This window comes from Pristiophorus japonicus, chromosome 8 (assembly GCF_044704955.1).
Source record: "Pristiophorus japonicus isolate sPriJap1 chromosome 8, sPriJap1.hap1, whole genome shotgun sequence".
NCBI lineage: Eukaryota > Metazoa > Chordata > Chondrichthyes > Pristiophoridae > Pristiophorus > Pristiophorus japonicus.
In genome coordinates, this window is record NC_091984.1 from 150,498,815 (window position 1) to 150,638,604 (window position 139,790).

The window sequence follows — 139,790 nt, forward strand, 5'->3', positions numbered from 1 at the left end:
GAAGTGACGGAAGTGACGATAGTGTCTGAAGTGTCGGAAGTGTCGGAAGTGATGGAAGTGACTGAAGTGACTGAAGTGACGGAAGTGTCTGAAGTGTCTGAAGTGACTGAAGTGTCTGAAGTGACTGAAGTGATGGAAGTGCTGGAATTGATAGAAGTGACTGAAATGACGGAACTTACGGAAGTGACTGAACTGTCTGAAGTGTCGGAAGTGACAGAAGTGACAGAAGTGTCGGAAGTGACTGAAGTGTCTGAAGTGTCGGAACTTACGGAAGTGACGCAATTGTCTGAAGTGATTGAAGTGTCGGAACTTTCGGAAGTGACGGAAGTGACTGAAGTGACTGAATGGTCTGAAGTGTCTCAAGTGACGGTACTTATGGATGTGACTGAAGTGTCGGAAGTGTCGGAAGTGTCTGAAGTGTCTGAAGTGTCGGAAGTGTCGAAGTGTCGAAGTGTCGGAAGTGACGGAAGTGACGGAAGTGACGGAAGTGTCTGAAGTGACTGAAGTGTCAGAAGTGTCGGAAGTGTCGGAAGTGATGGAAGTGACTGAAGTGACGGAAGTGACGGAAGTGTCTGAAGTTACTGAAGTGTATGAATTGTCTGAAGTGTCGGAATGACGGAAGTGACGGAAGTGACTGAAGTGACTGAATTGTCTGAAGTGACGGAAGTGACGGAAGTGACTGAAGTGACTGAAGTGACGGAAGTGACTGAAGTGTCGGAAGTGTCGGAAGTGACGGAAGTGACGGAAGTGACTGAAGTGACGGAAGTGACGGAAGTGACTGAAGTGTCGGAAGTGACGGAAGTGACTGAAGTGACGGAAGTGACGGAAGTGTCTGAAGTTACTGAAGTGTATGAATTGTCTGAATTGTCGGAAGTGTCGGAAGTGACGGAAGTGACGGAAGTGACTGAAGTGACGGAAGTGACGGAAGTGACTGAAGTGTCGGAAGTGTCGGAAGTGACTGAAGTGACGGAAGTGACGGAAGTGTCTGAAGTGTATGAATTGTCTGAATTGTCGGAAGTGTCGGAAGTGACGGAAGTGACGGAAGTGACTGAAGTGACGGAAGTGACTGAAGTGACGGAAGTGACGGAGGTGACGGAAGTGTCGGAAGTGTCGGAAGTGTCGGAAGTGACGGAAGTGACGGAAGTGTCTGAAGTTACTGAAGTGTATGAATTGTCTGAATTGTCTGAAGTGTCGGAAGTGTCGGAAGTGTCGGAAGTGACGGAAGTGACGGAAGTGACTGAAGTGACTGAAGTGACGGAGGTGACGGAGGTGACGGAAGTGTCGGAAGTGACGGAAATGACTGAAGTGACGGAAGTGTCTGAAGTGACTGAAGTGTCGGAAGTGTCGGAAGTGTCGGAAGTGTCGGAAGTGACGGAAGTGACGGAAGTGATGGAAGTGACGGAAGTGTCTGAAGTTACTGAAGTGTATGAATTGTCTGAAATGACGGAATTGTCGGAAGTAACGGAAGTGACTGAAGTGACTGAAGTGACGGAAGTGTCGGAAGTGTCGGAAGTGTCGGAAGTGTCGGAAGTGTCGGAAGTGACGGAAGTGACGGAAGTGACGGAAGTGTCGGAAGTGACGGAAGTGACGGAAGTGTCTGAAGTTACTGAAGTGTATGAATTGTCTGAAGTGACGGAATTGTCGGAAGTAACGGAAGTGACTGAAGTGACTGAAGTGACGGAAGTGTCGGAAGTGACGGAAGTGACGGAAGTGACGGAAGTGTCTGAAGTTACTGAAGTGTATGAATTGTCTGAAGTGACGGAATTGTCGGAAGTAACGGAAGTGACTGAAGTGACTGAAGTGACGGAAGTGTCGGAAGTGACGGAAGTGACGGAAGTGACGGAAGTGACTGAAGAGACTGAAGGGACGGAAGTGAATGAAGTGACGGAAGTGATTGAAGTGATTGAAGTGATTGAAGTGACTGAAGTGTCTGAAGTGACGGAAGTGTCTGAAGTGGCGGAAGTGACGATAGTGTCTGAAGTGACGGAAGTGTCGGAAGTGTCGGAAGTGTCGGAAGTGATGGAAGTGACTGAAGTGACTGAAGTGACGGAAGTGTCGGAAGTGTCGGAAGTGTCGGAAGTGTCGGAAGTGTCTGAACTGTCTGAAGTGACTGAAGTGTCTGAAGTGACTGAAGTGATGGAAGTGCTGGAATTGATAGAAGTGACTGAAGTGACGGACGTGACGGACGTGTCTGAAGTGAGTGAAGTGTCGGAAGTGAGTGAAGTGTCGGAAGTGAGTGAAGTGTCTGAAGTGACTTAAGTGTCGGAACTTACGGAAGTGACGCAATTGTCTGAAGTGATTGAAGTGTCGGAACTTTCGGAAGTGACGGAAGTGACTGAAGTGACTGAATGGTCTGAAGTGTCTCAAGTGACGGTACTTATGGATGTGACTGAAGTGTCTGAAGTGACTGAAGTGTCGGAAGTGTCGGAAGTGTCGGAAGTGATGGAAGTGACTGAAGTGACTGAAGTGACTGAAGTGACTGAAGTGACTGAAGTGACTGAAGTGTCGGAAGTTTCGGAAGTTTCGGAAGTGTCGGAAGTGACTGAAGTGTCTGAAGTTACTGAAGTGTATGAATTGTCTGAATTGTCTGAATTGTCGGAATGACGGATGTGACGGAAGTGACGGAAGTGACGGAAGTGACGGAAGTGACGGAAGTGACTGAAGTGACTGAAGTGACTGAAGTGACGGAAGTGACGGAAGTGTCTGAAGTGACTGAAGTGACTGAAGTGACTGAAGTGTCGGAAGTTTCGGAAGTTTCGGAAGTGTCGGAAGTGACTGAAGTGTCTGAAGTTACTGAAGTGTATGAATTGTCTGAATTGTCCGAAGTGTCGGAATGACGGAAGTGACGGAAGTGACGGAAGTGACGGAAGTGACTGAAGTGACTGAAGTGACTGAAGTGACGGAAGTGACGGAAGTGACGGAAGTGACTGAAGTGTCGGAAGTGTCGGAAGTGTCGGATCTTACGGAAGTGTCTGAAGTGACTGAAGTGTCTCAAGTGACGGAATTTACGGATGTGACTGAAGTGTCGGATGTGTCGGAAGTGTCTGAAGTGACTGAAGTGACGGAAGTGACTGAAGTGACTGAAGTGTCTGAAGTGTCTGAAGTGTCTGAAGTGACTGAAGTGACTGAAGTGACGGAAGTGACTGAAGTGACTGAAGTGTCTGAAGTGACGGAAGTGATGGAAGTGACTGAACTGACTGAAGTGACTGAATTGTCTGAAGTGACGGAAGTGACGGAAGTGACGGAAGTGACTGAAGTGACTGAAGTGACTGAATTGTCTGAAATGACGGAAGTGACGGAAGTGTCGGAAGTGACTGAAGTGACGGAAGTGACGGAAGTGTCTGAAGTTACTGAAGTGTATGAATTGTCTGAATTGTCTGAAGTGTCGGAATGACGGAAGTGACTGAAGTGACTGAAGTGACGGAAGTGACGCAAGTGTCTGAAGTGACTGAAGTGTCGGAAGTGTCGGAAGTGTCGGAAGTGTCGGAAGTGACGGAAGTGACGCAAGTGTCTGAAGTGACTGAAGTGTCGGAAGTGTCGGAAGTGTCGGAAGTGATGGAAGTGACTGAAGTGACTGAAGTGACGGAAGTGACGGAAGTGTCTGAAGTTACTGAAGTGTATGAATTGTATGAATTGTCTGAAGTGTCAGAATGACGGAAGTGATGGAAGTGATGGAAGTGACTGAAGTGACTGAATTGTCTGAAGTGACGGAAGTGACGGAAGTGACGGAAGTGACTGAAGTGACTGAAATGACTGAAGTGACGGAAGTGACGGAAGTGTCTGAAGTGACTGAAGTGACTGAAGTGTCGGAAGTTTCGGAAGTGTCGGAAGTGACTGAAGTGACTGAAGTGACTGAAGTGACGGAAGTGACTGAAGTGTCGGAAGTGTCGGAAGTGTCGGAAGTGTCGGAAGTGTCGGAAGTGACTGAAGTGACGGAAGTGACGGAAGTGTCTGAAGTGACTGAAGTGACTGAAGTGTCGGAAGTGTCGGAAGTGTCGGAAGTGTCGGAAGTGTCGGAAGTGTCGGAAGTGTCGGAAGTGTCGGAAGTGACGGAAGTGACGGAAGTGTCTGAAGTTACTGAAGTGTATGAATTGTCTGAAGTGACGGAATTGGCGGAAGTAACGGAAGTGACTGAAGTGACTGAAGTGACGGAAGTGACGGAAGTGTCGGAAGTGTCGGAAGTGTCGGAAGTGTCGGAAGTGACGGAAGTGACGGAAATGACTGAAGGGACGGAAGTGAATGAAGTGACGGAAGTGACTGAAGTGACTGAAGTGTCTGAAGTGTCTGAAGTGTCGGAAGTGACTGAAGTGACTGAAGTGTCTGAAGTGTCTGAAGTGTCTGAAGTGTCTGAAGTGTCGGAAGTGTCGGAAGTGTCGGAAGTGACGGAAGTGACGGAAGTGACTGAAGTGACGGATGTCTCGGAAGTGACGGAAGTGACTGAAGTGACTGAAGGGACGGAAGTGAAAGAAGTGACGGAAGTGACTGAAGTGTCTGAAGTGTCGGAAGTGACGGAAGTGACGGAAGTGACTGAAGAGACTGAAGAGACTGAAGGGACGGAAGTGAATGAAGTGATTGAAGTGATTGAAGTGACTGAAGTGATTGAAGTGACTGAAGTGTCTGAAGTGTCTGAAGTGTCTGAAGTGACGGAAGTGACGGAAGTGACGGAAGTGACGGTAGTGACGGTAGTGTCTGAAGTGCCTGACGTGTCTGAAGTGTCTGAAGTGTCAGAAGTGTCAGAAGTGACGGAAGTGTCTGAAGTGTCTGAAGTGTCTGAAGTGCCGGAAGTGACGGGAGTGACGGAAGTGACGGAAGTGACGGAAGTGACGGAAGTGACGGAAGTGACGGAAGTGACGGAAGTGACTGAAGAGACTGAAGGGACGGAAGTGAATGAAGTGACGGAAGTGATTGAAGTGATTGAAGTGACTGAAGTGTCTGAAGTGACGGAAGTGTCTGAAGTGACGGAAGTGTCTGAAGTGTCTGAAGTGTCTGAAGTGCCGGAAGTGACGGAAGTGACGGAAGTGACGGAAGTGACGGAAGTGACTGAAGAGACTGAAGGGACGGAAGTGAATGAAGTGACGGAAGTGATTGAAGTGATTGAAGTGATTGAAGTGACTGAAGTGTCTGAAGTGACGGAAGTGTCGGAAGTGTCGGAAGTGATGGAAGTGACTGAAGTGACTGAAGTGACGGAAGTGTCTGAAGTGACGGAAGTGATTGAAGTGATTGAAGTGATTGAAGTGACTGAAGTGTCTGAAGTGACGGAAGTGTCTGAAGTGGCGGAAGTGACGGAAGTGACGATAGTGTCTGAAGTGACGGAAGTGTCGGAAGTGTCGGAAGTGATGGAAGTGACTGAAGTGACTGAAGTGACGGAAGTGTCTGAAGTGTCTGAACTGTCTGAAGTGACTGAAGTGACTGAAGTGACTGAAGTGTCTGAACTGTCTGAAGTGACTGAAGTGACTGAAGTGACTGAAGTGTCTGAACTGTCTGAACTGTCTGAAGTGACTGAAGTGACTGAAGTGACTGAAGTGTCTGAAGTGACTGAAGTGATGGAAGTGCTGGAATTGATAGAAGTGACTGAAGTGACGGACGTGACGGATGTGTCTGAAGTGAGTGAAGTGTCGGAAGTGAGTGAAGTGTCGGAAGTGAGTGAAGTGTCTGAAGTGACTTAAGTGTCTGAAATGACGGAACTTACGGAAATGACTGAACTGTCTGAAGTGTCGGAAGTGACAGAAGTGACAGAAGTGTCGGAAGTGACTGAAGTGTCTGAAGTGTCGGAACTTACGGAAGTGACGCAATTGTCTGAAGTGATTGAAGTGTCGGAACTTTTGGAAGTGACGGAAGTGACTGAAGTGACTGAATGGTCTGAAGTGTCTCAAGTGACGGTACTTATGGATGTGACTGAAGTGTCGGAAGTGTCGGAAGTGTCGGAAGTGTCGGAAGTGTCTGAAGTGTCGGAAGTGTCGGAAGTGACGGAAGTGACGGAAGTGTCTGAAGTTACTGAAGTGTCTGAAGTTACTGAAGTGTATGAATTGTATGAATTGTCTGAAGTGTCGGAATGACGGAAGTGACGGAAGTGACTGAGAGGACTGAATTGTCTGAAGTGACGGAAGTGACGGAAGTGACGGAAGTGACTGAAGTGACGTAAGTGACGGAAGTGTCTGAAGTGACTGAAGTGACTGAAGTGTCGGAAGTTTCGGAAGTATCGGAAGTGACTGAAGTGTCTGAAGTTACTGAAGTGTATGAATTGTCTGAATTGTCTGAAGTGTCGGAATGACGGAAGTGACTGAAGTGACTGAAGTGACGGAAGTGACGGAAGTGTCGGAAGTGTCGGAAGTGTCGGAAGTGACGGAAGTGACTGAAGTGACGGAAGTGACGGAAGTGTCTGAAGTGACGGAAGTGACGGAAGTGACTGAAGTGACGGAAGTGACGGAAGTGACGGAAGTGTCTGAAGTTACTGAAGTGTATAAATTGTATGAATTGTCTGAAGTGTCGGAAGTGACGGAAGTGACTGAAGTGACTGAAGTGACGGAAGTGACGGAAGTGTCGGAAGTGTCGGAAGTGTCGGAAGTGACGGAAGTGACTGAAGTGACGGAAGTGACGGAAGTGTCTGAAGTGACGGAAGTGACGGAAGTGACTGAAGTGACGGAAGTGACGGAAGTGACGGAAGTGTCTGAAGTTACTGAAGTGTATGAATTGTATGAATTGTCTGAAGTGTCGGAAGTGACGGAAGTGACGGAAGTGACGGAAGTGACGGAGGTGACGGAAGTGTCGGAAGTGTCGGAAGTGACTGAAGTGACGGAAGTGACGGAAGTGTCGGAAGTGTCGGAAGTGTCGGAAGTGTCGGAAGTGTCGGAAGTGACGCAAGTGACGCAAGTGACGCAAGTGACTGAAGTGACGGAAGTGTCTGAAGTGACGGAAGTGATTGAAGTGATTGAAGTGATTGAAGTGACTGAAGTGTCTGAAGTGACGGAAGTGACGATAGTGTCTGAAGTGACGGAAGTGTCGGAAGTGTCGGAAGTGATGGAAGTGACTGAAGTGACTGAAGTGACGGAAGTGTCTGAAGTGTCGGAATGACGGAAGTGACGGAAGTGACGGAAGTGACTGAAGTGACTGAAGTGACGGAAGTGACTGAAGTGTCGGAAGTGTCGGAAGTGTCGGAAGTGACTGAAGTGACGGAAGTGACTGAAGTGACGGAAGTGACGGAAGTGTCTGAAGTGACTGAAGTGTCTGAAGTGACTGAAGTGATGGAAGTGCTGGAATTGATAGAAGTGACTGACGTGACGGACGTGACGGACGTGTCTGAAGTGAGTGAAGTGTCGGAAGTGAGTGAAGTGTCGGAAGTGAGTGAAGTGTCTGAAGTGACTTAAGTGTCTGAAATGACGGAACTTACGGAAGTGACTGAACTGTCTGAAGTGTCGGAAGTGACAGAAGTGACAGAAGTGTCGGAAGTGACTGAAGTGTCTGAAGTGTCGGAACTTACGGAAGTGACGCAATTGTCTGAAGTGATTGAAGTGTCGGAACTTTCGGAAGTGACGGAAGTGACTGAAGTGACTGAATGGTCTGAAGTGTCTCAAGTGACGGTACTTATGGATGTGACTGAAGTGTCGGAAGTGTCGGAAGTGTCGGAAGTGTCGGAAGTGTCGGAAGTGTCGGAAGTGACGGAAGTGTCTGAAGTGACTGAAGTGTCAGATGTGTCGGAAGTGTCGGAAGTGATGGAAGTGACTGAAGTGACTGAAGTGACGGAAGTGACGGAAGTGTCTGAAGTTACTGAAGTGTATGAATTGTATGAATTGTCTGAAGTGTCGGAATGACGGAAGTGACGGAAGTGACTGAGAGGACTGAATTGTCTGAAGTGACGGAAGTGACGTAAGTGACGGAAGTGACTGAAGTGACGTAAGTGACGGAAGTGTCTGAAGTGACTGAAGTGACTGAAGTGTCGGAAGTTTCGGAAGTATCGGAAGTGGCTGAAGTGTCTGAAGTTACTGAAGTGTATGAATTGTCTGAATTGTCTGAAGTGTCGGAATGACGGAAGTGACGGAAGTGACTGAAGTGACTGAAGTGACGGAAGTGACTGAAGTGTCGGAAGTGTCGGAAGTGACAGAAGTGACGGAAGTGACGGAAGTGACTGAAGTGACGGAAGTGACGGAACTGTCTGAAGTGATGGAAGTGACGGAAGTGTCGGAAGTGACGGAAGTGACTGAAGTGACGGAAGTGACGGAAGTGTCTGAAGTTACTGAAGTGTATGAATTGTATGAATTGTATGAATTGTCTGAAGTGTCGGAAGTGTCGGAAGTGACGGAAGTGACGGAAGTGACGGAAGTGTCTGAAGTTACTGAAGTGTATGAATTGTATGAATTGTATGAATTGTCTGAAGTGTCGGAAGTGTCGGAAGTGTCGGAAGTGTCGGAAGTGACGCAAGTGACGCAAGTGACGCAAGTGACGCAAGTGACGCAAGTGACGCAAGTGACTGAAGTGACGGAAGTGTCTGAAGTGACTGAAGTGTCGGAAGTGACGGAAGTGACGGAAGTGTCTGAAGTTACTGAAGTGTATGAATTGTCTGAAGTGACGGAATTGTCGGAAGTAACGGAAGTGACTGAAGTGACTGAAGTGACGGAAGTGTCTGAAGTGACTGAAGTGTCGGAAGTGACGGAAGTGACGGAAGTGTCTGAAGTTACTGAAGTGTATGAATTGTCTGAAGTGACGGAATTGTCGGAAGTAACGGAAGTGACTGAAGTGACTGAAGTGTCGGAAGTGTCGGAAGTGTCGGAAGTGATGGAAGTGACGGAAGTGACTGAAGGGACGGAAGTGAATGAAGTGACGGAAGTGACTGAAGTGACTGAAGTGTCTGAAGTTACTGAAGTGTATGAATTGTCTGAATTGTCTGAAGTGTCGGAATGACGGAAGTGACGGAAGTGACTGAAGTGACTGAAGTGACGGAAGTGTCGGAAGTGTCGGAAGTGTCGGAAGTGACAGAAGTGACGGAAGTGACTGAAGTGACGGAAGTGACGGAAGTGTCTGAAGTGACGGAAGTGTCGGAAGTGACGGAAGTGACTGAAGTGACGGAAGTGACGGAAGTGACGGAAGTGTCTGAAGTTACTGAAGTGTATGAATTGTATGAATTGTCTGAAGTGTCGGAAGTGACGGAAGTGACGGAAGTGACTGAAGTGACTGAAGTGACGGAAGTGACGGAGGTGACGGAAGTGTCGGAAGTGTCGGAAGTGTCGGAAGTGTCGGAAGTGACTGAAGTGACTGAAGTGACTGAAGTGACGGAAGTGTCTGAAGTGTCTGAAGTGTCGGAAGTGTCGGAAGTGTCGGAAGTGACGGAAGTGACTGAAGTGACGGAAGTGACGGAAGTGACGGAAGTGTCTGAAGTTACTGAAGTGTATGAATTGTATGAATTGTCTGAAGTGTCGGAAGTGACGGAAGTGTCGGAAGTGACTGAAGTGACTGAAGTGACGGAAGTGACGGAGGTGACGGAAGTGTCGGAAGTGTCGGAAGTGTCGGAAGTAACGGAAGTGACTGAAGTGACTGAAGTGTCGGAAGTGACTGAAGTGACTGAAGTGTCGGAAGTGTCGGAAGTGTCGGAAGTGTCGGAAGTGACTGAAGTGACGGAAGTGACTGAAGTGACGGAAGTGACGGAAGTGTCTGAAGTGACTGAAGTGTCTGAAGTGACTGAAGTGATGGAAGTGCTGGAATTGATAGAAGTGACTGACGTGACGGACGTGACGGACGTGTCTGAAGTGAGTGAAGTGTCGGAAGTGAGTGAAGTGTCGGAAGTGAGTGAAGTGTCTGAAGTGACTTAAGTGTCTGAAATGACGGAACTTACGGAAGTGACTGAACTGTCTGAAGTGTCGGAAGTGACAGAAGTGACAGAAGTGTCGGAAGTGACTGAAGTGTCTGAAGTGTCGGAACTTACGGAAGTGACGCAATTGTCTGAAGTGATTGAAGTGTCGGAACTTTCGGAAGTGACGGAAGTGACTGAAGTGACTGAATGGTCTGAAGTGTCTCAAGTGACGGTACTTATGGATGTGACTGAAGTGTCGGAAGTGTCGGAAGTGTCGGAAGTGTCGGAAGTGTCGGAAGTGACGGAAGTGTCTGAAGTGACTGAAGTGTCAGATGTGTCGGAAGTGTCGGAAGTGATGGAAGTGACTGAAGTGACTGAAGTGACGGAAGTGACGGAAGTGTCTGAAGTTACTGAAGTGTATGAATTGTATGAATTGTCTGAAGTGTCGGAATGACGGAAGTGACGGAAGTGACTGAGAGGACTGAATTGTCTGAAGTGACGGAAGTGACGGAAGTGACGGAAGTGACTGAAGTGACGTAAGTGACGGAAGTGTCTGAAGTGACTGAAGTGACTGAAGTGTCGGAAGTTTCGGAAGTATCGGAAGTGGCTGAAGTGTCTGAAGTTACTGAAGTGTATGAATTGTCTGAATTGTCTGAAGTGTCGGAATGACGGAAGTGACGGAAGTGACTGAAGTGACTGAAGTGACGGAAGTGACTGAAGTGTCGGAAGTGTCGGAAGTGACAGAAGTGACGGAAGTGACGGAAGTGACTGAAGTGACGGAAGTGACGGAACTGTCTGAAGTGATGGAAGTGACGGAAGTGTCGGAAGTGACGGAAGTGACTGAAGTGACGGAAGTGACGGAAGTGTCTGAAGTTACTGAAGTGTATGAATTGTATGAATTGTATGAATTGTCTGAAGTGTCGGAAGTGTCGGAAGTGACGGAAGTGACGGAAGTGACGGAAGTGTCTGAAGTGTATGAATTGTATGAATTGTATGAATTGTATGAATTGTCTGAAGTGTCGGAAGTGTCGGAAGTGTCGGAAGTGTCGGAAGTGTCGGAAGTGACGCAAGTGACGCAAGTGACGCAAGTGACGCAAGTGACTGAAGTGACGGAAGTGTCTGAAGTGACTGAAGTGTCGGAAGTGACGGAAGTGACGGAAGTGTCTGAAGTTACTGAAGTGTATGAATTGTCTGAAGTGACGGAATTGTCGGAAGTAACGGAAGTGACTGAAGTGACTGAAGTGACGGAAGTGTCTGAAGTGACTGAAGTGTCGGAAGTGACGGAAGTGACGGAAGTGTCTGAAGTTACTGAAGTGTATGAATTGTCTGAAGTGACGGAATTGTCGGAAGTAACGGAAGTGACTGAAGTGACTGAAGTGTCGGAAGTGTCGGAAGTGTCGGAAGTGATGGAAGTGACGGAAGTGACTGAAGGGACGGAAGTGAATGAAGTGACGGAAGTGACTGAAGTGACTGAAGTGTCTGAAGTTACTGAAGTGTATGAATTGTCTGAATTGTCTGAAGTGTCGGAATGACGGAAGTGACGGAAGTGACTGAAGTGACTGAAGTGACGGAAGTGTCGGAAGTGTCGGAAGTGTCGGAAGTGACAGAAGTGTCGGAAGTGACAGAAGTGACGGAAGTGACTGAAGTGACGGAAGTGACGGAAGTGTCTGAAGTGACGGAAGTGTCGGAAGTGACGGAAGTGACTGAAGTGACGGAAGTGACGGAAGTGACGGAAGTGTCTGAAGTTACTGAAGTGTATGAATTGTATGAATTGTCTGAAGTGTCGGAAGTGACGGAAGTGACGGAAGTGACTGAAGTGACTGAAGTGACGGAAGTGACGGAGGTGACGGAAGTGTCGGAAGTGTCGGAAGTGTCGGAAGTGTCGGAAGTGACTGAAGTGACTGAAGTGACTGAAGTGTCTGAAGTGTCTGAAGTGTCTGAAGTGTCTGAAGTGTCGGAAGTGTCGGAAGTGTCGGAAGTGACGGAAGTGTCGGAAGTGACGGAAGTGACTGAAGTGACGGAAGTGACGGAAGTGACGGAAGTGTCTGAAGTTACTGAAGTGTATGAATTGTATGAATTGTCTGAAGTGTCGGAAGTGACGGAAGTGTCGGAAGTGACTGAAGTGACTGAAGTGACGGAAGTGACGGAGGTGACGGAAGTGTCGGAAGTGTCGGAAGTGTCGGAAGTGACTGAAGTGACTGAAGTGACTGAAGTGACGGAAGTGTCTGAAGTGTCTGAAGTGTCGGAAGTGTCGGAAGTGTCGGAAGTGTCGGAAGTGTCGGAAGTGACGCAAGTGACGCAAGTGACGCAAGTGACTGAAGTGACGGAAGTGTCTGAAGTGACTGAAGTGTCGGAAGTGTCGGAAGTGATGGAAGTGTCTGAAGTTACTGAAGTGTATGAATTGTCTGAAGTGACGGAATTGTCGGAAGTAACGGAAGTGACTGAAGTGACTGAAGTGACGGAAGTGTCGGAAGTGACTGAAGTGACGGAAGTGTCTGAAGTGACTGAAGTGTCGGAAGTGTCGGAAGTGTCGGAAGTGACGGAAGTGACGGAAGTGATGGAAGTGTCTGAAGTTACTGAAGTGTATGAATTGTCTGAAGTGACGGAATTGTCGGAAGTAACGGAAGTGACTGAAGTGACTGAAGTGACGGAAGTGTCGGAAGTGTCGGAAGTGTCGGAAGTGTCGGAAGTGTCGGAAGTGTCGGAAGTGACGGAAGTGTCGGAAGTGACGCAAGTGACGCAAGTGTCTGAAGTGACTGAAGTGTCGGAAGTGTCGGAAGTGTCGGAAGTGACGGAAGTGACGGAAGTGATGGAAGTGTCTGAAGTTACTGAAGTGTATGAATTGTCTGAAGTGACGGAATTGTCGGAAGTAACGGAAGTGACTGAAGTGACTGAAGTGACGGAAGTGTCGGAAGTGACTGAAGTGACGGAAGTGTCTGAAGTGACTGAAGTGTCGGAAGTGTCGGAAGTGTCGGAAGTGACGGAAGTGACGGAAGTGATGGAAGTGTCTGAAGTTACTGAAGTGTATGAATTGTCTGAAGTGACGGAATTGTCGGAAGTAAGGGAAGTGACTGAAGTGTCTGAAGTGTCGGAAGTGTCGGAAGTGTCGGAAGTGACGGAAGTGTCGGAAGTGACGGAAGTGACTGAAGTGACGGAAGTGACGGAAGTGACGGAAGTGTCTGAAGTTACTGAAGTGTATGAATTGTATGAATTGTCTGAAGTGTCGGAAGTGACGGAAGTGTCGGAAGTGACTGAAGTGACTGAAGTGACGGAAGTGACGGAGGTGACGGAAGTGTCGGAAGTGTCGGAAGTGTCGGAAGTGACTGAAGTGACTGAAGTGACTGAAGTGACGGAAGTGTCTGAAGTGTCTGAAGTGTCGGAAGTGTCGGAAGTGTCGGAAGTGTCGGAAGTGACGCAAGTGACGCAAGTGACGCAAGTGACTGAAGTGACGGAAGTGTCTGAAGTGACTGAAGTGTCGGAAGTGTCGGAAGTGATGGAAGTGTCTGAAGTTACTGAAGTGTATGAATTGTCTGAAGTGACGGAATTGTCGGAAGTAACGGAAGTGACTGAAGTGACTGAAGTGACGGAAGTGTCGGAAGTGACTGAAGTGACGGAAGTGTCTGAAGTGACTGAAGTGTCGGAAGTGTCGGAAGTGTCGGAAGTGACGGAAGTGACGGAAGTGATGGAAGTGTCTGAAGTTACTGAAGTGTATGAATTGTCTGAAGTGACGGAATTGTCGGAAGTAACGGAAGTGTCGGAAGTGTCGGAAGTGACTGAAGTGACGGAAGTGTCTGAAGTGACTGAAGTGTCGGAAGTGTCGGAAGTGTCGGAAGTGACGGAAGTGACGGAAGTGACGGAAGTGTCTGAAGTTACTGAAGTGTATGAATTGTCTGAAGTGACGGAATTGTCGGAAGTAAGGGAAGTGACTGAAGTGTCTGAAGTGTCGGAAGTGTCGGAAGTGACGGAAGTGTCGGAAGTGACGGAAGTGACTGAAGTGACGGAAGTGACGGAAGTGACGGAAGTGTCTGAAGTTACTGAAGTGTATGAATTGTATGAATTGTCTGAAGTGTCGGAAGTGACGGAAGTGTCGGAAGTGACTGAAGTGACTGAAGTGACGGAAGTGACGGAGGTGACGGAAGTGTCGGAAGTGTCGGAAGTGTCGGAAGTGTCGGAAGTGACTGAAGTGACTGAAGTGACTGAAGTGACGGAAGTGTCTGAAGTGTCGGAAGTGTCGGAAGTGTCGGAAGTGTCGGAAGTGACTGAAGTGACTGAAGTGACTGAAGTGACGGAAGTGTCTGAAGTGTCTGAAGTGTCGGAAGTGTCGGAAGTGTCGGAAGTGACGGAAGTGTCGGAAGTGACGCAAGTGACTGAAGTGACGGAAGTGACGGAAGTGACGGAAGTGTCTGAAGTTACTGAAGTGTATGAATTGTATGAATTGTCTGAAGTGTCGGAAGTGACGGAAGTGTCGGAAGTGACTGAAGTGACTGAAGTGACGGAAGTGACGGAGGTGACGGAAGTGTCGGAAGTGTCGGAAGTGTCGGAAGTGACGCAAGTGACGCAAGTGACTGAAGTGACGGAAGTGTCTGAAGTGACTGAAGTGTCGGAAGTGTCGGAAGTGATGGAAGTGTCTGAAGTTACTGAAGTGTATGAATTGTCTGAAGTGACGGAATTGTCGGAAGTAACGGAAGTGACTGAAGTGACTGAAGTGACGGAAGTGTCGGAAGTGACTGAAGTGACGGAAGTGTCTGAAGTGACTGAAGTGTCGGAAGTGTCGGAAGTGTCGGAAGTGTCGGAAGTGTCGGAAGTGTCGGAAGTGACGGAAGTGACGGAAGTGATGGAAGTGTCTGAAGTTACTGAAGTGTATGAATTGTCTGAAGTGACGGAATTGTCGGAAGTAACGGAAGTGACTGAAGTGACTGAAGTGACGGAAGTGTCGGAAGTGTCGGAAGTGTCGGAAGTGTCGGAAGTGTCGGAAGTGTCGGAAGTGTCGGAAGTGACGGAAGTGTCGGAAGTGACGCAAGTGACGCAAGTGTCTGAAGTGACTGAAGTGTCGGAAGTGTCGGAAGTGTCGGAAGTGACGGAAGTGACGGAAGTGATGGAAGTGTCTGAAGTTACTGAAGTGTATGAATTGTCTGAAGTGACGGAATTGTCGGAAGTAACGGAAGTGACTGAAGTGACTGAAGTGACGGAAGTGTCGGAAGTGACTGAAGTGACGGAAGTGTCTGAAGTGACTGAAGTGTCGGAAGTGTCGGAAGTGTCGGAAGTGACGGAAGTGACGGAAGTGATGGAAGTGTCTGAAGTTACTGAAGTGTATGAATTGTCTGAAGTGACGGAATTGTCGGAAGTAAGGGAAGTGACTGAAGTGACTGAAGTGACGGAAGTGTCGGAAGTGTCGGAAGTGTCGGAAGTGTCGGAAGTGACGGAAGTGACGGAAGTGACGGAAGTGACGGAAGTGACTGAAGGGACGGAAGTGAATGAAGTGACGGAAGTGACTGAAGTGACTGAAGTGTCTGAAGTGTCGGAAGTGACTAAATTGTCTGAAGTGACAGAAGTGTCGGAAGTAACGGAAGTGACTGAAGTGACGGATGTCTCGGAAGTGACGGAAGTGACTGAAGTGACTGAAGGGACGGAAGTGACTGAAGTGACTGAAGTGTCAGAAGTGTCAGAAGTGTCAGAAGTGTCTGAAGTGTCGGAAGTGACGGAAGTGACGGAAGTGACTGAAGAGACTGAAGAGACTGAAGGGACGGAAGTGAATGAAGTGACGGAAGTGATTGAAGTGATTGAAGTGATTGAAGCGACTGAAGTGTCTGAAGTGTCTGAAGTGACGGAAGTGACGGAAGTGTCGAAAGTGTCGGAAGTGTCGGAAGTGTCGGAAGTGACGGAAGTGACAGAAGTGTCTGAAGTTACTGAAGTGTATGAATTGTCTGAAGTGACGGAATTGGCGGAAGTAACGGAAGTGACTGAAGTGACGGAAGTGTCGGAAGTGTCGGAAGTGTCGGAAGTGACGGAAGTGACGGAAGTGACTGAAGAGACTGAAGAGACTGAAGGGACGGAAGTGAATGAAGTGACGGAAGTGATTGAAGTGATTGAAGTGATTGAAGCGACTGAAGTGTCTGAAGTGACGGAAGTGACGGAAGTGTCGGAAGTGTCGGAAGTGTCGGAAGTGTCGGAAGTGACGGAAGTGACAGAAGTGTCTGAAGTTACTGAAGTGTATGAATTGTCTGAAGTGACGGAATTGGCGGAAGTAACGGAAGTGACTGAAGTGACTGAAGTGACGGAAGTGTCGGAAGTGTCGGAAGTGTCGGAAGTGTCGGAAGTGACGGAAGTGACGGAAATGACTGAAGGGATGGAAGTGAATGAAGTGACGGAAGTGACTGAAGTGACTGAAGTGTCTGAAGTGTCGGAAGTGTCTGAAGTGTCGGAAGTGACTGAAGTGACTGAAGTGTCTGAAGTGTCTGAAGTGACGGAAGTGACGGAAGTGACGGAAGTGACTGAAGTGACGGATGTCTCGGAAGTGACGGAAGTGACTGAAGTGACTGAATGGACGGAAGTGAAAGAAGTGACGGAAGTGACTGAAGTGTCTGAAGTGACGGAAGTGACTGAAGTGTCTGAAGTGTCGGAAGTGACGGAAGTGACGGAAGTGACTGAAGAGACTGAAGAGACTGAAGGGACGGAAGTGAATGAAGTGACGGAAGTGATTGAAGTGACTGAAGTGATTGAAGTGACTGAAGTGTCTGAAGTGTCTGAAGTGACGGAAGTGACGGAAGTGACGGTAGTGACGGTAGTGTCTGAAGTGCCTGACGTGTCTGAAGTGTCAGAAGTGTCAGAAGTGACGGAAGTGTCTGAAGTGTCTGAAGTGCCGGAAGTGCCGGAAGTGCCGGAAGTGACGGAAGTGACGGAAGTGACGGAAGTGACTGAAGAGACTGAAGGGACGGAAGTGAATGAAGTGACGGAAGTGATTGAAGTGATTGAAGTGATTGAAGTGACTGAAGTGTCTGAAGTGACGGAAGTGTCTGAAGTGACGGAAGTGTCTGAAGTGCCGGAAGTGACGGAAGTGACGGAAGTGACTGAAGAGACTGAAGGGACGGAAGTGAATGAAGTGACGGAAGTGATTGAAGTGATTGAAGTGACTGAAGTGTCTGAAGTGACGGAAGTGTCTGAAGTGGCGGAAGTGACGGAAGTGACGATAGTGTCTGAAGTGACGGAAGTGTCGGAAGTGTCGGAAGTGATGGAAGTGACTGAAGTGACTGAAGTGACGGAAGTGTCTGAAGTGACGGAAGTGATTGAAGTGATTGAAGTGACTGAAGTGTCTGAAGTGACGGAAGTGTCTGAAGTGGCGGAAGTGACGGAAGTGACGATAGTGTCTGAAGTGACGGAAGTGTCGGAAGTGTCGGAAGTGTCGGAAGTGACTGAAGTGACTGAAGTGACGGAAGTGACTGAAGTGACTGAAGTGTCTGAACTGTCTGAACTGTCTGAAGTGACTGAAGTGACTGAAGTGACTGAAGTGTCTGAAGTGACTGAAGTGACTGAAGTGACTGAAGTGACTGAAGTGACTGAAGTGACTGAAGTGTCTGAACTGTCTGAAGTGACTGAAGTGACTGAAGTGACTGAAGTGTCTGAAGTGACTGAAGTGATGGAAGTGCTGGAATTGATAGAAGTGACTGAAGTGACGGACGTGACGGACGTGTCTGAAGTGAGTGAAGTGTCGGAAGTGAGTGAAGTGTCTGAAATGACGGAACTTATGGAAGTGACTGAACTGTCTGAAGTGTCGGAAGTGACAGAAGTGACAGAAGTGTCGGAAGTGACTGAAGTGTCTGAAGTGTCGGAACTTACGGAAGTGACGCAATTGTCTGAAGTGATTGAAGTGTCGGAACTTTCGGAAGTGACGGAAGTGACTGAAGTGACTGAATGGTCTGAAGTGTCTCAAGTGACGGTACTTATGGATGTGACTGAAGTGTCGGAAGTGTCTGAAGTGTCGGAAGTGTCGGAAGTGACGGAAGTGACGGAAGTGACGGAAGTGTCTGAAGTGACTGAAGTGTCAGAAGTGTCGGAAGTGTCGGAAGTGATGGAAGTGACTGAAGTGACTGAAGTGACGGAAGTGACGGAAGTGTCTGAAGTTACTGAAGTGTATGAATTGTATGAATTGTATGAATTGTCTGAAGTGTCGGAATGACGGAAGTGACGGAAGTGACTGAGAGGACTGAATTGTCTGAAGTGACGGAAGTGACGGAAGTGTCTGAAGTTACTGAAGTGTATGAATTGTATGAATTGTCTGAAGTGTCGGAAGTGACGGAAGTGACGGAAGTGACTGAAGTGACTGAAGTGACTGAAGTGACGGAAGTGACGGAAGTGTCTGAAGTTACTGAAGTGTATGAATTGTATGAATTGTCTGAAGTGTCGGAATGACGGAAGTGACGGAAGTGACTGAGAGGACTGAATTGTCTGAAGTGACGGAAGTGACGGAAGTGACGGAGGTGACTGAAGTGACGTAAGTGACGGAAGTGTCTGAAGTGACTGAAGTGACTGAAGTGTCGGAAGTTTCGGAAGTATCGGAAGTGACTGAAGTGTCTGAAGTTACTGAAGTGTATGAATTGTCTGAATTGTCTGAAGTGTCGGAATGACGGAAGTGACGGAAGTGACTGAAGTGACTGAAGTGACGGAAGTGACGGAGGTGACGGAAGTGTCGGAAGTGTCGGAAGTGTCGGAAGTGACTGAAGTGACTGAAGTGACGGAAGTGTCTGAAGTGTCGGAAGTGTCGGAAGTGTCGGAAGTGACGCAAGTGACACAAGTGTCTGAAGTGACTGAAGTGTCGGAAGTGACGGAAGTGACGGAAGTGTCTGAAGTTACTGAAGTGTATGAATTGTCTGAAGTGACGGAATTGTCGGAAGTAACGGAAGTGACTGAAGTGACTGAAGTGTCGGAAGTGTCGGAAGTGTCGGAAGTGATGGAAGTGACGGAAGTGTCTGAAGTGTCGGAAGTGTCGGAAGTGACGCAAGTGACGCAAGTGTCTGAAGTGACTGAAGTGTCGGAAGTGACGGAAGTGACGGAAGTGTCTGAAGTGTCGGAAGTGTCGGAAGTGACTGAAGTGACTGAAGTGACGGAAGTGTCTGAAGTGTCGGAAGTGTCGGAAGTGTCGGAAGTGACGCAAGTGACGCAAGTGTCTGAAGTGACTGAAGTGTCGGAAGTGACGGAAGTGTCTGAAGTTACTGAAGTGTATGAATTGTCTGAAGTGACGGAATTGTCGGAAGTAACGGAAGTGACTGAAGTGACTGAAGTGTCGGAAGTGTCGGAAGTGTCGGAAGTGACGGAAGTGTCTGAAGTGTCGGAAGTGTCGGAAGTGTCGGAAGTGACGCAAGTGACGCAAGTGTCTGAAGTGACTGAAGTGTCGGAAGTGACGGAAGTGACGGAAGTGTCTGAAGTTACTGAAGTGTATGAATTGTCTGAAGTGACGGAATTGTCGGAAGTAACGGAAGTGACTGAAGTGACTGAAGTGTCGGAAGTGTCGGAAGTGTCGGAAGTGATGGAAGTGACGGAAGTGTCTGAAGTGTCGGAAGTGTCGGAAGTGTCGGAAGTGACGCAAGTGACGCAAGTGACTGAAGTGACGGAAGTGTCGGAAGTGTCGGAAGTGACGGAAGTGACGGAAGTGACGGAAGTGTCTGAAGTTACTGAAGTGTATGAATTGTCTGAAGTGACGGAATTGTCGGAAGTAACGGAAGTGACTGAAGTGACTGAAGTGACGGAAGTGTCGGAAGTGTCGGAAGTGATGGAAGTGACGGAAGTGACTGAAGGGACGGAAGTGAATGAAGTGACGGAAGTGACTGAAGTGACTGAAGTGACTGAAGTGTCTGAAGTTACTGAAGTGTATGAATTGTCTGAATTGTCTGAAGTGTCGGAATGACGGAAGTGACGGAAGTGACTGAAGTGTCGGAAGTGTCAGAAGTGTCGGAAGTGTCGGAAGTGACGGAAGTGACGGAAGTGACTGAAGTGACGGAAGTGACGGAAGTGTCTGAAGTGACGGAAGTGTCGGAAGTGACGGAAGTGACTGAAGTGACGGAAGTGACGGAAGTGACGGAAGTGTCGGAAGTGTCGGAAGTGTCGGAAGTGTCGGAAGTGTCGGAAGTGACTGAAGTGACTGAAGTGACGGAAGTGTCTGAAGTGACGGAAGTGATTGAAGTGACTGAAGTGTCTGAAGTGACGGAAGTGTCTGAAGTGGCGGAAGTGACGGAAGTGACGATAGTGTCTGAAGTGACGGAAGTGTCGGAAGTGTCGGAAGTGACTGAAGTGACGGAAGTGACTGAAGTGACTGAAGTGTCTGAACTGTCTGAAGTGACTGAAGTGTCTGAAGTGTCTGAAGTGTCTGAAGTGTCTGAAGTGACTGAAGTGACTGAAGTGTCTGAAGTGTCTGAAGTGTCTGAAGTGACTGAAGTGACTGAAGTGTCTGAACTGTCTGAAGTGACTGAAGTGACTGAAGTGTCTGAAGTGACTGAAGTGATGGAAGTGCTGGAATTGATAGAAGTGACTGAAGTGACGGACGTGACGGACGTGTCTGAAGTGAGTGAAGTGTCGGAAGTGAGTGAAGTGTCGGAAGTGAGTGAAGTGTCTGAAGTGACTTAAGTGTCTGAAATGACGGAACTTACGGAAGTGACTGAACTGTCTGAAGTGTCGGAAGTGACAGAAGTGACAGAAGTGTCGGAAGTGACTGAAGTGTCTGAAGTGTCGGAACTTACGGAAGTGACGCAATTGTCTGAAGTGATTGAAGTGTCGGAACTTTCGGAAGTGACGGAAGTGACTGAAGTGACTGAATGGTCTGAAGTGTCTCAAGTGACGGTACTTATGGATGTGACTGAAGTGTCGGAAGTGTCGCAAGTGTCGGAAGTGTCGGAAGTGTCGCAAGTGTCGGAAGTGTCGGAAGTGTCGGAAGTGTCGGAAGTGACGGAAGTGACGGAAGTGACGGAAGTGTCTGAAGTGACTGAAGTGTCAGAAGTGTCGGAAGTGTCGGAAGTGATGGAAGTGACTGAAGTGACTGAAGTGACGGAAGTGACGGAAGTGTCTGAAGTGACTGAAGTGTCAGAAGTGTCGGAATGACGGAAGTGACGGAAGTGACTGAGAGGACTGAATTATCTGAAGTGACGGAAGTGACGGAAGTGACGGAGGTGACGGAGGTGACTGAAGTGACGTAAGTGACGGAAGTGTCTGAAGTGACTGAAGTGACTGAAGTGTCGGAAGTTTCGGAAGTATCGGAAGTGACTGAAGTGTCTGAAGTTACTGAAGTGTATGAATTGTCTGAATTGTCTGAAGTGTCGGAATGACGGAAGTGACGGAAGTGACTCAAGTGACTCAAGTGACGGAAGTGAGTGAAGTGTCGGAAGTGTCGGAAGTGTCGGAAGTGTCGGAAGTGACAGAAGTGACGGAAGTGACTGAAGTGACGGAAGTGACGGAAGTGTCTGAAGTGACGGAAGTGTCGGAAGTGACGGAAGTGACGGAAGTGACGGAAGTGACGGAAGTGTCTGAAGTTACTGAAGTGTATGAATTGTATGAATTGTATGAATTGTCTGAAGTGACGGAAGTGACTGAAGTGACGGAAGTGACGGAGGTGACGGAAGTGTCGGAAGTGTCGGAAGTGACTGAAGTGACGGAAGTGTCTGAAGTGTCTGAAGTGTCGGAAGTGTCGGAAGTGTCGGAAGTGTCGGAAGTGACGCAAGTGACGCAAGTGACGCAAGTGACTGAAGTGACGGATGTCTCGGAAGTGACGGAAGTGACTGAAGTGACTGAAGGGACGGAAGTGAAAGAAGTGACGGAAGTGACTGAAGTGTCTGAAGTGTCGGAAGTGACGGAAGTGACGGAAGTGACGGAAGTGACTGAAGAGACTGAAGAGACTGAAGGGACGGAAGTGAATGAAGTGATTGAAGTGATTGAAGTGACTGAAGTGATTGAAGTGTCTGAAGTGTCTGAAGTGTCTGAAGTGTCTGAAGTGACGGAAGTGACGGAAGTGACGGTAGTGACGGTAGTGTCTGAAGTGCCTGACGTGTCTGAAGTGTCTGAAGTGTCTGAAGTGTCTGACGTGTCTGACGTGTCTGAAGTGTCTGAAGTGTCAGAAGTGACGGAAGTGTCTGAAGTGTCTGAAGTGTCTGAAGTGCCGGAAGTGCCGGAAGTGCCGGAAGTGACAGAAGTGACGGAAGTGACGGAAGTGACGGAAGTGACGGAAGTGATTGAAGTGATTGAAGTGATTGAAGTGACTGAAGTGTCTGAAGTGACGGAAGTGTCGGAAGTGTCGGAAGTGATGGAAGTGACTGAAGTGACTGAAGTGACGGAAGTGTCTGAAGTGACGGAAGTGATTGAAGTGATTGAAGTGATTGAAGTGACTGAAGTGTCTGAAGTGACGGAAGTGTCTGAAGTGGCGGAAGTGACGGAAGTGACGATAGTGTCTGAAGTGACGGAAGTGTCGGAAGTGTCGGAAGTGACTGAAGTGACTGAAGTGACGGAAGTGACTGAAGTGACTGAAGTGTCTGAACTGTCTGAAGTGACTGAAGTGTCTGAAGTGTCTGAAGTGACTGAAGTGACTGAAGTGTCTGAACTGTCTGAAGTGACTGAAGTGACTGAAGTGACTGAAGTGTCTGAAGTGACTGAAGTGATGGAAGTGCTGGAATTGATAGAAGTGACTGAAGTGACGGACGTGACGGACGTGTCTGAAGTGAGTGAAGTGTCGGAAGTGAGTGAAGTGTCGGAAGTGAGTGAAGTGTCTGAAGTGACTTAAGTGTCTGAAATGACGGAACTTACGGAAGTGACTGAACTGTCTGAAGTGTCGGAAGTGACAGAAGTGACAGAAGTGTCGGAAGTGACTGAAGTGTCTGAAGTGTCGGAACTTACGGAAGTGACGCAATTGTCTGAAGTGATTGAAGTGTCGGAACTTTCGGAAGTGACGGAAGTGACTGAAGTGACTGAATGGTCTGAAGTGTCTCAAGTGACGGTACTTATGGATGTGACTGAAGTGTCGGAAGTGTCGCAAGTGACGGAAGTGTCTGAAGTGTCGGAAGTGTCGGAAGTGTCGGAAGTGACGGAAGTGACGGAAGTGACGGAAGTGTCTGAAGTGACTGAAGTGTCAGAAGTGTCAGAAGTGTCGGAAGTGTCGGAAGTGATGGAAGTGACTGAAGTGACGGAAGTGACGGAAGTGTCTGAAGTGACTGAAGTGTCAGAAGTGTCGGAATGACGGAAGTGACGGAAGTGACTGAGAGGACTGAATTATCTGAAGTGACGGAAGTGACGGAAGTGACGGAGGTGACTGAAGTGACGTAAGTGACGGAAGTGTCTGAAGTGACTGAAGTGACTGAAGTGTCGGAAGTTTCGGAAGTATCGGAAGTGACTGAGTGTCTGAAGTTACTGAAGTGTATGAATTGTCTGAATTGTCTGAAGTGTCGGAATGACGGAAGTGACGGAAGTGACTCAAGTGACTGAAGTGACGGAAGTGAGTGAAGTGTCGGAAGTGTCGGAAGTGTCGGAAGTGACTGAAGTGACGGAAGTGACTGAAGTGACGGAAGTGACGGAAGTGTCTGAAGTGACGGAAGTGTCGGAAGTGACGGAAGTGACGGAAGTGACGGAAGTGACGGAAGTGTCTGAAGTTACTGAAGTGTATGAATTGTATGAATTGTATGAATTGTCTGAAGTGACGGAAGTGACTGAAGTGACGGAAGTGACGGAGGTGACGGAAGTGTCGGAAGTGTCGGAAGTGACTGAAGTGACGGAAGTGTCTGAAGTGTCGGAAGTGTCGGAAGTGTCGGAAGTGACGCAAGTGACGCAAGTGACGCAAGTGACTGAAGTGACGGATGTCTCGGAAGTGACGGAAGTGACTGAAGGGACGGAAGTGAAAGAAGTGACGGAAGTGACTGAAGTGTCTGAAGTGTCGGAAGTGACGGAAGTGAAGGAAGTGACTGAAGAGACTGAAGGGACGGAAGTGAATGAAGTGACGGAAGTGATTGAAGTGACTGAAGTGATTGAAGTGACTGAAGTGTCTGAAGTGTCTGAAGTGACGGAAGTGACGGAAGTGACGGTAGTGACGGTAGTGTCTGAAGTGCCTGACGTGTCTGAAGTGTCTGAAGTGCCTGACGTGTCTGAAGTGTCTGAAGTGTCAGAAGTGACGGAAGTGTCTGAAGTGTCTGAAGTGCCTGACGTGCCGGAAGTGCCGGAAGTGCCGGAAGTGACGGAAGTGACGGAAGTGTCTGAAGTGTCGGAAGTGTCGGAAGTGTCGGAAGTGACGCAAGTGACGCAAGTGACGCAAGTGACTGAAGTGACGGATGTCTCGGAAGTGACGGAAGTGACTGAAGGGACGGAAGTGAAAGAAGTGACGGAAGTGACTGAAGTGTCTGAAGTGTCGGAAGTGACGGAAGTGAAGGAAGTGACTGAAGAGACTGAAGGGACGGAAGTGAATGAAGTGACGGAAGTGATTGAAGTGACTGAAGTGATTGAAGTGACTGAAGTGTCTGAAGTGTCTGAAGTGACGGAAGTGACGGAAGTGACGGTAGTGACGGTAGTGTCTGAAGTGCCTGACGTGTCTGAAGTGTCTGAAGTGCCTGACGTGTCTGAAGTGTCTGAAGTGTCAGAAGTGACGGAAGTGTCTGAAGTGTCTGAAGTGCCTGACGTGCCGGAAGTGCCGGAAGTGCCGGAAGTGACGGAAGTGACGGAAGTGACGGAAGTGACTGAAGAGACTGAAGGGACGGAAGTGAATGAAGTGACGGAAGTGATTGAAGTGATTGAAGTGATTGAAGTGACTGAAGTGTCTGAAGTGACGGAAGTGTCTGAAGTGACGATAGTGTCTGAAGTGACGGAAGTGTCGGAAGTGTCGGAAGTGATGGAAGTGACTGAAGTGACTGAAGTGACGGAAGTGTCTGAAGTGACGGAAGTGATTGAAGTGATTGAAGTGATTGAAGTGACTGAAGTGTCTGAAGTGACGGAAGTGTCTGAAGTGGCGGAAGTGACGGAAGTGACGATAGTGTCTGAAGTGACGGAAGTGTCGGAAGTGTCGGAAGTGATGGAAGTGACTGAAGTGACTGAAGTGACGGAAGTGTCTGAAGTGTCTGAACTGTCTGAGGTGACTGAAGTGACTGAAGTGACTGAAGTGTCTGAACTGTCTGAAGTGACTGAAGTGACTGAAGTGACTGAAGTGACTGAAGTGTCTGAACTGTCTGAAGTGACTGAAGTGACTGAAGTGACTGAAGTGTCTGAAGTGACTGAAGTGATGGAAGTGCTGGAATTGATAGAAGTGACTGAAGTGACGGACGTGACGGATGTGTCTGAAGTGAGTGAAGTGTCGGAAGTGAGTGAAGTGTCGGAAGTGAGTGAAGTGTCTGAAGTGACTTAAGTGTCTGAAATGACGGAACTTACGGAAGTGACTGAACTGTCTGAAGTGTCGGAAGTGACAGAAGTGACAGAAGTGTCGGAAGTGACTGAAGTGTCTGAAGTGTCGGAACTTACGGAAGTGACGCAATTGTCTGAAGTGATTGAAGTGTCGGAACTTTCGGAAGTGACGGAAGTGACTGAAGTGACTGAATGGTCTGAAGTGTCTCAAGTGACGGTACTTATGGATGTGACTGAAGTGTCGGAAGTGTCGGAAGTGTCGGAAGTGTCGGAAGTGTCGGAAGTGTCGGAAGTGTCGGAAGTGACGGAAGTGACGGAAGTGACGGAAGTGTCTGAAGTGACTGAAGTGACTGAAGTGTCAGAAGTGTCAGAAGTGTCGGAAGTGTCGGAAGTGTCGGAAGTGACTGAAGTGACTGAAGTGACGGAAGTGACGGAAGTGTCTGAAGTTACTGAAGTGTATGAATTGTATGAATTGTCTGAAGTGTCGGAATGACGGAAGTGACGGAAGTGACTGAGAGGACTGAATTGTCTGAAGTGACGGAAGTGACGGAAGTGACTGAAGTGACGTAAGTGACGGAAGTGTCAGAAGTGTCAGAAGTGTCGGAAGTGTCGGAAGTGTCGGAAGTGACTGAAGTGACTGAAGTGACGGAAGTGACGGAAGTGTCTGAAGTTACTGAAGTGTATGAATTGTCTGAATTGTCTGAAGTGTCGGAATGACGGAAGTGACGGAAGTGACTGAAGTGACTGAAGTGACGGAAGTGACTGAAGTGTCAGAAGTGTCAGAAGTGACTGAAGTGACGGAAGTATCGGAAGTGACTGAAGTGTCTGAAGTTACTGAAGTGTATGAATTGTCTGAATTGTCTGAAGTGTCGGAATGACGGAAGTGACGGAAGTGACTGAAGTGACTGAAGTGACGGAAGTGACTGAAGTGACGGAAGTGTCGGAAGTGACTGAAGTGACGGAAGTGTCTGAAGGGTCTGAAGTGTCGGAAGTGTCGGAAGTGTCGGAAGTGACTGAAGTGACGGAAGTATCGGAAGTGACTGAAGTGTCTGAAGTTACTGAAGTGTATGAATTGTCTGAATTGTCTGAAGTGTCGGAATGACGGAAGTGACGGAAGTGACTGAAGTGACTGAAGTGACGGAAGTGACTGAAGTGTCGGAAGTGTCGGAAGTGTCGGAAGTGACGGAAGTGACGGAAGTGACTGAAGTGACTGAAGTGTCTGAAGTGACGGAAGTGACGGAAGTGACTGAAGTGACGGAAGTATCGGAAGTGACTGAAGTGTCTGAAGTTACTGAAGTGTATGAATTGTCTGAATTGTCTGAAGTGTCGGAATGACGGAAGTGACGGAAGTGACTGAAGTGACTGAAGTGACGGAAGTGACTGAAGTGACGGAAGTGACTGAAGTGACGGAAGTGTCTGAAGTGTCTGAAGTGTCGGAAGTGTCGGAAGTGTCGGAAGTGTCGGAAGTGTCGGAAGTGACGCAAGTGACGCAAGTGACGCAAGTGACTGAAGTGACGGAAGTGTCTGAAGTGACGGAAGTGATTGAAGTGATTGAAGTGATTGAAGTGACTGAAGTGTCTGAAGTGACGGAAGTGTCTGAAGTGGCGGAAGTGACGATAGTGTCTGAAGTGACGGAAGTGTCGGAAGTGTCGGAAGTGATGGAAGTGACTGAAGTGACTGAAGTGACGGAAGCGTCTGAAGTGTCGGAATGACGGAAGTGGCGGAAGTGACTGAAGTGACTGAAGTGACGGAAGTGACTGAAGTGTCGGAAGTGTCGGAAGTGTCGGAAGTGACAGAAGTGACTGAAGTGACGGAAGTGACGGAAGTGTCTGAAGTGACTGAAGTGTCTGAAGTGACTGAAGTGATGGAAGTGCTGGAATTGATAGAAGTGACTGACGTGACGGACGTGACGGACGTGTCTGAAGTGAGTGAAGTGTCGGAAGTGAGTGAAGTGTCGGAAGTGAGTGAAGTGTCTGAAGTGACTTAAGTGTCTGAAATGACGGAACTTACGGAAGTGACTGAACTGTCTGAAGTGTCGGAAGTGACAGAAGTGACAGAAGTGTCGGAAGTGACTGAAGTGTCTGAAGTGTCGGAACTTACGGAAGTGACGCAATTGTCTGAAGTGATTGAAGTGTCGGAACTTTCGGAAGTGACGGAAGTGACTGAAGTGACTGAATGGTCTGAAGTGTCTCAAGTGACGGTACTTATGGATGTGACTGAAGTGTCGGAAGTGTCGGAAGTGTCGGAAGTGTCGGAAGTGTCGGAAGTGTCGGAAGTGACGGAAGTGTCTGAAGTGACTGAAGTGTCAGAAGTGTCGGAAGTGTCGGAAGTGATGGAAGTGACTGAAGTGACTGAAGTGACGGAAGTGACGGAAGTGTCTGAAGTTACTGAAGTGTATGAATTGTATGAATTGTCTGAAGTGTCGGAATGACGGAAGTGACGGAAGTGACTGAGAGGACTGAATTGTCTGAAGTGACGGAAGTGACGGAAGTGACGGAAGTGACTGAAGTGACGTAAGTGACGGAAGTGTCTGAAGTGACTGAAGTGACTGAAGTGTCGGAAGTTTCGGAAGTATCGGAAGTGACTGAAGTGTCTGAAGTTACTGAAGTGTATGAATTGTCTGAAGTGTCGGAATGACGGAAGTGACGGAAGTGACTGAAGTGACTGAAGTGACGGAAGTGACTGAAGTGTCGGAAGTGTCGGAAGTGACAGAAGTGACGGAAGTGACGGAAGTGACTGAAGTGACGGAAGTGACGGAAGTGTCTGAAGTGACGGAAGTGACGGAAGTGACGGAAGTGACGGAAGTGACGGAAGTGTCTGAAGTTACTGAAGTGTATGAATTGTATGAATTGTATGAATTGTCTGAAGTGTCGGAAGTGACGGAAGTGACGGAAGTGACTGAAGTGACTGAAGTGACGGAAGTGACGGAGGTGACGGAAGTGTCGGAAGTGTCGGAAGTGTCGGAAGTGACTGAAGTGACTGAAGTGACGGAAGTGTCTGAAGTGTCGGAAGTGTCGGAAGTGACGCAAGTGACGCAAGTGACGCAAGTGACTGAAGTGACGGAAGTGTCTGAAGTGACTGAAGTGTCGGAAGTGACGGAAGCGACGGAAGTGACGGAAGTGTCTGAAGTTACTGAAGTGTATGAATTGTCTGAAGTGACGGAATTGTCGGAAGTAACGGAAGTGACTGAAGTGACTGAAGTGACGGAAGTGTCGGAACTGCAGGAAGTGATGGAAGTGACGCAAGTGACGCAAGTGACGCAAGTGACTGAAGTGACGGAAGTGTCTGAAGTGACTGAAGTGTCGGAAGTGACGGAAGCGACGGAAGTGACGGAAGTGTCTGAAGTTACTGAAGTGTATGAATTGTCTGAAGTGACGGAATTGTCGGAAGTAACGGAAGTGACTGAAGTGACTGAAGTGACGGAAGTGTCGGAACTGCAGGAAGTGATGGAAGTGACGGAAGTGACTGAAGGGACGGAAGTGAATGAAGTGACGGAAGTGACTGAAGTGATTGAAGTGATTGAAGTGACTGAAGTGTATGAATTGTCTGAATTGTCTGAAGTGTCGGAATGACGGAAGTGACGGAAGTGACTGAAGTGACTGAAGTGACGGAAGTGACGGAAGTGACTGAAGTGTCGGAAGTGTCGGAAGTGTCGGAAGTGACAGAAGTTACGGAAGTGACTGAAGTGACGGAAGTGACGGAAGTGTCTGAAGTGACGGAAGTGTCGGAAGTGACGGAAGTGACTGAAGTGACGGAAGTGACTGAAGTGACTGAAGTGTCTGAAGTTACTGAAGTGTATGAATTGTATGAATTGTCTGAAGTGTCGGAAGTGTCGGAAGTGACGGAAGTGACGGAAGTGACTGAAGTGACTGAAGTGACGGAAGTGACGGAGGTGACGGAAGTGTCGGAAGTGTCGGAAGTGACTGAAGTGACTGAAGTGACTGAAGTGACGGAAGTGTCTGAAGTGACTGAAGTGTCGGAAGTGTCGGAAGTGACGGAAGTGATGGAAGTGTCTGAAGTTACTGAAGTGTATGAATTGTCTGAAGTGACGGAATTGTCGGAAGTAACGGAAGTGACTGAAGTGACTGAAGTGACGGAAGTGTCGGAAGTGTCGGAAGTGTCGGAAGTGTCGGAAGTGTCGGAAGTGTCGGAAGTGTCGGAAGTGACGGAAGTGACGGAAGTGACTGAAGGGACGGAAGTGAATGAAGTGACGGAAGTGACGGAAGTGACTGAAGTGTCTGAAGTGTCGGAAGTGACTAAATTGTCTGAAGTGACAGAAGTGTCGGAAGTAACGGAAGTGACTGAAGTGACGGATGTCTCGGAAGTGACGGAAGTGACTGAAGTGACTGAAGGGACGGAAGTGAAAGAAGTGACTGAAGTGTCAGAAGTGTCAGAAGTGTCTGAAGTGTCTGAAGTGTCGGAAGTGACGGAAGTGACGGAAGTGACTGAAGAGACTGAAGAGACTGAAGGGACGGAAGTGAATGAAGTGACGGAAGTGATTGAAGTGATTGAAGTGATTGAAGCGACTGAAGTGTCTGAAGTGTCTGAAGTGTCTGAAGTGTCGGAAGTGACGGAAGTGACGGAAGTGACGGAAGTGACGGAAGTGTCGGAAGTGTCGGAAGTGTCGGAAGTGTCGGAAGTGACGGAAGTGACGGAAGTGACAGAAGTGTCTGAAGTTACTGAAGTGTATGAATTGTCTGAAGTGACGGAATTGGCGGAAGTAACGGAAGTGACTGAAGTGACTGAAGTGACTGAAGTGTCTGAAGTTACTGAAGTGTATGAATTGTCTGAATTGTCTGAAGTGTCGGAATGACGGAAGTGACGGAAGTGACTGAAGTGTCGGAAGTGTCAGAAGTGTCGGAAGTGTCGGAAGTGACGGAAGTGACGGAAGTGACTGAAGTGACGGAAGTGACGGAAGTGTCTGAAGTGACGGAAGTGTCGGAAGTGACGGAAGTGACTGAAGTGACGGAAGTGACGGAAGTGACAGAAGTGACGGAAGTGTCGGAAGTGTCGGAAGTGTCGGAAGTGACTGAAGTGACTGAAGTGACGGAAGTGTCTGAAGTGACGGAAGTGATTGAAGTGACTGAAGTGTCTGAAGTGACGGAAGTGTCTGAAGTGGCGGAAGTGACGGAAGTGACGATAGTGTCTGAAGTGACGGAAGTGTCGGAAGTGTCGGAAGTGACTGAAGTGACGGAAGTGACGGAAGTGACTGAAGTGACTGAAGTGTCTGAACTGTCTGAAGTGACTGAAGTGTCTGAAGTGTCTGAAGTGTCTGAAGTGTCTGAAGTGACTGAAGTGACTGAAGTGTCTGAAGTGTCTGAAGTGTCTGAAGTGAGAAGTGACTGAAGTGTCTGAACTGTCTGAAGTGACTGAAGTGACTGAAGTGTCTGAAGTGACTGAAGTGATGGAAGTGCTGGAATTGATTGAAGTGACTGAAGTGACGGACGTGACGGACGTGTCTGAAGTGAGTGAAGTGTCGGAAGTGAGTGAAGTGTCGGAAGTGAGTGAAGTGTCTGAAGTGACTTAAGTGTCTGAAATGACGGAACTTACGGAAGTGACTGAACTGTCTGAAGTGTCGGAAGTGACAGAAGTGACAGAAGTGTCGGAAGTGACTGAAGTGTCTGAAGTGTCGGAACTTACGGAAGTGACGCAATTGTCTGAAGTGATTGAAGTGTCGGAACTTTCGGAAGTGACGGAAGTGACTGAAGTGACTGAATGGTCTGAAGTGTCTCAAGTACGGTACTTATGGATGTGACTGAAGTGTCGGAAGTGTCTGAAGTGTCGGAAGTGTCGGAAGTGACGGAAGTGACGGAAGTGACGGAAGTGTCTGAAGTGACTGAAGTGTCAGAAGTGTCGGAAGTGTCGGAAGTGATGGAAGTGACTGAAATGACTGAAGTGACGGAAGTGACGGAAGTGTCTGAAGTTACTGAAGTGTATGAATTGTATGAATTGTATGAATTGTCTGAAGTGTCGGAATGACGGAAGTGACGGAAGTGACTGAGAGGACTGAATTGTCTGAAGTGACGGAAGTGACGGAAGTGACGGAGGTGACTGAAGTGACGTAAGTGACGGAAGTGTCTGAAGTGACTGAAGTGACTGAAGTGTCGGAAGTTTCGGAAGTATCGGAAGTGACTGAAGTGTCTGAAGTTACTGAAGTGTATGAATTGTCTGAATTGTCTGAAGTGTCGGAATGACGGAAGTGACGGAAGTGACTGAAGTGACTGAAGTGACGGAAGTGAGTGAAGTGTCGGAAGTGTCGGAAGTGTCGGAAGTGACAGAAGTGACGGAAGTGACTGAAGTGACGGAAGTGACTGAAGTGTCTGAAGTGACTGAAGTGTCTGAATTGTCTGAAGTGTCGGAAGTGACGGAAGTGACGGAAGTGACGGAAGTGACTGAAGTGACTGAAGTGACGGAAGTGACGGAAGTGTCTGAAGTTACTGAAGTGTATGAATTGTCTGAAGTGTCGGAATGACGGAAGTGACGGAAGTGACTGAGAGGACTGAATTGTCTGAAGTGACGGAAGTGACGGAAGTGACGGAGGTGACTGAAGTGACGTAAGTGACGGAAGTGTCTGAAGTGACTGAAGTGACTGAAGTGTCGGAAGTTTCGGAAGTATCGGAAGTGACTGAAGTGTCTGAAGTTACTGAAGTGTATGAATTGTCTGAATTGTCTGAAGTGTCGGAATGACGGAAGTGACGGAAGTGACTGAAGTGACTGAAGTGACGGAAGTGACGGAGGTGACGGAAGTGTCGGAAGTGTCGGAAGTGTCGGAAGTGACTGAAGTGACTGAAGTGACGGAAGTGTCTGAAGTGTCGGAAGTGTCGGAAGTGTCGGAAGTGACGCAAGTGACACAAGTGTCTGAAGTGACTGAAGTGTCGGAAGTGACGGAAGTGACGGAAGTGTCTGAAGTTACTGAAGTGTATGAATTGTCTGAAGTGACGGAATTGTCGGAAGTAACGGAAGTGACTGAAGTGACTGAAGTGTCGGAAGTGTCGGAAGTGTCGGAAGTGATGGAAGTGACGGAAGTGTCTGAAGTGTCGGAAGTGTCGGAAGTGTCGGAAGTGACGCAAGTGACGCAAGTGTCTGAAGTGACTGAAGTGTCGGAAGTGACGGAAGTGACGGAAGTGTCTGAAGTGTCGGAAGTGTCGGAAGTGACTGAAGTGACTGAAGTGACGGAAGTGTCTGAAGTGTCGGAAGTGTCGGAAGTGTCGGAAGTGTCGGAAGTGACGCAAGTGACGCAAGTGTCTGAAGTGACGGAAGTGTCGGAAGTGACGGAAGTGTCTGAAGTTACTGAAGTGTATGAATTGTCTGAAGTGACGGAATTGTCGGAAGTAACGGAAGTGACTGAAGTGACTGAAGTGTCGGAAGTGTCGGAAGTGTCGGAAGTGATGGAAGTGACGGAAGTGTCTGAAGTGTCGGAAGTGTCGGAAGTGTCGGAAGTGACGCAAGTGACGCAAGTGTCTGAAGTGACTGAAGTGTCGGAAGTGACGGAAGTGACGGAAGTGTCTGAAGTTACTGAAGTGTATGAATTGTCTGAAGTGACGGAATTGTCGGAAGTAACGGAAGTGACTGAAGTGACTGAAGTGTCGGAAGTGTCGGAAGTGTCGGAAGTGATGGAAGTGACGGAAGTGTCTGAAGTGTCGGAAGTGTCGGAAGTGTCGGAAGTGACGCAAGTGACGCAAGTGACTGAAGTGACGGAAGTGTCTGAAGTGACTGAAGTGTCGGAAGTGTCGGAAGTGACGGAAGTGACGGAAGTGACGGAAGTGTCTGAAGTTACTGAAGTGTATGAATTGTCTGAAGTGACGGAATTGTCGGAAGTAACGGAAGTGACTGAAGTGACTGAAGTGACGGAAGTGTCGGAAGTGTCGGAAGTGATGGAAGTGACGGAAGTGACTGAAGGGACGGAAGTGAATGAAGTGACGGAAGTGACTGAAGTGACTGAAGTGACTGAAGTGTCTGAAGTTACTGAAGTGTATGAATTGTCTGAATTGTCTGAAGTGTCGGAATGACGGAAGTGACGGAAGTGACTGAAGTGACGGAAGTGACGGAAGTGTCTGAAGTGACGGAAGTGTCGGAAGTGACGGAAGTGACTGAAGTGACGGAAGTGACGGAAGTGACGGAAGTGACGGAAGTGTCGGAAGTGTCGGAAGTGTCGGAAGTGACTGAAGTGACGGAAGTGTCTGAAGTGACGGAAGTGATTGAAGTGACTGAAGTGTCTGAAGTGACGGAAGTGTCTGAAGTGGCGGAAGTGACGGAAGTGACGATAGTGTCTGAAGTGTCGGAAGTGTCGGAAGTGACTGAAGTGACGGAAGTGACGGAAGTGACTGAAGTGACTGAAGTGTCTGAACTGTCTGAAGTGACTGAAGTGTCTGAAGTGTCTGAAGTGTCTGAAGTGTCTGAAGTGACTGAAGTGACTGAAGTGTCTGAAGTGTCTGAAGTGTCTGAAGTGACTGAAGTGACTGAAGTGTCTGAAGTGTCTGAACTGTCTGAAGTGACTGAAGTGACTGAAGTGTCTGAAGTGACTGAAGTGATGGAAGTGCTGGAATTGATAGAAGTGACTGAAGTGACGGACGTGACGGACGTGTCTGAAGTGAGTGAAGTGTCGGAAGTGAGTGAAGTGTCGGAAGTGAGTGAAGTGTCTGAAGTGACTTAAGTGTCTGAAATGACGGAACTTACGGAAGTGACTGAACTGTCTGAAGTGTCGGAAGTGACAGAAGTGACAGAAGTGTCGGAAGTGACTGAAGTGTCTGAAGTGTCGGAACTTACGGAAGTGACGCAATTGTCTGAAGTGATTGAAGTGTCGGAACTTTCGGAAGTGACGGAAGTGACTGAAGTGACTGAATGGTCTGAAGTGTCTCAAGTGACGGTACTTATGGATGTGACTGAAGTGTCGGAAGTGTCGCAAGTGTCGGAAGTGTCTGAAGTGTCTGAAGTGTCGGAAGTGTCGGAAGTGTCGGAAGTGACGGAAGTGACGGAAGTGACGGAAGTGTCTGAAGTGACTGAAGTGTCAGAAGTGTCGGAAGTGTCGGAAGTGATGGAAGTGACTGAAGTGACGGAAGTGACGGAAGTGTCTGAAGTGACTGAAGTGTCAGAAGTGTCGGAATGACGGAAGTGACGGAAGTGACTGAGAGGACTGAATTATATGAAGTGACGGAAGTGACGGAAGTGACGGAGGTGACGGAGGTGACGTAAGTGACGGAAGTGTCTGAAGTGACTGAAGTGACTGAAGTGTCGGAAGTTTCGGAAGTATCGGAAGTGACTGAAGTGTCTGAAGTTACTGAAGTGTATGAATTGTCTGAATTGTCTGAAGTGTCGGAATGACGGAAGTGACGGAAGTGACTCAAGTGACTCAAGTGACGGAAGTGAGTGAAGTGTCGGAAGTGTCGGAAGTGTCGGAAGTGACGGAAGTGACGGAAGTGACTGAAGTGACGGAAGTGACGGAAGTGTCTGAAGTGACGGAAGTGTCGGAAGTGACGGAAGTGACGGACGTGACGGAAGTGACGGAAGTGTCTGAAGTTACTGAAGTGTATGAATTGTATGAATTGTATGAATTGTCTGAAGTGACGGAAGTGACTGAAGTGACGGAAGTGACGGAGGTGACGGAAGTGTCGGAAGTGTCGGAAGTGACTGAAGTGACGGAAGTGTCTGAAGTGTCGGAAGTGTCGGAAGTGTCGGAAGTGACTGAAGTGACTGAAGGGACGGAAGTGAAAGAAGTGACGGAAGTGACTGAAGTGTCTGAAGTGTCGGAAGTGACGGAAGTGACGGAAGTGACGGAAGTGACTGAAGAGACTGAAGAGACTGAAGGGACGGAAGTGAATGAAGTGATTGAAGTGATTGAAGTGACTGAAGTGATTGAAGTGTCTGAAGTGTCTGAAGTGTCTGAAGTGTCTGAAGTGACGGAAGTGACGGAAGTGACGGTAGTGACGGTAGTGTCTGAAGTGCCTGACGTGTCTGAAGTGTCTGAAGTGTCTGACGTGTCTGACGTGTCTGAAGTGTCTGAAGTGTCAGAAGTGACGGAAGTGTCTGAAGTGTCTGAAGTGTCTGAAGTGCCGGAAGTGCCGGAAGTGACGGAAGTGACGGAAGTGACGGAAGTGACGGAAGTGACGGAAGTGACGGAAGTGTCGGAAGTGTCGGAAGTGATGGAAGTGACTGAAGTGACTGAAGTGACGGAAGTGTCTGAAGTGACGGAAGTGATTGAAGTGATTGAAGTGATTGAAGTGACTGAAGTGTCTGAAGTGACGGAAGTGTCTGAAGTGGCGGAAGTGACGGAAGTGACGATAGTGTCTGAAGTGACGGAAGTGTCGGAAGTGTCGGAAGTGACTGAAGTGACTGAAGTGACGGAAGTGACTGAAGTGACTGAAGTGTCTGAACTGTCTGAAGTGACTGAAGTGTCTGAAGTGTCTGAAGTGACTGAAGTGACTGAAGTGTCTGAACTGTCTGAAGTGACTGAAGTGACTGAAGTGACTGAAGTGTCTGAAGTGACTGAAGTGATGGAAGTGCTGGAATTGATAGAAGTGACTGAAGTGACGGACGTGACGGACGTGTCTGAAGTGAGTGAAGTGTCGGAAGTGAGTGAAGTGTCGGAAGTGAGTGAAGTGTCTGAAGTGACTTAAGTGTCTGAAATGACGGAACTTACGGAAGTGACTGAACTGTCTGAAGTGTCGGAAGTGACAGAAGTGACAGAAGTGTCGGAAGTGACTGAAGTGTCTGAAGTGTCGGAACTTACGGAAGTGACGCAATTGTCTGAAGTGATTGAAGTGTCGGAACTTTCGGAAGTGACGGAAGTGACTGAAGTGACTGAATGGTCTGAAGTGTCTCAAGTGACGGTACTTATGGATGTGACTGAAGTGTCGGAAGTGTCGCAAGTGACGGAAGTGTCTGAAGTGTCGGAAGTGTCGGAAGTGTCGGAAGTGACGGAAGTGACGGAAGTGACGGAAGTGTCTGAAGTGACTGAAGTGTCAGAAGTGTCGGAAGTGTCGGAAGTGATGGAAGTGACTGAAGTGACGGAAGTGACTGAAGTGTCAGAAGTGTCGGAATGACGGAAGTGACGGAAGTGACTGAGAGGACTGAATTATCTGAAGTGACGGAAGTGACGGAAGTGACGGAGGTGACTGAAGTGACGTAAGTGACGGAAGTGTCTGAAGTGACTGAAGTGACTGAAGTGTCGGAAGTTTCGGAAGTATCGGAAGTGACTGAAGTGTCTGAAGTTACTGAAGTGTATGAATTGTCTGAATTGTCTGAAGTGTCGGAATGACGGAAGTGACGGAAGTGACTCAAGTGACTGAAGTGACGGAAGTGAGTGAAGTGTCGGAAGTGTCGGAAGTGTCGGAAGTGACTGAAGTGATGGAAGTGACTGAAGTGACGGAAGTGACGGAAGTGTCTGAAGTGACGGAAGTGTCGGAAGTGACGGAAGTGACGGAAGTGACGGAAGTGACGGAAGTGTCTGAAGTTACTGAAGTGTATGAATTGTATGAATTGTATGAATTGTCTGAAGTGACGGAAGTGACTGAAGTGACGGAAGTGACGGAGGTGACGGAAGTGTCGGAAGTGTCGGAAGTGACTGAAGTGACGGAAGTGTCTGAAGTGTCGGAAGTGTCGGAAGTGTCGGAAGTGTCGGAAGTGTCGGAAGTGTCGGAAGTGACGCAAGTGACGCAAGTGACGCAAGTGACTGAAGTGACGGATGTCTCGGAAGTGACGGAAGTGACTGAAGGGACGGAAGTGAAAGAAGTGACGGAAGTGACTGAAGTGTCTGAAGTGTCGCAAGTGACGGAAGTGAAGGAAGTGACTGAAGAGACTGAAGGGACGGAAGTGAATGAAGTGACGGAAGTGATTGAAGTGACTGAAGTGATTGAAGTGACTGAAGTGTCTGAAGTGTCTGAAGTGACGGAAGTGACGGAAGTGACGGTAGTGACGGTAGTGTCTGAAGTGCCTGACGTGTCTGAAGTGTCTGAAGTGCCTGACGTGTCTGAAGTGTCTGAAGTGTCAGAAGTGACGGAAGTGTCTGAAGTGTCTGAAGTGCCGGAAGTGCCGGAAGTGCCGGAAGTGCCGGAAGTGCCGGAAGTGCCGGAAGTGACGGAAGTGACGGAAGTGACTGAAGAGACTGAAGGGACGGAAGTGAATGAAGTGACGGAAGTGATTGAAGTGATTGAAGTGATTGAAGTGACTGAAGTGTCTGAAGTGACGGAAGTGTCTGAAGTGACGATAGTGTCTGAAGTGACGGAAGTGTCGGAAGTGTCGGAAGTGATGGAAGTGACTGAAGTGACTGAAGTGACGGAAGTGTCTGAAGTGACGGAAGTGATTGAAGTGATTGAAGTGATTGAAGTGACTGAAGTGTCTGAAGTGACGGAAGTGTCTGAAGTGGCGGAAGTGACGGAAGTGACGATAGTGTCTGAAGTGACGGAAGTGTCGGAAGTGTCGGAAGTGATGGAATTGACTGAAGTGACTGAAGTGACGGAAGTGTTTGAAGTGTCTGAACTGTCTGAAGTGACTGAAGTGACTGAAGTGACTGAAGTGTCTGAACTGTCTGAAGTGACTGAAGTGACTGAAGTGACTGAAGTGACTGAAGTGTCTGAAGTGACTGAAGTGACTGAAGTGACTGAAGTGTCTGAAGTGACTGAAGTGATGGAAGTGCTGGAATTGATAGAAGTGACTGAAGTGACGGACGTGACGGATGTGTCTGAAGTGAGTGAAGTGTCGGAAGTGAGTGAAGTGTCGGAAGTGAGTGAAGTGTCTGAAGTGACTTAAGTGTCTGAAATGACGGAACTTACGGAAGTGACTGAACTGTCTGAAGTGTCGGAAGTGACAGAAGTGACAGAAGTGTCGGAAGTGACTGAAGTGTCTGAAGTGTCGGAACTTACGGAAGTGACGCAATTGTCTGAAGTGATTGAAGTGTCGGAACTTTCGGAAGTGACGGAAGTGACTGAAGTGACTGAATGGTCTGAAGTGTCTCAAGTGACGGTACTTATGGATGTGACTGAAGTGTCGGAAGTGTCGGAAGTGTCGGAAGTGTCGGAAGTGTCGGAAGTGACGGAAGTGACGGAAGTGACGGAGGTGTCTGAAGTGACTGAAGTGACTGAAGTGTCAGAAGTGTCAGAAGTGTCGGAAGTGTCGGAAGTGTCGGAAGTGACTGAAGTGACTGAAGTGACGGAAGTGACGGAAGTGTCTGAAGTTACTGAAGTGTATGAATTGTATGAATTGTCTGAAGTGTCGGAATGACGGAAGTGACGGAAGTGACTGAGAGGACTGAATTGTCTGAAGTGACGGAAGTGACGGAAGTGACTGAAGTGACGTAAGTGACGGAAGTGTCTGAAGTGACTGAAGTGTCGGAAGTTTCGGAAGTATCGGAAGTGACTGAAGTGTCTGAAGTTACTGAAGTGTATGAATTGTCTGAATTGTCTGAAGTGTCGGAATGACGGAAGTGACGGAAGTGACTGAAGTGACTGAAGTGACGGAAGTGACTGAAGTGTCAGAAGTGTCAGAAGTGACTGAAGTGACGGAAGTATCGGAAGTGACTGAAGTGTCTGAAGTTACTGAAGTGTATGAATTGTCTGAATTGTCTGAAGTGTCGGAATGACGGAAGTGACGGAAGTGACTGAAGTGACTGAAGTGACGGAAGTGACTGAAGTGACGGAAGTGTCGGAAGTGACTGAAGTGACGGAAGTGTCTGAAGTGTCTGAAGTGTCGGAAGTGTCGGAAGTGACTGAAGTGACGGAAGTATCGGAAGTGACTGAAGTGTCTGAAGTTACTGAAGTGTATGAATTGTCTGAATTGTCTGAAGTGTCGGAATGACGGAAGTGACGGAAGTGACTGAAGTGACTGAAGTGTCGGAAGTGTCGGAAGTGTCGGAAGTGTCGGAAGTGTCGGAAGTGACGGAAGTGACGGAAGTGACTGAAGTGTCTGAAGTGACGGAAGTGACGGAAGTGACGGAAGTGACGGAAGTATCGGAAGTGACTGAAGTGTCTGAAGTTACTGAAGTGTATGAATTGTCTGAATTGTCTGAAGTGTCGGAATGACGGAAGTGACGGAAGTGACTGAAGTGACTGAAGTGACGGAAGTGACTGAAGTGACGGAAGTGTCGGAAGTGACTGAAGTGACGGAAGTGTCTGAAGTGTCTGAAGTGTCTGAAGTGTCTGAAGTGTCGGAAGTGTCGGAAGTGTCGGAAGTGTCGGAAGTGTCGGAAGTGTCGGAAGTGACGCAAGTGACGCAAGTGACTGAAGTGACGGAAGTGTCTGAAGTGACGGAAGTGATTGAAGTGATTGAAGTGATTGAAGTGACTGAAGTGTCTGAAGTGACTGAAGTGTCTGAAGTGGCGGAAGTGACGATAGTGTCTGAAGTGACGGAAGTGTCGGAAGTGTCGGAAGTGATGGAAGTGACTGAAGTGACTGAAGCGTCTGAAGTGTCGGAATGACGGAAGTGGCGGAAGTGACTGAAGTGACGGAAGTGACTGAAGTGTCGGAAGTGTCGGAAGTGTCGGAAGTGACAGAAGTGACTGAAGTGACGGAAGTGACGGAAGTGTCTGAAGTGACTGAAGTGTCTGAAGTGACTGAAGTGATGGAAGTGCTGGAATTGATAGAAGTGACTGACGTGACGGACGTGACGGACGTGTCTGAAGTGAGTGAAGTGTCGGAAGTGAGTGAAGTGTCGGAAGTGAGTGAAGTGTCTGAAGTGACTTAAGTGTCTGAAATGACGGAACTTACGGAAGTGACTGAACTGTCTGAAGTGTCGGAAGTGACAGAAGTGTCGGAAGTGACTGAAGTGTCTGAAGTGTCGGAACTTACGGAAGTGACGCAATTGTCTGAAGTGATTGAAGTGTCGGAACTTTCGGAAGTGACGGAAGTGACTGAAGTGACTGAATGGTCTGAAGTGTCTCAAGTGACGGTACTTATGGATGTGACTGAAGTGTCGGAAGTGTCGGAAGTGTCGGAAGTGTCGGAAGTGACGGAAGTGTCTGAAGTGACTGAAGTGTCAGAAGTGTCGGAAGTGTCGGAAGTGATGGAAGTGACTGAAGTGACTGAAGTGACGGAAGTGACGGAAGTGTCTGAAGTTACTGAAGTGTATGAATTGTATGAATTGTCTGAAGTGTCGGAATGACGGAAGTGACGGAAGTGACTGAGAGGACTGAATTGTCTGAAGTGACGGAAGTGACGGAAGTGACGGAAGTGACTGAAGTGACGTAAGTGACGGAAGTGTCTGAAGTGACTGAAGTGACTGAAGTGTCGGAAGTTTCGGAAGTATCGGAAGTGACTGAAGTGTCTGAAGTGTATGAATTGTCTGAATTGTCTGAAGTGTCGGAATGACGGAAGTGACGGAAGTGACTGAAGTGACTGAAGTGACGGAAGTGACTGAAGTGTCGGAAGTGTCGGAAGTGACAGAAGTGACGGAAGTGACGGAAGTGACTGAAGTGACGGAAGTGACGGAAGTGTCTGAAGTGACGGAAGTGACTGAAGTGACGGAAGTGACGGAAGTGACGGAAGTGTCTGAAGTTACTGAAGTGTATGAATTGTATGAATTGTATGAATTGTCTGAAGTGTCGGAAGTGTCGGAAGTGACGGAAGTGACGGAAGTGACGGAAGTGACTGAAGTGACTGAAGTGACGGAAGTGACGGAGGTGACGGAAGTGTCGGAAGTGTCGGAAGTGTCGGAAGTGACTGAAGTGACTGAAGTGACTGAAGTGACGGAAGTGTCTGAAGTGTCGGAAGTGTCGGAAGTGACGCAAGTGACGCAAGTGACGCAAGTGACGCAAGTGACTGAAGTGTCGGAAGTGACGGAAGCGACGGAAGTGACGGAAGTGTCTGAAGTTACTGAAGTGTATGAATTGTCTGAAGTGACGGAATTGTCGGAAGTAACGGAAGTGACTGAAGTGACTGAAGTGACGGAAGTGTCGGAACTGTCGGAAGTGATGGAAGTGACGGAAGTGACGGAAGTGTCTGAAGTGTCGGAAGTGTCGGAAGTGTCGGAAGTGACGCAAGTGACGCAAGTGACGCAAGTGACGCAAGTGACTGAAGTGTCGGAAGTGACGGAAGCGACGGAAGTGACGGAAGTGTCTGAAGTTACTGAAGTGTATGAATTGTCTGAAGTGACGGAATTGTCGGAAGTAACGGAAGTGACTGAAGTGACTGAAGTGACGGAAGTGTCGGAACTGTCGGAAGTGATGGAAGTGACGGAAGTGACTGAAGGGACGGAAGTGAATGAAGTGACGGAAGTGACTGAAGTGATTGAAGTGATTGAAGTGACTGAAGTGTATGAATTGTCTGAATTGTCTGAAGTGTCGGAATGACGGAAGTGACGGAAGTGACTGAAGTGACTGAAGTGACGGAAGTGACGGAAGTGACTGAAGTGTCGGAAGTGTCGGAAGTGTCGGAAGTGACAGAAGTTACGGAAGTGACTGAAGTGACGGAAGTGACGGAAGTGTCTGAAGTGACGGAAGTGTCGGAAGTGACGGAAGTGACTGAAGTGACGGAAGTGACTGAAGTGACTGAAGTGTCTGAAGTTACTGAAGTGTATGAATTGTATGAATTGTCTGAAGTGTCGGAAGTGTCGGAAGTGTCGGAAGTGTCGGAAGTGACGGAAGTGACTGAAGTGACGGAAGTGACGGAGGTGTCGGAAGTGTCGGAAGTGTCGGAAGTGTCGGAAGTGACTGAAGTGACTGAAGTGACTGAAGTGACGGAAGTGTCTGAAGTGACTGAAGTGTCGGAAGTGTCGGAAGTGACGGAAGTGATGGAAGTGTCTGAAGTTACTGAAGTGTATGAATTGTCTGAAGTGACGGAATTGTCGGAAGTAACGGAAGTGACTGAAGTGACTAAATTGTCTGAAGTGACAGAAGTGTCGGAAGTAACGGAAGTGACTGAAGTGACGGATGTCTCGGAAGTGACGGAAGTGACTGAAGTGACTGAAGGGACGGAAGTGAAAGAAGTGACGGAAGTGACTGAAGTGTCGGAAGTGTCGGAAGTGTCGGAAGTGTCGGAAGTGTCGGAAGTGTCGGAAGTGACGGAAGTGTCGGAAGTGACGGAAGTGTCTGAAGTGACGGAAGTGTCTGAAGTGACCGAAGTTTCTGAATTGCCGGAAGTGACGGAAGTGTCGGAAGTGTCGGAAGTGTCGGAAGTGTCGGAAGTGTCGGAAGTGTCGGAAGTGACGGAAGTGACGGAAGTGACGGAAGTGACAGAAGTGTCTGAAGTTACTGAAGTGTATGAATTGTCTGAAGTGACGGAATTGGCGGAAGTAACGGAAGTGTCGGAAGTGTCGGAAGTGACGGAAGTGTCGGAAGTGTCGGAAGCGTCGGAAGTGACGGAAGTGTCGGAAGTGTCGGAAGTGTCGGAAGTGTCGGAAGTGTCGGAAGTGACGGAAGTGACGGAAGTGACGGAAGTGACAGAAGTGTCTGAAGTTACTGAAGTGTATGAATTGTCTGAAGTGACGGAATTGGCGGAAGTAACGGAAGTGTCGGAAGTGTCTGAAGTGACGGAAGTGACGGAAGTGACGGAAGTGACGGAAGTGACGGAAGTGTCGGAAGTGTCGGAAGTGTCGGAAGTGTCGGAAGTGACGGAAGTGACGGAAGTGACGGAAGTGACAGAAGTGTCTGAAGTTACTGAAGTGTATGAATTGTCTGAAGTGACGGAATTGGCGGAAGTAACGGAAGTGTCGGAAGTGTCGGAAGTGACGGAAGTGTCGGAAGTGTCGGAAGTGTCGGAAGTGATGGAAGTGACGGAAATGACTGAAGGGACGGAAGTGAATGAAGTGACGGAAGTGACTGAAGTGACTGAAGTGTCTGAAGTGTCGGAAGTGACTGAAGTGACTGAAGTGTCTGAAGTGTCTGAAGTGTCTGAAGTGTCTGAAGTGACGGAAGTGACGGAAGTGACGGTAGTGACGGTAGTGTCTGAAGTGCCTGACGTGTCTGAAGTGTCAGAAGTGACGGAAGTGTCTGAAGTGTCTGAAGTGCCGGAAGTGCCAGAAGTGCCGGAAGTGACGGAAGTGACGGAAGTGACTGAAGAGACTGAAGGGACGGAAGTGAATGAAGTGACGGAAGTGATTGAAGTGATTGAAGTGATTGAAGTGACTGAAGTGTCTGAAGTGACGGAAGTGTCTGAAGTGACGGAAGTGTCTGAAGTGTCTGAAGTGCCGGAAGTGCCGGAAGTGACGGAAGTGACGGAAGTGACGGAAGTGACGGAAGTGACGGAAGTGACTGAAGAGACTGAAGGGACGGAAGTGAACGAAGTGACGGAAGTGATTGAAGTGATTGAAGTGACTGAAGTGTCTGAAGTGACGGAAGTGTCTGAAGTGGCGGAAGTGACGGAAGTGACGATAGTGTCTGAAGTGACGGAAGTGTCGGAAGTGATGGAAGTGACTGAAGTGACTGAAGTGACGGAAGTGTCTGAAGTGACGGAAGTGATTGAAGTGATTGAAGTGATTGAAGTGACTGAAGTGTCTGAAGTGACGGAAGTGTCTGAAGTGGCGGAAGTGACGGAAGTGACGATAGTGTCTGAAGTGACGGAAGTGTCGGAAGTGTCGGAAGTGACTGAAGTGACTGAAGTGACGGAAGTGACTGAAGTGACTGAAGTGACTGAAGTGTCTGAAGTGTCTGAAGTGACTGAAGTGTCTGAAGTGACTGAAGTGACTGAAGTGTCTGAACTGTCTGAAGTGACTGAAGTGACTGAAGTGACTGAAGTGTCTGAAGTGACTGAAGTGATGGAAGTGCTGGAATTGATAGAAGTGACTGAAGTGACGGACGTGACGGACGTGTCTGAAGTGAGTGAAGTGTCGGAAGTGAGTGAAGTGTCGGAAGTGAGTGAAGTGTCTGAAGTGACTTAAGTGTCTGAAATGACGGAACTTACGGAAGTGACTGAACTGTCTGAAGTGTCGGAAGTGACAGAAGTGACAGAAGTGTCGGAAGTGACTGAAGTGTCTGAAGTGTCGGAACTTACGGAAGTGACGCAATTGTCTGAAGTGATTGAAGTGTCGGAACTTTCGGAAGTGACGGAAGTGACTGAAGTGACTGAATGGTCTGAAGTGTCTCAAGTGACGGTACTTATGGATGTGACTGAAGTGTCGGAAGTGTCTGAAGTGTCTGAAGTGTCGGAAGTGTCGGAAGTGTCGGAAGTGTCGGAAGTGACGGAAGTGTCTGAAGTGACTGAAGTGTCAGAAGTGTCGGAAGTGTCGGAAGTGATGGAAGTGACTGAAGTGACTGAAGTGACGGAAGTGACGGAAGTGTCTGAAGTTACTGAAGTGTATGAATTGTATGAATTGTCTGAAGTGTCGGAATGACGGAAGTGACTGAGAGGACTGAATTGTCTGAAGTGACGGAAGTGACGGAAGTGACGGAGGTGACTGAAGTGACGTAAGTGACGGAAGTGTCTCAAGTGACTGAAGTGACTGAAGTGTCGGAAGTTTCGGAAGTATCGGAAGTGACTGAAGTGACTGAAGTGTCTGAAGTTACTGAAGTGTATGAATTGTCTGAATTGTCTGAAGTGTCGGAATGACGGAAGTGACGGAAGTGACTGAAGTGACTGAAGTGACGGAAGTGAGTGAAGTGTCGGAAGTGTCGGAAGTGTCGGAAGTGACAGAAGTGACGGAAGTGACGGAAGTGACTGAAGTGACGGAAGTGACGGAAGTGTCTGAAGTGACGGAAGTGACAGAAGTGACGGAAGTGACGGAAGTGACGGAAGTGTCTGAAGTTACTGAAGTGTATGAATTGTATGAATTGTATGAATTGTCTGAAGTGTCGGAAGTGACGGAAGTGACGGAAGTGACTGAAGTGACTGAAGTGACTGAAGTGACGGAAGTGACGGAAGTGTCTGAAGTTACTGAAGTGTATGAATTGTATGAATTGTCTGAAGTGTCGGAATGACGGAAGTGACGGAAGTGACTGAGAGGACTGAATTGTCTGAAGTGACGGAAGTGACGGAAGTGACGGAGGTGACTGAAGTGACGTAAGTGACGGAAGTGTCTGAAGTGACTGAAGTGACTGAAGTGTCGGAAGTTTCGGAAGTATCGGAAGTGACTGAAGTGTCTGAAGTTACTGAAGTGTATGAATTGTCTGAATTGTCTGAAGTGTCGGAATGACGGAAGTGACGGAAGTGAATGAAGTGACTGAAGTGACGGAAGTGAGTGAAGTGTCGGAAGTGTCGGAAGTGTCGGAAGTGACAGAAGTGACGGAAGTGACTGAAGTGACGGAAGTGACGGAAGTGTCTGAAGTGACGGAAGTGTCGGAAGTGACGGAAGTGACGGAAGTGACGGAAGTGTCTGAAGTTACTGAAGTGTATGAATTGTATGAATTGTATGAATTGTCTGAAGTGTCGGAAGTGTCAGAAGTGACGGAAGTGACGGAAGTGACTGAAGTGACTGAAGTGACTGAAGTGACGGAAGTGACGGAGGTGACGGAAGTGTCGGAAGTGTCGGAAGTGACTGAAGTGACTGAAGTGACGGAAGTGTCTGAAGTGTCTGAAGTGTCTGAAGTGTCTGAAGTGTCGGAAGTGTCGGAAGTGTCGGAAGTGTCGGAAGTGTCGGAAGTGTCGGAAGTGACGCAAGTGACGCAAGTGACTGAAGTGACGGAAGTGTCTGAAGTGACTGAAGTGTCGGAAGTGACGGAAGTGACGGAAGTGTCTGAAGTTACTGAAGTGTATGAATTGTCTGAAGTGACGGAATTGTCGGAAGTAACGGAAGTGACTGAAGTGACTGAAGTGTCGGAAGTGTCGGAAGTGTCGGAAGTGATGGAAGTGACGGAAGTGTCTGAAGTGTCGGAAGTGTCGGAAGTGTCGGAAGTGACGCAAGTGACGCAAGTGACTGAAGTGACGGAAGTGTCTGAAGTGACTGAAGTGTCGGAAGTGACGGAAGTGACGGAAGTGTCTGAAGTTACTGAAGTGTATGAATTGTCTGAAGTGACGGAATTGTCGGAAGTGGCGGAAGTGACGGAAGTGACGATAGTGTCTGAAGTGACGGAAGTGTCGGAAGTGACTGAAGTGACTGAAGTGACGGAAGTGACTGAAGTGACTGAAGTGTCTGAACTGTCTGAAGTGACTGAAGTGACTGAAGTGTCTGAAGTGACTGAAGTGATGGAAGTGCTGGAATTGATAGAAGTGACTGAAGTGACGGACGTGACGGACGTGTCTGAAGTGAGTGAAGTGTCGGAAGTGAGTGAAGTGTCGGAAGTGAGTGAAGTGTCTGAAGTGACTTAAGTGTCTGAAATGACGGAACTTACGGAAGTGACTGAACTGTCTGAAGTGTCGGAAGTGACAGAAGTGACAGAAGTGTCGGAAGTGACTGAAGTGTCTGAAGTGTCGGAACTTACGGAAGTGACGCAATTGTCTGAAGTGATTGAAGTGTCGGAACTTTCGGAAGTGACGGAAGTGACTGAAGTGACTGAATGGTCTGAAGTGTCTCAAGTGACGGTACTTATGGATGTGACTGAAGTGTCGGAAGTGTCGCAAGTGTCGGAAGTGTCGGAAGTGTCTGAAGTGTCGGAAGTGACGGAAGTGACGGAAGTGACGGAAGTGTCTGAAGTGACTGAAGTGTCAGAAGTGTCGGAAGTGTCGGAAGTGATGGAAGTGACTGAAGTGACTGAAGTGACGGAAGTGACGGAAGTGTCTGAAGTTACTGAAGTGTATGAATTGTATGAATTGTCTGAAGTGTCGGAATGACGGAAGTGACGGAAGTGACTGAGAGGACTGAATTGTCTGAAGTGACGGAAGTGACGTAAGTGACGGAAGTGTCTGAAGTGACTGAAGTGACTGAAGTGTCGGAAGTTTCGGAAGTATCGGAAGTGACTGAAGTGACTGAAGTGTCTGAAGTTACTGAAGTGTATGAATTGTCTGAATTGTCTGAAGTGTCGGAATGACGGAAGTGACGGAAGTGACTGAAGTGACTGAAGTGACGGAAGTGAGTGAAGTGTCGGAAGTGTCGGAAGTGTCGGAAGTGACAGAAGTGACGGAAGTGACTGAAGTGACGGAAGTGACGGAAGTGTCTGAAGTGACGGAAGTGTCGGAAGTGACGGAAGTGACGGAAGTGACGGAAGTGACGGAAGTGTCTGAAGTTACTGAAGTGTATGAATTGTATGAATTGTATGAATTGTCTGAAGTGACGGAAGTGACTGAAGTGACTGAAGTGACGGAAGTGACGGAGGTGACGGAAGTGTCGGAAGTGTCGGAAGTGTCGGAAGTGTCGGAAGTGACTGAAGTGACTGAAGTGACGGAAGTGTCTGAAGTGTCTGAAGTGTCGGAAGTGTCGGAAGTGTCGGAAGTGTCGGAAGTGACGCAAGTGACGCAAGTGACTGAAGTGACGGAAGTGTCTGAAGTGTCTGAAGTGACTGAAGTGTCGGAAGTGTCGGAAGTGACGGAAGTGACGGAAGTGTCTGAAGTTACTGAAGTGTATGAATTGTCTGAAGTGACGGAATTGTCGGAAGTAACGGAAGTGACTGAAGTGACTGAAGTGACTGAAGTGACGGAAGTGTCGGAAGTGTCGGAAGTGATGGAAGTGACGGAAGTGGCTGAAGGGACGGAAGTGAATGAAGTGACGGAAGTGTCGGAAGTGTCGGAAGTGATGGAAGTGACGGAAGTGACGGAAGTGACGGAAGTGTCTGAAGTGACGGAAGTGTCGGAAGTGACGGAAGTGACGGAAGTGACGGAAGTGACGGAAGTGTCTGAAGTTACTGAAGTGTATGAATTGTATGAATTGTATGAATTGTCTGAAGTGACGGAAGTGACTGAAGTGACTGAAGTGACGGAAGTGACGGAGGTGACGGAAGTGTCGGAAGTGTCGGAAGTGTCGGAAGTGTCGGAAGTGACTGAAGTGACTGAAGTGACGGAAGTGTCTGAAGTGTCTGAAGTGTCGGAAGTGTCGGAAGTGTCGGAAGTGTCGGAAGTGTCGGAAGTGACGCAAGTGACGCAAGTGACTGAAGTGACGGAAGTGTCTGAAGTGTCTGAAGTGACTGAAGTGTCGGAAGTGTCGGAAGTGACGGAAGTGACGGAAGTGACGGAAGTGTCTGAAGTTACTGAAGTGTATGAATTGTCTGAAGTGACGGAATTGTCGGAAGTAACGGAAGTGACTGAAGTGACTGAAGTGACTGAAGTGACGGAAGTGTCGGAAGTGTCGGAAGTGATGGAAGTGACGGAAGTGGCTGAAGGGACGGAAGTGAATGAAGTGACGGAAGTGTCGGAAGTGTCGGAAGTGATGGAAGTGACGGAAGTGACTGAAGGGACGGAAGTGAATGAAGTGACGGAAGTGACTGAAGTGACTGAAGTGTCTGAAGTTACTGAAGTGTATGAATTGTCTGAATTGTCTGAAGTGTCGGAATGACGGAAGTGACGGAAGTGACTGAAGTGTCTGAAGTGACGGAAGTGTCTGAAGTGGCGGAAGTGACGGAAGTGACGATAGTGTCTGAAGTGACGGAAGTGTCGGAAGTGACTGAAGTGACTGAAGTGACGGAAGTGACTGAAGTGACTGAAGTGTCTGAACTGTCTGAAGTGACTGAAGTGACTGAAGTGACTGAAGTGTCTGAAGTGACTGAAGTGATGGAAGTGCTGGAATTGATAGAAGTGACTGAAGTGACGGACGTGACGGACGTGTCTGAAGTGAGTGAAGTGTCGGAAGTGAGTGAAGTGTCGGAAGTGAGTGAAGTGTCTGAAGTGACTTAAGTGTCTGAAATGACGGAACTTACGGAAGTGACTGAACTGTCTGAAGTGTCGGAAGTGACAGAAGTGACAGAAGTGTCGGAAGTGACTGAAGTGTCTGAAGTGTCGGAACTTACGGAAGTGACGCAATTGTCTGAAGTGATTGAAGTGTCGGAACTTTCGGAAGTGACGGAAGTGACTGAAGTGACTGAATGGTCTGAAGTGTCTCAAGTGACGGTACTTATGGATGTGACTGAAGTGTCGGAAGTGTCGCAAGTGTCGGAAGTGTCTGAAGTGTCGGAAGTGTCGGAAGTGTCGGAAGTGACGGAAGTGACGGAAGTGACGGAAGTGTCTGAAGTGACTGAAGTGTCAGAAGTGTCGGAAGTGATGGAAGTGACTGAAGTGACTGAAGTGACGGAAGTGACGGAAGTGTCTGAAGTTACTGAAGTGTATGAATTGTATGAATTGTCTGAAGTGTCGGAATGACGGAAGTGACGGAAGTGACTGAGAGGACTGAATTGTCTGAAGTGACGGAAGTGACGGAAGTGACGGAAGTGACGTAAGTGATGGAAGTGTCTGAAGTGACTGAAGTGACTGAAGTGTCGGAAGTTTCGGAAGTATCGGAAGTGACTGAAGTGACTGAAGTGTCTGAAGTTACTGAAGTGTATGAATTGTCTGAATTGTCTGAAGTGTCGGAATGACGGAAGTGACGGAAGTGACTGAAGTGACTGAAGTGACGGAAGTGAGTGAAGTGTCGGAAGTGTCGGAAGTGTCGGAAGTGACAGAAGTGACGGAAGTGACTGAAGTGACGGAAGTGTCTGAAGTGACAGAAGTGTCGGAAGTGACGGAAGTGACGGAAGTGACGGAAGTGACGGAAGTGTCTGAAGTTACTGAAGTGTATGAATTGTATGAATTGTATGAATTGTCTGAAGTGACGGAAGTGACTGAAGTGACTGAAGTGACGGAAGTGACGGAGGTGACGGAAGTGTCGGAAGTGTCGGAAGTGACGGAAGTGTCGGAAGTGTCGGAAGTGATGGAAGTGACGGAAGTGACTGAAGGGACGGAAGTGAATGAAGTGACGGAAGTGACGGAAGTGACTGAAGTGACTGAAGTGTCTGAAGTTACTGAAGTGTATGAATTGTCTGAATTGTCTGAAGTGTCGGAATGACGGAAGTGACGGAAGTGACTGAAGTGACTGAAGTGACGGAAGTGACGGAAGTGACTGAAGTGTCGGAAGTGTCGGAAGTGTCGGAAGTGACAGAAGTGACGGAAGTGACTGAAGTGACGGAAGTGACGGAAGTGACGGAAGTGTCGGAAGTGACGGAAGTGACTGAAGTGACGGAAGTGACGGAAGTGACGGAAGTGTCTGAAGTTACTGAAGTGTATGAATTGTATGAATTGTTTGAAGTGTCGGAAGTGTCGGAAGTGACGGAAGTGACGGAAGTGACGGAAGTGACTGAAGTGACTGAAGTGACGGAAGTGACGGAGGTGTCGGAAGTGTCGGAAGTGTCGGAAGTGTCGGAAGTGACTGAAGTGACGGAAGTGACGGAAGTGTCTGAAGTGACTGAAGTGTCAGAAGTGTCGGAAGTGTCGGAAGTGATGGAAGTGACTGAAGTGACTGAAGTGTCTGAAGTTACTGAAGTGTATGAATTGTATGAATTGTCTGAAGTGTCGGAATGACGGAAGTGATGGAAGTGACTGAGAGGACTGAATTGTCTGAAGTGACGGAAGTGACGGAGGTGACTGAAGTGACGTAAGTGACGGAAGTGTCTGAAGTGACTGAAGTGTCGGAAGTTTCGGAAGTATCGGAAGTGACTGAAGTGTCTGAAGTTACTGAAGTGTATGAATTGTCTGAATTGTCTGAAGTGTCGGAATGACGGAAGTGACGGAAGTGACTGAAGTGACTGAAGTGACTGAAGTGACGGAAGTGACTGAAGTGACGGAAGTGTCGGAAGTGTCTGAAGTTACTGAAGTGTATGAATTGTATGAATTGTCGGAAGTGTCGGAAGTGTCGGAAGTGTCGGAAGTGTCGGAAGTGTCGGAAGTGTCGGAAGTGACGCAAGTGACGCAAGTGACTGAAGTGACGGAAGTGTCTGAAGTGACTGAAGTGTCGGAAGTGACGGAAGTGACGGAAGTGTCTGAAGTTGCTGAAGTGTATGAATTGTCTGAAGTGACGGAATTGTCGGAAGTAACGGAAGTGACTGAAGTGACGGAAGTGTCGGAAGTGTCGGAAGTGTCGGAAGTGACGGAAGTGTCGGAAGTGACGGAAGTGTCGGAAGTAACGGAAGTGACTGAAGTGACGGATGTCTCGGAAGTGACGGAAGTGACTGAAGTGACTGAAGGGACGGAAGTGAAAGAAGTGAAAGAAGTGACGGAAGTGACTGAAGTGACTGAAGTGTCAGAAGTGTCTGTAGTGTCGGAAGTGACGGAAGTGACGGAAGTGACTGAAGAGACTGAAGAGACTGAAGGGACGGAAGTGAATGAAGTGACGGAAGTGATTGAAGTGATTGAAGTGACTGAAGTGTCGGAAGTGACGGAAGTGACGGAAGTGACTGAAGAGACTGAAGAGACTGAAGGGACGGAAGTGAATGAAGTGACGGAAGTGATTGAAGTGATTGAAGTGATTGAAGTGTCTGAAGTGTCTGAAGTGTCTGAAGTGTCTCAAGTGACGGAACTTACGGATGTGAATGAAGTGTCGGATGTGTCGGAAGTGACGGAAGTGACGGAAGTGACGGAAGTGACTGAAGTGACTGAATTGTCTGAAGTGACGGAAGTGACGGAAGTGACGGAAGTGACTGAAGTGACTGAAGTGTCTGAAGTGATGGAAGTGACTGAAGTGACTGAATTGTCTGAAGTGACTGAAGTGACTGAATTGTCTGAAATGACGGAAGTGACGGAAGTGACTGAAGTGACGGAAGTGACGGAAGTGTCTGAAGTTACTGAAGTGTATGAATTGTCTGATTTGTCTGAAGTGTCGGAATGACGGAAGTGACTGAAGTGTCTGAAGTGACTGAAGTGACGAAGTGCCGGTAGTGTCTGAAGTGACGGAAGTGTGGGAAGTGTGGGAAGTGTGGGAACTGTCTGAAGTGTCTGAAGTGTCTGAAGTGTCTGAAGTGACTGAAGTGTCTCAAGTGACGGAACTTACGGATGTGACAGAAGTGTCTGAAGTGACTGAAGTGTCTCAAGTGACGGAACTTACGGATGTGACTGAAGTGTCTGAAGTGACTGAAGTGACAGAAGTGTCAGAAGTCTCTGAAGTGACTGAAGTGTCTGAAGTGTCGGAACTTACGGAAGTGACGGAAGTGACGGAAGTGTCTGAAGTGACTGAAGTGTCGTAAGTGACGGAAGTGACGGAAGTGTCTGAAGTTACTGAAGTGTATGAATTGTCTGAAGTGACGGAATTGTCGGAAGTAACGGAAGTGACTGAATTGACTGAAGTGACTGAAGTGACGGAAGTGTCGGAAGTGACGGAAGTGACGGAAGTGACGGAAGTGACGGAAGTGACTGAAGGGACGGAAGTGAATGAAGTGACGGAAGTGACTGAAGTGACTGAAGTGTCTGAAGTGTCGGAAGTGACTAAATTGTCTGAAGTGACAGAAGTGTCGGAAGTAACGGAAGTGACTGAAGTGACGGATGTCTCGGAAGTGACGGAAGTGACTGAAGTGACTGAAGGGACGGAAGTGAAAGAAGTGACGGAAGTGACTGAAGTGACTGAAGTGTCAGAAGTGTCAGAAGTGTCTGAAGTGTCGGAAGTGACGGAAGTGACGGAAGAGACTGAAGAGACTGAAGGGACGGAAGTGAATGAAGTGACGTAAGTGATTGAAGTGATTGAAGTGACTGAAGTGTCTGAAGTGACGGAAGTGACGGAAGTGACGGAAGTGACGGTAGTGACGGAAGTGTCGGAAGTGTCGGAAGTGACGGAAGTGTCTGAAGTGTCTGAAGTGTCTGAAGTGTCTGAAGTGCCAGAAGTGCCGGAAGTGCCGGAAGTGCCGGAAGTGCCGGAAGTGACTGAAGAGACTGAAGGGACGGAAGTGATTGAAGTGACGGAAGTGATTGAAGTGATTGAAGTGATTGAAGTGACTGAAGTGTCTGAAGTGACGGAAGTGTCTGAAGTGACTGAAGTGACGGAAGTGTCTGAAGTGTCGGAAGTGTCGGAAGTGTCGGAAGTGACGGAAGTGCCGGAAGTGACTGAAGTGTCTGAAGTGTCTGAACTGTCTGAAGTGACGGAAGTGTCTGAAGTGACTGAAGTGACGGAAGTGTCTGAAGTGTCTGAAGTGTCTGAAGTGTCGGAAGTGTCGGAAGTGTCGGAAGTGTCGGAAGTGACGGAAGTGACTGAAGTGTCTGAACTGTCTGAAGTGACTGAAGTGTCTGAAGTGACTGAAGTGATGGAAGTGCTGGAATTGATAGAAGTGACTGAAGTGACGGACGTGACGGACGTGTCTGAAGTGAGTGAAGTGTCGGAAGTGAGTGAAGTGTCGGAAGTGAGTGAAGTGTCTGAAGTGACTTAGGTGTCTGAAATGACGGAACTTACGGAAGTGACTGAACTGTCTGAAGTGTCGGAAGTGACAGAAGTGTCGGCAGTGACTGAAGTGTCTGAAGTGTCGGAACTTACGGAAGTGACGCAATTGTCTGAAGTGATTGAAGTGTCGGAACTTTCGGAAGTGACGGAAGTGACTGAATGGTCTGAAGTGTCTCAAGTGACGGTACTTATGGATGTGACTGAAGTGTCGGAAGTGTCTGAAGTGTCTGAAGTGTCTGAAGTGTCGGAAGTGTCGGAAGTGACGGAAGTGTCTGAAGTGACCGAAGTTTCTGAAGTGATGGAAGTGCCGGAAGTGATGGAAGTGTCGGAAGTGTCGGAAGTGTCGGAAGTGTCGGAAGTGCCGGAAGTGTCTGAAGTGTCGGAAGTGTCGGAAGTGATGGAAGTGACTGAAGTGACTGATGGGACGGAAGTAAATGAAGTGACGGAAGTGACTGGAGTGATTGAAGTGATTGAAGTGACTGAAGTGTCTGAAGTGTCTGAAGTGTCTGAAGTGACGGAAGTGACTGAAGTGACTGAAGTGTCTGAAGTGTCTGAAGTGTCTGAAGTGACGGAACTTACGGAAGTGACTGAACTGTCTGAAATGTCTGAAGTGACAGAAGTGTCGGAAGTGTCTGAAGTGACGGACGTGTCTGAAGTGAGTGAAGTGTCGGAAGTGAGTGAAGTGTCTGAAGTGACTTAAGTGTCTGAAGTGTCGGAACTTACGGATGTGACGCAATTGTCTGAAGTGTCGGAACTTTCGGAAGTGACTGAAATGACTGAATGGTCTGAAGTGACTGAAGTGTCTGAAGTGTCTGAAGTGTCTGAAGTGACTGAAGTGACGGAAGTGGCGGAAGTGTCTGAAGTGACTGAAGTGACGGAAGTTTCTGAAGTGTCGGAAGTGTCAGAAGTGTGGGAAGTGTGGGAAGTGTGGGAAGTGTGGGAAGTGTGGGAAGTGTGGGAAGTGTCTGAAGTGTCTGAAGTGTCTGAAGTGACTGAAGTGACTGAAGTGTCTCAAGTGACGGAACTTACGGATGTGACAGAAGTGTCTGAAGTGACTGAAGTGTCTCAAGTGACGGAACTTACGGATGTGACTGAAGTGTCTGAAGTGACTGAAGTGACTGAAGTGACAGAAGTGTCAGAAGTCTCTGAAGTGACTGAAGTGTCTGAAGTGTCGGAACTTACGGAAGTGTCTGAAGTGACGGAAGTGTCTCAAGTGACGGAACTTACGGATGTGACAGAAGTGTCTGAAGTGACTGAAGTGTCTCAAGTGATGGAACTTACGGATGTGACTGAAGTGTCTGAAGTGACTGAAGTGACAGAAGTGTCAGAAGTCTCTGAAGTGACTGAAGTGTCTGAAGTGTCGGAACTTACGGAAGTGACGGAAGTGACGGAAGTGTCTGAAGTGTTGCAACTTACGGAAGTGTCTGAAGTGTCTGAAGTGTCTCAAGTGACGGAACTTACGGATGTGACTGAAGTGTCGGAAATGTCGCAAGTGTCGGAGGTGTCGGAGGTGTCTGAAGTGTGGGAAGTGTCTGAAGTGATGGAAGTGATGGAAGTGATTGAAGTGTCTGAAGTGGCGGAAGTGGCGGAAGTGAAGGAAGTGACTGAAGTGACTGAAGTGTCTGAAGTGACGAAAATGACGGAAGTGACGGAAGTGACGGAAGTGACGGAAGTGACTGAAGTGACGGAAATGACGGAAGTGTCTGAAGTGACTGAAGTGACGGAAGTGACGGAAGTGACGGAAGTGTCTGAAGTTACTGAAGTGTATGAATTGTATGAATTGTCTGAAGTGTCGGAATGTCGGAAGTGACTGAAGTGACTGAAGTGACTGAAGTGACGGAAGTGACGGAAGTGACGGAAGTGACGGAATTGTCTGAAGTGACGGAATTGTCGGAAGTAACGGAAGTGACTGAAGTGACGGAAGTGTCGGAAGTGTCGGAAGTGTCGGAAGTGTCGGAAGTAACGGAAGTGACTGAAGTGACGGATGTCTCGGAAGTGACGGAAGTGACTGAATTGACTGAAGGGACGGAAGTGAAAGAAGTGACGGAAGTGACTGAAGTGTCTGAAGTGTCTGAAGTGTCGGAAGTGTCGGAAGTGTCGGAAGTGTCGGAAGTGTCGGAAGTGTCGGAAGTGACGGAAGTGTCGGAAGTGACGGAAGTGTCTGAAGTGACGGAAGTGTCTGAAGTGACCGAAGTTTCTGAATTGCCGGAAGTGACGGAAGTGTCGGAAGTGTCGGAAGTGTCGGAAGTGTCTGAAGTGACTGAAGTGTCGGAAGTGACTGAAGTGTCGGAAGTGACTGAAGTGTCGGAAGTGTCGGAAGTGTCGGAAGTGTCGGAAGTGTCGGAAGTGTCGGAAGTGTCGGAAGTGTCTGAAGTGACCGAAGTTTCTGAAGTGCCGGAAGTGACAGAAGTGTCTGAAGTGACCGAAGTTTCTGAATTGCCGGAAGTGTCGGAAGTGTCGGAAGTGTCGGAAGTGTCGGAAGTGTCGGAAGTGTCGGAAGTGTCGGAAGTGTCGGAAGTGTCTGAAGTGACTGAAGTTGACGGAAGTGGCGGAAGTGTCTGAAGTGACCGAAGTTTCTGAAGTGTCGGAAGTGTCGGAAGTTTCTGAAGTGTCGGAAGTGTCGGAAGTGTCGGAAGTGTCGGAAGTGTCGGAAGTGTCTGAAGTGTCTGAAGTGTCGGAAGTGTCGGAAGTGACGGAAGTGCCGGAAGTGACCAAAGTTTCTGAAGTGCCGGAAGTGACGGTAGTGTCTGAAGTGACCGAAGTTTCTGAATTGCCGGAAGTGACGGAAGTGACGGAAGTGTCGGAAGTGTCGGAAGTGTCGGAAGTGTCGGAAGTGTCGGAAGTGTCGGAAATGCCGGAAGTGTCTGAAGTGTCTGAAGTGTCTGAAGTGTCTGAAGTGTCTGAAGTGTCTGAAGTGTCTGAAGTGTCTGAAGTGACTGAAGTGACGGAAGTGGCGGAAGTGTCTGAAGCGACCGAAGTGTCGGAAGTGTCGGAAGTGTCGGAAGTGTCGGAAGTGTCGGAAGTGTCGGAAGTGCCGGAAGTGCCGGAAGTGCCGGAAGTGTCTGAAGTGTCTGAAGCGACTGAAGCGACGGAAGCGACGGAAGCGACGGAAGTTACGGAAGTGTCGGAAGTATCGGAAGTGTCTGAAGTGTCTGAAGTGACTGATGGGACGGAAGTGAATGAAGTGACGGAAGTGACTGAAGTGATTGAAGTGACTGAAGTGACTGAAGTGTCTGAAGTGTCTGAAGTGACTGATGGGACGGAAGTGAATGAAGTGACGGAAGTGACTGAAGTGATTGAAGTGTCTGAAGTGACTGATGGGACGGAAGTGTCTGAAGTGACGGAACTTACGGATGTGACAGAAGTGTCTGAAGTGACTGAAGTGTCTCAAGTGACGGAACTTACGGATGTGACTGAAGTGTCTGAAGTGACTGAAGTGACTGAAGTGACAGAAGTGTCAGAAGTCTCTGAAGTGACTGAAGTGTCTGAAGTGTCGGAACTTACGGAAGTGTCTGAAGTGACGGAAGTGTCTCAAGTGACGGAACTTACGGATGTGACAGAAGTGTCTGAAGTGACTGAAGTGTCTCAAGTGATGGAACTTACGGATGTGACTGAAGTGTCTGAAGTGACTGAAGTGACAGAAGTGTCAGAAGTCTCTGAAGTGACTGAAGTGTCTGAAGTGTCGGAACTTACGGAAGTGACGGAAGTGACGGAAGTGTCTGAAGTGTTGCAACTTACGGAAGTGTCTGAAGTGTCTGAAGTGACTGAAGTGTCTCAAGTGACGGAACTTACGGATGTGACTGAAGTGTCGGAAGTGTCGGAAGTGACGGAAGTGACTGAAGTGTCTGAAGTGGCGGAAGTGGCGGAAGTGAAGGAAGTGACTGAAGTGACTGAAGTGTCTGAAGTGACGAAAATGATGGAAGTGACGGAAGTGACGGAAGTGACGGAAGTGACGGAAGTGACTGAAGTGACGGAAGTGTCTGAAGTGTCTGAAGTGACTGAAGTGACGGAAGTGACGGAAGTGACGGAAGTGTCTGAAGTTACTGAAGTGTATGAATTGTATGAATTGTCTGAAGTGTCGGAATGTCGGAAGTGACTGAAGTGACTGAAGTGACGGAAGTGACGTAAGTGACGGAATTGTCTGAAGTGACGGAATTGTCGGAAGTAACGGAAGTGACTGAAGTGACTGAAGTGACGGAAGTGTCGGAAGTGTCGGAAGTGTCGGAAGTGTCGGAAGTGTCGGAAGTGACGGAAGTGACGGAAGTGACTGAAGTGACTGAAGGGACGGAAGTGAATGAAGTGACGGAAGTGACTGAAGTGACTGAAGTGTCTGAAGTGTCGGAAGTGACTAAATTGTCTGAAGTGACAGAAGTGTCGGAAGTAACGGAAGTGACTGAAGTGACGGATGTCTCGGAAGTGACGGAAGTGACTGAATTGACTGAAGGGACGGAAGTGAAAGAAGTGACGGAAGTGACTGAAGTGTCGGAAGTGTCGGAAGTGTCGGAAGTGTCGGAAGTGTCGGAAGTGTCGGAAGTGACGGAAGTGTCGGAAGTGACGGAAGTGTCTGAAGTGACGGAAGTGTCTGAAGTGACCGAAGTTTCTGAATTGCCGGAAGTGACGGAAGTGTCGGAAGTGTCGGAAGTGTCGGAAGTGTCTGAAGTGACTGAAGTGTCGGAAGTGACTGAAGTGTCGGAAGTGACTGAAGTGTCGGAAGTGTCGGAAGTGTCGGAAGTGTCGGAAGTGTCGGAAGTGTCTGAAGTGACCGAAGTTTCTGAAGTGCCGGAAGTGACAGAAGTGCCGGAAGTGACAGAAGTTTCTGAATTGCCGGAAGTGTCGGAAGTGTCGGAAGTGTCGGAAGTGTCGGAAGTGTCTGAAGTGTCGGAAGTGTCGGAAGTGTCGGAAGTGTCGGAAGTGTCGGAAGTGACTGAAGTTGACGGAAGTGGCGGAAGTGTCTGAAGTGACCGAAGTTTCTGAAGTGTCGGAAGTGTCGGAAGTGTCGGAAGTGTCGGAAGTGTCGGAAGTTTCTGAAGTGTCTGAAGTGTCTGAAGTGTCTGAAGTGTCTGAAGTGTCTGAAGTGATGGAAGTGACTGAAGCGACTGAAGTGACGGAAGTGACTGAAGTGTCGGAAGTGTCGGAAGTGTCTGAAGTGTCTGAAGTGTCGGAAGTGTCGGAAGTGCCGGAAGTGACCAAAGTTTCTGAAGTGCCGGAAGTGACGGTAGTGTCTGAAGTGACCGAAGTTTCTGAATTGCCGGAAGTGACGGAAGTGACGGAAGTGTCGGAAGTGTCGGAAGTGTCGGAAGTGTCGGAAATGCCGGAAGTGTCTGAAGTGTCTGAAGTGTCTGAAGTGTCTGAAGTGTCTGAAGTGTCTGAAGTGTCTGAAGTGACTGAAGTGACGGAAGTGGCGGAAGTGTCTGAAGCGACCGAAGTGTCGGAAGTGTCGGAAGTGTCGGAAGTGTCGGAAGTGTCGGAAGTGCCGGAAGTGCCGGAAGTGCCGGAAGTGTCTGAAGTGTCTGAAGTGATGGAAGTGACTGAAGCGACTGAAGCGACGGAAGCGACGGAAGCGACGGAAGTTACGGAAGTGTCGGAAGTATCGGAAGTGTCTGAAGTGTCTGAAGTGACTGATGGGACGGAAGTGAATGAAGTGACGGAAGTGACTGAAGTGATTGAAGTGACTGAAGTGTCTGAAGTGTCTGAAGTGACTGATGGGACGGAAGTGAATGAAGTGACGGAAGTGACTGAAGTGATTGAAGTGTCTGAAGTGACTGATGGGACGGAAGTGTCTGAAGTGACGGAAGTGACTGAAGTGACTGAAGTGTCTGAAGTGTCTGAAGTGTCTGAAGTGTCTGAAGTGTCTGAAGTGTCTGAAGTGTCAGAAGTAACTGAAGTGTCTGAAGTGTCAGAAGTAACTGAAGTGTCTGAAGTGTCTCAAGTGACGGAATTTACGGATGTGAGTGAAGTGTCGGAAGTGTCGGAAGTGTGGGAAGTGCCGGAAGTGTCTGAAGTGTCTCAAGTGACGGAATTTACGGATGTGAGTGAAGTGTCGGAAGTGTCGGAAGTGTGGGAAGTGCCGGAAGTGTCTGAAGTGTCGGAAGTGACTGAAGTGACTGAAGTGTCTCAAGTGACGGAATTTACGGATCTGAGTGAAGTGTCGGAAGTGTCAGAAGTGTCAGAAGTGTCTGAAATGTCGGAAGTGCCGGAAGTGTCTGAAGTGTCTGAAGTGTCTGAAGTGTCTGAAGTGTCTGAAGTGACTGAAGTGTCAGAAGTGACTGAAGTGTCAGAAGTGACTGAAGTGCCGGAAGTGACGGAAGTGTCTGAAGTGACCGAAGTTTCTGAATAGCCGGAAGTGACGGAAGTGTCGGAAGTGTCGGAAGTGTCGGAAGTGTCGGAAGTGTCGGAAGTGCCGGAAGTGTCTGAAGTGTCTGAAGTGTCTGAAGTGACTGAAGTTGACGGAAGTGGCGGAAGTGTCTGAAGAGACCGAAGTTTCTGAAGTGTCGGAAGTGTCGGAAGTGTCGTAAGTGTCGGAAGTGTCGTAAGTGTCGGAAGTGTCTGAAGTGTCTGAAGTGTCTGAAGTGTCTGAAGTGATGGAAGTGACTGAAGCGACTGAAGCGACGGAAGCGACGGAAGTGACTGAAGTGTCTGAAGTGTCGGAAGTGTCTGAAGTGTCTGAAGTGTCTGAATTGCCGGAAGTGACGGAAGTGTCGGAAGTGTCGGAAGTGTCGGAAGTGTCGGAAGTGTCGGAAGTGTCGGAAGTGTCGGAAGTGTCTGAAGTGTCTGAAGTGTCTGAAGTGTCTGAAGTGACTGAAGTGACGGAAGTGGCGGAAGTGTCTGAAGTGACGGAAGTGTCTGAAGTGTCGGAAGTGTCGGAAGTGTCGGAAGTGTCGGAAGTGTCGGAAGTGTCGGAAGTGCCGGAAGTGCCGGAAGTGTCTGAAGTGTCTGAAGTGTCTGAAGCGACTGAAGCGACGGAAGCGACGGAAGCGACGGAAGTTACGGAAGTGTCGGAAGTATCGGAAGTGTCTGAAGTGTCTGAAGTGACTGATGGGACGGAAGTGAATGAAGTGACGGAAGTGACTGAAGTGATTGAAGTGACTGAAGTGTCTGAAGTGTCTGAAGTGACTGATGGGACGGAAGTGAATGAAGTGACGGAAGTGACTGAAGTGATTGAAGTGTCTGAAGTGACTGATGGGACGGAAGTGTCTGAAGTGACGGAAGTGACTGAAGTGTCTGAAGTGTCTGAAGTGTCTGAAGTGTCTGAAGTGTCTGAAGTGTCTGAAGTGTCAGAAGTAACTGAAGTGTCTGAAGTGTCTGAAGTGTCTGAAGTGTCTGAAGTGTCTGAAGTGTCTGAAGTGTCAGAAGTAACTGAAGTGTCTGAAGTGTCTCAAGTGACGGAATTTACGGATGTGAGTGAAGTGTCGGAAGTGTCGGAAGTGTGGGAAGTGCCGGAAGTGTCTGAAGTGTCTCAAGTGACGGAATTTACGGATGTGAGTGAAGTGTCGGAAGTGTCGGAAGTGTGGGAAGTGCCGGAAGTGTCTGAAGTGTCGGAAGTGACTGAAGTGACTGAAGTGTCTCAAGTGACGGAATTTACGGATGTGAGTGAAGTGTCGGAAGTGTCGGAAGTGTCGGAAGTGTCAGAAGTGTCTGAAATGTCGGAAGTGCCGGAAGTGTCTGAAGTGTCTGAAGTGTCTGAAGTGTCTGAAGTGTCTGAAGTGTCTGAAGTGTCTGAAGTGACTGAAGTGTCAGAAGTGACTGAAGTGTCGGAAGTGTCGGAAGTGTCTGAAGTGACCGAAGTTTCTGAAGTGCCGGAAGTGACGGAAGTGTCTGAAGTGACCGAAGTTTCTGAATAGCCGGAAGTGACGGAAGTGTCGGAAGTGTCGGAAGTGTCGGAAGTGTCGGAAGTGTCGGAAGTGCCGGAAGTGTCTGAAGTGTCTGAAGTGTCTGAAGTGACTGAAGTTGACGGAAGTGGCGGAAGTGTCTGAAGTGACCGAAGTTTCTGAAGTGTCGGAAGTGTCGGAAGTGTCGGAAGTGTCGGAAGTGTCGGAAGTGTCTGAAGTGTCTGAAGTGTCTGAAGTGATGGAAGTGACTGAAGCGACTGAAGCGACGGAAGTGACGGAAGTGACTGAAGTGTCTGAAGTGTCGGAAGTGTCGGAAGTGTCGGAAGTGTCTGAAGTGTCTGAAGTGTCTGAAGTGTCGGAAGTGTCGGAAGTGCCGGAAGTGCCGGAAGTGACCAAAGTTTCTGAAGTGCCGGAAGTGACGGTAGTGTCTGAAGTGACCGAAGTTTCTGAATTGCCGGAAGTGTCGGAAGTGTCGGAAGTGTCTTAAGTGTCTGAAGTGTCTGAAGTGACTGAAGTGACGGAAGTGGCGGAAGTGTCTGAAGTGACGGAAGTGTCGGAAGTGTCGGAAGTGTCGGAAGTGTCGGAAGTGTCGGAAGTGCCGGAAGTGCCGGAAGTGTCTGAAGTGTCTGAAGTGTCTGAAGTGTCTGAAGTGATGGAAGTGACTGAAGCGACTGAAGCGACGGAAGCGACGGAAGTTACGGAAGTGTCAGAAGTATCGGAAGTGTCTGAAGTGTCTGAAGTGACTGATGGGACGGAAGTGAATGAAGTGACGGAAGTGACTGAAGTGATTGAAGTGACTGAAGTGTCTGAAGTGTCTGAAGTGTCTGAAATGACTGATGGGACGGAAGTGAATGAAGTGACGGAAGTGACTGAAGTGATTGAAGTGTCTGAAGTGACTGATGGGACGGAAGTGTCTGAAGTGTCTGAAGTGACGGAAGTGACTGAAGTGACTGAAGTGTCTGAAGTGTCTGAAGTGTCAGAAGTAACTGAAGTGTCTGAAGTGTCTCAAGTGACGGAATTTACGGATGTGAGTGAAGTGTCGGAAGTGTCGGAAGTGTGGGAAGTGCCGGAAGTGTCTGAAGTGTCTCAAGTGACGGAATTTACGGATGTGAGTGAAGTGTGGGAAGTGTCGGAAGTGTGGGAAGTGCCGGAAGTGTCTGAAGTGTCGGAAGTGACTGAAGTGACTGAAGTGTCTCAAGTGACGGAATTTACGGATGTGAGTGAAGTGTCGGAAGTGTCAGAAGTGTCTGAAATGTCGGATCTTATGGAAGTGTCTGAAGTGACTGAAGTGACTGAAGTGTCTCAAGTGACGGAACTGTCGGATGTGTCGGAAGTGACGGAAGTGACTGAAGTGGCGGAAGTGACGGAAGTGACTGAAGTGTCTGAAGTGACGGAAGTGACTGAAGTGACTGAATTGTCTGAAGTGACGGAAGTGACGGAAGAGACTGAAGTGACTGCAGTGACTGAAGTGACTGAATTGTCGGAAGTGTCGGAAGTGACTGAAGTGACGGAAGTGACGGAAGTGTCTGAAGTTACTGAAGTGTATGAATTGTCTGAATTGTCTGAAGTGTCGGAATGACGGAAGTGACTGAAGTGACTGAAGTGACGGAAGTGACGGAAGTGACTGAAGGGTCGGAAGTGTCGGAAGTGTCGGAAGTGGCGGAAGTGTCTGAAGTGACCGAAGTTTCTGAAGTGTCGGAAGTGACTGAAGTGACTGAAGTGACGGAAGTGCCGGTAGTGTCTGAAGTGACGGAAGTGTGGGAAGTGTGGGAAGTGTCTGAAGTGTCTGAAGTGTCTGAAGTGACTGAAGTGACTGAAGTGTCTCAAGTGACGGAACTTACGGATGTGACAGAAGTGTCTGAAGTGACTGAAGTGACAGAAGTGTCAGAAGTCTCTGAAGTGTCGGAACTTACGGAAGTGACGGAAGTGACGGAAGTGTCTGAAGTGTTGCAACTTACGGAAGTGTCTGAAGTGTCTGAAGTGACTGAAGTGTCTCAAGTGACGGAACTTACGGATGTGACTGAAGTGTCAGAAGTGTCGGAAGTGTCGGAAGTGTCGGAAGTGACGGAAGTGACTGAAGTGTCTGAAGTGGCGGAAGTGGCGGAAGTGAAGGAAGTGACTGAAGTGACTGAAGTGTCTGAAGTGACGAAAATGATGGAAGTGACGGAAGTGACGGAAGTGACTGAAGTGACTGAAGTGACGGAAATGACGGAAGTGTCTGAAGTGACTGAAGTGACGGAAGTGACGGAAGTGACGGAAGTGTCTGAAGTTACTAAAGTGTATGAATTGTATGAATTGTCTGAAGTGTCGGAATGTCGGAATGTCGGAAATGACTGAAGTGACTGAAGTGACTGAAGTGACTGAAGTGACGGAAGTGACGGAAGTGACGGAATTGTCTGAAGTGACGGAATTGTCGGAAGTAACGGAAGTGACGGAAGTGACGGAAGTGTCGGAAGTGTCGGAAGTGTCGGAAGTGACGGAAGTGACGGAAGTGACTGAAGTGACTGAAGTGACGGAAGTGACTGAAGTGTCTGAAGTGTCGGAAGTGACTAAATTGTCTGAAGTGACAGAAGTGTCGGAAGTAACGGAAGTGACTGAAGTGACGGATGTCTCGGAAGTGACGGAAGTGACTGAATTGACTGAAGGGACGGAAGTGAAAGAAGTGACGGAAGTGACTGAAGTGTCTGAAGTGTCTGAAGTGTCGGAAGTGTCGGAAGTGTCGGAAGTGTCGGAAGTGTCGGAAGTGACGGAAGTGTCGGAAGTGACGGAAGTGTTTGAAGTGACCGAAGTTTCTGAAGTGCCGGAAGTGACGGAAGTGACGGAAGTGTCGGAAGTGTCGGAAGTGTCGGAAGTGACTGAAGTGTCGGAAGTGTCGGAAGTGTCGGAAGTGTCGGAAGTGTCGGAAGTTTCTGAAGTGTCTGAAGTGTCTGAAGTGTCTGAAGTGATGGAAGTGACTGAAGCGACTGAAGTGACGGAAGTGACGGAAGTGACTGAAGTGACTGAAGTGTCTGAAGTGTCTGAAGTGTCGGAAGTGTCGGAAGTGTCTGAAGTGTCTGAAGTGACTGAAGTGTCGGAAGTGTCGGAAGTGTCGGAAGTGTCGGAAGTGTCGGAAGTGACGGAAGTGCCGGAAGTGACCAAAGTTTCTGAAGTGCCGGAAGTGACGGTAGTGTCTGAAGTGACCGAAGTTTCTGAATTGCCGGAAGTGACGGAAGTGACGGAAGTGTCGGAAGTGTCGGAAGTGTCGGAAGTGTCTGAAGTGTCTGAAGTGATGGAAGTGACTGAAGCGACGGAAGCGACGGAAGCGACGGAAGTTACGGAAGTGTCGGAAGTATCGGAAGTGTCTGAAGTGTCTGAAGTGACTGATGGGACGGAAGTGAATGAAGTGACGGAAGTGACTGAAGTGATTGAAGTGACTGAAGTGTCTGAAGTGTCTGAAGTGACTGATGGGACGGAAGTGAATGAAGTGACGGAAGTGACTGAAGTGATTGAAGTGACTGAAGTGTCTGAAGTGTCTGAAATGACTGATGGGACGGAAGTGAATGAAGTGACGGAAGTGACTGAAGTGATTGAAGTGTCTGAAGTGACTGATGGGACGGAAGTGTCTGAAGTGTCTGAAGTGTCTGAAGTGACGGAAGTGACGGAAGTGACGGAAGTGACTGAAGTGACTGAAGTGTCTGAAGTGTCTGAAGTGTCTCAAGTGACGGAATTTACGGATGTGAGTGAAGTGTGGGAAGTGTCGGAAGTGTGGGAAGTGCCGGAAGTGTCTGAAGTGTCGGAAGTGACTGAAGTGACTGAAGTGTCTCAAGTGACGGAATTTACGGATGTGAGTGAAGTGTCGGAAGTGTCAGAAGTGTCTGAAATGTCGGATCTTATGGAAGTGTCTGAAGTGACTGAAGTGACTGAAGTGTCTCAAGTGACGGAACTTACGGATGTGACTGAAGTGTCGGATGTGTCGGAAGTGACGGAAGTGACTGAAGTGGCGGAAGTGACGGAAGTGACTGAAGTGTCTGAAGTGACGGAAGTGACGGAAGTGACTGAAGTGACTGAATTGTCTGAAGTGACGGAAGTGACGGAAGTGACTGAAGTGACTGCAGTGACTGAAGTGACTGAATTGTCTGAAGTGTCGGAAGTGTCGGAAGTGTCGGAAGTGTCGGAAGTGACTGAAGTGACGGAAGTGACGGAAGTGTCTGAAGTTACTGAAGTGTATGAATTGTCTGAATTGTCTGAAGTGTCGGAATGACGGAAGTGACTGAAGTGACTGAAGTGACGGAAGTGACGGAAGTGACGGAAGTGACTGAAGTGTCGGAAGTGTCGGAAGTGTCGGAAGTGCCGGAAGTGTCTGAAGTGTCTGATGTGTCTGAAGTGACTGAAGTGTCGGAAGTGTCGGAAGTGACGGAAGTGCCGGAAGTGTCTGAAGTGTCTGATGTGTCTGAAGTGACTGAAGTGACGGAAGTGGCGGAAGTGTCTGAAGTGACCGAAGTTTCTGAAGTGTCGGAAGTGACTGAAGTGACTGAAGTGACTGAAGTGACTGAAGTGACGGAAGTGCCGGTAGTGTCTGAAGTGACGGAAGTGTGGGAAGTGTGGGAAGTGTGGGAAGTGTCTGAAGTGTCTGAAGTGTCTGAAGTGTCTGAAGTGTCTGAAGTGTCTGAAGTGACTGAAGTGACTGAAGTGACTGAAGTGTCTCAAGTGACGGAACTTACGGATGTGACAGAAGTGTCTGAAGTGACTGAAGTGACAGAAGTGTCAGAAGTCTCTGAAGTGACTGAAGTGTCTGAAGTGTCGGAACTTACGGAAGTGACGGAAGTGACGGAAGTGTCTGAAGTGTTGCAACTTACGGAAGTGTCTGAAGTGTCTGAAGTGAATGAAGTGTCTCAAGTGACGGAACTTACGGATGTGACTGAAGTGTCGGAAGTGTCGGAAGTGTCGGAAGTGACTGAAGTGTCTGAAGTGGCGGAAGTGGCGGAAGTGAAGGAAGTGACTGAAGTGACTGAAGTGTCTGAAGTGACGAAAATGATGGAAGTGACGGAAGTGACGGAAGTGACGGAAGTGACTGAAGTGACTGAAGTGACGGAAATGACGGAAGTGTCTGAAGTGACTGAAGTGACGGAAGTGACGGAAGTTACGGAAGTGTCTGAAGTTACTAAAGTGTATGAATTGTATGAATTGTCTGAAGTGTCGGAATGTCGGAAATGACTGAAGTGACTGAAGTGACTGAAGTGACTGAAGTGACTGAAGTGACGGAAGTGACGGAAGTGACGGAATTGTCTGAAGTGACGGAATTGTCGGAAGTAACGGAAGTGACGGAAGTGACGGAAGTGTCGGAAGTGTCGGAAGTGACGGAAGTGACGGAAGTGACTGAAGTGACTGAAGGGACGGAAGTGAATGAAGTGACGGAAGTGACTGAAGTGACTGAAGGGACAGAAGTGAATGAAGTGACGGAAGTGACTGAAGTGACTGAAGTGTCTGAAGTGTCGGAAGTGACTAAATTGTCTGAAGTGACAGAAGTGACAGAAGTGTCGGAAGTAACGGAAGTAACGGAAGTGACTGAAGTGACGGATGTCTCGGAAGTGACGGAAGTGACTGAATTGACTGAAGGGACGGAAGTGAAAGAAGTGACGGAAGTGACTGAAGTGTCTGAAGTGTCTGAAGTGTCTGAAGTGTCGGAAGTGTCGGAAGTGTCGGAAGTGTCGGAAGTGTCGGAAGTGACGGAAGTGTCGGAAGTGACGGAAGTGTTTGAAGTGACCGAAGTTTCTGAAGTGCCGGAAGTGCCGGAAGTGCCGGAAGTGTCGGAAGTGTCGGAAGTGTCGGAAGTGTCGGAAGTGTCGGAAGTGTCGGAAGTGTCGGAAGTGTCGGAAGTGCCGGAAGTGTCTGAAGTGTCTGAAGTTGACGGAAGTGGCGGAAGTGTCTGAAGTGACCGAAGTGACCGAAGTGTCAGAAGTGTCGGAAGTGTCGGAAGTGTCGGAAGTGTCGGAAGTTTCTGAAGTGTCTGAAGTGTCTGAAGTGATGGAAGTGACTGAAGCGACTGAAGCGACGGAAGTGACGGAAGTGACTGAAGTGACTGAATTGTCTGAAGTGTCTGAAGTGTCTGAAGTGTCGGAAGTGTCGGAAGTGTCGGAAGTGTCGGAAGTGTCGGAAGTGACGGAAGTGCCGGAAGTGACCAAAGTTTCTGAAGTGCCGGAAGTGACGGTAGTGTCTGAAGTGACCGAAGTTTCTGAATTGCCGGAAGTGACGGAAGTGACGGAAGTGTCGGAAGTGTCGGAAGTGTCTGAAGTGTCTGAAGTGATGGAAGTAACGGAAGCGACGGAAGCGACGGAAGTTACGGAAGTGTCGGAAGTATCGGAAGTGTCTGAAGTGTCTGAAGTGACTGATGGGACGGAAGTGAATGAAGTGACGGAAGTGATTGAAGTGATTGAAGTGACTGAAGTGTCTGAAGTGTCTGAAGTGACTGATGGGACGGAAGTGAATGAAGTGACGGAAGTGACTGAAGTGATTGAAGTGTCTGAAGTGACTGATGGGACGGAAGTGTCTGAAGTGACGGAAGTGACTGAAGTGTCAGAAGTAACTGAAGTGTCTGAAGTGTCTGAAGTGTCAGAAGTAACTGAAGTGTCTGAAGTGTCTCAAGTGACGGAATTTACGGATGTGAGTGAAGTGTCGGAAGTGTCGGAAGTGTGGGAAGTGCCGGAAGTGTCTGAAGTGTCTCAAGTGATGGAATTTACGGATGTGAGTGAAATGTCGGAAGTGTCGGAAGTGTGGGAAGTGCCGGAAGTGTCTGAAGTGTCGGAAGTGACTGAAGTGACTGAAGTGTCTCAAGTGACGGAATTTTAAGGATGTGAGTGAAGTGTCGGAAGTGTCAGAAGTGTCTGAAATGTCGGAAGTGCCAGAAGTGTCTGAAGTGTCTGAAGTGTCTGAAGTGTCGGAAGTGACTGAAGTGTCGGAAGTGTCGGAAGTGTCGGAAGTGTCGGAAGTGTCGGAAGTGTCGGAAGTGTCGGAAGTGTCGGAAGTGTCTGAAGTGACCGAAGTGACGGAAGTGACGGAAGTGTCGGAAGTGTCGGAAGTGTCGGAAGTGCTGGAAGTGTCTGAAGTTGACGGAAGTGGCGGAAGTGTCTGAAGTGACCGAAGTGTCGGAAGTGTCGGAAGTGTCGGAAGTGTCGGAAGTGTCGGAAGTGTCGGAAGTGTCGGAAGTGTCGGAAGTTTCTGAAGTGTCTGAAGTGTCTGAAGTGTCTGAAGTGATGGAAGTGACTGAAGCGACTGAAGCGACGGAAGTGACGGAAGTGACTGAAGTGTCTGAAGTGTCTGAAGTGTCGGAAGTGTCGGAAGTGTCGGAAGTGTCGGAAGTGTCGGAAGTGTTGGAAGTGTCGGAAGTGTCTGAAGTGTCTGAAGTGACTGAAGTGTCGGAAGTGTCGGAAGTGTCGGAAGTGCCGGAAGTGCCGGAAGTGACCAAAGTTTCTGAAGTGCCGGAAGTGACGGTAGTGTCTGAAGTGACCGAAGTTTCTGAATTGCCGGAAGTGACGGAAGTGTCGGAAGTGTCGGAAGTGTCGGAAATGCCGGAAGTGTCGGAAGTGTCGGAAGTGTCGGAAGTGTCGGAAGTGTCGGAAGTGTCGGAAGTGCCGGAAGTGCCGGAAGTGTCTGAAGTGTCTGAAGTGATGGAAGTGACTGAAGCGATTGAAGCGACGGAAGCGACGGAAGCGACGTAAGTTACGGAAGTGTCAGAAGTATCGGAAGTGTCTGAAGTGTCTGAAGTGACTGATGGGACGGAAGTGAATGAAGTGACGGAAGTGACTGAAGTGATTGAAGTGACTGAAGTGTCTGAAGTGTCTGAAATGACTGATGGGACGGAAGTGAATGAAGTGACGGAAGTGACTGAAGTGATTGAAGTGTCTGAAGTGACTGATGGGACGGAAGTGTCTGAAGTGACGGAAGTGACTGAAGTGTCTGAAGTGTCTGAAGTGTCTGAAGTGTCTGAAGTGTCTGAAGTGTCAGAAGTAACTGAAGTGTCTGAAGTGTCTCAAGTGACGGAATTTACGGATGTGAGTGAAGTGTCGGAAGTGTCGGAAGTGTGGGAAGTGCCGGAAGTGTCTGAAGTGTCTCAAGTGACGGAATTTACGGATGTGAGTGAAGTGTCGGAAGTGTCGGAAGTGTCGGAAGTGTCGGAAGTGTCGGAAGTGTCGGAAGTGTGGGAAGTGCCGGAAGTGTCTGAAGTGTCTGAAGTGTCTGAAGTGACTGAAGTGACTGAAGTGTCTCAAGTGACGGAATTTACGGATGTGAGTGAAGTGTCGGAAGTGTCAGAAGTGTCTGAAATGTCGGATCTTATGGAAGTGTCTGAAGTGACTGAAGTGACTGAAGTGTCTCAAGTGACGGAACTTACGGATGTGACTGAAGTGTCGGATGTGTCGGAAGTGACGGAAGTGACTGAATTGTCTGAAATGACGGAAGTAACGGAAGTGTCGGAAGTGTCGGAAGTGACTGAAGTGACGGAAGTGACGGAAGTGTCTGAAGTTACTGAAGTGTATGAATTGTCTGAATTGTCTGAAGTGTCGGAATGACGGAAGTGACTGAAGTGACTGAAGTGACGGAAGTGACTGAAGTGTCGGAAGTGTCTGAAGTGTCAGAAGTAACTGAAGTGTCTGAAGTGTCTCAAGTGACGGAATTTACGGATGTGAGTGAAGTGTCGGAAGTGTCGGAAGTGTGGGAAGTGCCGGAAGTGTCTGAAGTGTCTCAAGTGACGGAATTTACGGATGTGAGTGAAGTGTCGGAAGTGTCGGAAGTGTCGGAAGTGTCGGAAGTGTGGGAAGTGCCGGAAGTGTCTGAAGTGTCTGAAGTGTCTGAAGTGACTGAAGTGACTGAAGTGTCTCAAGTGACGGAATTTACGGATGTGAGTGAAGTGTCGGAAGTGTCAGAAGTGTCTGAAATGTCGGATCTTATGGAAGTGTCTGAAGTGACTGAAGTGACTGAAGTGTCTCAAGTGACGGAACTTACGGATGTGACTGAAGTGTCGGATGTGTCGGAAGTGACGGAAGTGACTGAATTGTCTGAAATGACGGAAGTAACGGAAGTGTCGGAAGTGTCGGAAGTGACTGAAGTGACGGAAGTGACGGAAGTGTCTGAAGTTACTGAAGTGTATGAATTGTCTGAATTGTCTGAAGTGTCGGAATGACGGAAGTGACTGAAGTGACTGAAGTGACGGAAGTGACTGAAGTGTCGGAAGTGTCGGAAGTGTCGGAAGTGTCGGAAGTGCCGGAAGTGTCTGAAGTGTCTGAAGTGACTGAAGTGACGGAAGTGGCGGAAGTGTCTGAAGTGACCGAAGTTTCTGAAGTGTCGGAAGTGACTGAAGTGACTGAAGTGACTGAAGTGACGGAAGTGCCGGTAGTGTCTGAAGTGACGGAAGTGACGGAAGTGTGGGAAGTGTCTGAAGTGTCTGAAGTGTCTGAAGTGTCTGAAGTGACTGAAGTGACTGAAGTGTCTGAAGTGACGGAAGTTACGGAAGTGACGGAATTGTCTGAAGTGACGGAATTGTCGGAAGTAACGGAAGTGACTGAAGTGACGGAAGTGTATGAATTGTATGAATTGTCTGAAGTGTCGGAATGTCGGAAATGACTGAAGTGACTGAAGTGACTGAAGTGACGGAAGTTACGGAAGTGACGGAATTGTCTGAAGTGACGGAATTGTCGGAAGTAACGGAAGTGACTGAAGTGACGGAAGTGACTGAAGTGACGGAAGTGACTGAAGTGACTGAAGTGACTGAAGGGACGGAAGTGAATGAAGTGACGGAAGTGACTGAAGTGACTGAAGTGTCTGAAGTGTCGGAAGTGACTAAATTGTCTGAAGTGACAGAAGTGTCGGAAGTAACGGAAGTGACTGAAGTGACGGATGTCTCGGAAGTGACGGAAGTGACTGAATTGACTGAAGGGACGGAAGTGAAAGAAGTGACGGAAGTGACTGAAGTGCCTGAAGTGTCTGAAGTGTCTGAAGTGTCGGAAGTGTCGGAAGTGTCGGAAGTGTCGGAAGTGTCGGAAGTGTCGGAAGTGACTGAAGTGACGGAAGTGGCGGAAGTGTCTGAAGTGACCGAAGTTTCTGAAGTGTCGGAAGTGTCGGAAGTGACTGAAGTGACTGAAGTGACTGAAGTGACGGAAGTGCCGGTAGTGTCTGAAGTGACGGAAGTGTGGGAAGTGTGGGAAGTGTGGGAAGTGTCTGAAGTGTCTGAAGTGTCTGAAGTGTCTGAAGTGTCTGAAGTGTCTGAAGTGTCTGAAGTGACTGAAGTGTCTCAAGTGACGGAACTTACGGATGTGACAGAAGTGTCTGAAGTGACTGAAGTGACTGAAGTGACAGAAGTGTCAGAAGTCTCTGAAGTGACTGACGTGTCTGAAGTGACGGAACTTACGGAAGTGACGGAAGTGATGGAAGTGTCTGAAGTGTTGCAACTTACGGAAGTGTCTGAAGTGTCTGAAGTGACTGAAGTGTCTCAAGTGACGGAACTTACGGATGTGACTGAAGTGTCGGAAGTGTCGGAAGTGACGGAAGTGACTGAAGTGTCTGAAGTGGCGGAAGTGGCGGAAGTGAAGGAAGTGACTGAAGTGACTGAAGTGTCTGAAGTGACGAAAATGATGGAAGTGACGGAAGTGACGGAAGTGACGGAAGTGACGGAAGTGACTGAAGTGACGGAAGTGACGGAAGTGACGGAAGTGTCTGAAGTTACTGAAGTGTATGAATTGTATGAATTGTCTGAAGTGTCGGAATGTCGGAAATGACTGAAGTGACTGAAGTGACTGAAGTGACTGAAGTGACGGAAGTTACGGAAGTGACGGAATTGTCTGAAGTGACGGAATTGTCGGAAGTAACGGAAGTGACTGAAGTGACGGAAGTGACGGAAGTGACTGAAGTGACTGAAGGGACGGAAGTGAATGAAGTGACGGAAGTGACTGAAGTGTCTGAAGTGTCGGAAGTGACTAAATTGTCTGAAGTGACAGAAGAGTCGGAAGTAACGGAAGTGACTGAAGTGACGGATGTCTCGGAAGTGACGGAAGTGACTGAATTGACTGAAGGGACGGAAGTGAAAGAAGTGACGGAAGTGACTGAAGTGACTGAAGTGTCTGAAGTGTCTGAAGTGTCGGAAGTGTCGGAAGTGTCGGAAGTGTCGGAAGTGTCGGAAGTGTCTGAAGTGTCGGAAGTGTCTGAAGTGACTGAAGTGACGGAAGTGGCGGAAGTGTCTGAAGTGACCGAAGTTTCTGAAGTGTCGGAAGTGACTGAAGTGACTGAAGTGACTGAAGTGACGGAAGTGCCGGTAGTGTCTGAAGTGACGGAAGTGTGGGAAGTGTGGGAAGTGTGGGAAGTGTGGGAAGTGTGGGAAGTGTGGGAAGTGTCTGAAGTGTCTGAAGTGTCTGAAGTGTCTGAAGTGTCTGAAGTGACTGAAGTGACTGAAGTGTCTCAAGTGACGGAACTTACGGATGTGACAGAAGTGTCTGAAGTGACTGAAGTGACAGAAGTGTCAGAAGTCTCTGAAGTGACTGACGTGTCTGAAGTGTCGGAACTTACGGAAGTGACGGAAGTGATGGAAGTGTCTGAAGTGTTGCAACTTACGGAAGTGTCTGAAGTGTCTGAAGTGACTGAAGTGTCTCAAGTGACGGAACTTACGGATGTGACTGAAGTGTCGGAAGTGTCGGAAGTGACGGAAGTGACTGAAGTGTCTGAAGTGGCGGAAGTGGCGGAAGTGAAGGAAGTGACTGAAGTGACTGAAGTGTCTGAAGTGACGAAAATGATGGAAGTGACGGAAGTGACGGAAGTGACGGAAGTGTCTGAAGTTACTGAAGTGTATGAATTGTATGAATTGTCTGAAGTGTCGGAATGTCGGAAATGACTGAAGTGACTGAAGTGACTGAAGTGACGGAAGTTACGGAAGTGACGGAATTGTCTGAAGTGACGGAATTGTCGGAAGTAACGGAAGTGACTGAAGTGACGGAAGTGTCGGAAGTGTCGGAAGTGTCGGAAGTGACGGAAGTGACGGAAGTGACTGAAGTGACTGAAGGGACGGAAGTGAATGAAGTGACGGAAGTGACTGAAGTGACTGAAGTGTCTGAAGTGTCGGAAGTAACGGAAGTGACTGAAGTGACGGATGTCTCGGAAGTGACGGAAGTGACTGAATTGACTGAAGGGACGGAAGTGAAAGAAGTGACGGAAGTGACTGAAGTGTCTGAAGTGTCGGAAGTGTCGGAAGTGTCGGAAGTGTCGGAAGTGTCGGAAGTGTCGGAAGTGACGGAAGTGCCGGAAGTGACGGAAGTGTCTGAAGTGACCGAAGTTTCTGAATTGCCGGAAGTGTCGGAAGTGTCGGAAGTGTCGGAAGTGTCGGAAGTGTCGGAAGTGTCTGAAGTGTCTGAAGTGACTGAAGTGTCGGAAGTGTCGGAAGTGTCGGAAGTGTCGGAAGTGTCTGAAGTGACCGAAGTTTCTGAAGTGCCGGAAGTGACGGAAGTGTCTGAAGTGACCGAAGTTTCTGAATTGCCGGAAATGACGGAAGTGACGGAAGTGTCGGAAGTGTCGGAAGTGTCGGAAGTGTCGGAAGTGTCTGAAGTGTCTGAAGTGACTGAAGTTGACGGAAGTGGCGGAAGTGTCTGAAGTGACCGAAGTGACCGAAGTGTCGGAAGTGTCGGAAGTGTCGGAAGTGTCGGAAGTTTCTGAAGTGTCTGAAGTGTCTGAAGTGTCTGAAGTGATGGAAGTGACTGAAGCGACTGAAGCGTCTGAAGTGTCTGAAGTGTCGGAAGTGTCGGAAGTGACGGAAGTGCCGGAAGTGACCAAAGTTTCTGAAGTGCCGGAAGTGACGGTAGTGTCTGAAGTGACCGAAGTTTCTGAATTGCCGGAAGTGACGGAAGTGTCGGAAGTGTCGGAAGTGTCGGAAGTGTCGGAAGTGTCGGAAGTGTCGGAAGTGTCGGAAGTGACGGAAGTGTCGGAAATGCCGGAAGTGTCTGAAGTGTCTGAAGTGTCTGAAGTGTCTGAAGTGACTGAAGTGACGGAAGTGGCGGAAGTGTCTGAAGTGACCGAAGTTTCGGAAGTGTCTGAAGTGTCGGAAGTGTCGGAAGTGTCGGAAGTGTCGGAAGTGTCGGAAGTGTCGGAAGTGTCGGAAGTGTCTGAAGTGTCTGAAGTGATGGAAGTGACTGAAGCGACTGAAGCGACGGAAGCGACGGAAGCGACGGAAGTTACGGAAGTGTCGGAAGTATCGGAAGTGTCTGAAGTCTCTGAAGTGACTGATGGGACGGAAGTGAATGAAGTGACGGAAGTGACTGAAGTGATTGAAGTGACTGAAGTGTCTGAAGTGTCTGAAGTGACTGATGGGACGGAAGTGAATGAAGTGACGGAAGTGACTGAAGTGATTGAAGTGTCTGAAGTGACGGAAGTGACTGAAGTGTCTGAAGTGTCTGAAGTGTCTGAAGTGTCAGAAGTAACTGAAGTGTCTGAAGTGTCGGAAGTGTGGGAAGTGCCGGAAGTGTCTGAAGTGTCGGAAGTGACTGAAGTGACTGAAGAGTCTCAAGTGACGGAACTTACGGATGTGAGTGAAGTTTCGGAAGTGTCAGAAGTGTCTGAAATGTCGGATCTTATGGAAGTGTCTGAAGTGACTGAAGTGACTGAAGTGTCTCAAGTGACGGAACTTACGGATGTGACTGAAGTGTCGGATGTGTCGGAAGTGACGGAAGTGACTGAAGTGGCGGAAGTGACGGAAGTGACTGAAGTGACTGAAGTGTCTGAAGTGACGGAAGTGATGGAAGTGACTGAAGTGACTGAATTGTCTGAAGTGACGGAAGTGACGGAAGTGACTGAAGTGTCGGAAGTGACTGAAGTGACGGAAGTGACGGAAGTGTCTGAAGTTACTGAAGTGTATGAATTGTCTGAATTGTCTGAAGTGTCGGAATGACGGAAGTGACTGAAGTGACTGAAGTGACGGAAGTGACGGAAGTGACTGAAGTGATTGAAGTGACTGAAGTGTCTGAAGTGTCTGAAGTGACTGATGGGACGGAAGTGAATGAAGTGATGGAAGTGACTGAAGTGATTGAAGTGTCTGAAGTGACGGAAGTGACTGAAGTGACTGAAGTGACTGAAGTGTCTGAAGTGTCTGAAGTGTCTGAAGTGTCTGAAGTGTCTGAAGTGTCAGAAGTAACTGAAGTGTCGGAAGTGTCTGAAGTGTCGGAAGTGTGGGAAGTGCCGGAAGTGTCTGAAGTGTCGGAAGTGACTGAAGTGACTGAAGTGTCTCAAGTGACGGAACTTACGGATGTGAGTGAAGTGTCGGAAGTGTCAGAAGTGTCTGAAATGTCGGATCTTATGGAAGTGTCTGAAGTGACTGAAGTGACTGAAGTGTCTCAAGTGACGGAACTTACGGATGTGACTGATGTGTCGGAAGTGACTGAAGTGGCGGAAGTGACGGAAGTGACTGAAGTGACTGAAGTGTCTGAAGTGACGGAAGTGACGGAAGTGACTGAAGTGACTGAATTGTCTGAAGTGACGGAAGTGACGGAAGTGACTGAAGTGTCGGAAGTGACTGAAGTGACGGAAGTGTCTGAAGTTACTGAAGTGTATGAATTGTCTGAATTGTCTGAAGTGTCGGAATGACGGAAGTGACTGAAGTGACTGAAGTGACGGAAGTGACGGAAGTGACTGAAGTGATTGAAGTGACTGAAGTGTCTGAAGTGTCTGAAGTGACTGATGGGACGGAAGTGAATGAAGTGACGGAAGTGACTGAAGTGATTGAAGTGTCTGAAGTGACGGAAGTGACTGAAGTGACTGAAGTGTCTGAAGTGTCTGAAGTGTCTGAAGTGTCAGAAGTATCTGAAGTGTCAGAAGTAACTGAAGTGTCTGAAGTGTCGGAAGTGTGGGAAGTGCCGGAAGTGTCTGAAGTGTCGGAAGTGACTGAAGTGACTGAAGTGTCTCAAGTGACGGAACTTACGGATGTGAGTGAAGTGTCGGAAGTGTCAGAAGTGTCTGAAATGTCGGATCTTATGGAAGTGTCTGAAGTGACTGAAGTGTCTCAAGTGACGGAACTTACGGATGTGACTGAAGTGTCGGAAGTGACGGAAGTGACTGAAGTGGCGGAAGTGACGGAAGTGACTGAAGTGACTGAAGTGACTGAAGTGTCTGAAGTGACGGAAGTGATGGAAGTGACTGAAGTGACTGAATTGTCTGAAGTGACGGAAGTGACGGAAGTGACTGAAGTGTCGGAAGTGACTGAAGTGACGGAAGTGACGGAAGTGTCTGAAGTTACTGAAGTGTATGAATTGTCTGAATTGTCTGAAGTGTCGGAATGACGGAAGTGACTGAAGTGACTGAAGTGACGGAAGTGACGGAAGTGACTGAAGTGATTGAAGTGACTGAAGTGTCTGAAGTGTCTGAAGTGACTGATGGGACGGAAGTGAATGAAGTGACGGAAGTGACTGAAGTGATTGAAGTGTCTGAAGTGACGGAAGTGACTGAAGTGACTGAAGTGACTGAAGTGTCTGAAGTGTCTGAAGTGTCTGAAGTGTCTGAAGTGTCAGAAGTAACTGAAGTGTCTGAAGTGTCTGAAGTGTCGGAAGTGTGGGAAGTGCCGGAGGTGTCTGAAGTGTCGGAAGTGACTGAAGTGACTGAAGTGTCTCAAGTGACGGAACTTACGGATGTGAGTGAAGTGTCGGAAGTGTCAGAAGTGTCTGAAATGTCGGATCTTATGGAAGTGTCTGAAGTGACTGAAGTGTCTGAAGTGACGGAACTTACGGATGTGACTGAAGTGTCGGATGTGACGGAAGTGACGGAAGTGACTGAAGTGGCGGAAGTGACTGAAGTGACTGAAGTGTCTGAAGTGACGGAAGTGATGGAAGTGACTGAAGTGACTGAATTGTCTGAAGTGACGGAAGTGACGGAAGTGACTGAAGTGACTGCAGTGACTGAAGTGTCGGAAGTGACGGAAGTGACGTAAGTGACGGAAGTGATTGAAGTGTCTGAAGTGACGGAAGTGACTGAAGTGACTGAAGTGTCTGAAGTGTCTGAAGTGTCTGAAGTGTCAGAAGTAACTGAAGTGTCTGAAGTGACGGAAGTGTCGGAAGTGTCGGAAGTGACTGAAGTGACGGAAGTGACGGAAGTGTCTGATGTTACTGAAGTGTATGAATTGTCTGAATTGTCTGAAGTGTCGGAATGACGGAAGTGACGGAAGTGACGGAAGTGACGGAAGTGTCTGAAGTGACTGAAGTGTCGGAAGTGTCGGAAGTGACGGAAGTGACGTAAGTGACGGAAGTGTCTGAAGTGTCTGAAGTGTCGGAAGTGTCGGAAGTGTCGGAAGTGACGGAAGTGACGGAAGTGTCTGAAGTTACTGAAGTGTATGAATTGTATGAATTGTCTGAAGTGTCGGAATGACGGAAGTGACGGAAGTGACTGAAGTGACTGAAGTGACGAAAGTGACGGAAGTGTCTGAAGTGACTGAAGTGACTGAAGTGACGGAAGTTTCGGAAGTGACTGAAGTGTCTGAAGTTACTGAAGTGTATGAATTGTCTGAATTGACTGAAGTGTCGGAATGACGGAAGTGACTGAAGTGACTGAAGTGTCGGAAGTGTCGGAAGTGTCGGAAGTGTCGGAAGTGTCGGAAGTGACGGAAGTGACGGAAGTGACTGAACTGACGGAAGTGACGGAAGTGTCTGAAGTGACTGAAGTGTCGGAAGTGTCGGAAGTGTCGGAAGTGAATGAAGTGACGGAAGTGATGAAGTGTCTGAAGTGACTGAACTGACGGAAGTGACGGAAGTGTCTGAAGTGACTGAAGTGTCGGAAGTGTCGGAAGTGTCGGAAGTGAATGAAGTGACGGAAGTGATGAAGTGTCTGAAGTGACGGAAGTGACGGAAGTGACGGAAGTGACGGAAGTGTCTGAAGTGACTGAAGTGTCGGAAGTGACGGAAGTGACGGAAGTGTCGGAAGTGTCGGAAGTGTCGGAAGTGTCGGAAGTGTCGGAAGTGCCGGAAGTGTGTGAAGTGTGTGAAGTGTGTGAAGTGTGTGAAGTGTGTGAAGTGTGTGAAGTGTGTGAAGTGTCTGAAGTGACTGAAGTGACGGAAGTGGCAGAAGTGGCAGAAGTGACGGAAGTGACGGAAGTGTCGGAAGTGTCGGAAGTGTCGGAAGTGTCGGAAGTGTCGGAAGTGTTGGAAGTGTTGGAAGTGTTCGAAGTGACGGAAGTGACTGAAGTGACGGACGTGCCGGTAGTGTCTGAAGTGACGGAAGTGTGGGAAGTGTCTGAAGTGACTGAAGTGACTGAAGTGACGGAAGTGACTGAAGTGACTGAAGTGACAGAAGTGCCGGTAGTGACTGAAGTGACGGAAGTGTGGGAAGTGTGGGAAGTGTGTGAAGTGTGTGAATTGTCTGAAGTGACTGAAGTGACTGAAGTGACGGAAGTGGCAGAAGTGGCAGAAGTGACGGAAGTGACGGAAGTGACGGAAGTGTCGGAAGTGTCGGAAGTGTCGGAAGTGTTCGAAGTGCCGGTAGTGTCTGAAGTGACGGAAGTGTGGGAAGTGTCTGAAGTGACTGAAGTGACTGAAGTGACGGAAGTGACTGAAGTGACTGAAGTGACGGAAGTGCCGGTAGTGACTGAAGTGACGGAAGTGTGGGAAGAGTGGGATGTGTCTGAAGTGACGGAAGTGTGGGAAGTTTCTGAAGTGACGGAAGTGACGGAAGTGACGGAAGTGACAGAAGTGACGGAAGTGACGATAGTGTCTGAAGTGACGGAAGTGTCAGAAGTGACGGAAGTGACGGAAGTGACTGAAGTGACGGAAGTGACGGAAGTGTCGGAAGTGTCGGAAGTGTCGGAAGTGTCGGAAGTGTCGGAAGTGACGGAAGTGACTGAAGTGACGGAAGTGACTGAAGTGATGGAAGTGCTGGAATTGATGGAAGTGACTGAAGTGAGTGAAGTGACTTAAGTGTCTGAAGTGTAGAAACTTGCGGAAGTCAGTTAAGTGTCTGAAGTGTCGGAACTTACGGAAGTGACGGAAGTGACGGAAGTGTCTGAAGTGAAGGAACTTACGGAAGTGACTGAACTGCCTGAAGTGACTGAAGTGACAGAAGTGTCGGAAGTCACTGAAGTGACTGAAGTGTCTGAAGTGTCGGAACTTACGGAAGTGACAGAAGTGACTGAAGTGACGGAAGTGACAGAAGTGATGGAAGTGACTGAAGTGACGGAAGTGTCTGAAGTGTTGGAACATACGGAAGTGACGGAAGTGACGGAAGTGACGGAAGTGACTGAAGTGACGGAAGTGCCGGAAGTGTCTGAAGTGACTGAAATGACTGAAGTGATGGAAGTGACTGAAGTGTCGGAAGTGACGGAAGTGTCGGAAGTATCTGAAGTGTCGGAAGTGACGGAAGTGTCAGAAGTGTCGGAAGTGTCGGAAGTGACAGAAGTGATTGAAGTGATTGAAGTGTCTGAAGTGACTGAAGTGAAGGAAGTGATTTAAGTGACTCAAGTGATTGAAGTGTCTGAAGTGACTAAAGTGACTGAAGTGACGGAAGTGACGGAAGTTGCGGAAGTGGCGGAAGTGACGGAAGTGACGGAAGTGACTGAAGTGACGGACTTGGCGGACGTGACTGAAGTGTCTGAAGTGACGGAAGTTTCTGAAGTGTCTGAAGTGACTGAAGTGACGGAAGTGACTGAAGTGACTGAAGTGTCTGAAGTGTCTGAAGTGTCTGAAGTGACTGAAGTGATTTAAGTGACTGAAGTGATTGAAGTGTCTGAAGTGACGGAAGTGGCGGAAGTGTCAGAAGTGTCGGAAGTGACAGAAGTGACTGAAGTGACGGACTTGGCGGACGTGACTGAAGTGTCTGAAGTGACGGAAGTGTCTGAAGTGACGGAAGTGACCGAAGTGATTTAAGTGACTGAAGTGATTGAAGTGTCTGAAGTGACGGAAGTGACGGAAGTGGCGGAAGTGGCGGAAGTGACGGAAGTGACGGACGTGACTGAAGTGTCTGAAGTGACGGAAGTGATTGAAGTGACGGAAGTGACTGAAGTGACTGAAGTGTCTGAAGAGACTGAAGTGTCTGAAGTGTCTGAAGTGACTGAAGTGACGGAAGTGATTTAAGTGACTGAAGTGATTGAAGTGTCTGAAGTGACTAAAGTGACTGAAGTGACAGAAGTTGCGGAAGTGGCGGAAGTGACGGAAGTGACAGAAGTGACTGAAGTGACGGACTTGGCGGACGTGACGGAAGTGTCTGAAGTGATTTAAGTGACTGAAGTGATTGAAGTGTCTGAAGTGACTGAAGTGACGGAAGTGACTGAAGTGACGGAAGTGACGGAAGTGACTGAAGTGACGGAAGTGACTGAAGTGATTTAAGTGACTGAAGTGATTGAAGTGTCTGAAGTGACGGAAGTGACGGAAGTGACGGAAGTGACGGAAGTGGCGGAAGTGACGGAAGTGACGGACGTGACTGAAGTGTCTGAAGTGACGGAAGTGATTGAAGTGACGGAAGTGACTGAAGTGTCTGAAGAGACTGAAGTGTCTGAAGTGTCGGAACTTACGGAAGTGACGGAAGTGTCTGAAATGTCGGAACTTACGGAAGTGACGGAAGTGACTGAAGTGACGGAACTTACGGATGTGACTGAACTGTCTGAAGTGACTGAAGTGACAGAAGTGTCGGAAGTCACTGAAGTGTCTGAAGTGACTGAAGTGTCTTAAGTGTCGGAACTTACGGAAGTGACAGAAGTGTCTGAAGTGTCGGAACTTACGGAAGTGACTGAAGTGACTGAACTGTCTGAAGTGACGGAAGTGACGGAAGTGTCGGAAGTGTCTGAAGTGTCTGAAGTGACTGAAGTGTCTCAAGTGATGGAACTTACGGATGTGTCGGAAGTGTCGGACGTGTCGGAATTGTCGGAAGTGTCGGAAGTGACGGAAGTGTCGGAAGTATCTGAAGTGTCGGAAGTATCTGAAGTGTCGGAAGTGACGGAAGTGTCAGAAGTGTCGGAAGTGACAGAAGTGACTGAAGTGTCTGAAGTGATTGAAGTGTCTGAAGTGACTAAAGTGACTAAAGTGACTGAAGTGACGGAAGTGACGGAAGTGACTGAAGTGACGGAAGTGCCGGAAGTGTCTGAAGTGACTGAAATGACTGAAGTGATGGAAGTGACTGAAGTGTCTGAAGTGTCGGAAGTGACGGAAGTGTCGGAAGTATCTGAAGTGTCGGAAGTGACGGAAGTGTCAGAAGTGTCGGAAGTGTCGGAAGTGACAGAAGTGACTGAAGTGATTGAAGTGTCTGAAGTGACTGAAGTGACGGAAGTGACGGAAGTTGCGGAAGTGGCGGAAGTGACGGAAGTGACTGAAGTGACGGACTTGGCGGACGTGACTGAAGTGTCTGAAGTGACGGAAGTTTCTGAAGTGTCTGAAGTGACTGAAGTGACTGAAGTGACTGAAGTGTCTGAAGTGACTGAAGTGACTGAAGTGACTGAAGTGTCTGAAGTGTCTGAAGTGTCTGAAGTGACGGAAGTGACTGAAGTGATTTAAGTGACTGAAGTGATTGAAGTGTCTGAAGTGACGGAAGTGGCGGAAGTGTCGGAAGTGACGGAAGTGTCAGAAGTGTCGGAAGTGACAGAAGTGACTGAAGTGACGGACTTGGCGGACGTGACTGAAGTGTCTGAAGTGACGGAAGTGTCTGAAGTGACGGAAGTGACCGAAGTGATTTAAGTGACTGAAGTGATTGAAGTGTCTGAAGTGACGGAAGTGACGGAAGTGGCGGAAGTGGCGGACGTGACTGAAGTGTCTGAAGTGACGGAAGTGATTGAAGTGACGGAAGTGACTGAAGTGTCTGAAGAGACTGAAGTGTCTGAAGTGACTGAAGTGACGGAAGTGATTTAAGTGACTGAAGTGATTGAAGTGTCTGAAGTGACTGAAGTGACGGAAGTGACTGAAGTGACTGAAGTGATTTAAGTGACTGAAGTGATTGAAGTGTCTGAAGTGACGGAAGTGACGGAAGTGGCGGATGTGACGGAAGTGACGGACGTGACTGAAGTGATTGAAGTGACGGAAGTGACTGAAGTGTCTGAAGAGACTGAAGTGTCTGAAGTGTCGGAACTTACGGAAGTGACGGAAGTGTCTGAAATGTCGGAACTTACGGAAGTGACGGAAGTGACTGAAGTGACGGAACTTACGGATGTGACTGAACTGTCTGAAGTGACTGAAGTGACAGAAGTGTCGGAAGTCACTGAAGTGTCTGAAGTGACTGAAGTGTCTTAAGTGTCGGAACTTACGGAAGTGACAGAAGTGTCTGACGTGTCGGAACTTACGGAAGTGACTGAAGTGACTGAACTGTCTGAAGTGACGGAAGTGACGGAAGTGTCTGAAGTGTCTGAAGTGACTGAAGTGTCTCAAGTGATGGAACTTACGGATGTGTCGGAAGTGTCGGACGTGTCGGAATTGTCGGAAGTGTCGGAAGTGACGGAAGTGTCGGAAGTATCTGAAGTGTCGGAAGTATCTGAAGTGTCGGAAGTGACGGAAGTGTCAGAAGTGTCGGAAGTGACAGAAGTGACTGAAGTGTCTGAAGTGATTGAAGTGTCTGAAGTGACTAAAGTGACTAAAGTGACTAAAGTGACTGAAGTGACTGAAGTGACTGAAGTGACGGAAGTGACGGAAGTTGCGGAAGTGGCGGAAGTGACGGAAGTGACGAAAGTGACAGAAGTGACTGAAGTGACGGACTTGGCGGACGTGACTAAAGTGTCTGAAGTGACGGAAGTGTCTGAAGTGTCTGAAGTGACTGAAGTGACTGAAGTGACGGAAGTGACTGAAGTGACTAAAGTGACTAAAGTGACTAAAGTGACTGAAGTGACGGAAGTGACGGAAGTTGCGGAAGTGGCGGAAGTGACGGAAGTGATTGAAGTGACGGACGTGACGGAAGTGACTGAAGTGTCTGAAGTGACTGAAGTGTCTCAAGTGATGGAACTTACGGATGTGTCGGAAGTGTCGGACGTGTCGGAAGTGTCGGAAGTGTCGGAAGTGTCGGAAGTGACGGAAGTGTCGGAAGTATCTGAAGTGTCGGAAGTGACGGAAGTGTCAGAAGTGTCAGAAGTGTCGGAAGTGACAGAAGTGACTGAAGTGTCTGAAGTGACTAAAGTGACTAAAGTGACTAAAGTGACTAAAGTGACTGAAGTGACTGAAGTGACTGAAGTGACTGAAGTGACTGAAGTGACGGAAGTGACGGAAGTTGCGGAAGTGGCGGAAGTGACGAAAGTGACGAAAGTGACGAAAGTGACGAAAGTGACGAAAGTGACGAAAGTGACGAAAGTGACGAAAGTGACGAAAGTGACGAAAGTGACGAAAGTGACGAAAGTGACGAAAGTGACGAAAGTGACGAAAGTGACAGAAGTGACTGAAGTGACGGACTTGGCGGACGTGACTAAAGTGTCTGAAGTGACGGAAGTGTCTGAAGTGTCTGAAGTGTCTGAAGTGTCTGAAGTGTCTGAAGTGTCTGAAGTGACTGAAGTGACGGAAGTGACTAAAGTGACTAAAGTGACTAAAGTGACTAAAGTGACTAAAGTGACTGAAGTGACTGAAGTGACTGAAGTGACTGAAGTGACTGAAGTGACGGAAGTGACGGAAGTTGCGGAAGTGGCGGAAGTGACGAAAGTGACGAAAGTGACGAAAGTGACGAAAGTGACGAAAGTGACGAAAGTGACGAAAGTGACGGAAGTGACTAAAGTGACTAAAGTGACTAAAGTGACTAAAGTGACTGAAGTGACGGAAGTGACGGAAGTGACGGAAGTTGCGGAAGTGACGGAAGTGACTAAAGTGACTAAAGTGACGAAAGTGACGGAAGTGACTGAAGTGACGGAAGTGACGGAAGTGACGGAAGTTGCGGAAGTGACGGAAGTGACGGAAGTGACGGAAGTGACTAAAGTGACGGAAGTGACTGAAGTGACTGAAGTGACGGAAGTGACGGAAGTTGCGGAAGTGACGGAAGTGACGGAAGTGACTAAAGTGACTAAAGTGACGGAAGTGACTGAAGTGACTGAAGTGACGGAAGTGACGGAAGTGACGGAAGTTGCGGAAGTGACGGAAGTGACGGAAGTGACTAAAGTGACTAAAGTGACGGAAGTGACGGAAGTGACTGAAGTGACGGAAGTGACGGAAGTGACGGAAGTTGCGGAAGTGACGGAAGTGACGGAAGTGACTAAAGTGACTAAAGTGACGGAAGTGACGGAAGTGACTGAAGTGACGGAAGTGACGGAAGTGACGGAAGTTGCGGAAGTGACGGAAGTGACGGAAGTGACTAAAGTGACGGAAGTGACGGAAGTGACTGAAGTGACGGAAGTGACGGAAGTGACGGAAGTTGCGGAAGTGACGGAAGTGACGGAAGTGACTAAAGTGACTAAAGTGACGGAAGTGACGGAAGTGACGGAAGTGACTGAAGTGACGGAAGTGACGGAAGTGACGGAAGTTGCGGAAGTGACGGAAGTGACGGAAGTGACTAAAGTGACTGAAGTGACGGAAGTGACTGAAGTGACTGAAGTGACGGAAGTGACGGAAGTGACGGAAGTTGCGGAAGTGACGGAAGTGACGGAAGTGACTAAAGTGACGGAAGTGACTGAAGTGACGGAAGTGACGGAAGTGACGGAAGTTGCGGAAGTGACGGAAGTGACGGAAGTGACTAAAGTGACTAAAGTGACGGAAGTGACTGAAGTGACTGAAGTGACGGAAGTGACTGAAGTGACTGAAGTGACGGAAGTGACGGAAGTGACGGAAGTTGCGGAAGTGACGGAAGTGACGGAAGTGACTAAAGTGACTAAAGTGACGGAAGTGACTGAAGTGACTGAAGTGACGGAAGTGACGGAAGTGACGGAAGTGACGGAAGTTGCGGAAGTGACGGAAGTGACTAAAGTGACTAAAGTGACGAAAGTGACGGAAGTGACTGAAGTGACGGAAGTGACGGAAGTGACGGAAGTTGCGGAAGTGACGGAAGTGACGGAAGTGACGGAAGTGACTAAAGTGACGGAAGTGACTGAAGTGACTGAAGTGACGGAAGTGACGGAAGTTGCGGAAGTGACGGAAGTGACGGAAGTGACTAAAGTGACTAAAGTGACGGAAGTGACTGAAGTGACTGAAGTGACGGAAGTGACGGAAGTGACGGAAGTTGCGGAAGTGACGGAAGTGACGGAAGTGACTAAAGTGACTAAAGTGACGGAAGTGACGGAAGTGACTGAAGTGACGGAAGTGACGGAAGTGACGGAAGTTGCGGAAGTGACGGAAGTGACGGAAGTGACTAAAGTGACTAAAGTGACGGAAGTGACGGAAGTGACTGAAGTGACGGAAGTGACGGAAGTGACGGAAGTTGCGGAAGTGACGGAAGTGACGGAAGTGACTAAAGTGACGGAAGTGACGGAAGTGACTGAAGTGACGGAAGTGACGGAAGTGACGGAAGTTGCGGAAGTGACGGAAGTGACGGAAGTGACTAAAGTGACTAAAGTGACGGAAGTGACGGAAGTGACGGAAGTGACTGAAGTGACGGAAGTGACGGAAGTGACGGAAGTTGCGGAAGTGACGGAAGTGACGGAAGTGACTAAAGTGACTGAAGTGACGGAAGTGACTGAAGTGACTGAAGTGACGGAAGTGACGGAAGTGACGGAAGTTGCGGAAGTGACGGAAGTGACGGAAGTGACTAAAGTGACGGAAGTGACTGAAGTGACGGAAGTGACGGAAGTGACGGAAGTTGCGGAAGTGACGGAAGTGACGGAAGTGACTAAAGTGACTAAAGTGACGGAAGTGACTGAAGTGACTGAAGTGACGGAAGTGACTGAAGTGACTGAAGTGACGGAAGTGACGGAAGTGACGGAAGTTGCGGAAGTGACGGAAGTGACGGAAGTGACTAAAGTGACTAAAGTGACGGAAGTGACTGAAGTGACTGAAGTGACGGAAGTGACGGAAGTGACGGAAGTGACGGAAGTTGCGGAAGTGACGGAAGTGACGGAAGTGACTAAAGTGACTAAAGTGACTAAAGTGACTAAAGTGACTAAAGTGACGTAAGTGACGTAAGTGACTGAAGTGACTGAAGTTGCGGAAGTGACGGAAGTGACGGAAGTGACGAAAGTGACGAAAGTGACGAAAGTGACGAAAGTGACGAAAGTGACGAAAGTGACGAAAGTGACGAAAGTGACGAAAGTGACGAAAGTGACGGACTTGGCGGACGTGACGAAAGTGTCTGAAGTGACGGAAGTGTCTGAAGTGACGGAAGTGTCTGAAGTGTCTGAAGTGTCTGAAGTGTCTGAAGTGACTGAAGTGACGGAAGTGACTGAAGTGATTTAAGTGACTGAAGTGATTGAAGTGTCTGAAGTGACGGAAGTGACGGAAGTGACGGAAGTGGCGGAAGTGACGGAAGTGACAGAAGTGACTGAAGTGACGGACTTGGCGGACGTGACTGAAGTGTCTGAAGTGACGGAAGTGTCTGAAGTGTCTGAAGTGACTGAAGTGACTGAAGTGACTTAAGTGACTGAAGTGATTTAAGTGACTGAAGTGATTGAAGTGTCTGAAGTGACGGAAGTGACGGAAGTGGCGGAAGTGACGGACGTGACTGAAGTGTCTGAAGTGACGGAAGTGATTGAAGTGACGGAAGTGACTGAAGTGTCTGAAGAGACTGAAGTGTCTGAAGTGTCGGAACTTACGGAAGTGACGGAAGTGTCTGAAATGTCGGAACTTACGGAAGTGACGGAAGTGACGGAAGTGACTGAAGTGACGGAACTTACGGAATTGACTGAACTGTCTGAAGTGACTGAAGTGACAGAAGTGTCGGAAGTCACTGAAGTGTCTGAAGTGACTGAAGTGTCTTAAGTGTCGGAACTTACGGAAGTGACAGAAGTGTCTGAAGTGTCGGAACTTACGGAAGTGACTGAAGTGACTGAACTGTCTGAAGTGACGGAAGTGACGGAAGTGACGGAAGTGTCGGAAGTGTCTGAAGTGTCTGAAGTGACTGAAGTGTCTCAAGTGATGGAACTTACGGATGTGTCGGAAGTGTCGGACGTGTCGGAAGTGTCGGAAGTGTCGGAAGTGTCGGAAGTGTCGGAAGTGACGGAAGTGTCGGAAGTATCTGAAGTATCTGAAGTGTCGGAAGTGACGGAAGTGTCAGAAGTCTCGGAAGTGACAGAAGTGACTGAAGTGTCAGAAGTGATTGAAGTGTCTGAAGTGACTAAAGTGACTAAAGTGACTGAAGTGACGGAAGTGACGGAAGTGACGGAAGTTGCGGAAGTGGCGGAAGTGACAGAAGTGACTGAAGTGACGGACTTGGCGGACGTGACTAAAGTGTCTGAAGTGACGGAAGTGTCTGAAGTGTCTGAAGTGTCTGAAGTGACTGAAGTGACGGAAGTGACTGAAGTGATTTAAGTGACTGAAGTGATTGAAGTGTCTGAAGTGACGGAAGTGACGGAAGTGGCGGAAGTGTCGGAAGTGACGGAAGTGTCAGAAGTGTCGGAAGTGACAGAAGTGACTGAAGTGATTGAAGTGTCTGAAGTGACTGAAGTGACGGAAGTGATTTAAGTGACTGAAGTGATTGAAGTGACTAAAGTGACTGAAGTGACGGAAGTGACGGAAGTTGCGGAAGTGGCGGAAGTGACGGAAGTGTCAGAAGTGACTGAAGTGACGGACTTGGCGGACGTGACTGAAGTGTCTGAAGTGACGGAAGTGTCTGAAGTGACGGAAGTGACTGAAGTGATTTAAGTGACTGAAGTGATTGAAGTGTCTGAAGTGACTGAAGTGACGGAAGTGACTGAAGTGATTTAAGTGACTGAAGTGATTGAAGTGTCTGAAGTGACGGAAGTGACGGAAGTGACGGAAGTGACGGAAGTGGCGGAAGTGGCGGAAGTGACGGAAGTGACGGACGTGACTGAAGTGTCTGAAATGACGGAAGTGATTGAAGTGACGGAAGTGACTGAAGTGTCTGAAGAGACTGAAGTGTCTGAAGAGACTGAAGTGTCTGAAGTGTCTGAAGTGTCTGAAGTGACGGAAGTGACGGAAGTGTCGGAAGTGACAGAAGGACTGAAGTGATTGAAGTGTCTGAAGTGACTGAAGTGACGGAAGTGATTTAAGTGACAGAAGTGATTGAAGTGACTAAAGTGACTAAAGTGACTGAAGTGACGGAAGTGACGGAAGTTGCGGAAGTGGCGGAAGTGACGGAAGTGACAGAAGTGACTGAAGTGACAGACTTGGCGGACGTGACTGAAGTGTCTGAAGTGACGGAAGTGTCTGAAGTGACGGAAGTGACTGAAGTGATTTAAGTGACTGAAGTGATTGAAGTGTCTGAAATGACGGAAGTGATTGAAGTGATTTAAGTGACTGAAGTGATTGAAATGTCTGAAGTGACGGAAGTGACGGAAGTGGCGGAAGTGGCGGAAGTGACGGAAGTGACGGACGTGACTGAAGTGACGGAAGTGATTGAAGTGACTGAAGTGTCTGAAGAGACTGAAGTGTCTGAAGTGACTGAAGTGACGGAAGTGATTTAAGTGACTGAAGTGATTGAAGTGTCTGAAGTGACTAAAGTGACTAAAGTGACTGAAGTGACGGAAGTGACGGAAGTGACGGAAGTTGCGGAAGTGGCGGAAGTGACGGAAGTGACGGAAGTGACAGAAGTGACTGAAGTGACGGACTTGGCAGACGTGACTGAAGTGTCTGAAGTGACGGAAGTGTCTGAAGTGACGGAAGTGACTGAAGTGATTTAAGTGACTGAAGTGATTGAAGTGTCTGAAGTGACTGAAGTGACGGAAGTGACTGAAGTGATTTAAGTGACTGAAGTGATTGAAGTGTCTGAAGTGACTGAAGTGACGGAAGTGCCGGTAGTGACTGAAGTGACGGAAGTGTGGGAAGTGTGGGATGTGTCTGAAGTGACGGAAGTGTGGGAAGTTTCTGAAGTGACGGAAGTGACGGAAGTGATGGAAGTGACGGAAGTGACGGAAGTGACGATAGTGTCTGAAGTGACGGAAGTGTCAGAAGTGACTGAAGTGACGGAAGTGACTGAAGTGACGGAAGTGGCGGAAGTGTCGGAAGTGTCGGAAGTGACGGAAGTGACTGAAGTGACTGAAGTGACGGAAGTGACTGAAGTGTCTGAAGTGACGGAAGTGACGGAAGTGACTGAAGTGACTGAAGTGATGGAAGTGCTGGAATTGATGGAAGTGACTGAAGTGAGTGAAGAGACTTAAGTGTCTGAAGTGTCGGAACTTGCGGAAGTCAGTTAAGTGTCTGAAGTGTCGGAACTTACGGAAGTGACGGAAGTGTCTGAAGTGAAGGAACTTACGGAAGTGACTGAACTGCCTGAAGTGACTGAAGTGACAGAAGTGTCGGAAGTCACTGAAGTGACTGAAGTGTCTGAAGTGTCGGAACTTACGGAAGTGACAGAAGTGACTGAAGTGACGGAAGTGACAGAAGTGATGGAAGTGACTGAAGTGACGGAAGTGTCTGAAGTGTTGGAACATACGGAAGTGACGGAAGTGACGGAAGTGACGGAAGTGACTGAAGTGACTGAAGTGACGGAAGTGCCGGAAGTGTCTGAAGTGTCTGAAGTGACTGAAATGACTGAAGTGTCTGAAGTGATGGAAGTGACTGAAGTGTCGGAAGTGACGGAAGTGTCGGAAGTATCTGAAGTGTCGGAAGTGACGGAAGTGTCAGAAGTGTCGGAAGTGACAGAAGTGACAGAAGTGACGGAAGTGACGGAAGTGTCTGAAGTGAAGGAACTTACGGAAGTGACTGAACTGCCTGAAGTGACTGAAGTGACAGAAGTGTCGGAAGTCACTGAAGTGACTGAAGTGTCTGAAGTGTCGGAACTTACGGAAGTGACAGAAGTGACTGAAGTGACGGAAGTGACAGAAGTGATGGAAGTGACTGAAGTGACGGAAGTGTCTGAAGTGTTGGAACATACGGAAGTGACGGAAGTGACGGAAGTGACTGAAGTGACTGAAGTGACTGAAGTGACTGAAGTGACGGAAGTGCCGGAAGTGTCTGAAGTGACTGAAATGACTGAAGTGTCTGAAGTGATGGAAGTGACTGAAGTGTCGGAAGTGACGGAAGTGTCGGAAGTATCTGAAGTGTCGGAAGTGACGGAAGTGTCAGAAGTGTCGGAAGTGACAGAAGTGACTGAAGTGATTGAAGTGTCTGAAGTGACTGAAGTGACGGAAGTGATTTAAGTGACTCAAGTGATTGAAGTGTCTGAAGTGACTAAAGTGACTGAAGTGACGGAAGTGACGGAAGTTGCGGAAGTGGCGGAAGTGACGGAAGTGACTGAAGTGACGGACTTGGCGGACGTGACTGAAGTGTCTGAAGTGACGGAAGTGTCTGAAGTGTCTGAAGTGTCTGAAGTGACGGAAGTGACTGAAGTGACTGAAGTGTCTGAAGTGTCTGAAGTGTCTGAAGTGTCTGAAGTGACTGAAGTGACGGAAGTGACTGAAGTGATTTAAGTGACTGAAGTGATTGAAGTGTCTGAAGTGACGGAAGTGGCGGAAGTGTCGGAAGTGACGGAAGTGTCAGAAGTGTCGGAAGTGACAGAAGTGACTGAAGTGACGGACTTGGCGGACGTGACTGAAGTGTCTGAAGTGACGGAAGTGTCTGAAGTGACGGAAGTGACTGAAGTGATTTAAGTGACTGAAGTGATTGAAGTGTCTGAAGTGACTGAAGTGACGGAAGCGACTGAAGTGATTTAAGTGACTGAAGTGATTGAAGTGTCTGAAGTGACGGAAGTGACGGAAGTGACGGAAGTGGCGGAAGTGGCGGAAGTGACGGAAGTGACGGACGTGACTGAAGTGTCTGAAGTGACGGAAGTGACGGAAGTGACTGAAGTGTCTGAAGAGACTGAAGTGTCTGAAGTGACTGAAGTGACGGAAGTGATTTAAGTGACTGAAATGATTGAAGTGTCTGAAGTGACTAAAGTGACGGACTTGGCGGACGTGACCGAAGTGTCTGAAGTGACGGAAGTGTCTGAAGTGACGGAAGTGTCAGAAGTGACTGAAGTGACGGAAGTGACTGAAGTGACGGAAGTGACGGAAGTGTCGGAAGTGTCGGAAGTGACGGAAGTGACGGAAGTGACTGAAGTGATTTAAGTGACTGAAGTGATTGAAGTGTCGGAAGTGTCGGAAGTGACGGAAGTGACTGAAGTGACTGAAGTGACTGAAGTGACGGAAGTGACTGAAGTGACGGAAGTGACGGAAGTGACGGAAGTGACTGAAGTGACTGAAGTGATGGAAGTGCTGGAATTGATGGAAGTGACTGAAGTGAGTGAAGTGACTTAAGTGTCTGAAGTGTCGGAACTTGCGGAAGTCAGTTAAGTGTCTGAAGTGTCGGAACTTACGGAAGTGACGGAAGTGACGGAAGTGTCTGAAGTGAAGGAACTTACGGAAGTGACTGAACTGCCTGAAGTGACTGAACTGCCTGAAGTGACTGAAGTGACAGAAGTGTCGGAAGTCACTGAAGTGACTGAAGTGTCTGAAGTGTCGGAACTTACGGAAGTGACAGAAGTGACTGAAGTGACGGAAGTGACAGAAGTGATTGAAGTGACTGAAGTGACGGAAGTGTCTGAAGTGTTGGAACATACGGAAGTGACGGAAGTGACTGAAGTGACTGAAGTGACTGAAGTGACGGAAGTGCCGGAAGTGTCTGAAGTGACTGAAATGACTGAAGTGTCTGAAGTGATGGAAGTGACTGAAGTGTCGGAAGTGACGGAAGTGTCGGAAGTATCTGAAGTGTCGGAAGTGACGGAAGTGTCAGAAGTGTCGGAAGTGACAGAAGTGATTGAAGTGTCTGAAGTGACTGAAGTGACGGAAGTGATTTAAGTGACTCAAGTGACTCAAGTGTCTGAAGTGTCTGAAGTGACTAAAGTGACTGAAGTGACGGAAGTGACGGAAGTTGCGGAAGTGGCGGAAGTGACGGAAGTGACGGAAGTGACGGAAGTGACGGAAGTGACTGAAGTGACGGACTTGGCGGACGTGACTGAAGTGTCTGAAGTGACGGAAGTGTCTGAAGTGTCTGAAGTGACTGAAGTGACGGAAGTTGCGGAAGTGGCGGAAGTGACGGAAGTGACAGAAGTGACTGAAGTGACAGACTTGGCGGACGTGACTGAAGTGTCTGAAGTGACGGAAGTGTCTGAAGTGACGGAAGTGTCTGAAGTGTCTGAAGTGACTGAAGTGACGGAAGTGACGGAAGTGACTGAAGTGATTTAAGTGACTGAAGTGATTGAAGTGTCTGAAGTGACGGAAGTGGCGGAAGTGTCGGAAGTGACGGAAGTGTCAGAAGTGTCGGAAGTGACAGAAGTGACTGAAGTGACGGACTTGGCGGACGTGACTGAAGTGTCTGAAGTGACGGAAGTGTCTGAAGTGACGGAAGTGACTGAAGTGATTTAAGTGACTGAAGTGATTGAAGTGTCTGAAGTGACTGAAGTGACGGAAGCGACTGAAGTGATTTAAGTGACTGAAGTGATTGAAGTGTCTGAAGTGACGGAAGTGACGGAAGTGACGGAAGTGGCGGAAGTGGCGGAAGTGACGGAAGTGACGGACGTGACTGAAGTGTCTGAAGTGACGGAAGTGACGGAAGTGACTGAAGTGTCTGAAGAGACTGAAGTGTCTGAAGTGACTGAAGTGACGGAAGTGATTTAAGTGACTGAAGTGATTGAAGTGTCTGAAGTGACTAAAGTGACGGACTTGGCGGACGTGACCGAAGTGTCTGAAGTGACGGAAGTGTCTGAAGTGACGGAAGTGACTGAAGTGATTTAAGTGACTGAAGTGATTGAAGTGTCGGAAGTGTCGGAAGTGACGGAAGTGACTGAAGTGACTGAAGTGACTGAAGTGACGGAAGTGACTGAAGTGACTGAAGTGACGGAAGTGACGGAAGTGACGGAAGTGACTGAAGTGACTGAAGTGATGGAAGTGCTGGAATTGATGGAAGTGACTGAAGTGAGTGAAGTGACTTAAGTGTCTGAAGTGTCGGAACTTGCGGAAGTCAGTTAAGTGTCTGAAGTGTCGGAACTTACGGAAGTGACGGAAGTGACGGAAGTGTCTGAAGTGAAGGAACTTACGGAAGTGACTGAACTGCCTGAAGTGACTGAAGTGACAGAAGTGTCGGAAGTCACTGAAGTGACTGAAGTGTCTGAAGTGTCGGAACTTACGGAAGTGACAGAAGTGACTGAAGTGACGGAAGTGACGGAAGTGACAGAAGTGATTGAAGTGACTGAAGTGACGGAAGTGTCTGAAGTGTTGGAACATACGGAAGTGACGGAAGTGACGGAAGTGACTGAAGTGACTGAAGTGACGGAAGTGCCGGAAGTGTCTGAAGTGTCTGAAGTGACTGAAATGACTGAAGTGTCTGAAGTGATGGAAGTGACTGAAGTGTCGGAAGTGACGGAAGTGTCGGAAGTATCTGAAGTGTCGGAAGTGACGGAAGTGTCAGAAGTGTCGGAAGTGACAGAAGTGACTGAAGTGATTGAAGTGTCTGAAGTGACTGAAGTGACGGAAGTGATTTAAGTGACTCAAGTGACTCAAGTGTCTGAAGTGTCTGAAGTGACTAAAGTGACTGAAGTGACGGAAGTGACGGAAGTTGCGGAAGTGGCGGAAGTGGCGGAAGTGACGGAAGTGACGGAAGTGACTGAAGTGACGGACTTGGCGGACGTGACTGAAGTGTCTGAAGTGACGGAAGTGTCTGAAGTGTCTGAAGTGACTGAAGTGACGGAAGTTGCGGAAGTGGCGGAAGTGACGGAAGTGACAGAAGTGACTGAAGTGACAGACTTGGCGGACGTGACTGAAGTGTCTGAAGTGACGGAAGTGTCTGAAGTGACGGAAGTGATTTAAGTGACTGAAGTGATTGAAGTGTCTGAAGTGACTGAAGTGACGGAAGTGACTGAAGTGATTTAAGTGACTGAAGTGATTGAAGTGTCTGAAGTGACGGAAGTGACGGAAGTGACGGAAGTGACGGACGTGACGGACGTGACTGAAGTGTCTGAAATGACGGAAGTGATTGAAGTGACGGAAGTGACTGAAGTGTCTGAAGAGACTGAAGTGTCTGAAGTGACTGAAGTGACGGAAGTGATTTAAGTGACTGAAGTGACGGACTTGGCGGACGTGACTGAAGTGTCTGAAGTGACGGAAGTGTCTGAAGTGACGGAAGTGTCTGAAGTGTCTGAAGTGACTGAAGTGACGGAAGTGACTGAAGTGATTTAAGTGACTGAAGTGATTGAAGTGTCTGAAGTGTCTGAAGTGACGGAAGTGACAGAAGTGGCGGAAGTGACGGAAGTGTCAGAAGTGTCGGAAGTGACAGAAGTGACTGAAGTGATTGAAGTGTCTGAAGTGACTGAAGTGACGGAAGTGATTTAAGTGACTGAAGTGATTGAAGTGTCTGAAGTGACTAAAGTGACTAAAGTGACTAAAGTGACTGAAGTGACGGAAGTGACGGAAGTTGCGGAAGTGGCGGAAGTGACGGAAGTGGCGGAAGTGACGGAAGTGACGGAAGTGACAGAAGTGACTGAAGTGACAGACTTGGCGGACGTGACTGAAGTGTCTGAAGTGACGGAAGTGTCTGAAGTGATGGAAGTGACTGAAGTGATTTAAGTGACTGAAGTGATTGAAGTGTCTGAAGTGTCTGAAGTGACTGAAGTGACGGAAGTGACTGAAGTGATTTAAGTGACTGAAGTGATTGAAGTGTCTGAAGTGACGGAAGTGGCGGAAGTGACGGAAGTGACGGAAGTGACGGACGTGACGGACGTGACTGAAGTGTCTGAAATGACGGAAGTGATTGAAGTGACGGAAGTGACTGAAGTGTCTGAAGAGACTGAAGTGACTGAAGTGACGGAAGTGATTTAAGTGACTGAAGTGATTGAAGTGTCTGAAGTGACGGAAGTGACGGAAGTTGCGGAAGTGGCGGAAGTGACGGAAGTGACGGAAGTGACAGAAGTGACTGAAGTGACGGACTTGGCGGACGTGACTGAAGTGATTGAAGTGACGGAAGTGTCTGAAGTGACGGAAGTGACTGAAGTGATTTAAGTGACTGAAGTGATTGAAGTGTCTGAAGTGACGGAAGTGACTGAAGTGATTTAAGTGACTGAAGTGATTGAAATGTCTGAAGTGACGGAAGTGACGGAAGTGGCGGAAGTGGCGGAAGTGACGGAAGTGACGGACGTGACTGAAGTGTCTGAAGTGACGGAAGTGATTGAAGTGACTGAAGTGTCTGAAGAGACTGAAGTGTCTGAAGTGACGGAAGTGACGGAAGTGATTTAAGTGACTGAAGTGATTGAAGTGTCTGAAGTGACTAAAGTGACTGAAGTGACGGAAGTGACGGAAGTTGCGGAAGTGGCGGAAGTGACGGAAGTGACGGAAGTGACAGAAGTGACTGAAGTGACGGACTTGGCGGACGTGACTGAAGTGTCTGAAGTGACGGAAGTGTCTGAAGTGACGGAAGTGACTGAAGTGATTTAAGTGACTGAAGTGATTGAAGTGTCTGAAGTGACTGAAGTGACGGAAGTGACTGAAGTGATTTAAGTGACTGAAGTGATTGAAGTGTCTGAAGTGACTGAAGTGACGGAAGTGCCGGTAGTGACTGAAGTGACGGAAGTGTGGGAAGTGTGGGATGTGTCTGAAGTGACGGAAGTGTGGGAAGTTTCTGAAGTGACGGAAGTGACGGAAGTGATGGAAGTGACGGAAGTGACGGAAGTGACGATAGTGTCTGAAGTGACGGAAGTGTCAGAAGTGACGGAAGTGACGGAAGTGACTGAAGTGACGGAAGTGACTGAAGTGACGGAAGTGACGGAAGTGTCGGAAGTGTCGGAAGTGTCGGAAGTGACGGAAGTGACTGAAGTGACTGAAGTGACGGAAGTGACTGAAGTGTCTGAAGTGACGGAAGTGACGGAAGTGACTGAAGTGACTGAAGTGATGGAAGTGCTGGAATTGATGGAAGTGACTGAAGTGAGTGAAGTGACTTAAGTGTCTGAAGTGTCGGAACTTGCGGAAGTCAGTTAAGTGTCTGAAGTGTCTGAAGTGTCTGAAGTGTCGGAAGTGTCGGAAGTGTCGGAAGTGTCGGAAGTGACGGAAGTGACGGAAGTGACTGAAGTGACGGAAGTGACGGAACTTACTGAAGTGACTGAAGTGACGGAAGTGACAGAAGTGACGGACGTGTCGGAAGTGACGGAAGTGACTGAAGTGATGGAAGTTACGGAAGTCTCTGAAGTGTCGGAACTTACGGAAGTGACGGAAGTGACTGAAGTGACTGAAGTGAAGGAAGTGTCTGAAGTGACGGAAGTGACGGATGTGTCGGAAGTGACTGAAATGTCTGAAGTGTCTGAAGAGACGGAAGTGACGGAAGTGACTGAAGTGACTGAAGTGACTGAAGTGACGGAAGTGACGGAAGTGACTGAAGTTACTGAAGTGACGGATGTGTCGGAAGTGTCGGAAGTGAATGAAGTGTACGAAGTGTCTGAAGTGTCTGAAGTGTCTGAAGTGACGGAAGTGACTGAAGTGACTGAAGTGACTGAAGTGATGGAAGTGACGGAAGTGACTGAAGTGACTGAAGTGACTGAAGTGTCTGAAGTGTCTGAAGTGTCTGAAGTGTCTGAAGTGTCTGAAGTGACGGAAGTGACTGAAGTGACTGAAGTGTCCGAAGTGTCCGAAGTGTCCGAAGTGTCCGAAGTGACGGAAGTGACGGAAGTGACTGAAGTGACTGAAGTGTCTGAAGTGTCTGCAGTGTCGGAAGTGACGGAAGTGTCGGAATTGACAGAAGTGACTGAAGTGACGGAAGGGACTGAAGTGACGGAACTTACGGAAGTGTCTGAAGTGTCTGAAATGACTGAAGTGTCTGAAGTGATGGAAATTACGGTAGTGACTGAAGTGTCTGAAGTGACTGAAGTGTCTGAAGTGTCAGAACTTACGGATGTGACGGAAGTGCCGGAAGTGTCTGAAGTGACGGAAGTGTGGGAAGTGTCTGAAGTGAATGAAGTGACGGAAGTGACTGAAGTGGCGGAAGTGACGGAAGTGATGATAGTTTCTGAAGTGTCTGAAGTGTCGGAAGTGTCGGAAGTGTCGGAAGTGACGGAAGTGACTGAACTGTCAGAAGTGTCGGAAGTATCGGAAGTGCAGGAAGTGGCGGTAGTGACTGAAGTGACGGAAGTGACGGAACTTACAGGAGTGACTGAAGTGACTGAAGTGACGGAAGCGATGGAAGTGTCTGAAGTGACGGAAGTGACGGAAGTGACGGACGTGTCGGAAGTGACGGAAGTGCCTGAAGTGACGGAAGTTACGGTAGTCTCTGAAGTGTCGGAACTTACTGAAGTGACGGAAGTGACTGAAGTGACGGAAATTACGGAAGTGACGGAAATGACGGAAATGACGGAAGTGATGGAAGTGACGGAAGTGTCTGAAGTGACTGAAGTGACTGATGTGTCTGAAGTGACGGAAGTGACGGATGTGTCGGAAGTGAATGAAGTGTCTGAAGTGACGGAAGTGACGGATGTGTCGGAAGTGACTGAAGTGTCTGAAGTGTCTGAAGAGGCGGAAGTGACGGAAGAGACTGAAGTGACGGAAGTGACGGAAGTGACGGAAGTGACGGAAGTGTCGGAAGAGTCGGAAGTGTCTGAAGTGACGGAAGTGACGGAAGTGTCGGAAGTCTCTGAAGTGTCGGAAGTGTCTGAACTGACGGAAGTGTCTGAAGTGACTGAAGTGTCTGAAGTGACTGAAGTGTCTGAAGTGTCGGAACTTACGCAAGTGACGGAAGTGACGGAAGTGACTGAATTGACTGAAATGACTGAAGTGACGGAAGTGTCTGAAGTGTCTGAATTGACTGAAGTGACTGAAGTGACGGAAGTGTCTGAAGTGTCGGAACTTACGGAAGTGACGGAAGTGACTGAAGTGACTGATCTGTCTGAAGTGACGGAAGTGTCGGAAGTGTCTGAAGTGTCTGAAGTGTTTCAAGTGACGGAACTTATGGATGTGACTGAAGTGTCGGAAGTGGCGGAAGTGACTGAAGTGACGCAAGTGTCTGAAGTGACGGAAGTGCCTGAAGTGGCGGAAGTGACTGAAGTGACTGAAGTGACGGAAGTGTCTGAAGTGTCGGAAGTGGCGGAAGTGGCGGAAGTGGCAGAAGTGTCGGAAGTGTCGGAAGTGTCGGAAGTGACGGAAGTGACGGATCTTACGGAAGTGACTGAAGTGACTGAAATGACGGAAGTGGCGGAAGTGACTGAAGTGACGGAAGAGTCTGAAGTGACTGATGTGTCTGAAGTGATGGAAGTGTCGGAAGTGAACGAAGTGTACGAAGTGTCTGAAGTGACTGAAGTGTCCGAAGTGACGGAAGTGACGGATGTGTCGGAAGTGACTGAAGTGACTGAAGTGTCTGAAGTGTCTGAAGTGTCTGAAGTTACAGAAGTGACGGAAGTGACTGAAGTGACTGAAGTGACTGAAGTGACGGAAGAGTCGGAATTGACAGAAGTGACTGAAGTGACTGAAGTGATTGAAATGTCTGAAGTGTCTGAAGTGACTGAAGTGTCTGAAGAGACGGAAGTGACGGAAGTGACTGAAGTGACGAAAGTGACGGAAGTGACGGAAGTGACGGAAGTGACTGAAGTGACTGAAGTGACGGATGTGTCGGAAGTGTCGGAAGTGAATGAAGTGTACGAAGTGACTGAAGTGTACGAAGTGTCCGAAGTGACGGAAGTGACGGATGTGTCGGAAGTGACTGAAGTGTCTGAAGTGTCTGAAGTGTCTGAAGTGTCTGAAGTGACGGAAGTGACTGAAGTGACGGAAGAGTCGGAATTGACAGAAGTGACTGAAGTGACTGAAGTGATTGAAATGTCTGAAGTGTCTGAAGTGACTGAAGTGTCTGAAGAGACGGAAGTGACGGAAGTGACTGAAGTGACGGAAGTGACGGAAGTGACGGAAGTGACTGAAGTGACTGAAGTGACGGATGTGTCGGAAGTGTCGGAAGTGTCGGAAGTGAATGAAGTGTACGAAGTGACTGAAGTGTACGAAGTGTCCGAAGTGACGGAAGTGACGGATATGTCGGAAGTGACTGAAGTGTCTGAAGTGTCTGAAGTGACGGAAGTGTCTGAAGTGACGGAAGTGACTGAAGTGACTGAAGTGACGGAAGTGTCGGAATTGACAGAAGTGACTGAAGTGACGGAAGTTACGGAAGTCTCTGAAGTGTCGGTACTTACGGAAGTGACGGAAGTGACTGAAGTGACTGAAGTGACTGAAGTGACGGAAGTGTCTGAAGTGACGGAAATTACGGAAGTGACGGAAATGACGGAAGTGACGGAAATGACGGAAGTGACGGAAGTGACGGAAGTGTCTGAAGTGACGGAAATTACGGAAGTGACGGAAATGACGGAAGTGACGGAAGTGACGGAAGTGTCTGAAGTGACTGATGTGTCGGAAGTGACGGATGTGTCGGAAGTGAATTAAGTGTCTGAAGTGACGGAAGTGTCTGAAATGACGGAAGTGACGGAAGTGACGGAAGTGACGGAAGTGACTGATGTGTCTGAAGTGACTGAAGTGACGGAAGTTTCTGAAGTGTCTGAAGTGACGGAAGAGACTGAAGTGACTGATGTGTCTGAAGTGATGGAAGTGTCGGAAGTGACGGAAGTAAAGGAAGTGATGGAAGTGTCTGAAGTGGCGGAAGTGGCGGAAGTGGCGGAAGTGACGGATGTGACTGAAGTGATGGAATGGACTGAAGTGACGGAAGGGACTGAAGTGACGGAACTTACGGAAGTGTCTGAAGTGTCTGAAATGACTGAAGTGTCTGAAGTGACGGAAATTACGGTAGTGACTGAAGTGTCTGAAGCGTCTGAAGTGTCTGAAGTGTCTGAAGTGTCTGAAGTGTCTGAAGTGTCTGAAGTGACGGAAGTGACGGAAGTGACGGCAGTGACTGAAGTGACGGAATTGACGGAAGTGACTGAAGTGTCTGAAGTGTCTGAAGTGTCTGAAGTGACGGAAGTGACTGAAGTGACTGAAGTGTCTCAATTGTCAGAACTTACAGATGTGACTGAAGTGTCGGAAGTGTCGGAAGTGTCGAAAGTGACGGAAGTGCCGGAAGTGTCTGAAGTGTCTGAAGTGACGGAAGTGTGGGAAGTGTCTGAAGTGAAGGAAGTGACTGAAGTGACTGAAGTGGCGGAAGTGACGGAAGTGATGATAGTGTCGGAAGTGTCGGAAGTGTCGGAAGTGACGGAAGTGACGGAACTTACAGGAGTGACTGAAGTGACTGAAGTGACGGAAGTGATGGAAGTATCTGAATGACGGAAGTGATGGAAGTGACGGAAGTGACGGACGTGTCGGAAGTGACGGAAGTGACTGAAGTGACGGAAGTTACGGAAGTCTCTGAAGTGTCGGAACTTACGGAAGTGACGGAAATGACGGAAGTGACGGAAGTGACGGAAGTGTCTGAAGTGACTGAAGTGACTGATGTGTCTGAAGTGACGGAAGTGACGGATGTGTCGGAAGTGAATGAAGTGTCTGAAGTGACGGAAGTGACGGATGTGTCGGAAGTGACTGAAGTGACTGAAGTGTCTGAAGTGTCTGAAGAGACGGAAGTGACGGAAGTGACTGAAGTGACGGAAGTGTCGGAATTGACAGAAGTGACTGAAGTGACTGAAGTGATTGAAATGTCTGAAGTGACGGAAGTGACGGAAGTGTCTGAAATGACGGAAGTGACGGAAGCGACTGATGCGTCGGAAGTGACTGAAGTGTCGGAAGTGACAGAAGTGACGGAAGTGTCTGAAGTGACGGAAGAGACTGAAGTGACTGAAGTGACTGATGTGTCTGATGTGATGGAAGTGTCGGAAGTGACGGAAGTGACGGAAGTGACTGTAGTGACTGAAGTGTCGGAAATGACGGAAGTGTCTGAAGTGACGGAACTTACGGAAGTGACTGAAGTGACGGAAGTGACTGAATTGACTGATCTGTCTGAAGTGACTGAAGTGACGTAAGTGTCTGAAGTGTCGGAACTTACGGAAGTGACGGAAGTGACTGAAGTGACTGATCTGTCTGAAGTGACGGAAGTGTCGGAAGTGTCTGAAGTGTCTCAAGTGACGGAACTTACGGATGTGACTGAAGTGTCGGAAGAGACGGAAGTGGCGGAAGTGACTGAAGTGACGGAAGTGTCTGAAGTGACGGAAGTGTCTGAAGTGACTGACGTGACTGAAGTGACGGAAGTGTCTGAAGTGACGGAAGTGTCTGAAGTGACGGAAGTGTCTGAAATGGCGGAAGTGTCGGAAGTGTCGGAAGTGTCGGAAGTGTCGGAAGTGACGGAAGTGACTGAAGTGACGGAAGTGACGGATCTTACGGAAGTGACTGAAGTGACTGAAGTGGCGGAAGTGACTGAAGTGACTGAAGTGACGGAAGAGTCTGAAGTGACTGATGTGTCTGAAGTGATGGAAGTGTCGGAAGTGACGGAAGTGTCTGAAGTGGCGGAAGTGACTGAAGTGACTGAAGTGACGGAAGTGACGGAAGGGACTGAAGTGACGGAAGGGACTGAAGTGACGGGAATTACGGTAGTGACTGAAGTGTCTGAAGTGTCTGAAGTGTCTGAAGTGACGGAAGTGACTGCAGTGACTGAAATGATGGAAGTGACTGAAGTGACTGAAGTGTCTCAAGTGTCAGAACTTACGGATGTGACTGAAGTGTCGGAAGTTTCGGAAGTGTCGGAAGTGTCGGAAGTGTCGGAAGTGTCGGAAGTGTCGAAAGTGACGGAAGTGCCGGAAGTGTCTGAAGTGTCTGAAGTGACGGAAGTGTGGGAAGTGTCTGAAGTGAAGGAAGTGACTGAAGTGACTGAAGTGGCGGAAGTGACGGAAGTGATGATAGTGTCTGAAGTGTCGGAAGTGTCGGAAGTGACGGAAGTGTCGGAAGTGTCGGAAGTGTCTTAAGTGACGGAACGTACAGGAGTGACTGAAGTGACTGAAGTGACGGAAGTGATGGAAGTGTCTGAAGTGACTGAAGTGACGGAAGTGACTGACGTGTCGGAAGTGACTGAAGTGTCTGAAGTGATTGAAATGTCTGAAGTGACGGAAGTGACGGAAGTGTCTGAAATGACGGAAGTGACGGAAGCGACTGATGCGTCGGAAGTGACTGAAGTGTCGGAAGTGACAGAAGTGACGGAAGTGTCTGAAATGACGGAAGAGACTGAAGTGACTGAAGTGACTGATGTGTCTGATGTGATGGAAGTGTCGGAAGTGACGGAAGTGACGGAAGTGACTGTAGTGACTGAAGTGTCGGAAATGACGGAAGTGTCTGAAGTGACGGAACTTACGGAAGTGACTGAAGTGACGGAAGTGACTGAATTGACTGATCTGTCTGAAGTGACTGAAGTGACGTAAGTGTCTGAAGTGTCGGAACTTACGGAAGTGACGGAAGTGACTGAAGTGACTGATCTGTCTGAAGTGACGGAAGTGTCGGAAGTGTCTGAAGTGTCTCAAGTGACGGAACTTACGGATGTGACTGAAGTGTCGGAAGAGACGGAAGTGGCGGAAGTGACTGAAGTGACGGAAGTGTCTGAAGTGACGGAAGTGTCTGAAGTGACTGACGTGACTGAAGTGACGGAAGTGTCTGAAGTGACGGAAGTGTCTGAAGTGACGGAAGTGTCTGAAATGGCGGAAGTGTCGGAAGTGTCGGAAGTGACGGAAGTGACTGAAGTGACGGAAGTGACGGATCTTACGGAAGTGACTGAAGTGACTGAAGTGGCGGAAGTGACTGAAGTGACTGAAGTGACGGAAGAGTCTGAAGTGACTGATGTGTCTGAAGTGATGGAAGTGTCGGAAGTGACGGAAGTGTCTGAAGTGGCGGAAGTGACTGAAGTGACTGAAGTGACGGAAGTGACGGAAGGGACTGAAGTGACGGAAGGGACTGAAGTGACGGGAATTACGGTAGTGACTGAAGTGTCTGAAGTGTCTGAAGTGTCTGAAGTGACGGAAGTGACTGCAGTGACTGAAATGATGGAAGTGACTGAAGTGACTGAAGTGTCTCAAGTGTCAGAACTTACGGATGTGACTGAAGTGTCGGAAGTTTCGGAAGTGTCGGAAGTGTCGGAAGTGTCGAAAGTGACGGAAGTGCCGGAAGTGTCTGAAGTGACGGAAGTGTGGGAAGTGTCTGAAGTGAAGGAAGTGACTGAAGTGACTGAAGTGGCGGAAGTGGCGGAAGTGACGGAAGTGATGATAGTGTCTGAAGTGTCGGAAGTGTCGGAAGTGACGGAAGTGTCGGAAGTGTCGGAAGTGTCTTAAGTGACGGAACGTACAGGAGTGACTGAAGTGACTGAAGTGACGGAAGTGATGGAAGTGTCTGAAGTGACTGAAGTGACGGAAGTGACTGACGTGTCGGAAGTGACTGAAGTGTCTGAAGTGACGGAAATTACGGAAGTGACGGAAGTGACGGAAGTGACGGAAGTGTCTGAAGTGACTGAAGTGGCGGAAGTGGCGGAAGTGACGATAGTGTCTGAAGTGTCGGAAGTGTCGGAAGTGACGGAAGTGTCGGAAGTGTCGGAAGTGTCTTAAGTGACGGAACGTACAGGAGTGACTGAAGTGACGGAAGTGATGGAAGTGTCTGAAGTGACTGAAGTGACGGAAGTGACTGACGTGTCGGAAGTGACTGAAGTGTCTGAAGTGACGGAAATTACGGAAGTGACGGAAGTGACGGAAGTGTCTGAAGTGACTGAAGTGACTGATGTGCCTGAAGTGGCGGAAGTGACGGATGTGTCGGAAGTGAATGAAGTGTCTGAGGTGACGGAAGTGACGGATGTGTCGGAAGTGACTGAAGTGTCTGAAGTGTCTGAAGAGACGGAAGTGACGGAAGTGACTGAAGTTACGGAAGTGTCGGAATTGACAGAAGTGACTGAAGTGACTGAAGTGATTGAAATGTCTGAAGTGACGGAAGTGACGGAAGTGACGGAAGTGACGGAAGTGACTGAATTGACTGATCTGTCTGAAGTGACTGAAGTGACGGAAGTGTCTGAAGTGTCGGAACTTACGGAAGTGACGGAAGTGACTGAAGTGACTGATCTGTCTGAAGTGACGGAAGTGTCGGAAGTGTCTGAAGTGTCTCAAGTGACGGAACTAACGGATGTGACTGAAGTGTCGGAAGTGACGGAAGTGGCGGAAGTGACTGAAGTGACGGAAGTGTCTGAAGTGACGGAAGTGTCTGAAGTGGCGGAAGTGACTGAAGTGACGGACTTGGCGGACGTGACTGAAGTGTCTGAAGTGACGGAAGTGTCTGAAGTGACGGAAGTGACTGAAGTGATTTAAGTGACTGAAGTGATTGAAGTGTCTGAAGTGACTGAAGTGACGGAAGTGACTGAAGTGATTTAAGTGACTGAAGTGATTGAAGTGTCTGAAGTGTCTGAAGTGTCTGAAGTGACGGAAGTGACGGAAGTGACGGAAGTGGCGGAAGTGGCGGAAGTGACGGACGTGACTGAAGTGTCTGAAATGACGGAAGTGATTGAAGTGACGGAAGAGACTGAAGTGTCTGAAGTGACTGAAGTGACGGACTTGGCGGACGTGACTGAAGTGTCTGAAGTGACGGAAGTGTCTGAAGTGTCTGAAGTGACTGAAGTGACGGAAGTGTCTGAAGTGACTGAAGTGACGGAAGTGATTTAAGTGACTGAAGTGACTGAAGTGACTAAAGTGACTGAAGTGACGGAAGTTGCGGAAGTGGCGGAAGTGACGGAAGTGACAGAAGTGACTGAAGTGACAGACTTGGCGGACGTGACTGAAGTGTCTGAAGTGACGGAAGTGTCTGAAGTGACGGAAGTGACTGAAGTGATTTAAGTGACTGAAGTGATTGAAGTGTCTGAAGTGACGGAAGTGATTGAAGTGATTTAAGTGACTGAAGTGATTGAAATGTCTGAAGTGACGGAAGTGACGGAAGTGGCGGAAGTGGCGGAAGTGGCGGAAGTGACGGAAGTGACGGACGTGACTGAAGTGTCTGAAGTGACGGAAGTGATTGAAGTGACGGAAGTGACTGAAGTGTCTGAAGAGACTGAAGTGTCTGAAGTGTCTGAAGTGACTGAAGTGACGGAAGTGATTTAAGTGACTGAAGTGATTGAAGTGTCTGAAGTGACTAAAGTGACTGAAGTGACGGAAGTGACGGAAGTTGCGGAAGTGGCGGAAGTGACAGAAGTGACTGAAGTGACGGACTTGGCGGACGTGACTGAAGTGTCTGAAGTGACTGAAGTGTCTGAAGTGACGGAAGTGACGGAAGTGACTGAAGTGATTTAAGTGACTGAAGTGATTGAAGTGTCTGAAGTGACTGAAGTGACGGAAGTGACTGAAGTGATTTAAGTGACTGAAGTGATTGAAGTGTCTGAAGTGACTGAAGTGACGGAAGTGCCGGTAGTGACTGAAGTGACGGAAGTGTGGGAAGTGTGGGATGTGTCTGAAGTGACGGAAGTGTGGGAAGTTTCTGAAGTGACGGAAGTGACGGAAGTGATGGAAGTGACGGAAGTGACGGAAGTGACGATAGTGTCTGAAGTGACGGAAGTGACGGAAGTGACGGAAGTGACGGAAGTGACGGAAGTGACTGAAGTGACGGAAGTGATTGAAGTGACGGAAGTGACGGAAGTGTCGGAAGTGTCGGAAGTGTCGGAAGTGACGGAAGTGACTGAAGTGACTGAAGTGACAGAAGTGACTGAAGTGACGGAAGTGACAGAAGTGATGGAAGTGACTGAAGTGACTGAAGTGACGGAAGTGTCTGAAGTGTTGGAACATACGGAAGTGACGGAAGTGACGGAAGTGACTGAAGTGACTGAAGTGACTGAAGTGACTGAAGTGACGGAAGTGCCGGAAGTGTCTGAAGTGACTGAAATGACTGAAGTGTCTGAAGTGATGGAAGTGACTGAAGTGACGGAAGTGACGGAAGTGGCGGAAGTGACGGAAGTGACTGAAGTGACGGACTTGGCGGACGTGACTGAAGTGTCTGAAGTGACGGAAGTGTCTGAAGTGTCTGAAGTGTCTGAAGTGACTGAAGTGACGGAAGTTGCGGAAGTGGCGGAAGTGACGGAAGTGACAGAAGTGACTGAAGTGACAGACTTGGCGGACGTGACTGAAGTGTCTGAAGTGACGGAAGTGTCTGAAGTGACGGAAGTGACTGAAGTGATTTAAGTGACTGAAGTGATTGAAGTGTCTGAAGTGACTGAAGTGACGGAAGTGACTGAAGTGATTTAAGTGACTGAAGTGATTGAAGTGTCTGAAGTGACGGAAGTGACGGAAGTGACGGACGTGACTGAAGTGTCTGAAATGACGGAAGTGATTGAAGTGACGGAAGTGACTGAAGTGTCTGAAGAGACTGAAGTGTCTGAAATGACTGAAGTGACGGAAGTGATTTAAGTGACTGAAGTGACGGACTTGGCGGACGTGACTGAAGTGTCTGAAGTGACGGAAGTGACTGAACTGCCTGAAGTGACTGAAGTGACAGAAGTGTCGGAAGTCACTGAAGTGACTGAAGTGTCTGAAGTGTCGGGAACTTACGGAAGTGACAGAAGTGACTGAAGTGACGGAAGTGACAGAAGTGATGGAAGTGACTGAAGTGACGGAAGTGTCTGAAGTGTTGGAACATACGGAAGTGACGGAAGTGACGGAAGTGACTGAAGTGACTGAAGTGACGGAAGTGCCGGAAGTGTCTGAAGTGACTGAAATGACTGAAGTGTCTGAAGTGATGGAAGTGACTGAAGTGACGGAAGTGTCGGAAGTATCTGAAGTGTCGGAAGTGACGGAAGTGTCAGAAGTGTCGGAAGTGACAGAAGTGACTGAAGTGATTGAAGTGTCTGAAGTGACTGAAGTGACGGAAGTGATTTAAGTGACTCAAGTGATTGAAGTGTCTGAAGTGACTAAAGTGACTGAAGTGACTGAAGTGACGGAAGTGACGGAAGTTGCGGAAGTGGCGGAAGTGATGGAAGTGACTGAAGTGACGGACTTGGCGGACGTGACTGAAGTGTCTGAAGTGACGGAAGTGTCTGAAGTGTCTGAAGTGACTGAAGTGACGGAAGTGACTGAAGTGACTGAAGTGTCTGAAGTGTCTGAAGTGACTGAAGTGACGGAAGTGACTGAAGTGATTTAAGTGACTGAAGTGATTGAAGTGTCTGAAGTGACGGAAGTGGCGGAAGTGTCGGAAGTGACGGACGTGTCAGAAGTGTCAGAAGTGTCGGAAGTGACAGAAGTGACTGAAGTGACATACTTGGCGGACGTGACTGAAGTGTCTGAAGTGACGGAAGTGTCTGAAGTGACGGAAGTGACTGAAGTGATTTAAGTGACTGAAGTGATTGAAGTGTCTGAAGTGACTGAAGTGACGGAAGCGACTGAAGTGATTTAAGTGACTGAAGTGATTGAAGTGTCTGAAGTGACGGAAGTGACGGAAGTGGCGGAAGTGACGGAAGTGACGGACGTGACTGAAGTGTCTGAAGTGACGGAAGTGACGGAAGTGACTGAAGTGTCTGAAGAGACTGAAGTGTCTGAAGTGACGGAAGCGACTGAAGTGATTTAAGTGACTGAAGTGATTGAAGTGTCTGAAGTGACGGAAGTGGCGGAAGTGACGGAAGTGACGGACGTGACTGAAGTGTCTGAAGTGACGGAAGTGATTGAAGTGACGGAAGTGACTGAAGTGTCTGAAGAGACTGAAGTGTCTGAAGTGACTGAAGTGACGGAAGTGATTTAAGTGACTGAAGTGACGGACTTGGCGGACGTGACTGAAGTGTCTGAAGTGTCTGAAGTGACGGAAGTGTCTGAAGTGTCTGAAGTGACTGAAGTGACGGAAGTGACTGAAGTGATTTAAGTGACTGAAGTGATTGAAGTGATTGAAGTGATTGAAGTGTCTGAAGTGACGGAAGTGACGGAAGTGGCGGAAGTGTCGGAAGTGACGGAAGTGTCAGAAGTGTCGGAAGTGACAGAAGTGACAGAAGTGACTGAAGTGATTGAAGTGTCTGAAGTGACGGAAGTGATTTAAGTGACTGAAGTGATTGAAGTGTCTGAAGTGACTAAAGTGACTAAAGTGACTGAAGTGACGGAAGTGACGGAAGTGACGGAAGTTGCGGAAGTGGCGGAAGTGGCGGAAGTGACGGAAGTGACTGAAGTGACGGACTTGGCGGACGTGACTAAAGTGTCTGAAGTGACGGAAGTGTCTGAAGTGTCTGAAGTGTCTGAAGTGTCTGAAGTGACTGAAGTGACGGAAGTGACTGAAGTGATTTAAGTGACTGAAGTGATTGAAGTGTCTGAAGTGACGGAAGTGACGGAAGTGACGGAAGTGGCGGAAGTGACGGAAGTGACAGAAGTGACTGAAGTGACGGACTTGGCGGACGTGACTGAAGTGTCTGAAGTGACGTAAGTGTCTGCAGTGTCTGAAGTGTCTGAAGTGACTGAAGTGACGGAAGTGACTGAAGTGATTTAAGTGACTGAAGTGATTGAAGTGTCTGAAGTGACGGAAGTGACGGAAGTGACGGAAGTGTCGGAAGTGACGGAAGTGTCAGAAGTGTCGGAAGTGACAGAAGTGACTGAAGTGATTGAAGTGTCTGAAGTGACTGAAGTGACGGAAGTGATTTAAGTGACTGAAGTGATTGAAGTGTCTGAAGTGACTAAAGTGACTGAAGTGACGGAAGTGACGGAAGTTGCGGAAGTGGCGGAAGTGACGGAAGTGACGGAAGTTGCGGAAGTGGCGGAAGTGACGGAAGTGACTGAAGTGATTGAAGTGTCTGAAGTGACTGAAGTGACGGAAGTGATTTAAGTGACTGAAGTGATTGAAGTGTCTGAAGTGACTAAAGTGACTGAAGTGACGGAAGTGACGGAAGTTGCGGAAGTGGCGGAAGTGACGGAAGTGACGGAAGTTGCGGAAGTGGCGGAAGTGGCGGAAGTGACGGAAGTGACAGAAGTGACTGAAGTGACGGACTTGGCGGACGTGACTGAAGTGTCTGAAGTGACGGAAGTGTCTGAAGTGACGGAAGTGACTGAAGTGATTTAAGTGACTGAAGTGATTGAAGTGTCTGAAGTGACTGAAGTGACGGAAGTGACTGAAGTGATTTAAGTGACTGAAGTGATTGAAGTGTCTGAAGTGACGGAAGTGACGGAAGTGGCGGAAGTGTCGGAAGTGACGGAAGTGACGGAAGTGACGGAAGTGACGGAAGTGACGATAGTGTCAGAAATGACGGAAGTGTCAGAAGTGACGGAAGTGACGGAAGTGACTGAAGTGACGGAAGTGACTGAAGTGACGGAAGTGACGGAAGTGTCGGAAGTGTCGGAAGTGTCGGAAGTGACTGAAGTGACTGAAGTGACTGAAGTGACGGAAGTGACGGAAGTGACTGAAGTGACTGAAGTGATGGAAGTGCTGGAATTGATGGAAGTGACTGAAGTGAGTGAAGTGACTTAAGTGTCTGAAGTGTCGGAACTTGCGGAAGTCAGTTAAGTGTCTGAAGTGTCGGAACTTACGGAAGTGACGGAAGTGACGGAAGTGTCTGAAGTGAAGGAACTTACGGAAGTGACTGAACTGCCTGAAGTGACTGAAGTGACAGAAGTGTCGGAAGTCACTGAAGTGACTGAAGTGTCGGAACTTACGGAAGTGACAGAAGTGACTGAAGTGACGGAAGTGACAGAAGTGATGGAAGTGACTGAAGTGACGGAAGTGTCTGAAGTGTTGGAACATACGGAAGTGACGGAAGTGACGGAAGTGACTGAAGTGACTGAAGTGACTGAAGTGACGGAAGTGCCGGAAGTGTCTGAAGTGACTGAAATGACTGAAGTGTCTGAAGTGATGGAAGTGACTGAAGTGTCGGAAGTGACGGAAGTGACGGAAGTGACAGAAGTGACTGAAGTGATTGAAGTGTCTGAAGTGACTGAAGTGACGGAAGTGATTTAAGTGACTCAAGTGATTGAAGTGACTGAAGTGACGGAAGTGATTTAAGTGACTCAAGTGATTGAAGTGTCTGAAGTGACTAAAGTGACTGAAGTGACGGAAGTGACGGAAGTTGCGGAAGTGGCGGAAGTGACGGAAGTGACTGAAGTGACGGACTTGGCGGACGTGACTGAAGTGTCTGAAGTGACGGAAGTGTCTGAAGTGTCTGAAGTGACTGAAGTGACGGAAGTGACTGAAGTGACTGAAGTGTCTGAAGTGTCTGAAGTGACTGAAGTGACGGAAGTGACTGAAGTGATTTAAGTGACTGAAGTGATTGAAGTGTCTGAAGTGACGGAAGTGACGGAAGTGACGGAAGTGTCAGAAGTGTCGGAAGTGACAGAAGTGACTGAAGTGACGGACTTGGCGGACGTGACTGAAGTGTCTGAAGTGACGGAAGTGTCTGAAGTGACGGAAGTGACTGAAGTGATTTAAGTGACTGAAGTGATTGAAGTGTCTGAAGTGACTGAAGTGACGGAAGCGACTGAAGTGATTTAAGTGACTGAAGTGATTGAAGTGTCTGAAGTGACGGAAGTGACGGAAGTGGCGGAAGTGACGGAAGTGACGGACGTGACTGAAGTGTCTGAAGTGACGGAAGTGACTGAAGTGTCTGAAGAGACTGAAGTGTCTGAAGTGACTGAAGTGACGGAAGTGATTTAAGTGACTGAAGTGATTGAAGTGTCTGAAGTGACTAAAGTGACGGACTTGGCGGACGTGACTGAAGTGTCTGAAGTGACGGAAGTGTCTGAAGTGACTGAAGTGACGGAAGTGATTTAAGTGACTGAAGTGATTGAAGTGTCTGAAGTGACGGAAGTGACGGAAGTGACGGAAGTGGCGGAAGTGACGGACGTGACTGAAGTGTCTGAAGTGTCTGAAGTGACGGAAGTGACGGAAGTGACTGAAGTCTCTGAAGAGACTGAAGTGTCTGAAGTGACTGAAGTGACGGAAGTGATTTAAATGACTGAAGTGACGGACTTGGCGGACGTGACTGAAGTGTCTGAAGTGACGGAAGTGTCTGAAGTGTCTGAAGTGTCTGAAGTGACTGAAGTGACGGAAGTGACTGAAGTGATTTAAGTGACTGAAGTGACTGAAGTGTCTGAAGTGTCTGAAGTGACGGAAGTGACGGAAGTGGCGGAAGTGTCGGAAGTGACGGAAGTGTCGGAAGTGACAGAAGTGACTGAAGTGATTGAAGTGTCTGACGTGACTAAAGTGACTGAAGTGATTGAAGTGTCTGAAGTGACTGAAGTGACGGAAGTGACTGAAGTGATTTAAGTGACTGAAGTGATTGAAGTGTCTGAAGTGACGGAAGTGACGGAAGTGGCGGAAGTGTCGGAAGTGACGGAAGTGACGGAAGTGACGGAAGTGACGGAAGTGACGGAAGTGTCGGAAGTGTCGGAAGTGTCGGAAGTGACGGAAGTGACTGAAGTGACTGAAGTGACTGAAGTGACGGAAGTGACGGAAGTGACTGAAGTGACTGAAGTGATGGAAGTGCTGGAATTGATGGAAGTGACTGAAGTGAGTGAAGTGACTTAAGTGTCTGAAGTGTCGGAACTTGCGGAAGTCAGTTAAGTGTCTGAAGTGTCGGAACTTACGGAAGTGACGGAAGTGACGGAAGTGTCTGAAGTGAAGGAACTTACGGAAGTGACTGAACTGCCTGAAGTGACTGAAGTGACAGAAGTGTCGGAAGTCACTGAAGTGACTGAAGTGTCGGAACTTACGGAAGTGACAGAAGTGACTGAAGTGACGGAAGTGACAGAAGTGATGGAAGTGACTGAAGTGACGGAAGTGTCTGAAGTGTTGGAACATACGGAAGTGACGGAAGTGACGGAAGTGACTGAAGTGACTGAAGTGACTGAAGTGACGGAAGTGCCGGAAGTGTCTGAAGTGACTGAAATGACTGAAGTGTCTGAAGTGATGGAAGTGACTGAAGTGTCGGAAGTGACGGAAGTGACAGAAGTGACTGAAGTGATTGAAGTGTCTGAAGTGACTGAAGTGACGGAAGTGATTTAAGTGACTCAAGTGATTGAAGTGTCTGAAGTGACTGAAGTGACGGAAGTGATTTAAGTGACTCAAGTGATTGAAGTGTCTGAAGTGACTAAAGTGACTGAAGTGACGGAAGTGACGGAAGTTGCGGAAGTGGCGGAAGTGACGGAAGTGACTGAAGTGACGGACTTGGCGGACGTGACTGAAGTGTCTGAAGTGACGGAAGTGTCTGAAGTGTCTGAAGTGTCTGAAGTGACTGAAGTGACGGAAGTGACTGAAGTGACTGAAGTGTCTGAAGTGTCTGAAGTGACTGAAGTGACGGAAGTGACTGAAGTGATTTAAGTGACTGAAGTGATTGAAGTGTCTGAAGTGACGGAAGTGACGGAAGTGACGGAAGTGTCAGAAGTGTCGGAAGTGACAGAAGTGACTGAAGTGACGGACTTGGCGGACGTGACTGAAGTGTCTGAAGTGACGGAAGTGTCTGAAGTGACGGAAGTGACTGAAGTGATTTAAGTGACTGAAGTGATTGAAGTGTCTGAAGTGACTGAAGTGACGGAAGCGACTGAAGTGATTTAAGTGACTGAAGTGATTGAAGTGTCTGAAGTGACGGAAGTGACGGAAGTGGCGGAAGTGACGGAAGTGACGGACGTGACTGAAGTGTCTGAAGTGACGGAAGTGACTGAAGTGTCTGAAGAGACTGAAGTGTCTGAAGTGACTGAAGTGACGGAAGTGATTTAAGTGACTGAAGTGATTGAAGTGTCTGAAGTGACTAAAGTGACGGACTTGGCGGACGTGACTGAAGTGTCTGAAGTGACGGAAGTGTCTGAAGTGACTGAAGTGACGGAAGTGATTTAAGTGACTGAAGTGATTGAAGTGTCTGAAGTGACGGAAGTGACGGAAGTGACGGAAGTGGCGGAAGTGACGGACGTGACTGAAGTGTCTGAAGTGTCTGAAGTGACGGAAGTGACGGAAGTGACTGAAGTCTCTGAAGAGACTGAAGTGTCTGAAGTGACTGAAGTGACGGAAGTGATTTAAATGACTGAAGTGACGGACTTGGCGGACGTGACTGAAGTGTCTGAAGTGACGGAAGTGTCTGAAGTGTCTGAAGTGTCTGAAGTGACTGAAGTGACGGAAGTGACTGAAGTGATTTAAGTGACTGAAGTGATTGAAGTGTCTGAAGTGTCTGAAGTGACGGAAGTGACGGAAGTGGCGGAAGTGTCGGAAGTGACGGAAGTGTCGGAAGTGACAGAAGTGACTGAAGTGATTGAAGTGTCTGACGTGACTAAAGTGACGGAAGTGACGGAAGTGACGGAAGTTGCGGAAGTGGCGGAAGTGACGGAAGTGACGGACTTGGCGGACGTGACTAAAGTGTCTGAAGTGACGGAAGTGTCTGAAGTGTCTGAAGTGTCTGAAGTGACTGAAGTGACGGAAGTGACTGAAGTGATTTAAGTGACTGAAGTGATTGAAGTGTCTGAAGTGACGGAAGTGACGGAAGTGGCGGAAGTGACGGAAGTGACGGAAGTGACAGAAGTGACTGAAGTGACGGACTTGGCGGACGTGACTGAAGTGTCTGAAGTGACGGAAGTGTCTGAAGTGTCTGAAGTGTCTGAAGTGTCTGAAGTGACTGAAGTGACGGAAGTGACTGAAGTGATTTAAGTGACTGAAGTGATTGAAGTGTCTGAAGTGACGGAAGTGACGGAAGTGACGGAAGTGGCGGAAGTGTCGGAAGTGACGGAAGTGTCAGAAGTGTCGGAAGTGACAGAAGTGATTGAAGTGATTGAAGTGTCTGAAGTGACTGAAGTGACGGAAGTGATTTAAGTGACTGAAGTGATTGAAGTGTCTGAAGTGACTAAAGTGACTGAAGTGACTGAAGTGATTGAAGTGTCTGAAGTGACGGAAGTGACGGAAGTGATGGAAGTGGCGGAAGTGTCGGAAGTGACGGAAGTGTCAGAAGTGTCAGAAGTGACTGAAGTGATTGAAGTGTCTGAAGTGACTGAAGTGACGGAAGTGATTTAAGTGACTGAAGTGATTGAAGTGTCTGAAGTGACTAAAGTGACTGAAGTGACGGAAGTGACGGAAGTTGCGGAAGTGGCGGAAGTGGCGGAAGTGACGGAAGTGACGGAAGTGACGGAAGTGACAGAAGTGACTGAAGTGACGGACTTGGCGGACGTGACTGAAGTGTCTGAAGTGACGGAAGTGTCTGAAGTGACGGAAGTGACTGAAGTGATTTAAGTGACTGAAGTGATTGAAGTGTCTGAAGTGACTGAAGTGACGGAAGTGACTGAAGTGATTTAAGTGACTGAAGTGATTGAAGTGTCTGAAGTGACGGAAGTGACGGAAGTGACGGAAGTGTCTGAAGTGACTGAAGTGGCGGAAGTGGCGGAAGTGACGATAGTGTCTGAAGTGTCGGAAGTGTCGGAAGTGACGGAAGTGTCGGAAGTGTCGGAAGTGTCTTAAGTGACGGAACGTACAGGAGTGACTGAAGTGACGGAAGTGATGGAAGTGTCTGAAGTGACTGAAGTGACGGAAGTGACTGACGTGTCGGAAGTGACTGAAGTGTCTGAAGTGACGGAAATTACGGAAGTGACGGAAGTGACGGAAGTGTCTGAAGTGACTGAAGTGACTGATGTGCCTGAAGTGGCGGAAGTGACGGATGTGTCGGAAGTGAATGAAGTGTCTGAGGTGACGGAAGTGACGGATGTGTCGGAAGTGACTGAAGTGTCTGAAGTGTCTGAAGAGACGGAAGTGACGGAAGTGACTGAAGTGACGGAAGTGTCGGAATTGACAGAAGTGACTGAAGTGACTGAAGTGATTGAAATGTCTGAAGTGACGGAAGTGACGGAAGTGACGGAAGTGACGGAAGTGACGGAAGTGACGGAAGTGACTGAATTGACTGATCTGTCTGAAGTGACTGAAGTGACGGAAGTGTCTGAAGTGTCGGAACTTACGGAAGTGACGGAAGTGACTGAAGTGACTGATCTGTCTGAAGTGACGGAAGTGTCGGAAGTGTCGGAAGTGTCTCAAGTGACGGAACTTACGGATGTGACTGAAGTGTCGGAAGTGACGGAAGTGGCGGAAGTGACTGAAGTGACGGAAGTGTCTGAAGTGACGGAAGTGTCTGAAGTGGCGGAAGTGACTGAAGTGACGGACTTGGCGGACGTGACTGAAGTGTCTGAAGTGACGGAAGTGTCTGAAGTGACGGAAGTGACTGAAGTGATTTAAGTGACTGAAGTGATTGAAGTGTCTGAAGTGACTGAAGTGACGGAAGTGACTGAAGTGATTTAAGTGACTGAAGTGATTGAAGTGTCTGAAGTGTCTGAAGTGTCTGAAGTGTCTGAAGTGACGGAAGTGACGGAAGTGACGGAAGTGGCGGAAGTGGCGGAAGTGACGGACGTGACTGAAGTGTCTGAAATGACGGAAGTGATTGAAGTGACGGAAGAGACTGAAGTGTCTGAAGTGACTGAAGTGACGGACTTGGCGGACGTGACTGAAGTGTCTGAAGTGACGGAAGTGTCTGAAGTGTCTGAAGTGACTGAAGTGACGGAAGTGTCTGAAGTGACTGAAGTGACGGAAGTGATTTAAGTGACTGAAGTGACTGAAGTGACTAAAGTGACTGAAGTGACGGAAGTTGCGGAAGTGGCGGAAGTGACGGAAGTGACAGAAGTGACTGAAGTGACAGACTTGGCGGACGTGACTGAAGTGTCTGAAGTGACGGAAGTGTCTGAAGTGACGGAAGTGACTGAAGTGATTTAAGTGACTGAAGTGATTGAAGTGTCTGAAGTGACGGAAGTGATTGAAGTGATTTAAGTGACTGAAGTGATTGAAATGTCTGAAGTGACGGAAGTGGCGGAAGTGGCGGAAGTGGCGGAAGTGGCGGAAGTGACGGAAGTGACGGACGTGACTGAAGTGTCTGAAGTGACGGAAGTGATTGAAGTGACGGAAGTGTCTGAAGTGTCTGAAGTGACTGAAGTGACGGAAGTGATTTAAGTGACTGAAGTGATTGAAGTGTCTGAAGTGACTAAAGTGACTGAAGTGACGGAAGTGACGGAAGTTGCGGAAGTGGCGGAAGTGACGGAAGTGACAGAAGTGACTGAAGTGACGGACTTGGCGGACGTGACTGAAGTGTCTGAAGTGACTGAAGTGTCTGAAGTGACGGAAGTGACGGAAGTGACGGAAGTGACTGAAGTGATTTAAGTGACTGAAGTGATTGAAGTGTCTGAAGTGACTGAAGTGACGGAAGTGACTGAAGTGATTTAAGTGACTGAAGTGATTGAAGTGTCTGAAGTGACTGAAGTGACGGAAGTGCCGGTAGTGACTGAAGTGACGGAAGTGTGGGAAGTGTGGGATGTGTCTGAAGTGACGGAAGTGTGGGAAGTTTCTGAAGTGACGGAAGTGACGGAAGTGATGGAAGTGACGGAAGTGACGGAAGTGACGATAGTGTCTGAAGTGACGGAAGTGTCAGAAGTGACGGAAGTGACGGAAGTGACGGAAGTGACGGAAGTGACTGAAGTGACGGAAGTGACTGAAGTGACGGAAGTGACTGAAGTGACGGAAGTGACGGAAGTGTCGGAAGTGTCGGAAGTGTCGGAAGTGTCGGAAGTGTCGGAAGTGACGGAAGTGACTGAAGTGACTGAAGTGACAGAAGTGACTGAAGTGACGGAAGTGACAGAAGTGATGGAAGTGACTGAAGTGACTGAAGTGACGGAAGTGTCTGAAGTGTTGGAACATACGGAAGTGACGGAAGTGACGGAAGTGACTGAAGTGACTGAAGTGACTGAAGTGACGGAAGTGCCGGAAGTGTCTGAAGTGACTGAAATGACTGAAGTGTCTGAAGTGATGGAAGTGACTGAAGTGTCGGAAGTGACGGAAGTGTCGGAAGTATCTGAAGTGTCGGAAGTGACGGAAGTGTCAGAAGTGTCGGAAGTGACAGAAGTGACTGAAGTGATTGAAGTGTCTGAAGTGACTGAAGTGACGGTAGTGATTTAAGTGACTCAAGTGACTCAAGTGTCTGAAGTGACAGAAGTGACTGAAGTGATTGAAGTGTCTGAAGTGACTGAAGTGACGGTAGTGATTTAAGTGACTCAAGTGACTCAAGTGTCTGAAGTGACTAAAGTGACTAAAGTGACTGAAGTGACGGAAGTGACGGAAGTTGCGGAAGTGGCGGAAGTGACGGAAGTGACAGAAGTGACTGAAGTGACAGACTTGGCGGACGTGACTGAAGTGTCTGAAGTGACGGAAGTGTCTGAAGTGACGGAAGTGACTGAAGTGATTTAAGTGACTGAAGTGATTGAAGTGTCTGAAGTGACTGAAGTGACGGAAGTGACTGAAGTGATTTAAGTGACTGAAGTGATTGAAGTGTCTGAAGTGTCTGAAGTGACGGAAGTGACGGAAGTGTCGGAAGTGTCGGAAGTGACGGAAGTGTCAGAAGTGTCGGAAGTGACAGAAGGACTGAAGTGATTGAAGTGTCTGAAGTGACTGAAGTGACGGAAGTGATTTAAGTGACTGAAGTGACGGACTTGGCGGACGTGACTGAAGTGTCTGAAGTGACGGAAGTGACTGAAGTGATTTAAGTGACTGAAGTGATTGAAGTGTCTGAAGTGACGGAAGTGACTGAAGTGACGGAAGTGACTGAAGTGATTGAAGTGTCTGAAGTGACGGAAGTGGCGGAAGTGACGGAAGTGACGGACGTGACTGAAGTGTCTGAAATGACGGAAGTGATTGAAGTGACGGAAGTGACTGAAGTGTCTGAAGAGACTGAAGTGACTGAAGTGACGGAAGTGATTTAAGTGACTGAAGTGATTGAAGTGTCTGAAGTGACTAAAGTGACTGAAGTGACGGAAGTGACGGAAGTTGCGGAAGTGGCGGAAGTGACTGAAGTGACGGAAGTGACTGAAGTGTGGGATGTGTCTGAAGTGACGGAAGTGTGGGAAGTTTCTGAAGTGACGGAAGTGACGGAAGTGATGGAAGTGACGGAAGTGACGATAGTGTCTGAAGTGACAGAAGTGTCAGAAGTGACGGAAGTGACTGAAGTGACGGAAGTGACTGAAGTGACGGAAGTGACGGAAGTGTCTGAAGTGTCTGAAGTGACTGAAGTGACGGAAGTGACTGAAGTGACTGAAGTGTCTGAAGTGACTGAAGTGACGGAAGTGACTGAAGTGATTTAAGTGACTGAAGTGATTGAAGTGTCTGAAGTGACGGAAGTGGCGGAAGTGTCGGAAGTGACGGACGTGTCAGAAGTGTCAGAAGTGTCGGAAGTGACAGAAGTGACTGAAGTGACATACTTGGCGGACGTGACTGAAGTGTCTGAAGTGACGGAAGTGTCTGAAGTGACTGAAGTGATTTAAGTGACTGAAGTGATTGAAGTGTCTGAAGTGACTGAAGTGACGGAAGCGACTGAAGTGATTTAAGTGACTGAAGTGATTGAAGTGTCTGAAGTGACGGAAGTGACGGAAGTGGCGGAAGTGACGGAAGTGACGGACGTGACTGAAGTGTCTGAAGTGACGGAAGTGACGGAAGTGACTGAAGTGTCTGAAGAGACTGAAGTGTCTGAAGTGACGGAAGCGACTGAAGTGATTTAAGTGACTGAAGTGATTGAAGTGTCTGAAGTGACGGAAGTGACGGAAGTGGCGGAAGTGGCGGAAGTGACGGAAGTGACGGACGTGACTGAAGTGTCTGAAGTGACGGAAGTGATTGAAGTGACGGAAGTGACTGAAGTGTCTGAAGAGACTGAAGTGTCTGAAGTGACTGAAGTGACGGAAGTGATTTAAGTGACTGAAGTGACGGACTTGGCGGACGTGACTGAAGTGTCTGAAGTGTCTGAAGTGACGGAAGTGTCTGAAGTGTCTGAAGTGACTGAAGTGACGGAAGTGACTGAAGTGATTTAAGTGACTGAAGTGATTGAAGTGATTGAAGTGTCTGAAGTGACGGAAGTGACGGAAGTGGCGGAAGTGTCGGAAGTGACGGAAGTGTCAGAAGTGTCGGAAGTGACAGAAGTGACAGAAGTGACTGAAGTGATTGAAGTGTCTGAAGTGACGGAAGTGATTTAAGTGACTGAAGTGATTGAAGTGTCTGAAGTGACTAAAGTGACTAAAGTGACTGAAGTGACTGAAGTGACGGAAGTGACGGAAGTGACGGAAGTTGCGGAAGTGGCGGAAGTGGCGGAAGTGACGGAAGTGACTGAAGTGACGGACTTGGCGGACATGACTAAAGTGTCTGAAGTGACGGAAGTGTCTGAAGTGTCTGAAGTGTCTGAAGTGTCTGAAGTGTCTGAAGTGACTGAAGTGACGGAAGTGACTGAAGTGATTTAAGTGACTGAAGTGACTGAAGTGACTGAAGTGATTGAAGTGTCTGAAGTGACGGAAGTGACGGAAGTGACGGAAGTGGCGGAAGTGACGGAAGTGACGGAAGTGACAGAAGTGACTGAAGTGACGGACTTGGCGGACGTGACTGAAGTGTCTGAAGTGACGGAAGTGACGGAAGTGACGGAAGTGGCGGAAGTGTCGGAAGTGACGGAAGTGTCAGAAGTGTCAGAAGTGTCGGAAGTGACAGAAGTGACTGAAGTGATTGAAGTGTCTGAAGTGACTGAAGTGACGGAAGTGATTTAAGTGACTGAAGTGATTGAAGTGTCTGAAGTGACTAAAGTGACTGAAGTGACGGTAGTGACGGAAGTGACGGAAGTTGCGGAAGTGGCGGAAGTGACGGAAGTTGCGGAAGTGGCGGAAGTGACGGAAGTGACAGAAGTGACTGAAGTGACGGACTTGGCGGACGTGACTGAAGTGTCTGAAGTGACGGAAGTGTCTGAAGTGACGGAAGTGACTGAAGTGATTTAAGTGACTGAAGTGATTGAAGTGTCTGAAGTGACTGAAGTGACGGAAGTGACTGAAGTGATTTAAGTGACTGAAGTGATTGAAGTGTCTGAAGTGACGGAAGTGACGGAAGTGTCGGAAGTGTCGGAAGTGACGGAAGTGACGGAAGTGACGGAAGTGACGGAAGTGACGATAGTGTCAGAAATGACGGAAGTGTCAGAAGTGACGGAAGTGACGGAAGTGACTGAAGTGACTGAAGTGACGGAAGTGTCGGAAGTGTCGGAAGTGTCGGAAGTGACTGAAGTGACTGAAGTGACTGAAGTGACTGAAGTGACGGAAGTGACGGAAGTGACTGAAGTGACTGAAGTGATGGAAGTGCTGGAATTGATGGAAGTGACTGAAGTGAGTGAAGTGACTTAAGTGTCTGAAGTGTCGGAACTTGCGGAAGTCAGTTAAGTGTCTGAAGTGTCGGAACTTACGGAAGTGACGGAAGTGACGGAAGTGTCTGAAGTGAAGGAACTTACGGAAGTGACTGAACTGCCTGAAGTGACTGAAGTGACAGAAGTGTCGGAAGTCACTGAAGTGACTGAAGTGTCGGAACTTACGGAAGTGACAGAAGTGACTGAAGTGACGGAAGTGACAGAAGTGATGGAAGTGACTGAAGTGACGGAAGTGTCTGAAGTGTTGGAACATACGGAAGTGACGGAAGTGACGGAAGTGACTGAAGTGACTGAAGTGACTGAAGTGACGGAAGTGTCTGAAGTGACTGAAATGACTGAAGTGTCTGAAGTGATGGAAGTGACTGAAGTGTCGGAAGTGACGGAAGTGTCGGAAGTATCTGAAGTGTCGGAAGTGACGGAAGTGTCAGAAGTGTCAGAAGTGTCGGAAGTGACAGAAGTGACTGAAGTGATTGAAGTGTCTGAAGTGACTGAAGTGACGGAAGTGATTTAAGTGACTCAAGTGATTGAAGTGTCTGAAGTGACTAAAGTGACTGAAGTGACGGAAGTGACGGAAGTTGCGGAAGTGGCGGAAGTGGCGGAAGTGACGGAAGTGACTGAAGTGACGGACTTGGCGGACGTGACTGAAGTGTCTGAAGTGACGGAAGTGTCTGAAGTGTCTGAAGTGACTGAAGTGTCTGAAGTGTCTGAAGTGACTGAAGTGACGGAAGTGACTGAAGTGATTTAAGTGACTGAAGTGATTGAAGTGTCTGAAGTGACGGAAGTGACGGAAGTGACGGAAGTGTCAGAAGTGTCGGAAGTGACAGAAGTGACTGAAGTGACGGACTTGGCGGACGTGACTGAAGTGTCTGAAGTGACGGAAGTGTCTGAAGTGACGGAAGTGACTGAAGTGATTTAAGTGACTGAAGTGATTGAAGTGTCTGAAGTGTCTGAAGTGACTGAAGTGACGGAAGCGACTGAAGTGATTTAAGTGACTGAAGTGATTGAAGTGTCTGAAGTGACGGAAGTGACGGAAGTGGCGGAAGTGACGGAAGTGACGGACGTGACTGAAGTGTCTGAAGTGACGGAAGTGACTGAAGTGTCTGAAGAGACTGAAGTGTCTGAAGTGACTGAAGTGACGGAAGTGATTTAAGTGACTGAAGTGATTGAAGTGTCTGAAGTGACTAAAGTGACGGACTTGGCGGACGTGACTGAAGTGTCTGAAGTGACGGAAGTGTCTGAAGTGACGGAAGTGATTTAAGTGACTGAAGTGATTGAAGTGTCTGAAGTGACGGAAGTGACGGAAGTGACGGAAGTGGCGGAAGTGACGGACGTGACTGAAGTGTCTGAAGTGTCTGAAGTGACGGAAGTGACGGAAGTGACTGAAGTCTCTGAAGAGACTGAAGTGTCTGAAGTGACTGAAGTGACGGAAGTGATTTAAATGACTGAAGTGACGGACTTGGCGGACGTGACTGAAGTGTCTGAAGTGACGGAAGTGTCTGAAGTGTCTGAAGTGTCTGAAGTGACTGAAGTGACGGAAGTGACTGAAGTGATTTAAGTGACTGAAGTGATTGAAGTGTCTGAAGTGTCTGAAGTGACGGAAGTGACGGAAGTGGCGGAAGTGTCGGAAGTGACGGAAGTGTCGGAAGTGACAGAAGTGACTGAAGTGATTGAAGTGTCTGACGTGACTAAAGTGACGGAAGTTGCGGAAGTGGCGGAAGTGACGGAAGTGACGGACTTGGCGGACGTGACTAAAGTGTCTGAAGTGACGGAAGTGTCTGAAGTGTCTGAAGTGTCTGAAGTGACTGAAGTGACGGAAGTGACTGAAGTGATTTAAGTGACTGAAGTGATTGAAGTGTCTGAAGTGACGGAAGTGACGGAAGTGGCGGAAGTGACGGAAGTGACGGAAGTGACAGAAGTGACTGAAGTGACGGACTTGGCGGACGTGACTGAAGTGTCTGAAGTGACGGAAGTGTCTGAAGTGTCTGAAGTGTCTGAAGTGTCTGAAGTGACTGAAGTGACGGAAGTGACTGAAGTGATTTAAGTGACTGAAGTGATTGAAGTGTCTGAAGTGTCTGAAGTGACGGAAGTGACGGAAGTGGCGGAAGTGTCGGAAGTGACGGAAGTGTCGGAAGTGACAGAAGTGACTGAAGTGATTGAAGTGTCTGACGTGACTAAAGTGACGGAAGTGACGGAAGTGACGGAAGTTGCGGAAGTGGCGGAAGTGACGGAAGTGACGGACTTGGCGGACGTGACTAAAGTGTCTGAAGTGACGGAAGTGTCTGAAGTGTCTGAAGTGTCTGAAGTGACTGAAGTGACGGAAGTGACTGAAGTGATTTAAGTGACTGAAGTGATTGAAGTGTCTGAAGTGACGGAAGTGACGGAAGTGGCGGAAGTGACGGAAGTGACGGAAGTGACGGAAGTGACAGAAGTGACTGAAGTGACGGACTTGGCGGACGTGACTGAAGTGTCTGAAGTGACGGAAGTGTCTGAAGTGTCTGAAGTGTCTGAAGTGTCTGAAGTGTCTGAAGTGACTGAAGTGACGGAAGTGACTGAAGTGATTTAAGTGACTGAAGTGATTGAAGTGTCTGAAGTGACGGAAGTGACGGAAGTGACGGAAGTGGCGGAAGTGTCGGAAGTGACGGAAGTGTCAGAAGTGTCGGAAGTGACAGAAGTGACTGAAGTGATTGTAGTGTCTGAAGTGACTGAAGTGACGGAAGTGATTTAAGTGACTGAAGTGATTGAAGTGTCTGAAGTGACTAAAGTGACTGAAGTGACTGAAGTGATTGAAGTGTCTGAAGTGACGGAAGTGACGGAAGTGATGGAAGTGGCGGAAGTGTCGGAAGTGACGGAAGTGTCAGAAGTGTCAGAAGTGACTGAAGTGATTGAAGTGTCTGAAGTGACTGAAGTGACGGAAGTGATTTAAGTGACTGAAGTGATTGAAGTGTCTGAAGTGACTAAAGTGACTGAAGTGACGGAAGTGACGGAAGTTGCGGAAGTGGCGGAAGTGACGGAAGTGACGGAAGTGACGGAAGTGACAGAAGTGACTGAAGTGACGGACTTGGCGGACGTGACTGAAGTGTCTGAAGTGACGGAAGTGTCTGAAGTGACGGAAGTGACTGAAGTGATTTAAGTGACTGAAGTGATTGAAGTGTCTGAAGTGACTGAAGTGACGGAAGTGACTGAAGTGATTTAAGTGACTGAAGTGATTGAAGTGTCTGAAGTGACGGAAGTGACGGAAGTGACGGAAGTGGCGGAAGTGACGGAAGTGACGGAAGTGACGGACGTGACTGAAGTGTCTGAAATGACGGAAGTGATTGAAGTGACGGAAGTGACTGAAGTGTCTGAAGAGACTGAAGTGTCTGAAGTGACTGAAGTGACGGAAGTGATTTAAGTGACTGAAGTGACGGACTTGGCGGACGTGACTGAAGTGTCTGAAGTGACGGAAGTGTCTGAAGTGTCTGAAGTGACGGAAGTGACTGAAGTGATTTAAGTGATTTAAGTGATTGAAGTGTCTGAAGTGATTGAAGTGTCTGAAGTGTCTGAAGTGTCTGAAGTGTCTGAAGTGTCTGAAGTGACGGAAGTGACGGAAGTGGCGGAAGTGACGGAAGTGACGGATGTGTCAGAAGTGTCGGAAGTGACAGAAGTGACTGAAGTGATTGAAGTGACTGAAGTGACGGAAGTGATTTAAGTGACTGAAGTGATTGAAGTGTCTGAAGTGACTAAAGTGACTAAAGTGACTAAAGTGACTAAAGTGACTGAAGTGACGGAAGTGACGGAAGTTGCGGAAGTGGCGGAAGTGACGGAAGTGACGGAAGTGACAGAAGTGACTGAAGTGACAGACTTGGCGGACGTGACTGAAGTGTCTGAAGTGACGGAAGTGTCTGAAGTGACGGAAGTGACTGAAGTGATTTAAGTGACTGAAGTGATTTAAGTGACTGAAGTGATTGAAGTGTCTGAAGTGACGGAAGTGACTGAAGTGATTTAAGTGACTGAAGTGATTGAAGTGTCTGAAGTGACGGAAGTGACGGAAGTGACTGAAGTGATTTAAGTGACTGAAGTGATTGAACTGTCTGAAGTGACGGAAGTGACGGAAGTGGCGGAAGTGGCGGAAGTGACGGAAGTGACGGACGTGACTGAAGTGTCTGAAATGACGGAAGTGATTGAAGTGACGGAAGTGACTGAAGTGTCTGAAGAGACTGAAGTGACTGAAGTGACGGAAGTGATTTAAGTGACTGAAGTGATTGAAGTGTCTGAAGTGACGAAAGTGACGGAAGTTGCGGAAGTGACGGAAGTGACGGAAGTTGCGGAAGTGGCGGAAGTGACTGAAGTGACGGAAGTGACAGAAGTGACTGAAGTGACGGACTTGGCGGACGTGACTGAAGTGATTGAAGTGACGGAAGTGACGGAAGTGACTGAAGTGATTTAAGTGACTGAAGTGATTGAAATGTCTGAAGTGACGGAAGTGACGGAAGTGGCGGAAGTGGCGGAAGTGACGGAAGTGACGGACGTGACTGAAGTGTCTGAAGTGACGGAAGTGATTGAAGTGACGGAAGTGACTGAAGTGTCTGAAGAGACTGAAGTGACGGAAGTGATTTAAGTGACGGAAGTGATTTAAGTGACTGAAGTGATTGAAGTGTCTGAAGTGACTAAAGTGACTAAAGTGACTGAAGTGACGGAAGTGACGGAAGTTGCGGAAGTGGCGGAAGTGACGGAAGTGACGGAAGTGACGGAAGTGACAGAAGTGACTGAAGTGACGGACTTGGCGGACGTGACTGAAGTGTCTGAAGTGACGGAAGTGTCTGAAGTGACGGAAGTGACTGAAGTGATTTAAGTGACTGAAGTGATTTAAGTGACTGAAGTGTCTGAAGTGTCTGAAGTGACTGAAGTGACGGAAGTGACTGAAGTGATTTAAGTGACTGAAGTGATTGAAGTGTCTGAAGTGTCTGAAGTGACTGAAGTGACTGAAGTGACGGAAGTGCCGGTAGTGACTGAAGTGACAGAAGTGTGGGAAGTGTGGGATGTGTCTGAAGTGACGGAAGTGTGGGAAGTTTCTGAAGTGACGGAAGTGACGGAAGTGATGGAAGTGACGGAAGTGACGGAAGTGACGATAGTGTCTGAAGTGACAGAAGTGTCAGAAGTGACGGAAGTGACGGAAGTGACTGAAGTGACGGAAGTGACTGAAGTGACGGAAGTGACGGAAGTGTCGGAAGTGTCGGAAGTGACGGAAGTGACTGAAGTGACTGAAGTGACGGAAGTGACTGAAGTGACGGAAGTGACTGAAGTGACGGAAGTGACTGAAGTGACTGAAGTGATGGAAGTGCTGGAATTGATGGAAGTGACTGAACTGCCTGAAGTGACTGAAGTGACAGAAGTGTCGGAAGTCACTGAAGTGACTGAAGTGTCTGAAGTGTCGGAACTTACGGAAGTGACAGAAGTGACTGAAGTGACGGAAGTGACAGAAGTGATGGAAGTGACTGAAGTGTCTGAAGTGTTGGAACATACGGAAGTGACGGAAGTGACGGAAGTGACTGAAGTGACTGAAGTGACTGAAGTGACTGAATTGACGGAAGTGCCGGAAGTGTCTGAAGTGACTGAAATGACTGAAGTGTCTGAAGTGATGGAAGTGACTGAAGTGTCGGAAGTGTCGGAAGTGACGGAAGTGTCAGAAGTGTCGGAAGTGACAGAAGTGACTGAAGTGATTGAAGTGTCTGAAGTGACTGAAGTGACGGAAGTGATTTAAGTGACTGAAGTGATTGAAGTGTCTGAAGTGACTAAAGTGACTGAAGTGACGGAAGTGACGGAAGTTGCGGAAGTGACAGAAGTGACTGAAGTGATTGAAGTGTCTGAAGTGACTGAAGTGATTTAAGTGACTGAAGTGATTGAAGTGTCTGAAGTGACTAAAGTGACTGAAGTGACGGAAGTGATTTAAGTGACTGAAGTGATTGAAGTGTCTGAAGTGTCTGAAGTGACTGAAGTGACTGAAGTGACGGAAGTGCCGGTAGTGACTGAAGTGACAGAAGTGTGGGAAGTGTGGGATGTGTCTGAAGTGACGGAAGTGTGGGAAGTTTCTGAAGTGACGGAAGTGACGGAAGTGATGGAAGTGACGGAAGTGACGGAAGTGACGATAGTGTCTGAAGTGACAGAAGTGTCAGAAGTGACGGAAGTGACGGAAGTGACGGAAGTGACTGAAGTGACGGAAGTGACTGAAGTGACGGAAGTGACGGAAGTGTCGGAAGTGTCGGAAGTGTCGGAAGTGTCGGAAGTGACGGAAGTGACGGAAGTGACGGAAGTGACTGAAGTGTCTGAAGTGACGGAATTGACGGAAGTGACTGAAGTGACTGAAGTGATGGAAGTGCTGGAATTGATGGAAGTGACTGAACTGCCTGAAGTGACTGAAGTGACAGAAGTGTCGGAAGTCACTGAAGTGACTGAAGTGTCTGAAGTGTCGGAACTTACGGAAGTGACAGAAGTGACTGAAGTGACGGAAGTGACAGAAGTGATGGAAGTGACTGAAGTGACGGAAGTGTCTGAAGTGTTGGAACATACGGAAGTGACGGAAGTGACTGAAGTGACTGAAGTGACTGAAGTGACGGAAGTGCCGGAAGTGTCTGAAGTGACTGAAATGACTGAAGTGTCTGAAGTGATGGAAGTGACTGAAGTGTCGGAAGTGACGGAAGTGTCGGAAGTATCTGAAGTGTCGGAAGTGACGGAAGTGTCAGAAGTGTCGGAAGTGACAGAAGTGACTGAAGTGATTGAAGTGTCTGAAGTGACTGAAGTGACGGAAGTGATTTAAGTGACTCAAGTGACTAAAGTGACTGAAGTGACGGAAGTGACGGAAGTTGCGGAAGTGACAGAAGTGACTGAAGTGATTGAAGTGTCTGAAGTGACTGAAGTGACGGAAGTGATTTAAGTGACTGAAGTGATTGAAGTGTCTGAAGTGACTAAAGTGACTAAAGTGACTGAAGTGACGGAAGTTGCGGAAGTGGCGGAAGTGACGGAAGTGACGGAAGTGACGGAAGTGACGGAAGTGACAGAAGTGACTGAAGTGACGGACTTGGCGGACGTGACTGAAGTGTCTGAAGTGACGGAAGTGTCTGAAGTGACGGAAGTGACTGAAGTGATTTAAGTGATTTAAGTGATTGAAGTGTCTGAAGTGATTGAAGTGTCTGAAGTGTCTGAAGTGACGGAAGTGACGGAAGTGGCGGAAGTGGCGGAAGTGACGGAAGTGACGGATGTGTCAGAAGTGTCGGAAGTGACAGAAGTGACTGAAGTGATTGAAGTGACTGAAGTGACGGAAGTGATTTAAGTGACTGAAGTGATTGAAGTGTCTGAAGTGACTAAAGTGACTAAAGTGACTAAAGTGACGGAAGTGACGGAAGTTGCGGAAGTGGCGGAAGTGACAGAAGTGACTGAAGTGACAGACTTGGCGGACGTGACTGAAGTGTCTGAAGTGACGGAAGTGTCTGAAGTGACGGAAGTGACTGAAGTGATTTAAGTGACTGAAGTGATTTAAGTGACTGAAGTGATTGAAGTGTCTGAAGTGACGGAAGTGACTGAAGTGATTTAAGTGACTGAAGTGATTGAAGTGTCTGAAGTGTCTGAAGTGACTGAAGTGACGGAAGTGACTGAAGTGATTTAAGTGACTGAAGTGATTGAAGTGTCTGAAGTGACGGAAGTGACGGAAGTGGCGGAAGTGGCGGAAGTGACGGAAGTGACGGACGTGACTGAAGTGTCTGAAATGACGGAAGTGATTGAAGTGACGGAAGTGACTGAAGTGTCTGAAGAGACTGAAGTGACGGAAGTGATTTAAGTGACTGAAGTGATTGAAGTGTCTGAAGTGACGAAAGTGACGGAAGTTGCGGAAGTGACGGAAGTGACGGAAGTTGCGGAAGTGGCGGAAGTGACTGAAGTGACGGACTTGGCGGACGTGACTGAAGTGATTGAAGTGACGGAAGTGACGGAAGTGACTGAAGAGATTTAAGTGACTGAAGTGATTGAAATGTCTGAAGTGACGGAAGTGACGGAAGTGGCGGAAGTGGCGGAAGTGACGGAAGTGACGGACATGACTGAAGTGTCTGAAGTGACGGAAGTGATTGAAGTGACGGAAGTGACTGAAGTGTCTGAAGAGACTGAAGTGTCTGAAGTGACTGAAGTGACGGAAGTGATTTAAGTGACTGAAGTGATTGAAGTGTCTGAAGTGACTAAAGTGACTAAAGTGACTGAAGTGACTGAAGTGACGGAAGTTGCGGAAGTGGCGGAAGTGACGGAAGTGACGGAAGTGACGGAAGTGACAGAAGTGACTGAAGTGACTGAAGTGACGGACTTGGCGGACGTGACTGAAGTGTCTGAAGTGACGGAAGTGTCTGAAGTGACGGAAGTGACTGAAGTGATTTAAGTGACTGAAGTGATTTAAGTGACTGAAGTGTCTGAAGTGTCTGAAGTGACTGAAGTGACGGAAGTGACTGAAGTGATTTAAGTGACTGAAGTGATTGAAGTGTCTGAAGTGACTGAAGTGACTGAAGTGACGGAAGTGCCGGTAGTGACTGAAGTGACAGAAGTGTGGGAAGTGTGGGATGTGTCTGAAGTGACGGAAGTGTGGGAAGTTTCTGAAGTGACGGAAGTGACGGAAGTGATGGAAGTGACGGAAGTGACGGAAGTGACGATAGTGTCTGAAGTGACAGAAGTGTCAGAAGTGACGGAAGTGACGGAAGTGACGGAAGTGACTGAAGTGACGGAAGTGACTGAAGTGACGGAAGTGACGGAAGTGTCGGAAGTGTCGGAAGTGTCGGAAGTGTCGGAAGTGACGGAAGTGACGGAAGTGACGGAAGTGACTGAAGTGTCTGAAGTGACGGAATTGACGGAAGTGACTGAAGTGACTGAAGTGATGGAAGTGCTGGAATTGATGGAAGTGACTGAACTGCCTGAAGTGACTGAAGTGACAGAAGTGTCGGAAGTCACTGAAGTGACTGAAGTGTCTGAAGTGTCGGAACTTACGGAAGTGACAGAAGTGACTGAAGTGACGGAAGTGACAGAAGTGATGGAAGTGACTGAAGTGACGGAAGTGTCTGAAGTGTTGGAACATACGGAAGTGACGGAAGTGACGGAAGTGACTGAAGTGACTGAAGTGACTGAAGTGACGGAAGTGCCGGAAGTGTCTGAAGTGACTGAAATGACTGAAGTGTCTGAAGTGATGGAAGTGACTGAAGTGTCGGAAGTGTCGGAAGTGACGGAAGTGTCGGAAGTATCTGAAGTGTCGGAAGTGACGGAAGTGTCAGAAGTGTCAGAAGTGTCGGAAGTGACAGAAGTGACTGAAGTGATTGAAGTGTCTGAAGTGACTGAAGTGACGGAAGTGATTTAAGTGACTCAAGTGATTGAAGTGTCTGAAGTGACTAAAGTGACTGAAGTGACGGAAGTTGCGGAAGTGGCGGAAGTGACGGAAGTGACAGAAGTGACTGAAGTGACAGACTTGGCGGACGTGACTGAAGTGTCTGAAGTGACGGAAGTGTCTGAAGTGACGGAAGTGACTGAAGTGATTTAAGTGACTGAAGTGATTGAAGTGTCTGAAGTGTCTGAAGTGTCTGAAGTGACTGAAGTGACGGAAGTGACTGAAGTGATTTAAGTGACTGAAGTGATTGAAGTGTCTGAAGTGACGGAAGTGACGGAAGTGGCGGAAGTGGCGGAAGTGACGGAAGTGACGGACGTGACTGAAGTGTCTGAAGTGATGGAAGTGACTGAAGTGTCGGAAGTGACGGAAGTGTCGGAAGTATCTGAAGTGTCGGAAGTGACGGAAGTGTCAGAAGTGTCAGAAGTGTCGGAAGTGACAGAAGTGACTGAAGTGATTGAAGTGTCTGAAGTGACTGAAGTGACGGAAGTGATTTAAGTGACTCAAGTGATTGAAGTGTCTGAAGTGACTAAAGTGACTGAAGTGACGGAAGTTGCGGAAGTGGCGGAAGTGACGGAAGTGACGGAAGTGACTGAAGTGGCGGAAGTGGCGGAAGTGACGGAAGTGACGGACGTGACTGAAGTGTCTGAAGTGATGGAAGTGACTGAAGTGTCGGAAGTGACGGAAGTGTCGGAAGTATCTGAAGTGTCGGAAGTGACGGAAGTGTCAGAAGTGTCAGAAGTGTCGGAAGTGACAGAAGTGACTGAAGTGATTGAAGTGTCTGAAGTGACTGAAGTGACGGAAGTGATTTAAGTGACTCAAGTGATTGAAGTGTCTGAAGTGACTAAAGTGACTGAAGTGACGGAAGTTGCGGAAGTGGCGGAAGTGACGGAAGTGACAGAAGTGACTGAAGTGACAGACTTGGCGGACGTGACTGAAGTGTCTGAAGTGACGGAAGTGTCTGAAGTGACGGAAGTGACTGAAGTGATTTAAGTGACTGAAGTGATTGAAGTGTCTGAAGTGTCTGAAGTGTCTGAAGTGACTGAAGTGACGGAAGTGACTGAAGTGATTTAAGTGACTGAAGTGATTGAAGTGTCTGAAGTGACGGAAGTGACGGAAGTGGCGGAAGTGACGGAAGTGACGGACGTGACTGAAGTGTCTGAAATGACGGAAGTGATTGAAGTGACGGAAGTGACTGAAGTGTCTGAAGAGACTGAAGTGACGGAAGTGATTTAAGTGACTGAAGTGATTGAAGTGTCTGAAGTGACGGAAGTGACGGAAGTTGCGGAAGTGGCGGAAGTGACGGAAGTGACGGAAGTGACAGAAGTGACTGAAGTGACGGACTTGGCGGACGTGACTGAAGTGATTGAAGTGACGGAAGTGTCTGAAGTGACGGAAGTGACTGAAGTGATTTAAGTGTCTGAAGTGACGGAAGTGACTGAAGTGATTTAAGTGACTGAAGTGATTGAAATGTCTGAAGTGACGGAAGTGGCGGAAGTGGCGGAAGTGGCGGAAGTGACGGACGTGACTGAAGTGTCTGAAGCGACGGAAGTGATTGAAGTGACGGAAGTGACTGAAGTGTCTGAAGAGACTGAAGTGTCTGAAGTGACTGAAGTGACGGAAGTGATTTAAGTGACTGAAGTGATTGAAGTGTCTGAAGTGACTAAAGTGACTGAAGTGACGGAAGTGACGGAAGTTGCGGAAGTGGCGGAAGTGACTGAACTGCCTGAAGTGACTGAAGTGACAGAAGTGTCGGAAGTCACTGAAGTGACTAAAGTGTCTGAAGTGTCGGAACCTACGGAAGTGACAGAAGTGACGGAAGTGACAGAAGTGATGGAAGTGACTGAAGTGACGGAACTGTCTGAAGTGTTGGAACATACGGAAGTGACGGAAGTGACGGAAGTGACTGAAGTGACTGAAGTGACTGAAGTGACGGAAGTGCCGGAAGTGTCTGAAGTGACTGAAATGACTGAAGTGTCTGAAGTGATGGAAGTGACTGAAGTGTCGGAAGTGACGGAAGTGTCGGAAGTATCTGAAGTGTCGGAAGTGACGGAAGTGTCAGAAGTGTCGGAAGTGACAGAAGTGACTGAAGTGATTGAAGTGTCTGAAGTGACTGAAGTGACGGAAGTGATTTAAGTGACTCAAGTGATTGAAGTGTCTGAAGTGACTAAAGTGACTAAAGTGACTGAAGTGACTGAAGTGACGGAAGCGACTGAAGTGATTTAAGTGACTGAAGTGATTGAAGTGTCTGAAGTTGCGGAAGTGGCGGAAGTGACGGAAGTGACTGAAGTGACGGACTTGGCGGACGTGACTGAAGTGTCTGAAGTGACGGAAGTGACGGAAGTGACTGAAGTGACTGAAGTGATTGAAGTGTCTGAAGTGACGGAAGTGACGGAAGTGGCGGAAGTGTCGGAAGTGACGGAAGTGTCAGAAGTGTCGGAAGTGACAGAAGTGACTGAAGTGACGGACTTGGCGGACGTGACTGAAGTGTCTGAAGTGACGGAAGTGTCTGAAGTGACGGAAGTGACTGAAGTGATTTAAGTGACTGAAGTGATTGAAGTGTCTGAAGTGACTGAAGTGACGGAAGCGACTGAAGTGATTTAAGTGACTGAAGTGATTGAAGTGTCTGAAGTGTCTGAAGTGATGGAAGTGACGGAAGTGACGGAAGTGGCGGAAGTGGCGGAAGTGACGGAAGTGACGGACGTGACTGAAGTGTCTGAAGTGACGGAAGTGACGGAAGTGACTGAAGTGTCTGAAGAGACTGAAGTGTCTGAAGTGACTGAAGTGACGGAAGTGATTTAAGTGACTGAAGTGATTGAAGTGTCTGAAGTGACTAAAGTGACGGACTTGGCGGACGTGACTGAAGTGTCTGAAGTGACGGAAGTGTCTGAAGTGACGGAAGTGACTGAAGTGATTTAAGTGACTGAAGTGATTGAAGTGACTGAAGTGACTGAAGTGACTGAAGTGATTTAAGTGACTGAAGTGATTGAAGTGTCTGAAGTGACGGAAGTGACGGAAGTGGCGGAAGTGACGGAAGTGACGGACGTGACTGAAGTGTCTGAAGTGACGGAAGTGACGGAAGTGACTGAAGTGTCTGAAGAGACTGAAGTGTCTGAAGTGACTGAAGTGACGGAAGTGATTTAAGTGACTGAAGTGACGGACTTGGCGGACGTGACTGAAGTGTCTGAAGTGACGGAAGTGTCTGAAGTGTCTGAAGTGACTGAAGTGACGGAAGTGACTGAAGTGATTTAAGTGACTGAAGTGATTGAAGTGTCTGAAGTGTCTGAAGTGACGGAAGTGGCGGAAGTGTCGGAAGTGACGGAAGTGTCAGAAGTGTCAGAAGTGTCGGAAGTGACAGAAGTGACTGAAGTGATTGAAGTGTCTGAAGTGACTGAAGTGACGGAAGTGATTTAAGTGACTGAAGTGATTGAAGTGTCTGAAGTGACTGAAGTGACGGAAGTGACGGAAGTTGCGGAAGTGGCGGAAGTGACGGAAGTGACTGAAGTGACGGACTTGGCGGACGTGACTAAAGTGTCTGAAGTGACGGAAGTGTCTGAAGTGTCTGAAGTGTCTGAAGTGACTGAAGTGACGGAAGTGACTGAAGTGATTTAAGTGACTGAAGTGATTGAAGTGTCTGAAGTGACGGAAGTGACGGAAGTGGCGGAAGTGACGGAAGTGACAGAAGTGACTGAAGTGACGGACTTGGCGGACGTGACTGAAGTGTCTGAAGTGACGGAAGTGTCTGAAGTGTCTGAAGTGTCTGAAGTGACTGAAGTGACGGAAGTGACGGAAGTGACTGAAGTGATTTAAGTGACTGAAGTGATTGAAGTGTCTGAAGTGACGGAAGTGACGGAAGTGACGGAAGTGGCGGAAGTGTCGGAAGTGACGGAAGTGTCAGAAGTGTCGGAAGTGACAGAAGTGACTGAAGTGATTGAAGTGACTGAAGTGACGGAAGTGATTTAAGTGACTGAAGTGATTGAAGTGTCTGAAGTGACTAAAGTGACTGAAGTGACGGAAGTTGCGGAAGTGGCGGAAGTGGCGGAAGTGACAGAAGTGACGGACGTGACTGAAGTGTCTGAAATGACGGAAGTGATTGAAGTGACGGAAGTGACTGAAGTGTCTGAAGAGACTGAAGTGTCTGAAGTGACTGAAGTGACGGAAGTGTCTGAAGTGTCTGAAGTGACGGAAGTGTCGGAAGTGACGGAAGTGTCAGAAGTGTCGGAAGTGTCGGAAGTGACAGAAGTGACAGAAGTGACTGAAGTGATTGAAGTGACTGAAGTGACGGAAGTGATTTAAGTGACTGAAGTGACTAAAGTGACTAAAGTGACTGAAGTGACTGTAGTGACTGAAGTGACTGAAGTGACGGAAGTGACGGAAGTTGCGGAAGTGGCGGAAGTGACGGAAGTGACGGAAGTGACAGAAGTGACTGAAGTGACAGACTTGGCGGACGTGACTGAAGTGTCTGAAGTGACGGAAGTGTCTGAAGTGACGGAAGTGACTGAAGTGATTTAAGTGACTGAAGTGATTGAAGTGTCTGAAGTGACGGAAGTGACTGAAGTGATTTAAGTGACTGAAGTGATTGAAGTGTCTGAAGTGACTGAAGTGACGGAAGTGACTGAAGTGATTTAAGTGACTGAAGTGATTGAAGTGTCTGAAGTGACGGAAGTGACGGAAGTGGCGGAAGTGGCGGAAGTGACGGAAGTGAGGGACGTGACTGAAGTGTCTGAAATGACGGAAGTGATTTAAGTGACTGAAGTGATTGAAGTGTCTGAAGTGACTAAAGTGACTGAAGTGACGGAAGTGACGGAAGTTGCGGAAGTGGCGGAAGTGACTGAAGTGACGGAAGTGACTGAAGTGTGGGATGTGTCTGAAGTGACGGAAGTGTGGGAAGTTTCTGAAGTGACGGAAGTGACGGAAGTGATGGAAGTGACGGAAGTGACGATAGTGTCTGAAGTGACAGAAGTGTCAGAAGTGACGGAAGTGACGGAAGTGACTGAAGTGACGGAAGTGACTGAAGTGACTGAAGTGACGGAAGTGTCGGAAGTGACGGAAGTGACTGAAGTGACTGAAGTGACGGAAGTGACTGAAGTGACGGAAGTGACGGAAGTGACTGAAGTGATGGAAGTGCTGGAATTGATGGAAGTAACTGAAGTGAGTGAAGTGACTTAAGTGTCTGAAGTGTCGGAACTTGCGGAAGTCAGTTAAGTGTCTGAAGTGTCGGAACTTACGGAAGTGACGGAAGTGTCTGAAGTGAAGGAACTTACGGAAGTGACTGAACTGCCTGAAGTGACTGAAGTGACAGAAGTGTCGGAAGTCACTGAAGTGACTGAAGTGTCTGAAGTGTCTGAAGTGTCGGAACTTACGGAAGTGACAGAAGTGACTGAAGTGACGGAAGTGACAGAAGTGATGGAAGTGACTGAAGTGACGGAAGTGTCTGAAGTGTTGGAACATACGGAAGTGACTGAAGTGACTGAAGTGACTGAAGTGACGGAAGTGCCGGAAGTGTCTGAAGTGACTGAAATGACTGAAGTGTCTGAAGTGATGGAAGTGTCGGAAGTGTCGGAAGTATCTGAAGTGTCGGAAGTGACGGAAGTGTCAGAAGTGTCGGAAGTGACAGAAGTGACTGAAGTGATTGAAGTGTCTGAAGTGACTGAAGTGACGGAAGTGATTTAAGTGACTCAAGTGACTCAAGTGTCTGAAGTGACTAAAGTGACTGAAGTGACGGAAGTGACGGAAGTTGCGGAAGTGGCGGAAGTGACGGAAGTGACTGAAGTGACGGACTTGGCGGACGTGACTGAAGTGTCTGAAGTGACGGAAGTGTCTGAAGTGTCTGAAGTGTCTGAAGTGTCTGAAGTGTCTGAAGTGTCTGAAGTGACTGAAGTGACTGAAGTGACGGAAGTTGCGGAAGTGGCGGAAGTGACGGAAGTGACGGAAGTGTCTGAAGTGTCTGAAGTGTCTGAAGTGTCTGAAGTGTCTGAAGTGACTGAAGTGACTGAAGTGACGGAAGTTGCGGAAGTGGCGGAAGTGACGGAAGTGACGGAAGTGACAGAAGTGACTGAAGTGACAGACTTGGCGGACGTGACTGAAGTGTCTGAAGTGACGGAAGTGTCTGAAGTGACGGAAGTGACTGAAGTGATTTAAGTGACTGAAGTGATTGAAGTGTCTGAAGTGACTGAAGTGACGGAAGTGACTGAAGTGATTTAAGTGACTGAAGTGATTGAAGTGTCTGAAGTGACGGAAGTGACGGAAGTGGCGGAAGTGGCGGAAGTGGCGGAAGTGACGGAAGTGACAGAAGTGACTGAAGTGACGGACTTGGCGGACGTGACTGAAGTGTCTGAAGTGACGGAAGTGTCTGAAGTGTCTGAAGTGTCTGAAGTGTCTGAAGTGACTGAAGTGACGGAAGTGACTGAAGTGATTTAAGTGACTGAAGTGACGGAAGTGACGGAAGTGACGGAAGTGACGGAAGTGGCGGAAGTGTCGGAAGTGACGGAAGTGTCAGAAGTGTCGGAAGTGACTGAAGTGACTGAAGTGATTGACGTGACTGAAGTGACGGAAGTGATTTAAGTGACTGAAGTGATTGAAGTGTCTGAAGTGACTAAAGTGACTGAAGTGACGGAAGTGACGGAAGTTGCGGAAGTGGCGGAAGTGACAGAAGTGACGGACGTGACTGAAGTGTCTGAAATGACGGAAGTGATTGAAGTGACGGAAGTGACTGAAGTGTCTGAAGTGACTGAAGTGACGGAATTGATTTAAGTGACTGAAGTGACGGACTTGGCGGACGTGACTGAAGTGTCTGAAGTGACGGAAGTGTCTGAAGTGTCTGAAGTGACGGAAGTGTCGGAAGTGACGGAAGTGTCAGAAGTGTCAGAAGTGTCAGAAGTGTCGGAAGTGTCGGAAGTGACAGAAGTGACAGAAGTGACTGAAGTGATTGAAGTGACTGAAGTGACGGAAGTGATTTAAGTGATTTAAGTGACTGAAGTGACTAAAGTGACTAAAGTGACTGAAGTGACTGAAGTGACTGAAGTGACTGAAGTGACGGAAGTGACGGAAGTTGCGGAAGTGGCGGAAGTGACGGAAGTGACAGAAGTGACTGAAGTGACAGACTTGGCGGACGTGACTGAAGTGACTGAAGTGTCTGAAGTGACGGAAGTGTCTGAAGTGACGGAAGTGATTTAAGTGACTGAAGTGATTGAAGTGTCTGAAGTGACGGAAGTGACTGAAGTGATTTAAGTGACTGAAGTGATTGAAGTGTCTGAAGTGACTGAAGTGACGGAAGTGACTGAAGTGATTTAAGTGACTGAAGTGATTGAAGTGTCTGAAGTGACGGAAGTGACGGAAGTGGCGGAAGTGGCGGAAGTGACGGAAGTGAGGGACGTGACTGAAGTGTCTGAAATGACGGAAGTGATTTAAGTGACTGAAGTGATTGAAGTGTCTGAAGTGACTAAAGTGACTGAAGTGACGGAAGTGACGGAAGTTGCGGAAGTGGCGGAAGTGACTGAAGTGACGGAAGTGACTGAAGTGTGGGATGTGTCTGAAGTGACGGAAGTGTGGGAAGTTTCTGAAGTGACGGAAGTGACGGAAGTGATGGAAGTGACGGAAGTGACGATAGTGTCTGAAGTGACAGAAGTGTCAGAAGTGACGGAAGTGACGGAAGTGACTGAAGTGACGGAAGTGACTGAAGTGACGGAAGTGTCGGAAGTGTCGGAAGTGACGGAAGGGACTGAAGTGACTGAAGTGACGGAAGTGACTGAAGTGTCTGAAGTGACTGAAGTGTCTGAAGTGACGGAAGTGACGGAAGTGACGGAAGTGACTGAAGTGATGGAAGTGCTGGAATTGATGGAAGTGACTGAAGTGAGTGAAGTGACTTAAGTGTCTGAAGTGTCGGAACTTGCGGAAGTCAGTTAAGTGTCTGAAGTGTCGGAACTTACGGAAGTGACGGAAGTGTCTGAAGTGAAGGAACTTCCTGAAGTGACTGAAGTGACAGAAGTGTCGTAAGTCACTGAAGTGACTGAAGTGTCTGAAGTGTCGGAACTTACGGAAGTGACAGAAGTGACTGAAGTGACGGAAGTGACAGAAGTGATGGAAGTGACTGAAGTGACGGAAGTGTCTGAAGTGTTGGAACATACGGAAGTGACGGAAGTGACGGAAGTGACTGAAGTGACTGAAGTGACGGAAGTGCCGGAAGTGTCTGAAGTGACTGAAATGACTGAAGTGTCTGAAGTGATGGAAGTGTCGGAAGTGACGGAAGTGTCGGAAGTATCTGAAGTGTCGGAAGTGACGGAAGTGTCAGAAGTGTCGGAAGTGACAGAAGTGACTGAAGTGATTGAAGTGTCTGAAGTGACTGAAGTGACGGAAGTGATTTAAGTGACTCAAGTGACTCAAGTGTCTGAAGTGACTAAAGTGACTGAAGTGACGGAAGTGACGGAAGTTGCGGAAGTGGCGGAAGTGACAGAAGTGACTGAAGTGACGGACTTGGCGGACGTGACTGAAGTGTCTGAAGTGACGGAAGTGTCTGAAGTGTCTGAAGTGTCTGAAGTGACTGAAGTGACTGAAGTGACGGAAGTTGCGGAAGTGGCGGAAGTGACGGAAGTGACAGAAGTGACTGAAGTGACAGACTTGGCGGACGTGACTGAAGTGTCTGAAGTGACGGAAGTGTCTGAAGTGACGGAAGTGACTGAAGTGATTTAAGTGACTGAAGTGATTGAAGTGTCTGAAGTGACTGAAGTGACGGAAGTGACTGAAGTGATTTAAGTGACTGAAGTGATTGAAGTGACTGAAGTGACTGAAGTGATTGAAGTGTCTGAAGTGACTGAAGTGACGGAAGTGACTGAAGTGATTTAAGTGACTGAAGTGATTGAAGTGTCTGAAGTGACGGAAGTGACGGAAGTGACGGACGTGACTGAAGTGTCTGAAATGACGGAAGTGATTGAAGTGGCGGAAGTGTCGGAAGTGACGGAAGTGGCGGAAGTGACGGAAGTGACGGACGTGACTGAAGTGTCTGAAGTGACGGAAGTGACGGAAGTGACTGAAGTGTCTGAAGAGACTGAAGTGTCTGAAGTGACTGAAGTGACGGAAGTGATTTAAATGACTGAAGTGACGGACTTGGCGGACGTGACTGAAGTGTCTGAAGTGACGGAAGTGTCTGAAGTGTCTGAAGTGACTGAAGTGACGGAAGTGACGGAAGTGACTGAAGTGATTTAAGTGACTGAAGTGATTGAAGTGTCTGAAGTGTCTGAAGTGACGGAAGTGACGGAAGTGGCGGAAGTGTCGGAAGTGACGGAAGTGTCGGAAGTGACAGAAGTGACTGAAGTGATTGAAGTGTCTGAAGTGACTAAAGTGACTGAAGTGACGGAAGTGACGGAAGTTGCGGAAGTGGCGGAAGTGACGGAAGTGACTAAAGTGACTGAAGTGACGGACTTGGCGGACGTGACTAAAGTGTCTGAAGTGACGGAAGTGTCTGAAGTGTCTGAAGTGACGGAAGTGACTGAAGTGATTTAAGTGACTGAAGTGATTGAAGTGTCTGAAGTGACGGAAGTGACGGAAGTGTCGGAAGTGACGGAAGTGACGGAAGTTGCGGAAGTGGCGGAAGTGACGGAAGTGACGGAAGTGACTGAAGTGATTTAAGTGACTGAAGTGATTGAAGTGTCTGAAGTGACGGAAGTGACGGAAGTGACGGAAGTGGCGGAAGTGTCGGAAGTGACGGAAGTGACGGAAGTTGCGGAAGTGGCGGAAGTGACGGAAGTGACGGAAGTGACGGAAGTGACAGAAGTGACTGAAGTGACGGACTTGGTGGACGTGACTGAAGTGTCTGAAGTGACGGAAGTGTCTGAAGTGACGGAAGTGACTGAAGTGATTTAAGTGACTGAAGTGTCTGAAGTGTCTGAAGTGACTGAAGTGACGGAAGTGACTGAAGTGATTTAAGTGACTGAAGTGATTGAAGTGTCTGAAGTGACGGAAGTGACGGAAGTGGCGGAAGTGACGGAAGTGACGGACGTGACTGAAGTGTCTGAAATGACGGAAGTGATTGAAGTGACGGAAGTGACTGAAGTGTCTGAAGAGACTGAAGTGTCTGAAGTGACTGAAGTGACGGAAGTGATTTAAGTGACTGAAGTGACGGACTTGGCGGACGTGACTGAAGTGTCTGAAGTGACGGAAGTGTCTGAAGTGTCTGAAGTGACTGAAGTGATTTAAGTGATTTAAGTGATTGAAGTGTCTGAAGTGATTGAAGTGTCTGAAGTGTCTGAAGTGTCTGAAGTGTCTGAAGTGTCTGAAGTGTCTGAAGTGACGGAAGTGACGGAAGTGGCGGAAGTGTCGGAAGT

The 139,790-nt window shown here is 48.3% G+C and overlaps 1 protein-coding gene across 1 annotated transcript; it reads left to right on the forward strand.

Moving 5' to 3' along the window:
* Window positions 1-20,862: 20,862 nt before the first annotated feature.
* LOC139269185 (Golgi-associated RAB2 interactor protein 2-like) lies at window positions 20,863-86,221 on the forward strand. Its single transcript, XM_070888277.1, has 5 exons — window positions 20,863-20,957; window positions 21,080-21,131; window positions 34,440-34,491; window positions 83,182-83,443; window positions 86,071-86,221. Exons 1-5 carry the CDS (start codon window positions 20,863-20,865, stop codon window positions 86,219-86,221), a joined length of 612 nt encoding a protein of 203 aa, XP_070744378.1.
* Window positions 86,222-139,790: the final 53,569 nt, after the last annotated feature.

What these genes read in the sequence shown, in the direction of transcription:
- LOC139269185 (XM_070888277.1), top strand. Translation starts at nt 20,863, where the DNA reads ATGACGGAAGTGACGGAAGTGACTGAGAGGACTGAATTATCTGAAGTG. An exon ending in ACGGAGGTGACTGAAGTGAC is followed by an intron (nt 20,958 to 21,079) that starts GTAAGTGACGGA and finishes AATTGTCTGAAG; the next exon opens with TGTCGGAATGACGGAAGTGA. An exon ending in AAGTGACTCAAGTGACGGAA is followed by an intron (nt 34,492 to 83,181) that starts GTGAGTGAAGTG and finishes AAGTGACTGAAG; the next exon opens with TGACTGAAGTGACTGAAGTG.